The sequence below is a fragment of the Canis lupus genome, chromosome 16 (assembly GCF_011100685.1).
Source record: "Canis lupus familiaris isolate Mischka breed German Shepherd chromosome 16, alternate assembly UU_Cfam_GSD_1.0, whole genome shotgun sequence".
NCBI classification, from domain to species: Eukaryota; Metazoa; Chordata; class Mammalia; order Carnivora; family Canidae; genus Canis; species Canis lupus.
The window spans coordinates 21,655,724-21,799,902 of record NC_049237.1 but is presented as its reverse complement, the minus strand read 5'-3'; the positions used below and the strand labels follow the sequence as shown (position 1 = coordinate 21,799,902).

General features: G+C 47.8%; 1 protein-coding gene and 1 long non-coding RNA gene across 2 annotated transcripts; both read left to right on the top strand.

The window, feature by feature from the left end:
- The first annotated feature begins 74,751 nt into the window (after positions 1 to 74,751).
- On the top strand, positions 74,752 to 133,989 carry VIPR2 (vasoactive intestinal peptide receptor 2). Its single transcript, XM_038559854.1, is given in 14 exon segments — positions 74,752 to 74,865; positions 77,443 to 77,542; positions 96,753 to 96,860; positions 102,744 to 102,841; positions 119,004 to 119,101; positions 123,244 to 123,253; positions 123,255 to 123,386; positions 126,823 to 126,973; positions 127,702 to 127,762; positions 129,034 to 129,103; positions 129,644 to 129,735; positions 132,750 to 132,879; positions 132,952 to 132,993; positions 133,682 to 133,989. Coding segments are annotated over 14 exon segments (1,329 nt in total). The 5' UTR covers positions 74,752 to 74,802; the 3' UTR covers positions 133,856 to 133,989.
- Positions 133,990 to 134,048: 59 nt separating this feature from the next.
- On the top strand, positions 134,049 to 137,049 carry LOC119877100. Its single transcript, XR_005371402.1, has 2 exons — positions 134,049 to 136,028; positions 136,312 to 137,049. It is a non-coding gene; the product is annotated as an uncharacterized LOC119877100 (long non-coding RNA).
- Positions 137,050 to 144,179: the final 7,130 nt, after the last annotated feature.

Below are 144,179 nucleotides of genomic sequence, written 5' to 3'. Positions count from 1 at the left end.
TTACTCAGCCATTAGAAATGACAAATACCCACCATTTGCTACAACGTGGATGGAACTGGAGGGTATTATGCTTAGTGAAGTAAGTCAATCGGAGAAGGACAAACAGTATATGTTCTCATCCATTTGGGGAATATAAATAATAGTGAAAGGGAATAGAAGGGAAGGGAGAAGAAATGGGTAGGAAATATCAGAAAGGGAGACAGAACATGAAGACTCCTAACTCTGGGAAATGAACTAAGGGTGGTGGAAGGGGAGGAGGGCGGGGGGTGGGGGTGAATGGGTGACGGGCACTGAGGTGGGCACTTGACGGGATGAGCACTGGGTGTTATTCTGTATTTTGGTAAATTGAACACCAATAAAAAATAAATTTATTATAAAAAAATAAATAAATAAAACATGTTTGGTGAGAGGCTATTATATCCCAGGACTATATCCCAGAATTATGCAGGACTCTGAGAATACAATACTAAGGCAAATGGAGTTTACAATTTAGTGGGAGATACAATCAATTAAAAAAGATAATTTTAGAGTGTGTTATATTTATTTGGGGCTACAAAAGGAGAAAGAGACTCTTTCTTCCTACTTATTTTACTGTCAGAACTGTTATGATTCATTGCTTCTTCAGTCCACTCCCTCTCCTCCACTTCCCACCCCCAAGCTCCATCCCCTTCTCACATATACACTTACTGGCAGCTAAGAAAAGGGCAACATTTTCAAAGGAATAAACAGCTGCTTAACTCATAAATGTTGTCCAAGATTACTTTAAAAGTCATATTTAGGGCAGCCCCGGTGGCTCAGCGGTTTATCGCCGCCTGCAGCCAGGGCGTGATCCTGGAGACCCTGGATCGAGTCCCATGTCAGGCTCTCTGTATGATGCCTGCTTCTCCCTCTGCCTGTGTCTATGCCTCTCTCTCTGTCTCTATGAATAAAAAAATAAAATATTTAAAAAAATAAAAATAAAAATAAAATAAAAGTCATATTTATAAGTGATAATGTGAAACCAGATTATCTGCCAAATTACCAGCTTTTCAGCCACAGCCTGGACTCCATCAGATCTGCTTTATTTATTAATAACTCATTTAACATCAGGCAAGATTCAGTTGTTCCAATGAACTTGAACACAAGTCATGAAATCATCTGACTTCTATGTTTTTCCATCGGAAATAGTTTTGAGATGATATTACCTTGTTAGTGTGTGGATGATTCCTCATAAACACTCCTGATACTTCAAATCATACTGCTTCTTTTATCATCGTCAGAGACTGAAAAAGTCAAGAGAAGGATTATATGATGACTCAACTCAGATTAACACTTGGGCAAGACATGAATCCTGCAGCTTCTCTGTAGTGGGAATCTCAAGAGAAATTTCCACCCAGAAATTTCCATTTTCACACTTGTCCTCAATTAAGAATCCACAATTGTTCCTCACGCCCCAAATTCCTGTTATTGGCCTATTGATTTTTATATGTAAGACACAACAGGTTTCCAAAGAAGCCTGTGCTTATATGAGATGAAATAGGACAAGTCCCCCAGCACAAACTGAAAGAGAAGGAGCAGTCTCCCAAGGTAACCTTCCCTACAGGGCTGTGGTCTGTACCTCGTAAGCAACTTCTTATTGCTAAACTATTGGTGGCTTAGGGTTTAAAGATTTTAAAGAGTATACTAGTTTTTAAAATATGAATACCTAAAAATTTTCAAGATGGTTATTCTCCCCCATACCAACAACAACTCATAAACATTTGTGTAACATTATGGGTCTTAGAAAGTCATGAGTCTGGCAAAATCAGCCCTATTTATGTGGAAATGGAATTTTTAAAATGTGTCCATGCTCTGCTCCTGTCAATCAGTAAAACCAATGATGATACGTAAGTGTTTAAACTAACAACAGGTATAGTAGTATTCTATCATTGGAATAAAAAACTATGATAGATTGAACTATTGTCCCCAGACCATCACATCTTTCTGCACACAAGTTCTGTGCATGTAACTTTTAGCTCCCTTCCATTAGAGATGGGTTTATTCCCTCTCACACTGTTGCTGGGCTTGGCTAGGGTCTTGCACTCGCCAACAGGGTAGTAGCAGATGTATTGTTATTGCAGATTTGAAATGGAGCTTGCCCTCTATGCTTCTGCCACTGTCTCGAGGAGTGCTGACCCAGCTAGCTCACTGGCAGGATGAGATACAAGAAAACCTAGACCCACCTGTAACTTGGAACCAACTAGATCTACTGTCAGCCAAATCACAAACATGTGAGTAGAAGTAAGGATAAGGATGCTCAGAAGTCATTGGTAGCTCTCCATGGAGGTACAATTACTGGAGATCATTGTTTCTTCCTTTGTCTGTTCTGTGTTTTCTAAAGTGGCTGCAGTTATCCTGCCAATAAATAAGATGATGCTGTGGATCTCCACTGGCCTTAAGTGAACTATAACTGAGAAAGTCACATCAGTGAGAATGTTAAACATTGTCCTGTGCAGTTTCCCACCGCCCAGCTGTATTCCCAGAATACAACTTTTGAAAATAAAGCCTCACAATTCCACTTTTATACTCTCTCTTCAGGTTTGAATAACATGGTCATAAATTAGATTCATTGTTTTAAGTCTGAATCATGTACCTACCACTAACTGTTGGACTTTGATTCAGAGAGATATTTTTAGTGCTTACTTTATGAGGTAGAAAGACGGGTTGAGAAGGTCTTTTAGAGAAAGACTAGTAACCTAATAACAATTTTTTTTAAAGATTTTATTTATTCATTCATGAGACACACAGAGAGAGGGAGAGACGCAGGCAGAAGAGAAACGGGCTCCCTGCAGGGAGCCCGACGTGGGATTCAGTCCCAGGACTCGGGGATCACACCCTGGGCCAAAGGCAGACACTCAGCTGCAGAGCCACCCAGGCACCCCTAATAACAATTTTCAAATGCACCATGGGCTTAAGGCTTAGATTTTATACTTTATAGAATTCATTACCTTTCTAAACAGCAGCAGCAGTTAAAGTGTAATTATAAACAGATACATTTATAACAGCAAGAGAAATAGGAGATATTTAGGAAGAAATCTAACACATTATGTGCAAAATTCTTGTGGAAAATGATATAATTTTACTGAATTTATTTTAAAAGATATAAACAGAAAATAAATCATGTTCACGGTTGGGAAAATAATATCATTTAAAATTTCCATAAAAGTAAATTACAAGGGGATCCCTGGGTGGCTCAGCAGTTTGGTGCCTGCCTTCACGCCCAGGGCATGATCCTGGAGTCCCGGGATCGAGTCCCATGTCGGGCTCCCTGCATGGGGCTTGCTTCTCCCTCTGCCTGTGTCTCTGCCTCTCTCTCTCTCTCTCTCTCTCTCTCTGTATCTCATGAATTAAAAAAAAAAAAGTAAATTACAAATTTAATTGAATACCAATCAAAATTCCCAGCGGGTTTCTTTGATGGACATTAGCAAGCTGATTCTGAAATGTATCTGAAAGACTAGAAGATCAGGTATAGCCAAGACAAATGCCTCCTTGGTTAAAAATCTCACTGCATGCAATCAAATTACCAAATACAGATTACATTCATGTTTCTGGCACAGTAATAGACACCGAAGTTACTGTGATTACTGAGATCAATACACAGCAGTAAGGTATCCCTAATGAATAATACTATAAGGAGAATCATGTGACAGCTAGAGGAATGCCCTGGAATTCTAGGATGGAGTGAGGTGGTCTATGGAGCCATTTGCAGGCTGTAATGGGAGATGGCATGGTTATGAGTATGATTACAGTCCTACAAACTATTTCTCTTGAAATCTTATAATCAGGGGTTATACTTAATTAACATCAAAGCATGGGGAATTTCTCTGGGCTGCTTTGCTCTTCTGAGACCCATACTTAGGGTCTGAGCTCTACTCCCATTCCTTGGCATCCCAGCTACCTGTTAATTAACCCTGTTAAAATGGAAGCTGATAAATGGTTTATTTCTCCTAGGAGTTCATGGATTCAAAAGATGATTTTTTGAATACAAAATATCTTAAAGTTAAGAAGGAATGCATTTATAATAATCTATAATGGCAAATTTTCAGAATGTGCATTAGTAGTAGATCTATTTGGAGAAGGGCCTGGGGATGATTTTCTAAATATAGTTTAGCCAGTAGCCTCATCATGGACATACCTTCACCATGAACATAGCTGAAACCATAGAAAGAAGTAAATGTGCCAGCATGTCTTGCATATAAGTAGAGCAGGTGGGTGCACAGTGATTCTATAACAAAGAAATGAGGATTCTGGGTCCCCGATTCTCCCAAAGTCATTCTCAGCTGCTGGTGAACATCTAACTTCATGCTCCAATATAGCTCAGTACCTGGGACAAATGATAACTAAAGGAAAGAATGTCCAGAGAGTGAAAAGTTTATGATCATAAAAAATTTTTTCTCATTGCAGGAGATTTTGCCTTTATTTATATTGTTTGAGATTTTATGAAATATACCATTTGCCTGTCATGTATGTGCTTATAATTCATTAATGACAGAAAGGTAAGACTGCTGAGGGGGCTAATCTATCTACATATCTGCACATATAAAAATTGAATAATCGCTCATATTTAAAAATTATGTATATGTAATGTGTATGCCTTTTTCAGTTCAGCATTTCCTAGATTAACAGTGCATTCTCCAGTGACTATGAAAATGTGAGCTTACTCCGCTTGAATTTTTCTTACTAGCTATTTATAAACCATAATCCATTATGTATTTTATTTTATTTTTTAAAAGATCTTATCTATTTATTCATGAGAGACAAGAGAGAGGCAAAGATATAGACAGAGACAGAAGCAGGCTCCATGCAGGGAGCCTGATGTAGGACTTGATCCCAGGACTGCTGGATCACACCCTGAGCCAAAGGCAGATGCTCAAGCACTGAGCCACCCAGATGTCCCTCCATTATGTATTTTAATATTTAATTTCTAACTCTGCATTTACCTTCATGCTTACTTCAATACCCAGAAGGCATTTCCAAAATAGGAAATTTAATAAAATTAAATTATTAAATTAAAATTAAATTAAAAGGGCCATTAAGGCTTTCCTTTTAACTAATTTGAATATGGCTTTCAAGGTTGAAAAATATTTGTTACTTGACTGCATATCCTTTATAATCGCAGTGAAATGTAAGTCAAACTGGGTCTTGCTTTGGATTTGAAGTTTTGGCCTGAGTATAGAAAGGTCTTAGAGCTGAAAGATGCAGCTTTTCACCCAGTTACACAGAATCACACAGGTTAACATTGTAATGATCACTGTTTGAAAACAAAACTTTGGAAAACTTCTTGGTTATAAATCAGAATATTAACTACATTTGAAATTTTTGAAAAGCTACAAGAGTTTTGAAAGGAAGCAGAACATGCTGGATGTAATTTAACAGGGTAGGCTCACAGCTGAGCACTATATGCTAATAGCAGAAATAAAAGTGCCAAGAGACACATTCAGAATTTTCAAAGTTTTACCTTCACAGTGTTTGGTCTTGTTCTGATTTGAAGTCCCAGTGATATCAAAGCCAGAGTTCCAAAAAAGTTGATTTTTAATAATTTTTGCCAATTTAGTCATGACTTTGTGGAGGGAATGACTTTTGAATTTCCTTACTTGCCATTTTTCCTTCTCCTTTTTTGAAGGACAATTTGCTGCACGTGGAAATCAACTGTTAGCACTATTAAGGATTGGCCAGAAGTCCCTTCTCTCTCTCTTATTGCTTTCAAGATTCTTTGTTGGTCATTTGATACTTTCATTCTTCTAGGTGTATATCTCCTTGAGTTTATCTTTCTTGAAATTTGTTTGAATTTCTTAGATGTGTAGATTATTTTTTTCATCAACTTTGGGAAAGCATATTCTTCCTAGCTCTGGGCTCTCTCCTCTCTTTTGGGACTCCGATTGTGTGTATGTTGGGGCACATGATGGTGTCTCACAGATATCTGAGATTCTGCTTATTTTCTTTATTTCTTTTTCTTTGTTTCTCAGACTGGATAATCTCAGGTGATTTATCCTCAAATTTTCTGTTTCTTCTTTCTGACAGCTCAGTCTGCTGTTAGCTACTACACTGAATTTTTTTCATTTCAGTCATTCTATTTCTCAGTTTCTGAAGTTCTCTTTAGTACTATTTATAATTTCTATCTGCTTATTGATATTTTCTTTTTGGTGAAACATCATACTTGTACTCTCTAGTTCCTTAGACCTCAAACCAGGTCTAGCATTAGTTCCTGGGACACTGCGACTTTTTTTTTTTTTTTTTTTTTAAGATACTATTTATTTCGTGAGAGACACAGGGAGAGAGAGGCAGAGACACAGGCAGAGGGAGAAGCAGGCTCCATGCAGGGAGCCCAACGCGGGACTCCATCCTGGGTCTCCAGGATCACACCCTGGGCTGAAGGCAGCGCTAAACCGCTGAGCCACCAGGGCTGCCCCTAGGACATGTTTTAAGAGCTGATTTAATGTCTATGCCTACAAAGTCCAAAGTCTCTGATTTCCTCCTGAAGAGTTTCTCTTGATTATTTTTTTTTCTGTGATGAATCAAGATTTCCTGTTTTGGGATATCTCCTAATTTTTGTTGAAAACTAGGCATTTTAAATAATAAAATGTGGCAGCTCTGGGAATGAGACCATTCTCCTACTCCAAAGGGGTTGTGGTTCTTTCCCTTTGTCAATGTTATTATGTTGCTCTTTGTTTTGTGACTTTCCTGAATTAATTCTATAGTCTGTATTCTCTATTGCATGTGGTCACTAAAGTCTCTGCTCAGTTAGCTTACTGGCCAGCTAATGATTGAACAGAGATTTCCCTAAAAGCCTTGAACCATTAAGTCTCCTAGCCTTTCCTGTGGGGCTTTGTGTATGTGTTGGTGGGCACTTTACAACACTGCATCATCCATCATATCCTGCTCAAGGTGACCCTCAAGGAAGACACAAAGTGAGAGCTATGGGCCTGTGGTCTTTCCGGGGCAGCTTGGGCACAGCTTTTTACATTCTCAGAAATATGTTGGAGCTTTTCAAAGCCCTATGAACATCTGATTTTCCTTCTTTTATTTTGGTCAGCTTCTTGTTTGCCCCCAAAGCTATTGCTGCCTTGGGCAGCTTTTATGTTAAGCAATTGTCACTGAATTTTTTCATCAGGTGCCCCAGGGAAAAGACTGTTTACATGTAGTAAGCTCTGAGTCAGGTCAAATAAAGACAAGTCCTTGAGTGGAGGTTTCCAGAGAACTGCCAGACACGTCAAATAGTGGCAATTATCTAGGCATGGGGCTTTGGGCAGCTTCAAACCCGTCCTACCCCATCCAGTGGCTACTAGTCTGCTACTTCTCACAGCCACCATGACTGTGGTTATCAGCTGTTGGTTATCAATGCCACTGCAGAACTGGCAGAGAAGGGTTGGAATAGGAGAAGTTAAAATGCCACAAAAGATCTTACCAAGATTCAGCCATTTTTCTTGAATAAAAACTCCCTGGGATACTGCAAGATTTGGTTAAATTCTATAATACTGAAAAAAAATATTTTGATGATTTTGGCAGTGTTCTCTCTGCTTTTATAGAAGAACAGATTTTCCAGATCCTTACTCCACCGTTCTGGGAATGCTATTTAATCTGCACATGGAAGTTTTAAAATAATGTGTATTTATCTAGTAAAAGGTGATTAACAACTAAAAAAGTATAGTAGTTGGAGACCATGAAATTGGTAGAGAAGTAGCAAATGTAAAAGGCCTGAAGAATACAAAACAAAGAAACTATCAACTTAGATGAGCACCCCCACCACAAGCAGCAAGCTGAGACTCAGGTCTCCAGGGAGAGGCTGCGGCTGCCAGGTTGAGCACATTACCCTTGCTGGAGGGTGGCACTGACTGAATACAGCATCCCTAAGGTGATCACTGTCACACTTTCCCACACTAGTCCACTGGCAGATAGCAGTAGCTTGCCGTTAACAAATCCTAACATTGCCAGATGGCAAAAGAAATGTCTAGTGTCCAGTTTTCATATCACAAAGCTAGGCCAAGAAAAGTGAATTTGGATCAGAAAAGCAATATATTGATAACCAGAACAGCGTCTTTTGATAATGGAAATGTAATCCTCTGTGATGCATCCAACTTTAGTCCCTCTGTCATCCACAAGAAGCCAGCATTCCATCATTATAGCTTCTTTATTCAAATGATACCCCAGACTCATCAGAACACAATGTCATTTATCTAGGAAGCCTTTGTCTTTTTAATCGACTTTCAATTTTTTTTTTCCTATGCTCATCTGGTAGGTTCTTTGAAAGTGTGATTTTTTAAGTTTATTTTAATAATTTGCATCTCAGGTCTAGTTGGTTAAATGTGAGTAGCTGATGGGGATCCCTGGGTGGCTCAGCGGTTTAGCACCTGCCTTCGGCCCAGGGTGTGATCCTGGAGTCCTGGGATGGAGTCCCATGTCCCTTGTCCAATGTCTCATGTCCCATGTCGGGCTCCCTGCATGGAGCCTGCTTCTCCCTCTGCCTGTGTCTCTACCTCTCCCTCTCTGTGTCTTTCATGAATAAATAGTCTTTTAAAAAAAATAAATAAATGTGAGTGGCTGAGATCCAAATGTTTGTGAGCTTTCAATTCAATAATAGAACTGGCTTAGAGAAGCACTTAGTGAATGCATTTAGTGAGGCATATCTTGTGAACTGCCAGGTTGATTCACACTCATTATATTTAGGTGGTATGAGTAAGTTCCAAGATGCAAACCAGAAGGGAGCAAACTAGAGGGTAGAGTCAGGGAGCTGCTTGGCAGCAGTGAGCAAAGATAGAAGTCACCCTCCACGTCGGTGCTTGTCTGCAGACAGCTCCTAAGATTTCCTGAGACAAAACCTCCTGACAGAGGTTTTTAAATAACGGTTGTTTGAGAGGTCACCCTCCACAACAGCTTCCTAGCTACCTGTGTATTTACAAAACAAAGAATTGATTTGGGGAAAGCACAAAATCTAAATACGGTTAGTTTAGCTGTGGGACACAATAAAGAACCACTACATGAGGAATTGTTACTTAGCAGGAGTTTAGATATTTCAGAGAGCATAAAATTAAATGAGAACTGACGTTTTATGAATCTCCTTGTCATCCTGGGTATTTTGTGGTGGTTTCATTTTACTCTCCACCTAAGAATATGATGTGACTCAGTTCATCAACATTGGAATTTAGGGGGAAATTAATTTTCTGATATATAGAATGCAGGCAACAGGGTGAAGAAGAAACAGAAGTAAACCCCTTTACTCACGAAGCATTTCAGGGCACAGACATCTGCCCACTGGTGGAAACTAATAAAAACCACGTGGTCAACAGCCTTTGCTGTTGTGGAAGTAACGGTCAGTGCTGTTAGTGTTATGGAGGTGGAAAAGAGGAGAAAGAAAAGATTCAAAAGGACAGAACACAAAATTTCTGCAATTGTCAGATGATTTGGTAACCAGAATGTGAGTTCTTATGGGAAAAGTATCTCTCTGAAGACTTCTGGGAGAATATTTCCCCCTTGAGGTGGGATCAGAAACAGAGGCTTCATTTCCCAGTGTCAGTCACAGAGAAACTGACTCCCAACCCACGAGGAGGAGCCTTGTGCTTACCTCAGGGGGTCCCTCCTCCTGGTGCTTTTCCAGCCAGCCAGTATCCAGGTCCTGGGGCCACCTGAGGGCTCAGAGGACAACTCACTCAAGGTCCCTCTAAGGCAACTGGCAGGTTGCCAGATGAGGTTATCAGCAAGAATATCAGATATCTGGCAGAGTGACCTCAAAAATAAGCATGGTCCATGAATTTTTTCCTAAGGTTTAAAAGTATTGATTTCTATTATTGTTATAAGGATTAAATAGAGTATAGAATATAAAAATGTGTGGACTCTCATGTCCTCATCTACTGTGTTAAGGATGGGCAAAGGGGGGCAGCCCGGGTGGCTCAGCGGTTTAGCGCCGCCTTCAGCCCAGGTCGTGATCCTGGAGGCCCGGAATCAAGTCCCACGTCGGGCTCCCTGCATGGAGCCTGCTTCTCCCTCTGCTTCTCTCTCTCTCTCAATCCTCTCTGTGTGTTCTCATGAATAAATAAATAAAATCTTTAAAAAAAAAAAAAAAGGGTCCATAAAATGAGGGAGCAGAAGGCGAGCTGAAGGCTAAGCAGAAGCTGACACCCACCCCACATCCCCACCAGGTGTGACATTCCTCAGGTGCTCTGGCTGCGCTGAAGCTAAGGAAAGGAAAAGCAAATAGTTAACTTCTAGAGATCACAATCCTGCAACACCTGAGCCTCCCTCAGTTTACAAATGTTTTGGTAATTTACAAGAACAAAGCATTTTCACCAATAACCTAGCTTCCACAAGGAAATGTAGATACAATTAAATGTCCTTAGAACCTGTAGCCCATGGACATATTTGAAGGGGAACAGAGTGTAATGTTCCTCCAGGAAGCTCCCAACTATCTTAATGTTAATGCCTTGCTAGAAGGAAAAACAACCTTAACTTGACAATGACAAGGCCTCCAGTGTCCTGTGAGTCTTCTTTAACATAAGAAAATCCTTTTAAAACCTCCCTTTCCTACCTCCCCCAACTTCCAAGTATATAATCAGCCTCCCCTCTTAAGCCAGGGGAGTAGCTCTTCCTGCCCACAGTCCTGTCCCCGGGCTTTAATAAAACCACCATTTTGCCTCAAAGACATCTCAAGAATTCTTTGAGCAGCTTGCTTTTCTCCCTAGAAGTGAGTGACCTAGCACAGCTGTTCCAAAAGCAACAGCCCAACCCAGTTCTTAGAGCTCAAGGAGCAACACAGGCCTGATATCACCATGAGCCGCACACTTCCCTTCATTACCAGCTGGAGTTAAACAGTCCTCTTGTCATTACTTGTACAGCAGGCACCCACCTTTCCAAGTGCCCTCCTAACTACTGCCCCGTCCCTACTGACCCTCACAAAGACCTGGCTTATGAGTCTTGAGAATGCAGTCTGCATATTATCACACTTACTTCACACTCCTCACTTTCAAAGAGCAATTGACCAGTGCAACATCTGGAGACCCTATAATGTTATGTTCAGGTCTTTTGTCTACATGGACATTAAACTCGTTTAACTCTCTGTAGGAAGTATGTTCTGCAAAAAAATGTACCTCCTCATTTTTAAGTCACACTTCAAAAAAATATTGAAGTATAGTTAAGATACAATGTTATATTAGTTTCAGGTATACAACATATTGATTCAACAATTCTATACATTGCTCAATGCTCACCATGATAAATGTAGTCACCATCTGTCACCACACATTATCGCAATGGTGTTGACTATATTCCCTACGCTGTGCTTTTCATCTCTGTGACTTATTTGTCTTGTAACTGGAAGTCTGTATCTCTTAATCCCCTTTACTTATTTTGTTCAAACCCTATACACCTCCTCTCTGGCAACCACCAGTTTATTCTCTGAGCTCAAGAGTCTATTTGTTCATTTGTTTTGTTTCTTAGATTCCATATGTAAGAGAAATCAAATGGTATTTGTCTTTCTCTGTTTGATTTATTTCACTTAGCATAATACCTTCCGGGTCCATCCCTGTTGTTGCAAATGGCAAGATCTCATTCTTTTTGTGGCTGAGTAATATTCCAGTATGTATATGTGTATCTTCTTCTTATCCATTCATCTGTAATTCATTCAATCCTTGGCTAATTCAAGGGTTGAAATGACCTCCTAAGAAGCCAGGTAACTGCTTTTTTGAATCTACACTTGAGTTAGGGACAAATGGGGCTAGATAAGGCTAGGTGGGGGGCCACGGAATCAGGTTTACAAAAATCCCAAAAATGTGGAGATGAAAATAAACCAGAGATAAATAAACCAGACCATCCCGTCCCAGGTGCCGGAGGTGGGGTCTTGGTATAACAGCCACTTGTGACCAACAAAGAATCATCAGGCTCTAAAAAAACAAAGTAAGCCATTAAAAATGTTATCACTAGTCATTACTCAATAGTAATATCAATGGATATGTTTAAAAAGATTTAGGTTCCCTGATTAGGCTTCCAGTAAAAGACCAACACTACAAGCTGTCACTGGCAACCCTGTCGGGACCCCTCTCACTCCTGACAGCTTTCTCTGTATCTTTATTTAGTAAATGTCTGTCCCTTTACTCACTCTCCTGTGTCCACAAGATTAATTCTTCGGCTCCGTGAGACAAGCATCAAGCTCTCGCGTATCACAGTAACTTCAAAGTGAGCCTATTCTCAGAGGTATGTAGGCTTAGTAATAAAAAATACTTTCAAGCTCTTCTACAATCATTACTCATGAGTAAACTCAATTTGTACCTAGGCTTACCTGGCATAGGACTATTGAATTCACAAGGAATCATATATTTTAAAAGTCTGAAAAAGAGTATTAATTCCTTACTTAACAATGATTAAACTCAGATTCCTTTAAAGCAAAGGTACTTACTGCAGAAAGAAAAAATATACTGTAAGTTCAAATCATCTTTATACTTGCTTTCCTTTATCTGGCTCAAGAAAATGTCTTAAGGTCAACCTAATCTTTGAGAGAAAAGAAGTTTCAGGACAAAGTATCAGTTTATAATGTGCATGTGGGACATGAGCTCCTACTGGGCCTGGGTCCCAAGCTGCACATGTCTCGAGGGGTATAATTACATCATCAAGTGATGTCCACTGGAAGACTTGCCTCACACAAACTGACAAAAATTCCATGGTGGGCAATTTCTAATCTGCACCCTGTAAATTCACCCTCCATGAGTACTTGTCACTACCATTACCACATGGCTTTCTTTGCCCAATCAGCTCACTGGTTCCCATGAAAAGAGAGTTCCCACAAACCTTCCCACAGCCATGATTTCTCATCTAGGTGCCCAGCTCTACCATCTGGAATCACTGATCCTCCTTTCTGAGACTTTTTTTCTGACCCTTGAAGTTAGGCAGCTCTTTCTCAGTGCTAGGCTTTAGGATTCTTTGTTGGGGCTCACATAAATTCCAGCTTCATTATAAGGAAATGAGAAGGAACCAGTGTGGTTACCCAGTTCTCAAGGGTGTGGGTGGTCTGAGGTACAGGTAGTGGGGCTGCAGCACTTACCCCCCTATCAGGCATCTGCAAGGCAGTTCTATAGTTTAAAACTATATTTATTCATTATTCCTCAGGACTGACACTTGAGGAAATTGTTTTATTTCCCTTCAATCAATTTTCTATCTCCTCAAAGATAGGATTTTTTTTTTTTTTTTTTTGCAAATATATACCATAAATTTGACCTTCTCCCTAAACTTATTTAAAAAGTATATTAGGGCAGCCCCTGTGGCTCAGTGGTTTAGTGCTGCCTTCAGCCCAGGGCGTGATCCTGGAGACCCAGGATGGAGTCCCATGTAATCCCACGTAGTCCCACGTTGGGCTCCCTGCATGGAGCCTGCTTCTCCCTCCTCTGCCTGTGTCTCTGCCTCTCTCTCTCTCTCTCTCTGTGTGTGTGTGTATGTCTCAAAAATAAATAAATAAAATCTTTTTTAAAAAAAGGTAAATTAATAAGAAAATCAACTAACATCCGACCCCTAGGTGGCTCAGTGGTTGAACATCTGCCTTGGGCTCAGGTTGTGATCCCAGGGTCCTGGGATCCAGTCCCACATCGGGCTCCCTGCAGGGAGCCTGCTTCTCCTTCTGCCTGTGTCTCTGCTTCTGTGTGTCTCTCAGGAATAAACAAATACAATCTTAAAAAGAAAAAGAAAAGAAAATCAATAACAAGTTTTTAGTAAAAATCTATTTTATCATCATGTTTGCTGTGCCAGGGCAAAGAGTATATAGCAAGTTTCTTCCCAGAAGAGTTTATAAGAGAGTGGTTAATTAGTATTGAAAGAAAAAAGCAACTTGTTTGTAACCATGTGAAGGAGCAGCCTAGGAGGCCCTGGACATTGGATGGGCTGTGAGGACTGCTCACGGGTTCTCGCAGAACCACCCGGCTTCAGCCCCTTTGTCCCATGCCCTGGATGTGCAGGGGATCCCAGAGCTCCGGCTCTGCCTGTCCACTGCCCCCAGCTGAGGGATTTGTTACCTCAGCCCTGCTCCACATGCTGCATTTACCTTTGCTATATAACTTACCACTTACACTGCAGAGTTAACTTTTGCTTGGCGGGATCATCCATCTTTTTACTAATGAGCCACAGCAGCTACCACACACACAGTAGGTCTCCCCGAAGTGATGAATTGAGTTGATTCCCCTAAAAGCTATGGTGTAGGGAAGTGGCTTCATGGGAGCGTTAGGGTTGCGCCTGAGCACTGAGGACTTGAGATGGGAAGTGGCCACTGGATGCCGTCTCAAAGGCCGGTGACAGCAAAAGGAAGGAAACTAAGGAGAAGACACACAATGAAAAACTGATGGAAACTTAGAACGGAGCCTGCAGTCAGGGCCTTAGAAGATGGGCACAGAGCCTCAGCTCAATCCTGTATTTGTTGGGGAGCATGAGGGGTTTTCCAGCAAGAGCAGGACATGCTGACAAGACAGACCGATTCTCAGCCTGGCACAGGGCAGCTGTGATTCCTCTCTGTAGGCTTACCGTGCCCAGAACCTGGACAAGGTCTGGGGAGAAGCAAAGGCGGGAATTATGGGAGCCTATTTGACTTCCAGGAAGGGGGGGCCTGGATCAGGTTAGTGAGATGGCCTGTACCTAATGTTTAAAGGCATCTCTCCATGACTAATTTACAAACTGGGAGGAAATTCTGTGATTCTCGGAGACCTGAGAATACTTTACTCAGGGAGGCTGTGAACTTTCCCTGTGTGTCTGCAGTTTCCCAGCAACACAGACAAAACAGGAGCCAAGCTCGGATGCTGCTGGCTGCCACCCAGACAGCCAGAATTAGCTGTTGCCCGAGGGGTGAGAACAAGCTGTGGCCCTGCGGTGTAGCCACAGCCAACATCTGAAGAGCAGTGGCCATCAAGTGCAGGAGCCCGTGGGACTCGGTCAGTGAGTAAGACGAGAGAGGTTGGACATGGAGGCAAGAACACAAAGCAGCATCTCTAGTCAAGATGCTTTCTGTGACAGATGATATAAGTTAAACTAAAACCAACTTGCAAAAATCAAATTTTTCTTACTCATATAACTGCGAAGTCCAGGAGAGTTAGTGGTTGTGGACAGTGATGTAATGGGGACGTGGTCTCCGTCTCTCCTCCTTCCTGTTCACCTGGCTCACCGTCAGCTCCCCTCTCGGGCCACATGGCTTACGGGCCCTCCCCTGAGCAATGCCAAAGGAAAGGAGGCACTTTCCCTTCCCTATCATCCTGTCCCAAGGCAGGAGTTTCATTGGCTCTTCGGACCACGTGTCCATCACTGAGGTGATTGCAGTAGCCAGGACAGGTAATTCTTGGATGGCCAGCGCTGGGTCATGGCAAGTCCTGGAAAATGTGGAGTACACGTGATTCACCAAAGGAAATCAGGGTGCTGTCTTCACAAGAAGAGTGACTGGCAAACAGGAGCGAATGCAAACAACAGGAGAAAAAGGTTCCTGCGGGGAATCCCTCACCACTGAGTGCTGGCTCCTGACTCGGCCTGGGCCTATGGGGAAGGGTGTCGGGGACTTCAAAGAAGGAGATAACAGTTTCTGTTAAATGGTCTCCTGTAAACTTGGAAGTAGAGTAATAAACTATATTATCACACACACCCCCAGCCCACTGATTTTCCCACCAGTGGCCATCTGTCGGATAGTCAGATTTAAACCAAGCTAATTATACCTCTGTTCAGCCAAATTAATTTATCATTCCTTCTAGGATTAACATCTAGAAATACGCCAAATACTCGAGAAATGGACTCTTAAAGTTTCTCTGGTGTCATCTACCTTCTGGTATCTTTCAAAACAGTTAGGATTCAGCTTTTTCTGCCGGCAGTGTTTTGTGGTCAGATTTTGATACATAGTATATGCTAAATATCATCTCAGGATTATATACAAACCCATCACTTGACCTGACGACACTCAATACTGCTTTATACAGGAGATGAATGTTTTTAAAAATTTTGTTTGTACAAGAGATAACACTGACGGATATATTTTCATAAATCGGTGTGTGTGTGGGGGAATTAGTTAAACTAGCCAAGAAAGATTTATTCTTAGTGAATCCAGAGTCACTGTGATCCCATAATACCATTCAACTCTTAGAGAGACGTCATCTATTTCTCCCTTTTCTTTGTTATTTTATAGTGGCCAAATATCAAGTGAACATTTGGAATTACACGTGCAGAAGCAGAAACAACACACCTCTCAAATTAGTGGAAAGGGAATTATTGGCTCCATAGTGGAGGTACCCAGGAAGTGCAGTACTGAGCTCTGGGTGCCCTAAATTAAGAGGCCCAGTGAGGGGCACAGAACAGCCAATAGTAAAGGAATTTATCCCATTAAAGAGAAGACACAGGGAAGTATGATACTTGAAGTTCCGTAACGTGGAAGGTGGATTATGTTTATCCTAAGTCCCTAAGGTTAAATTAGGACCAAGGCAGAGAAAATTCAGGAAGGGATTTTGGCTCAGTCAGAGCTGTCCAGAGGTAACCTGTGTTGCCTTTGGTTGAAAGCATTGATGCTTCTCAGCCTTGGTGGATTCCAGAGGAATCTAGGTGAACAGGAAACAGTCTTGATATTAAGATGCAAGAGGCTTTTCTCTCCCCTGTATGGGGAACCCTATCCTTCTAAGGGGCTTTGATCAGCCAATCAACTTCAACATCTATTCATCAGTTCCTTCCCATCACGATTTAAGTTTCTCTCATCTTAAAACAAACTGAAACCCTGATATTCCTCACATCTCCTTCAGTTGCTCATCTTTCTCTTTGCACTTATGCGAAGCTCTCAGATGCATTGTCTCAACTCGAGTTTCATGATTTCACTTTGAACACACTTCACAGGCCAACCAGCCTGGCTTGTGTTTATAGCAGTCCTCTGAAGCCCACCTCGCCAGTGTTGGCCATGATGATAGCAAATCCAACAGACACACTTGAGGGTGATTTCTCAGCAGCATTGAACATATAACTGTCCTTACCCTCTGGACATGTCCATATTCTTGCTGCTTCTGTGACTCCACACAATTCCTGGTATTCTAAATACCTCCCTAACTGCTATTCCGTGCTCTCATTTGTCATCTCTTCCCTCTTTAAAGCAGAGGCTCAAGACTCGGCATTTTCACAGACATCCCCAGTGATTCTGGTGCCAGGGACTGGTGGACCACACTTGGGAAACACTGCCTTACAGGATAGTGTCCCCCAGGCCTCTTTCCTGACTCTACTTCCTCTTCCACAAGCTTTCCTGGGTCATAATTCCCAAAGAACCATCCCTTGGACTCCTAAACTGTATGTGTAACTTGCTCCTTAACATCTTCCCCGGGACCTCAGGTTAGACGTATTCAAAATGTACTCCCTATCTTCTTGCAGTCTGTTTTTCTTCCAGACTCTATGTCAGGCCATTCACTAGGGTACAGAGCAGAGCAAAATCGAGTGAGATATGGGTCCTGAAAGGAGGGGAATAGAGAATAATTGGTGGACCTTGCCATATCTAGTTGCTCATGCCAGAAACCTAGCCTTTAAAGATCCCTCTCACTTGTCCCCAGAAATGCAGCTCATCACCAACTTCTGCTGATGGAACTCTAAATGCTACACCAATCACGCCATTTCTCTCCATCCCTGGCCTCCTGTCCTGTTCGAGTCACCACCATTCTCTCCCAGAGCACTGTGCCTCTGCAGGGTTTCCTATTGCCCTTTGGACAGAGACTACATCTTTATCTTTTCCCTGAGCCCTCTTCAGACCCTATGTCCCAGCCACCATGGCCTTCTTCAGCTCTCAAGTGCTTCTCCTTCTCCACAGCTTCAGGGGAGGTTTTTGATACCTCCCCTTCAGATACTGTTTTTGTAGTCTAAGTCCTTATCATCTCTTGGGCCTCAGCATACAAGTTGGTTCCTCTAGGAAGCCTTTTTCCAAATCCTAGGGGTCCTGGGGAATGTAGCCTCTTCACACTGGTTATCACTCATAAGCTCTTTGAGAGCACAGCTTGTGTTTGTATTCCCGCCACGAATTCAGAGTGTGTAGATTCAAGCATCAGAGGCCCTTTGGAGATCACACACAGAAAAAACACAGATGTTAACAATTGCCTAGCGTGGTGGCATGCTGCCAGCATCCCTCTGAGCTGAGCCCCAGCAGAATGTAGGCTCTGTCTGGAGACCTCATGTGGACACACTGAACTCACTTTCAGAGTGCTGGCTGGCTCTCCTTCCCGCTCTGCTTCTTCCGCTCTGCTTGCAAGAACTTGCTGCCATGGGCTATGCCCGGGCTCCATCCCCAGCAGCCCCTTCCCTGGGCATGGCGATTTCTAAGCTGAGAACTGGTGTCCTCTATACTTGCACCAGATGATCTTCAGGCTCCTTGCATTAGATTCTGTGGTGCTTCTTTCTTTATTTCTTTCAGAACCCACTCCTTCCCGGTAAAACAAATGTTTGACAAAACTTTACAAGTCACAGGAATTTGGAAATTCATAGTGTGTGTGGCCTCCCCACTGTGACTGAAGTCCTGGAGTTGCAATTGTTCCAGCTGCCCCCTAACCAACCACATTTCAATTAAACAGACAATCAAATACATCTAGGGGGAGGTGGGCCAAGAGGGTGGTGGGGAGTGGGAGGCCCCAGGCTTCCAGTGGTGGAATGAGTAAGTCACAGGATGAAAGGCACAGCACACGGAATGTTGTCAATGGTGCCGTGCTAGAGCTGTATGGTGACAGGCGGGGGGCAGGACACATGGACCTAGTGAGTTACCACGTTGTACACCTGACATTGAAGTGCCATTACATGTCAACTATGCTTCGATTAAACAAACAAGCAATGAACAGTCAGGCTTTAAAGCTGGAACTCCGGGGGACATTGAAAAACCTGGGGAACACAAATCTTCCACTATAGATTTCCCTGCCAATTCACCCTGTATTAGGATCCCTATAACTCTCAAAGAAAGATATTAATAATGAGAAAAGTCTTGGATCTGAACTCAACATCCTGGGCAACTTGGAGCCTTCTAAACTTGATCAGAGGGACCTTCTAAGCTTGATCAGAGGGACCTTAACACAGCAAAACAAAACAACAACAACTGATCATAAACCAGCAGCAAGGGGTCAGCCACATGCCCATTTCCATGAGGCTTTTTACATTATCTCGAGTTTATGTGGAATAAAATATGAATGCTGCCCTGTGGATGTGTTGACGTTGGTGACTCTGCCAAAGACTTCAGGAGGGCTGACTAGTCAGGCTATGCTGAGGAAGTGTGTGGAGGCCTCCGTGGTGCAAATGTGGTCCTTTCAGGCTTGCCTTGGTTTGGTGCCGCCCATCATAGCTAGTGGCCCTGAAAGCTGGGACCCCAGCGGGTGGGGCCTAATATTTAGGCCTTCTGCCATCAGCAGGTGTAAACACAATGCCTGCCAGTTCTGGAGCTTTTCCCATGGTTGACTGAGGATGAGCAACACACAAGTTGCCTCCAGGCTTTTCCATCTCCAAGGGCATCCAAGGGAGAGATGTGTTGTTATAAAGATAACCACTTGGAGAAGCGCCATTGATAACCTCATTGAAACGGATGTGGGGGAATGCTTTTAAACAATAACTTTTTTGAAATAGATTTGTCCAAACCAATGCAGTTAAATGGAAAAAACATTGCCTGGATGCTGGTCTCTGTTCTGACAACCTGTGTGAAGTGAGAAAAGCTTCTCAACCTCACTGTACTCCAAATCTTCACTAGGAAGGACGTCCCCAGTCATGCGAGGGCACTCTCCAGCTCTGCGGACTCCAAAGTCTTTCCCACCTCCATTCTGCTGGAATTCTACAAACACTCGTTTAAAAGTCTTATATTAAATTTGCTTCTTAACATTCCTCTAACTTGGTACCTCAGAGTGTAAGAAAAGCCACATGTAAACCCTGACATTACTAATTGCACATTCTTTTTCATTGCAAAACAAGCATTTAAGAAGGATAAAATAAACTCCCAAATAAGGCCACTCCCTGCAGGCTCCCCAGCAGGGCCCCTGGGGTGGAGCAGGCCGCCCCCTCAAGGAAGGTGTAGGCACTCTGACCTCTAGGAGGCGAGGCTGTGGCTGCCTCCACGCACAGCACACACGTTACCCTGGTCACCTCTTGGTGTATTTTCATGTGCTTGTTTGTGGACTGAATGATTGCCAATCCTCTCAGAGGTCAAAGCTATAAATAAAATTATGTAATGCTTGTAAAATGGACATAGTGGTGTGAACTTGAAAATTTTGTAGGTTTGAGGTGGACACTAAGGGATGTCTTCTCCTGTGGAGTGTCTGTGCACAGCCCTCCATGCTGCACTACCTCATCGGCGTCTTTGGTTGGGTCAGCTGCCCCTCAGGTCACTCCGGGTCCCCAGGACTCTTGCACTTGCGCCCTGTCACTGCCGGGATCTCAGCCACACTCCGGACACCTCTTCCCAGACAGGCGGGTGAGAAAGAAGCTGTGGCCCAGGGGTGGCCGTCCTGGCGCAGCTGTCCAGCCTCTGGCCTCAGTTGTCTGAGGCTTCGATGAGGCTCAAGTGGAGGGAAACAGTCAGGGGCCTAAATGCCACATCCCTCCCCTCTGCTCCCACACAGGGTCCCCTCACGTCCTCCGCGATCTGCTGGGAAGGGAGCTCGGCGGGGACACCGTCTCCCTCGCTGCTTCTGCCCCTAGAGCCTCCGCTGCTAGAGACTTGGGATTCCTTCCTGTGGGCGCATCTGTCCCTTCCTCTCTGTCCCTGCGGCTCCCGTTTGGATTTCGCGCCAGCTCACAGGTAACCCCTCCGTCCTGTCCACAAACAGATCTGCCCACTTCCGCATTTTTGCATGCACAAGAGTCTTCTTAAGACACATTTCTTTACAATAGAAGCTGTTTAGGCCAAAACCACAAGCTGATTGAAGCCCAGGGTGAGCAGCGAGCAGTGAGCCAGGGACCTTCGTGGAGTCACGTCCCTCACTCCCTCCGGCCTGCGGTCGGTGCTCCTCAGCAGGTGCATGCTGCCTGTGCTCACTGAACAGCACCGCCAGTTAATAGCACATAAAACTAAGGCATATGAATGGAAAACTAAAAAGGATTTTTTTTAAATAGTAACTACTTTGAATGTTTTTTTAAAGAATTAATAAAAGCAAATTGCTAAAAAAATTAGCTCGTTTAAGTCAGTTTAGCAAAATTCTGTAAAAGATTTTTTAAACTATGTTGTTCTCAGATGGTTTTACCTCAATGTCCTTAAATTCTTTTTCATTTTGATGCACACACAATAGCGGACAGCATAAATGATAGATAGATGTGGATTATTCCAGGAAAGACATGGAAAGTGCCAATCAGCAAACTTTGTCAAGGAATAGGGTTGAATGGAAAGTGAATGTACTTTGGTGTTTATTTTATTTTATTTTTATTTATTTATGATAGTCACAGAGAGAGAGAGAGAGAGAGAGGCAGAGACACAGGCAGAGGGAGAAGCAGGCTCCATGCACCGGGAGCCCGATGTGGGATTTGATCCCAGGTCTCCAGGATCGCGCCCTGGGCCAAAGGCAGGCGCCAAACCGCTGCGCCACCCAGGGATCCCTGTACTTTGGTGTTTAAGTGAACATTCCTATGGATTTCTGGGCAGACCAGTGGAACAGAGAGTACTGATAGAACTATCTGTTCTCTGTCCCCTGTCACAACGCAAACTTCACCTCGCCTGTGTCCCCCCTGTCCAGCAGAGGACCTCACACCAGGCAGTCACTTCCTATTTGCCAAACAAGACAAAACAAACAAGCTCGTTGCAACAATAAATCCGATTTAGCCAGGCCTCAGGGCAGGAAGAAGAAGTGACCTTCTGCATCCTGCACTAACCCCAGGTTCTGTGGAGGAGAGGATTTCAGGAAGCCCACACACAGGGCAATCCCTACAGAGGGGAGCCCGAGGGGACCCTGGGATCACCCGGGCACTTTCTGGGTCACCACACATCACTGAACACTTTCTGAAATGGATCGGTTCACTTTCTGGCTGCACACATTTGGACTCTGTATGAATCCAAAGGCACAGGGGCATCTGGCTGTGATTTGGGGGCATGCCCCAGAACATTAATTCTCACTGCTCATAGAAAGTGTGGGGGTTACGTGGAACCTGCACAGACCCCTGAAGTCTCCCAGCTCGAAGCTCTTCTCTCCAGCACCTCTGACAGTGCTCTGCGGCCAGCTAATTTTCAGGTCATCTGCCTCCTCTGAAAAGTCAAGTAAAGCCCCATTCCTTTGAAATAAAGTTCTGAATTGCTGAACTTTGATAAAGTGAAACTTCTTTGTATCATTTTGTAGCTAAATTACTAAATATTAGGCCTGGCCTCTTTTACTGCCACCCCAGAGATATTTTCTAAGCTCATTAGGTTTGTGAGTCCTCAAACTGCCCACTTTACAAGGGACAGTCATTCTGGAGACATCTCACACCACTCAGAGCTCACGGTGGGGAATCCTGAGTGTTTCCCAAACCATCTATGGAGAAGACTCAATTATATTTCTAATTTCCAAGTTCCATTACAGGCCAATACTGCTATTATAAGATACAGTAAAAGTGGATTACCAGAAAAGCAAAATTTAAAAATATATACAAAAGCAAGCCCTCGGTTTTTATGAGATTCAAAAGATATAAAATCATGTTTCAATAAATATAAACAGAACAAGCACAGTACAGACAAATTACCAAAAATGTATAAGTAATTCCCTGAGGATGTACATGTTGGCACACGGATGGCTCTTGGCCATTCTGCAGTCACAGCTACATGAAAACTTAGGAAACAGCGGTTGCCCACATGCATGCTTTGAAAGCAATTTTAAATCTTAGAGACGATGAATGAATTTCCTTCTTCCCTTGTGTATCTACTCTGAGCAGGAGAGATGACAATTCAGGGGTGATGTACACCTGAATTGCTTTCATACTTGGTCTTTAGAAACCTAGACGCCAGTCTGACAGAGGTTTCAGGGATATTATGGGATGCTGATAGGATGGGAGAAGAGATATTAAATAATTTTAGCAGGCTTAGGATATTCTTTTTAACTGTACCAGAGTGAAGCAAGTGATACCCTTCAATCTTCAATCAATAGACAGTACTAGCTATGCATTCTGTAAAGTCATGTCACTGTTTCCATGGCTGACAAACCTAAGATACCACACGTGTGCCACAGACTTGCTAGCAGGAGTAACAAACAGCACCCATGTAATGTGAGCTCCACACGGCCCAGGCTGACTCTGCCTGCCCAGGACAGCAGGATGATCACGCCCTGGGCGAGGGAGAGGTACCACCATGCTGTAAGCGTCCTGGAGGCTTACTCCTCTGTCCATGGGTGACAACCACACTTCGAGTAGCCCTTCGATCCTGGGAAGTAAATCGACTTCACTTCTGGAACTTACCTGGAAGGGGCTGGTGGGTCCTTAGACCTAACATTTAATTGGGTTTGGACAGCACTGATGGTGTGTGTGTGTGTGTGTGTGTGTGTGTGCCCACATGAACGCACAAGGTGTTTTCGTGTGTGCACCACATGCATATGCATGAGTGTGTGGGATTGAGGAGGGACACAGTAAGTGCTGTGCACTGTCCTACTTTGTGGCTCCATTATGATACATCCCCAACAAGATCTCTGAACAGTAGTTTATATATATATATATATATATATATATATATATATGCCATTTATTTAAGTGTTCAAGTTAAATCGCCCACAGAAGTGCACTGTGTAAAACAGACAAGCTGAGGCTCTCAGTTTACATGCATGGAGGGGAGGAGAGACCCAGCCTCCTCTCTTGGTCAAACCCTCAGCCCACCATGTTGAGAACTCTTCTATTTGGAAGACATGGACAGAAGGGGTGGCCCACACAGGAGGAGAGTTCAGGGCTTCCATGAAGGTATTGCCCATCTCTGTCTGCCTGCTGGCCTATCCTCCAGGAGGCCCACTGTCCACAGCCATGCTCTGAGCAGCTCCCCTAAGCCAGGGGTTACTGTGGCAAGTGATCCTGAGGTTGACCCAAGTGACAAATTAACTAGCACATAGGCCCAAGTGACTAATACAAAAGATCAAAAGCTCACTGGCACTTCTAGAGGACCTGAGGTTCTGAAGGGGATAAAGGAGCTGTCCCTCCGGCATATCTGAGGCCAGGGGACTCTCAGTTTCCAGATACTAGGGACACTCGCTCTGACCTTCTGGGGCCTGTCTCCTTCTCTGGTAAACAGATGACATGAGCTCACAGAATTTGATGAAGGAAGAAGGGGAAAGGGAAGAAAGGAAGGAGAACAGGGTAACAGAAATGTGCATCAGTGTTTCCACATTGTCATCTGCAGATGACATATCACCCCCTGATAGGCTGTAAGAGTCATCCAAAAACACACACTAAAGAGTGCAGCCCAACTGGAATCTCATTTATTTACCAGCACTCACATACTGAGCTTTGACAACATGCTGGTATGGGATTCCCTGACAAAACACATTTCCTGGTCCTTATGTGATCCAAGTGAGGCAACAAATAGGCAAACAGGTAATTAAAAGGCATAAGATACACCCATGGGAGGAGGCTCTAATTCCACACTGGAGGCTTAGGGAAACATTCTCTGGAAGGGATCCTATGAGCTGATTCATTAAGGAATTAGGAAACAAAAGAATGAGGGCTGATTGAAACAGATTCTTTTCTTTCTTTTTTAAAGATTTTATGTGTTTATTCATGAGAGACAGAGAGAGAGGCAGAGACACAGGCTGAGGGAGAAGCAGGCTCCATGCAGGGAGCCACGCAAGACTCAATCCTGGGTCTCCAGGATCACGCCCTGGGCAGAAGGGAGAAGCTAAACCGCTGAACCACCCAGGGACCCCATGATTGGAGCAGATTCTTAAGTCAAGAGCAGAACATACAACATGCACATAGCTCTGCGTGGTTTACACATGGACTCAAGAGAGCATAATATATAGTGTACACATAGCTCCACATGGTTCACACCTGTACTCAAGAGAGCAAGACATACAACATGCACATAGCTCCACGTGGTTCACACCTGGATTCAAGAAAGCAGAACGTACAACATGCACATAGCTCCACATGGTTTTCACCTAGATCAAAGAGAGCAGAACATGCAATATGCACATAGCTCCACATGGTTTACACATGGACCAAAGAGATCAGAACATACTATAGTCAGATAGCTCCATGTGGTTCACACCTGGATTCAAGAAAGCAGAACAAACAACATGCACATAGCTCCACATGGTTCACACCTGGGCTCAAGGGAGCAGAACATACAGTGTGCACATAGCTCCACGTGATTCACATCTGGACCAAGAGAGCAAAACATACAGTGTAGACAGATCCACATGGTTTACATCTAGACTCAAGAGAGCAGAACATACAATATGCATAGCTCCATGTGGTTCACACCTGGACTCAAGAGAGCAGAACACAACATGCACATAGCTCCACATTGTTCACACCTGGGTCAAGAAAGCAAAACATACAGTGTGCACAGAGCTCCACATGGTTCATAACTGGACTCAAGAGAGCAGAACATACAGTGTGCACATACCTCCACATGGTTTACAACCGGACTCAAGAGAGCGAATATACTACATGTACATAGTTCCATGTGGTTTTCACCTAGATCCAAGGGAGCAGAACATACAGCATGCACATAGCCCCGCGTGGTCATACCTGGACTCAAGAGAGCAGAACCTACAATTTGCACATGACTCCATGTGCCTAACATCTACCCTCAAGGTAAGGCCGAACGAGGAGCCTGACTCCAAGGCATCATGTCTATGTAGACCACACTGTCTTTACAGAGCAAACAGCAGACACCCCTTTACTATCTTAGTCAATACAAGAGGTGATGCAGGGAATTGCTTCTTCCATTATGGTGATTTGTCAAAGTAATATAAGCACATTTGAGAAAATCTTGAAAACAAACTCAAGGGAATAATTCAAACATTAATCTCACCACTGAACATGGTTAATATAACCCTTCGGGGTTATATTAAAACACTTCAGGTTTTATATTCCTTTTTAAATGCATATTTTGTACAAAACCAATATAATCATAGTATACGTATAATCTTGTACTTTGCTTTTACAGTGACCTATATACCATAAGCATTTGTTCACGTTACCACACACTTCTCACTGGTGCGCCTCACACCTGAGAGCTGGCCATGGCATGGAAATCTGTGTCTCAGCCTCCCTCATTCCTGGATGCAATGCAGGGCCAGACACATGGCGTAGAGGCTGGAAGTCAGGAAGGTCTTACAGTCTTCAACCAACTGGCTGAAAACATATTGCATGCTAAGTAAGTGCCAAGAGAGGTTCCAACAGCAATAGACATTCTGGTATGGAGACCTATAACTGGGTTTAAAAACAATAAAAATGGGGGATCCCTGGGTGGCTTAGCGGTTTAGTGCCTGCCGAAGGCATGCTCCTAACTCCAGGGCGTGATCCTGGAGACCTGGGATCGAGTCTCATGTCGGGCTCTCTGCATAGAGCCTGCTTCTCTCACTGCCTGTGTCTCTGCCTCTCTCTCTCTCTCTCAGTGTCTCTCATGAATAAATAAAATCTTAAAAAAAGACAATAAAAATGTAAAAAGGTGATCACAATGCTAATATTGTGTTAGCATCATGAAGAATAAACCAGAGTGATTAAACTGAGCCTCCCACTGAGGCCAGTGGGTAAAGCTACTCCAAATTTAGTTGCTTTGGGATGCCTGGGTGTCTCTGTGTTTGAGAGTCTGCCTTCAGCTGATTCTGGGGTTCCCGGGATCGAGTCCCACGCTGGGCTCCCTGCATGGAGGCTGCTTCTACATCTGCCTGTGTCTCTGCCTCTCTCTCTCTCTCTCTCTGTGTGTCTCTCATGAATAAATAAATAAAATCTTTGAAATAAATAAATAAATAAATAAATAAATAAATAATAAATAAATTCAGTTGTTTTGTCTGTAAACTGGAAATTATATTTTGAGGGCCTATTTCATAGGATTTTTTTCAAAAGAGATAATAAAGTTTTTATAAATTTAAAAGCCAAACAGAAAGATTAATATTGAGATGATTATTATTAGTGACATAGTTAATTTCTCCCTAAGATAATTGATAGTATCATGTTTAGACTAAAAATTTCACTTGAAATATTAACTGAAACTTATGTTTAACTCTGGAAGTGGTGAGAAGGACCAGGGTGGGGTGACCTTTCCTATTGATTTATTACCTTATAAAGTTTTCAGGAAATACATTTTGAAAATACCATTTCCTGGTCCCTGGAAATTGCACCCCTGAGCAAGCAGTCAGAATGAGAACACATAAGCACCTGGAGGATTTCAAGTATCCCCCTGTCCAGGAGGTTGGGAAGAACACACATCTCTAACTGTGGTGTGTTTAGGGTTAGATACCTCCAAGAGGAGACAAAGTTGCTTTAGAAAAAATGCTTCTCTGGAATTTAAACATTCTTCTCAGCGCTGCTCCTCAGCAAAACAACAGAGCAGCCCATTTATACTCATCTGATTGTCTCTTTTATATTTTTCTGTTTTTTGTTCTTTTCTCACTTTCTGATTCAATCACATGGTCATTTCCTGTTTATATCTTCAAATTGAAACCAGGTTCTGGTATACTCTTACTATTGTTTAAGATTAAAGTATTTAAATAACTTAGCAAACACCTAAAAAAAAAACACTTCCCCAAATAAAAACTAAGACATTAGAAAATTACTATCTCAGCCCCCATCCCACACTCGTCCACATCCCACACTTCTCTTGTGGCTGATATCTCATGTCTCTTGTCGTTTCTGTACATATATTTTTATCTTATACATATGTTCCTAAAAATCACGTGGCTTCAGTTTTAGTTATTTTTAATTCTTTGGAAATTTTCATTAGCACCCAAAATTAAATTACAAAAACTCATATGTATGGTTTCAGGTAGCTATAATTCTTAATTTGAGGTGCCATAATATAATTTATTGTTTGAATATATGACAATTTATCCATTTTCCTTATAGTAGTCATTTGAATTGTTTCCAGATTTTTGCTGTGATATGACACATTCTTATTTGTGTCTTTTGATGCATATGTACATATGCAAGTGTTTGCCTTGGGTCACAGGAAATATGAATGTTCAGAGTCATAGCATCATGTCAAACTGCTTTCCAGAGCAGCTGTTCCAACTTATACCAGCAATATGTAAGAGAGTCTGCTGATCCACACCTCTTTCCACCCTTGGCATTATCAGACCTCATTACATTTTCTACTTGAATAGGAGAAAGATGGCATCTCACTGTGATCATGATTTTCATTTTCCTATCACTACTATTATTGAGCTCCTCTTCATGTATTTGTTGGTTATGAATTTCATTTTCTGTGAAGTATGTGCTACATTTAAAATTTTTATTTAGTCCTTTTCTTATTGATTCATAAAAGTTCTAGGTACCTAAGTCTTATAGCTACTAATATTTACCATTTACATGTTGCACATATCTGCTCCCATTTTGTTATATGTTTTCAGTTTTTTAAGATAACATGATTTCCATTATCAATACTTGAGGGCTCATTCAAGAAATCTTATATGTCTGATGCTATGTTTCAGCTCAGGTCATGATCTCAGAGTCTTGAGAATGAGCCCCTGTCACACTCCACACTCAGCTCGGAATCTGCTTGAGACTCTCTCCCTCCTCCCTACCCCCTGTGCTCTCTCTCTCTCACACACTCTCTCTCTCTCAAATAAATAAATAAATAAAATCTTTAAAAAATAATAATACGTTTTTAAAAAGAAATATTTTCCTATCAAAGTTTGGAAGATCTTCATCCAATTTTCTGCTGTGTCTACCTACTTTCGGTCTTTTTAATAAAGTTGAACACTTCTACCACACACAAACTCCATTGTACCTTCAAGTTGTGAAAATAGCAGTTGATGTATTAGCTTCACCCAGGCTTCTCCCTCTCTCCCTGCCATTAATTACACCTGCTTGTGTGCTTACTCTCTCTCTCTCTCTTTCTCTTTCCCTCTCTCCCTCTCTCTCTGTCAATAACCAAAATCTTTAAAAAAATTCAAAGGACTTAGAACACGTTCTATTTCACTTGCCACCTCAGAATTAATATAATATTTATATTGTAGATATTTTAAACTCCCCCAGGATTATTGGTATTGCCATTGTTACTATTTTTAAAAGTCCATGTTCATTCAGAATTACCATACATATTCACTGGTTTCGTTATTCCTTTTTCCTCCATGAATTTCTGAGCCTCTGTCATCCAGTATCATTGTTCTGGATATTTAAAATATTTAAGCAGGATGCAAAAATTCTCAACAAGATACCAAGTGGGATTTATCCCCAAGAGGCAAGGTGGTTCAACACTCATAAAATCAATGTGATAGATCAAATCAACAAGAGAAAAAACAAGAACCATATGATCCTCTCAATAGATGCAGAGAAAGCATTTGACAAAATACAGCATCCATTCCTGATCAAACTCTTCAGGGAGTAGGGATAGAGGGAACATTCCTCAATATCTTAAAAGCTATCTACGAAAAGCCCACAGTGAATATCATTCTCACTGGAGGAAAACTGAGAGCTTTTCCCGCTAAGATCAAAAACAAAACAGGGATGTCCACTCACATCACTGTTAGTTAACATAGTACTAGAAGTCCTGGCCTCAGCAATCAGACAACAAAAAGAAATAAAGACATTCAAATTGGCAAAGAAGAAGTCAAACTCTCCCTATTTGCAGATGACATGATACTGTACTTAGAAAACTCAAAAGACTCCACTCCAAGATTGCTAGAACTCATACAGCCGTTCAGCAGTGTTGCAGGATCCAAAATCAATGCACAGAAATCAGTGGCATTTCTATACACTAACAATGAGACTGAAGAAAGAGAAATCAAGGAGTCAATCCCACTTACAATTGCACCCAAAAGCATAAGATACCTAGGAAAAAAACTAACCAAAGAGGTAAAGGATCTATACCCTAAAAACTACAGAACACTTCTGAAAGGAATTGAGGAAGACACAAAGAGATGGAAAAATAATTCCATGCTCATGGATTGGAAGATTTAATATTGTGAAAATGCCAATGTTACCCAGGGCAATTTACACGTTCAGTGCAATACCTATCAAAATACCATGGACTTTCTTCAGAGAGCTGGAACAAATCATCTTAAGATTTGTGTGGAATCAGAAAAGATCCTGAATAGCCAGGGAATATTAAAAAAGAAAACCAGAGCTGGGGGGCATCACAATGCCAGATTTCAAGTTGTACTACAAAGCTGTGATCAAGACAGTGTGGTATTGGCACAAAAACAGACACACAGATCAATGGAACAGAACAGAGAACCCAGAAATGGGGCCTCAACTCTATGGTCAACTAATATTTGACAAAGCAGGAATGACTACCCACTGGAAAAAGGACAGTCTCTTCAATAAATGGTGCTGGGAAAATTGGACAGCCATGTGCATAAGAATGAAACTAGACCATTCTCTTACACCATACACAAAGGTAAACTCAAAATGATTGATAGATCTAAATGTGAGACAAGATTCCATCAAAATCCTAGAGGAGAACACAGGCAACACCCTTTTTGAACTTGGTCACAGAAACTTCTTGCAAGATACATGTATGAAGGCAAAGGAAACAAAAGCAAAGATGAATTATGGGCCTCCATCAAGATGAAAAGCTTCTGCACAGCAAAAGAAACAGTCAACAAAACTAAAAGACAACTTACAGAGTGGGAGAAGGTATTTACAAATGACATATCAGATAAAGGGCTAGTATCCAAGATCTATAAAGAGCTTATCAAACTCAACAACAAAGAAACAAACAATCCAATCATGAAATGGGCAAACGACATGAACAGAAATTTCACCAAAGAAGACATACACGTGGCCAACTAGCACATGAGAAAATGCTCCGCATCACTTGCCATCAGGGAAATACAAATCCAAACCACAAGGAGATACTACCTCACACCAATGAGAATGGGGAAAATTAACAAGACAGGAAACAACAAATGTTGGAGAGGATGTGGAGAAAGGGGAACCCTCTTGCACTGTTGGAGGGAATGTGAACTGGTGCAGCCACTCTGGAAAACTGTGTGGAGGTTCCTCAAAGAGTTAGAACTAGAGCTACCCTACAACCCAGCAATTGCACTGCTGGAGATTTACCCCAAAGATACAGATGCAATGAAATGCCAGGACACCTGCACCCCAATGTTCACAGCAACAATGTCCACAATAGCCAAACTGTTGGAAGGAGCCTCAGTGTCCATCGGAAGATGAATGGATAAAGAAGATGTGGTCTATGTATACAATGGAATATTACTCAGCCATTAGAAACAACAAATAGCCACCATTTGCTTCATTGTGGATGGAACTGGAGGGTATTATGCTGAGTGAAGTAAGTCAGTTGGAGAAGGACAAACATGATATGGTTTCATTCATTCAGGGAAAATAAAAAATAGTGGAAGGGTATAAAGTGGAAATGAGAGAAAATGAGTGGGAAATATCAGAGAGGGTGACAGAACATGAGAGACTCCTAACCCTGGGAAGCGAACAAGGGGTGGTGGAAGGGGAGGTTGGAGGGGGGATGGGGTGACTTGGTGACAGGCACGGAGGGGGGCACTTGATGGGATTGAGCACTGGGTGTTATGCTATATGTTGGCTAATTGAACTCCAATAAAAAATATACAAAAAATGAAATTAAAAAAAAAGATGAATGGATAAAGAAGATGTTGTCTATTTATACAATCGAATATTGCTGAGCCATCAGAAAGGATGAATACCCACTATTTACATCGACCTGGATGGAACTGGAGGGTAATGATACTGAGTGAAGTAAGTCAATCGGAGAAGGACAATCATCACATGGTCTCACTCATACATGGAATATAAGAAATAGTAAAAGGGATTATAAGGCAAAGGAGGGGAATTGAGTGAGGAAAATTAGAGAGGGAGATGAACCATGAGAAACTCTTAAATCTGGGAAACAAACAAAGGGTTGCAGGAGGGGAGGTGGGCGGGGGCATGGGGTAACCGGGTGACAGGCACTGAGGAGGGCACTTGATGGGATGAGCACTGGGTGTTACATTATATGTTGGCAAATTGTATTTAAATTTTTAAAAATGTCAAAAAACACACAAAAATAAAATAAAATATTTAAGTAGACTTTACTTATTTCCTTTAGAGAACTAGCCTTTCTTGTGACAACATTTCTCACCTTTGCTTGTCAAAAACATTTTAATTTTTTTTTTTTCTGTGGGGCGGGAGGACACAACGGTCAGCTCCGGCGGTCAGCTCCAGCGGCCAGCCTCCCTGCCCTACCTCCACCAACATGGGCCAGGGGGCCCATTTTAATTTTTTTATATCATTATTATTGAAGAATATTTTCACTGGATATTAAATTCTAACTTGGCATTTTAATTTTTTTAGCATTTAGCATTCTAGTTTCTTCTAGACTCTTCTTCCTGGAAGGTTAGGTATCTTCTAATTATTTTTAAAATATTTTATTTATTTATTCATGAGAGACACAGAGAGAGAGGCAGAGACATAGGCGGAGGGAGAAGCAGGCTCTCTGCGGGGCGCCCAATGCGGGACTCGATCCCAGGATCCTGGGAGAGGAAGGCAGACACTCAACCGCTGCGCCACCCAGGCATCTCAGTATCTTTTAATTATTATTCCATTTAATAATTGTCTTTCTCTTTGGCTGCTTGAAAGTTTTTCTCTTTGTCATAATGTTTGGAAGGTTATACATGATGTGTTTAAGGGCGGTTTTGTTTGGGATTCCTAGTGACTCTTGAATGTGAGATTTTTTTTTTTTTAAGATTTTATTTATTTATTCATGAGAGACACACAGAGAGAGGCAGAGACACAGGCAGAGGGAGAAGCAGGCTTCCTGCAAGGAGCCCGATGTGAGACTTGATTCCGGGTCCCAGGATCATGCCCTGAGCCAAAGGCAGAGGCTCAACTGCAAGCCACCCAGGTGCCCCTTGAATGTGAGATTTAATGTCTTTCAACATATTCAAAAATTCTCAGCAATAGTTCTTCAGATATTGTTTCTGCTTCATTCTCTTTCCCTTCATCTTCTAAGATTATAATTATAGCCACAATGGGTTTATCATTATTTCTTCTATGCTTCTTACTCTTTCTTCTACATTCCACCTCTTATTTTCTTCATTGTTTATTCTGTAAATTTTCTTCTGAAATATCTTCTAATTCCACTAATGTCTCCTTAGCTCTGTCTCTATTAATCTCAACCATTGAGTTCTGAGTTTTGGTTATGGCATTTTTCAGTTCCTCAATGTCCATTTGGTTCTTATGTCTTATTTCCATTTCTCTGCCAAAATGTCACTCTTGTCTTTTATTATCTTCTTTTTATTAAAAATAGTTATTTTAAAGTATTTTCTGATAATTCCTCTGACTCTGTGGACCTGTATCTATTGCCTATTATTCTTTTTTTTTCAATCATATGTGTGCCCTTAAAACAGATTATTTTTCTAAATTTATGGATGTATATTTTATATGAAAAAAATAGAATGTTTAATTTAAGGCCTAGAATGAAATTATATCTCTTCAGAATTTTATTTTTAATAGTCAGCTGGGCTACAGGACATCAGCAATTCCTGATCACCTTAATCCATTTCTGAGGATTGAGAGGATTTGAATCTGGCTTCAGCCTTGCAAGGTCTGGTGTATTTCTGACTCTCTTTTATCGTCGGTAAATACCTGCTTTATCAGCTCCCTAGTTTTCTTGATAGATCCTAGATCCCAGTTTTCATCCTTTTTCCCATGAAAAGCTCTGTTCAGTTTCTCAGTCTCTCATTTGCCTTTGCCCTTTCAGGAATTAGTAAATATCTCCATAAAAAAACATCTCTGAAAAAAAAAAAAAAAGCATCTGTGGATTTTCTTTTTTTTTCCCAGTCTTGGCCCATATCCTTAGCGGTTCCTTCAGCTCTTCCTGCAACTGTTTTTATCTTTGTGCAGCTTTTCTAGTAATCATCACTAGGCTTTTTCTGAATTAAGTAGTTTATCACCAACAAAAGTGGAATTCCCCCAAAATAACTCTTAAATTTAACTCAGTAAACTTCTGAATATACTCTATAGTAATTAAATTGATATAAGATTCTGAATTAACTGTACAGCAGTGGTGAAAAATGTAATGGGCCTAGCCCTCTGTGACAGAGACAGCCAGTATCTATTTGCCTGTTCATTTGCATGAATAGAACATCTGACTTTTTTTTTTTTTCCCTGAGCATTCTGGCCACCTAAAATATAGCCAAAGTCTTCAAACCCTTGTGATAGCTATTGAGTAATGTCTGGTCAGTGCATGTATATGTGACTTCCAGGCAGTGTCCTTAAAGACAAGATCATGCCTTCCTTCTCTCCTTCTGCATACTGCAGTCTGGAATGGAGACACAATGACCAGAGCTCCTTCAAGCCACCTTGGGCAATGAGATGACCTTGGCAGTGGAAGTCCTATGAGACAAGACAACAAAATGAAAAGAGCCTGGATCCCTGACTCTGTGGGTCATCATATCAATGTTTGGTCTGACTACTTCTGGACTTCTGGAATGTTATAGACAAATACAAGTCTACCTTATTTAAGCCTCTACTGTTTTCTATAGTTATTTATCTGCATGCATTAATTAAAAGGATCCCTAATATAAGATAGCACTTGGCAATTGCCAAGTGAGCAGTATAAATCATACATACTATTAAAACTCACAGGAGGCAACTAGAGCCCTGTGAATTACTTGAAGGTTTAGTAAGATTGGAAGAATTTAAGTTGTACCAGAAACCTAGATTGGATTTACAAATGCAAAAAAGAACGAATACATCAATAAACAGATGTAAAACAAAATTAAAGATATATTTATGACCAGGTCGCTGACCAAGCTGGCAGCAAAAATAGCACTCTGGTGAATAGTGGGGAATTGTGACTATGAGACTGTTTGTGATAGGTATGTGATCAGAAAGGTCTTGGAAAACAAGCCAAAATGACTAGATTCTATTTGTTGAAAACTTACAAAGACTGAACTGATAAATATTTAATTATTCTGAGAATTAAAGTTATTCAAGGACCAATGTAAGGCATAAATTATAGCCTAAGTCAAATTATTCTAGTGCACTCTGTATTAACAAGCTTGTCAAGAGTTTGAGAACCAAGATTAAAGATTTCCAGATCTTGGTATGGAAAAACTGCTCAGAGGAATCTCTTATACCTGAAAAATGATGAAGAAAACTTAGTCAGTTAAATCTATTGCCTTAGGGGGAGTCAGAAACCAAACCAGGAATTTTGATGCAGAGGAAAATTATGATGATTTAAACACTTTTTCTATCACAACAGATTTTATCACTACATTGTTAGCTTGGAACAACTATTTGCTACAAAATTGTGATTTTTTTTAAGAAGGAAATTTCATGAGGAGAAAGCTAGCATTGGAGATGCAGGGAGAGAACACTCTGCTTATAAATTTTACTTTGAATCATAATCTCCAATTTCTAGAAATAACTTTTGGAAAATAGGGCCAGAAGAAAGTCAACCCTCCATATGAAAAAGTTTTCATGGAAAAGTTGTTTACACACACTTAAAAAATCAAAATTCATTAGGAAGAAGTAGAATGTTTGTTATCATAAAAAATACGAAAAAGATTGGTTTGTGTGAGAGGGCCTATTTTGGAAATCTTCACATGAACATAAGACAATTCTATCATTTTGATAATTAGCACATTCTCTTCCTCCTCCATGACTGCATTACAATTAACACTCCTAGACCTGTAGGTCTCTGTGTTGTAGTATGTGTCTTTATGAAGGAACATAGCAGAGATAACAGTTATTTTCATAAAATTTTGGACAAGTGTACAAAAATATGAAAATATTTCACTTGGTTTGTATATGAATCTAATTTTGAACTTTCTATGGAAAGCACTCTGTTTTGTTTTTTTAATAAAGATTTTATTTATTTATTCATGAGAGACAGAGGGAGAGAGAGAGAGAGAGGCAGAGACACAGGCAGAGGGAGAAGCAGGCTCCATGCAGGGAGCCTGTGCAGGATTTGATCTCGGGTCTCCAGGATCAAGCCCTGGGCCAAAGGCAGGCGCTAAACTGCTGCGCCACCCAGGGATCCCAAAAGCACTCTGTTTTGAGGCAAACATGAACAGCTTATCTTAAACCCACCATCAATTTCTTCAACAAATCCAACAAAAGTGGTAAGTTGAGACAGCGTCCATGTTCACCAAAATTCTCCCTTCTTCCATTTTAATGGAATTTAGCTGAGAATGTAGCTACCCGAATAGACTGCATCTTCCAGATCCCATGCAGTTGAGTGTGGCCATTCAATAAAGTGCTTGCTGACGGAGGATGCAAGGGGCCATGTGCACCATTCTTGCATCTGATTCTTAATGCCTTCTGCACTCTGCTTCCACACTAATCCAGCAGGCTGCTGGAATAGAGCATCAGTTCCATGCTTCCTTCTGCCCTCATTGGCTGCCATTTGACCTTCTGAAACCTAGAGGACCAGGGAGCTGAGATTGGGGAAAAGAGGAAAACTTCTGCAAAATGGAGAAGACCTTAGGTTCCTCTTTCACATCCTTCACATGGGGAAGAGACCTTCTTATTTATACGAGGGGCTCCAAATTTTTTCCTCCATATGCAGGGGTCTCCAGGCTCACAACAGCATTTCCCCACTCATTAAGTGAAGCACTAGAAAGTAAAATAGAGAGGAAAGGTAAATCCAACACAATAGAAAATGGCTTAATTTTCTGAGCAGTATTGATTTGTTTTTTTCACAAATAAATTAAAAAATCATTGTAAGTACCTTCTATGTTCTCTAAGTTTTATGTTGAATATTAGATGTAAAAAAGAGGATTTATGTATGGAGCTGACCTCAAGAGAGCTGAAAATAGTAGAGATGATAGTTAGTTACACGGTGTTAAATATCCAAGAAGAGAAGAGCATATATGGTATAGACATAGTTCAAGGAGAGGAATGATTAAATCTGAGCTAGATGGTGAGCTAATTGATTTCTTCTCAGGTTATAATCCTAAATCTACAGATTTTAAAGATGAACAGGTGTTTGCTTGGCAGGCAAGAGTAGATTGCTGCATTGTAAAATGTGTAACAGGAGCTCAGCTAAGCCTGAAGCTCAAGATAAAGGCAGGAGCCAGATAGCAAGGACCCCTAAATACTGCAGTATTGGAGTTTGGATTTTATCCCACAGGTGACTAAAAGCTGTGAAGAATTTTAAGTGGAATAGTGGCAGGACTGGAATTTTGTTTCTGAAGCACCTCCCTGTGGCAGTCCAGACAAACTGTAGTGAGATGAAACTAGTTGGTGGTCAGGCTGGGGTCAGGATGAGGCAGTGAAGACAGAGGGAAAGATCTGAGACACATTCCAGAGGCAGGGATAGCAGGACTGTGCCTGTCTGCAGGAGACAGGAAAAAGGGATGGATTTGTGATTGTTCAAGCAGCTCCCAGATTGTGGTGCTACTAACATGGATGAGAGATCAGTTTGTGAATTCAGTTTTGGGTAAGTTAGGGCTGGAATATTCCCATGAGAATAAAAGCAATCACAAGTAATAGATTACACTCAGTATGTGTGTTGTACACATCATCTCCACAGCCATCCTTTCACTGGGTGCTGTTACTGTCACAGTTGTTCAGATCAAATGACTGGGAAGCATAGGTGGTATATCCAAGGAGAGCTCAAGTCTGAACACAAGTTAGTGGGCTTCAGAGTGTCTGGTCCTGATCATGACACATATCACCTCTCTGCCAAACAGCTGGGTGCTGGTCTGAAGTTCAGGTGAGGAGTGTGGGCTGAGATGTAGATTTGGAAGTCACCAAAATCATAGGACTGCTTAAAATGCATTCTCAGGCCAGGCAACCAGGTCCTGAGCTACCACTGGAGACCTGAAGACGTGACACAGTACCTCCTCTCAAGTAACTCAAATCAAAGGATTTTTTGGGGGGGGTGGGAATCATACTGTAGTATGATAGCATTATAATGAAATACACATATGACTCAAAGAAGCACAGAGGAAGAGATGTGTTATGGAACTAGTTCAGACTAAGAGAAGAGGAGGGAACCCTGGAACTGACACATGGGATGTTTGTGCCCCTCACCCCAAAATTTGTATGTTGAACTCTAATCCCCAGTGTGATGGTATTTGGAGATGGGAACTTTAGGAGGTGTTTGGTCATGAGGACGGAGGCCCTCATGAGTGGGATTAATGCTCTTATACAAGGACCCCAGAGAGCTCTCTGGTTGCTTCTGCCATGTGCGTCTGTTGGTTAGAAGATGAGCATGTATGAACCAGGAAGCAAGCTCTCTCCAGACAGAACCTTGGACTTTCTGGCCTTCAGAGCAAGAAATCAGTCTTGTTTAAGCCATGCAGCCCATGGTGTTATGGCTATGCCAGCCTCAATGAGCTCAAATAAAACCAAGAGAGGGGAGCCTTTAGCAGTGCTGGCCCCCATGCCAAAGGTGCCTAAGAAATCAAATTAACCAAGACTGACCATGGGCACTGGGCAGTGTGGAGGTCATGTGGGTTGTGCTGGCGGTTTCATAGCTTGCTAGCTTCCCTGGGCAGGGAAGGGCATGAGTGGTGAGGTGAGAAGACAGTGAACTCTGGTTCTTCTTTAAAAGCCTTACTGAGAGACTAAGGAGAAAGGTTTAGAGTATATCTGAGAATGTTTTACACTCATTTGTTCTGTTACTTTATTCCTCCTAGGATATAAAGGATTTAAGCACATTAACAGCCTAAGATAAAGAGCTAACAGAGGAAGCAATATTGAAGTCTCCAGAGAGAAGGGCAAAACAGAAGAGATCCCTATAGGGAGGGAAGGTCATGGGCTAAAATTCAAGATGACGAGATCCCTGGGTGGCGCAGCGGTTTGGCGCCTGCCTTTGGCCCAGGGCGCGATCCTGGAGACCCGGGATCGAATCCCACATCGGGCTCCCAGTGCATGGAGCCTGCTTCTCCCTCTGCCTGTGTCTCTGCCTCTCTCTCTCTCTGTGTGACTATCATGAATAAATAAATAAAATCTTTAAAAAAATTAAAAAAATAAAATTCAAGATGACCTGATGAACTCAGAGGACATTCCAACCTCCCTAGTCCTCTGAGAGACTCAACTAATTAGTCAACTGTAAATCCCGTGAGTGTATAGCCCCTGTAAGAATTGTAAAAATGTGAGAAGTGAAAACAATCGGAACAATAGCTCTCTTTTGAGTTTGGTATGTTTCATGGTCTCCATTACTCATAAGATGGAATAGTGTAGTACAGATAATAAATAGTATTCAGGTCTAAATCAGCTATGCCTGGAAAAATTCAAAAGCAAATGAGAACTATAGGAAAATCTTATTGCAAAATCAAATCTAGGGGTGCTCAGGTGGCTCAGTTGGTTAAGCATTTGACTTGATTTCAGCTTAGGTTGTGATCTCAGGTCCTTGAAATCAAGCTCCCCACCCTCTCCAAGCCCTGTGTGGAGCCTGCTTAAGATCCTCTCTCTCTCTCTCTCTCTCTGGGGACTGGGGGGAAGCTAAATCAATATTTGCTCAATGTGTTCCTCTTAGAACCCTTTTCCAGAGGACGGCGACCTGAATGCCTCTACCCAGAGCATATCAACAAAGAAGGAGAAACGTTGGAAGATACAGGTATAAACAATGCTGGAGAGAATGCCAGAGTCTGAATTACAGCCCAGATGCATCTCCTGAATTTGGTTAGCTGAAAAGCCCTTGTATTTCATTCTACTTTCCTAACATAGATCTGTCAGGAGGTCTGTTCTCATTTCACTTCAGACCATGTGATTTAAATATAGACAGAGTTCTGGTTCTCTTCTACATTTCCATCTGAATATAATTCTTTGTAATTCAAGTGAAAATTTACTGGTGACCAGAGTTTGTCTGTTCTAAAGATGGAGTTCATTGCCAAAGAGATTTCTTGGGTGGTCTCACCTTCAACCAAAGTCTTTAGCTCCTGTGAAAGGGTTTTTTTTTTTGTGCTTTCCTGCTGTATTTGAGACTTCACGGGCTATTTCTTCTAAACAATTGGAGAACAAGAGGGCCTGGGTTAACAAAACAAAGTATCATATTAGGACCCCTTGCTTCATTGAGTTTATGTTAACCATGTCTATTTTCCATTTTAACCATAGTTTTCCTTTCAGCAAAAACACTTTTTTGTTGGTTTTGCTATACAACATTGTACTGATAGCTGGCAACAGTATATTGTGCACTTAAAAATCTGTTGAGGGTAGATTTCATGTTGACTGTTCTCACCACATTAAAATAAAAAAAATGTTAATGTTATTTTTTTCAGCTCAACAGAAATCTCCCCCTTCTCTGTTTTTTTTTTTTTCAGAGTAAACACAAGAACAGTACATAAATTGGTTTTAGCTTTATTTTTCCTTCATCCTCAAATCTAAATTTGAACTCTATGATATGACAGTGAGATGTTGTAGAATATCTAAATATGGCAATTCCTTTAGCTAAGAAACAGGCCATATTATTATCATTATTGTTAAGTTTCATAAGATTGCTTAGTTTCCTTATCTTTAAGTAAATCCCCATTTGCTTGGGGGATTCAATGATGAGTGCCTTAGGAAGTTTCTAGGATTAGCAAATCTTAAAGAAAAGCAACTGAAATTTTATGCCAAATAGGCAGGAAAGAAGAGTTATTTAAAATATTAAATGTGCCTTTTTTGGCTCAACTATCCTGCAGTATTTTCTATTTTACAAACTCCAAAAAATGCCTAGATGTGAAAGTGACTGAAATTGGTTACCACATGCTGAGCACAGGGACAGTTTTCTCCACATAGTTATGTTCTCACTGTCCTTCAAAACCCTGCTGTTGGGATGAATGGATAAAGAAGATGTGGTCTATGTATACAATGGAATATTACTCAGCCATTAGAAATGACAAATACCCACCATTTGCTTCGACGTGGATGGAACTGGACAGTATTATGCTGAGTGAAATAAGTCAATCAGAGAAGGACAAACATTATATGGTCTCATTTATTTGGGGAATATAAATAATAGTGAAAGGGAATAGAAGGGAAGGGAGAAGAAATAGGTAGGAAATATCAGAAAGGGAGACAGAACATAAAGCCTCCTAACTCTGGGAAACGAACTAGGGGTGGTGGAAGGGGAGGAGGGCGGGAGGTGGGGGTTCATGGGTGCCGGGCACTGAGGGGGGCACTTGAACGGATGAGCACTGGGTATTATTCTGTATGTTGGCAAATTGAACACCAATAAAAAATAAATTTATTATTAAAAAATAAAAAATAAAAATAAAAAAATTGCCTGAGGGGGGGAAAAACCTGCTGTTGGGCAGCCCGGGTGGCTCAGCAGTTTAGCACCACCTTTAGCCCAGGGCATGATCCTGGAGACCTGGGATGAGCCCAGGGTGTGATCCTGGGGCCCCGGGATCGAGTCCCACGTAGGGATCCCTGCCTGGAACCTGCTTCTCCCTCTGCCTGTGTCTCTGCCTCTGTGTATGTGTGTATGTGTGTGTGTGTGTGTCATGAATAAATAAATTAAAAAAAAAAACCTGCTGTCCTCACCCTGAAGGATACCTAAACGGTGCCTCCTAGTCACCTGTATGCCGAGCAGGTAGTCCCTTCCCCAGTGGACCACATGACATGTTTATCTTCTGGGGGGAAGTGTATTTGTCATCCCCCCAGTTCCCAGAATTACTTTATCAAAATAAACTTTTTTGGCTAATGACACAGCCTAACCACAATAAAACTCACATTTATTCAACTTACTCTATGCCAGACAGGTTAAAATCCCTTCACAGGTACTACCTTATATAATCCTAACGAGTGGTAAATTCCAGGTCTCACAGCCCTCCAGTGTGTTGACGATGGGGATAAATGTAGAGATGGAGGCAAGGAGGCAAGAGCAGAGCTGAATTGTTCTTTATTAAGACTGGAGAAATTTAGAGAGAACTGGAGGAGTTCAGACTGGATCCAGGTGAGAAATGGAAAATCTTCCATTACCCATAAGGAATATAGATCCATGGATATGTAGGATTTTGCTCTTTTTGTTCTGAAGCAAGGCTCAAATGAACAATCTTGTTTAGATTGAACATTTCCCAAAGTGGTCTCTGTAATCATAAATTATCCATGAATAGAGTCGGAGAATGAATACATGTAAGAAGCAGGGGTCCTGCCCAGAAGTGGTGTGAATTAAGTCTGCAACAACCCATAAGAACTGCAATCATTAGCAAGAAAGTGCATGTCCCTGGAACCAGAGCAACAGCCAGCTGTCATCAACTGGGAAGATGTCATCATCTGTAGGAAGACAAAACTAAACAAACCAGATCTTAGGAATATAAGCCTGAAGGGAAGTGCTTTCTAGTCTGAAAATCTGAACTCATCAGTCCTTGCCAGATCTTTTCAAGTGTATGTCCATCCTCTCCCTACAGACATCCTCTTTATAGACACACAAGACAAAGTGACAAAGAGGAGACAGAGACAGATGTGGTATTGTTAGTAAAGATGCAAGGTTCCACCAATTCAGAGTTTAAAATCTGATTGGATAGTGAAAAGATTCCTAAGAAGTGAGGCCATCTCACTCAGCTTTTGGGAGTTCAGGCTCATTGCAAGTCTTATCTCATTATGGGGCTCATTACTTCTGAGTCAAGGGTACTGGGTCATGACAACAAGGGGATTGCGAACTCGAGGATTGTCAAGTGTCAGTTCTCCAAAGTACAACAAGAAGCCTACTGATGAAGCCACAGTGAATGAGTGCAGTGAAGGGAAGCAGCAGCTGGACCTGGTGAGAAGCATGAAACATTGCAGTGCCTCCAAGGTGCCAAGTCAGAGGAAGATCATGGGGGCTCGGGATCTACACTCAGGTGGTTTAAGGCTGAGAACTGATTGAGATCGAGGAATTTCATTTTATGCTGCTTTAGGAGTCATGTCCACAGCAAAGCAACGGTCTTGAAAGGAATCCTGATGTTTGTCAGCTGCTTGCCCAGATGGACACACTGTTCACCAAAGTAAGCTTTCAGGAGTTTTTAAAACACCAATTTGTTGTTTTATAGCCTTATATTGTTAGGCAAGCACCTTGGGACAAACATTTAGGTAAGGCTGGGCCCGGGGTCTCAGCATCCCAAGCCCTCTGCCCCATGTTTCTCCCTCTCTCCTCAAACTCCCAACCCCCAGAAGCCCCACCTCCCTAGCTGCCCCTCACTCCTGAACCTATCAGAGATGCCAGATAGAGCTTTTTATTAGCCAGTTAAATAAATCCTAATAAGGATTAATGACCAATAACTTCATAGTTCTTCTTAGGGTCAATTACATTCAAACAAAATGTCATAATGCATTAATGCATTTACCATTAAATTTTCCTTGTTTACTTGGCAGTTTACTCCTCTTCACCTCCTGGAGCCCCTTGTTAAAAATCTCAATCTCAGCTTTAATTAAATACTATGTTTATCATCTATTTGGCAGTTAATAACATTTGGCCACGTGACATCTGCGCGATTACCTTAGACTACAGACCTACAGGACAAAACATTCATTCCCTTATCCACACTTGAAACGTGCTTTTCGGTAACACACCTGTTATATGGACTCACAACACCTTGCGTGCACATCTCATTATCCAATTGCTACGTCCACCACCACCCCAAACTCTGAGCTGCTTGAGGACTCTCACCTAATATTGGATATATTGGTAAATGCTCATAAAGCGAAAGAATATAGGTATGTGGTGTCTTTCAACTAGATTTTTTAGTCCGTTGAGGAACTTGATTCTGTTTCCCACACCTTCAGATCATCCATTACACATTAAAACCACCTAATAATTATATGCACATTGAATAGATAAAAAGTGAACATATGTATGAAAAGATGGGAAAAGTGTAGGTCAAAATATTACAGAGAGGATCCCTGAAAGATGGAATTTAGGACTCGTGTCTACCAAGTTTTCTGCATTGAACGTTTATTATTTCCATGATTAGGAAAAAATGACTTTTAAAGCAACATCTTTGACAACCTCATCAGGTAGAAGTAGCATCAGAGTAAGAAATGATCCCAGGTAGGGTGGAAGAGAAGGAAGGCACTTAAACACAGGTTTCTTGGGCAACAGGAGCAGTGTCTTGTGAAGGGCAGGACAGTGACTGGATGTGTTGGGGCTGAATACTGGACTTCAGAAATGAAGTCCTTCCATCTACTCAGAATTCCTGTGTCACAAGGGGTACTGAGGTATTACTGAGACAAAATAGTTTCTATAATTACTAACAAGGCCAAGTCAGCAAATACTAGTGGTATTTCACTAAGATTCTATCCCATAAAACCACTCAAACTGCCAGCTGAGCTCTTGTTACTGGGTCTCTGGCAGTAGTTTCAAATGATTCACATTGCCTTTGGATGGGTAGGCCTGGCTTCACATTTATTGGCAATCCAGTGTATTTTATTGTATATTTGGAGTGCAGAAGATATATCAATATGGGGCTTTCATATTTATGTTGAGTCAAGGTAATAAAAGGAAACATACAGGAGCAATCTGCTTAATAGGTCACCTCCCTGGAACTAGGGCCTGGCCCCAGGGGCCCAGTAAGAACTACAAATTCAAATTTCAAAGATCCTCAGCATCTAGTCAATGTGGGGTAGAGGTAGGTTTGTGTTTTAGAGTGGGGGAGAAGAGGCTGTGGTAGTGAGTTAGAGAGTGCCTTGAAGGGGAAGGTGAGGACCAGGGTCCATGTGGGTCCTGGTCTGGCCTCAGGGCACCTGCCTAAACCACAAGAAGACTTAGAAAATTTGGAAGAAGACACTCAAAGCGGGGGAGTCCCTGAAGTGTGATTCCACCATGTCCCCTGAGTTGCCTTCTTATGCTACACCAAATGAATTGAATCCCTTTCCAATTGACAGGTTAAAATGACACCTTGAAAACAAATCATTAATGTCCCTTGTATCAGGGTTCTTCAGAAAAACAGACCCAATAGGACATGCATATATATGGAAAAAGATTTATTAATCTCTTAAAGAAATTGGGCCATGTAATTATGGAGGCTGGCAAGCCCAACTGATTGGATGAGGTCCACCACATTATGGAGGCCACTCTCTTCTGCTTGAAGTCCACCAATTTAAATGTTAATTTCATTCTAAACACCCTCACAAAAACACCCAAAATAATGTTTGACTAAATGTCTGGGAACCCTGTGGCGCAGGCAAATTGGCACATAAAATAAACTATCAAGCCCCTTAACCAAGGCTTCTCTTCTTCTGAGTAAATAACCTGAGCTGTCTCGAGAGCCCATACTTGCAGTGTGTTCAGATTGAACACTGGTCAGCTCATGCTTCTCTAAATACTCCAGTTAACAAAATTGTTTCCCTTATCTTTCCCTCACTTTATTTCTCTTCAGTGTCTATTCCCTTGTGGATTACTTTCTGCTAGTTAATCTGAGGAAGGAAAGTCTGCATATAAATTATGGGACCATATAGAGTTTCCACCGTAAGCCACAGGAATTTTTTCTCTTTTTAAAAAAATTTAAGTTCAATTAGATGACATACAGTACATCATTAGTTTCAGATGTAGAGCTCAGTGATTCATCAATTGCAACACAACACCCTGTGTTCATCCATCACATGCCCTCCTTCATGCCCATCACCCAGCTACCCCATCTCCTCACCCACATCCCCTCCAACAACCCTCAGTTTGTTTCCCAGAGTTCAGAGTCTTTCATGGTTTGTCTCCTTCTCTGATCTCTTCCCCTTCAGTTTTCCCTCCTTCCACTGTAAGCTGCAGCTTATGCTCACTGTGAGAATGCAGGTGCACTACTAATGCCATGATACCCTGTACCCCACGACCCCTTCTACAGAGGGCGCAACAAGAACTATGGCAACTCCATGTGTTTATTCGTGTGAACCTCAGACATTATAGATATTTGATAGAAGAAGGGATATTATCAGATTTATTGGATTAAAAAATAAAAATGAGGGGTGCCTGGCTGGCTCAGTCGGTTAAGTGTCTGCCTTCGGAGCAGCCTGAAGAACTTACTTCTTGTAGGCAGGTCTTCTTGCAACAAATTCTCTCAGTTTTTATTTATCCAACAATGTCTTTATCCTGACTATTTTTAAAACATAGTTTTATTGGACTTTGAAAATGCCATCATGTTTCTTTCTGGCTTCTATTGTTTCTGAGAACGGTCAGCTACTAATCTTACTGGGGTTCCCTTGTTCATGATGAATCATTTTTCTCTAATTGCTTTCAAGATTTTTTTGCCTTTGGTGGATGGAGCTGGAGGCTATTATGCTGAGTGAAGTAAGTCAATCAGAGAAGGACAAGCATATGGTTTCACTCATATGGGGAATATAAAAAATAGTGAAAGGGATTATAGGGGAAAGGAAAGAAAATGAGTGGGAAAAATCAGAGAGGGTGACAAAACATGAGAGACTCCTAACTCTGGGAAGCGAACAAGGGGTAGTGGAAGGGGAGGTAGGCAGGGGGATGAGGTGATTGGGTGATGGGCACTGAGGGAGGCACTTGATGGGATGAGCACAAGGCAATCGAACTCCAATAAAAAATATTTTAAAAAATTTTGTTGCCTTTGTTGTCAATATTCTTGCTGCAATGTCTCTATGTGTAGATCACTTAGCTTTTATTTCCTTTAATTTTTTGGGTGGGTAGATAAAATATTTTTCATCATGTTTGGGAAGTTGTCAGTTATTATTTCTTTCAATAATTTCTCACTTCCTTTCTCTTTCTCTTCTCTGGTCATCTCATTGCATATAAGTTAGTGTACCTAATGGAGCCTCAGTTTATCTACAGCTCTCTTTATTTTTTGTCATTTCTCCCCTCTCTTCTGCAGTTATATAATCTCTACTGTCCTTCCTTCAAGCGTGTTGCTTCTTTTTTCTGCCAGCTCAGATCAACTATTGAGACTCTCTAATAAAGTTTTAATTTGAGTTATTGTAATTTCGTCTCCAGAATTTTTATTTCATTCTTTCCAGTAATGTCTCTCTTTGTTCATATCCCTTATTTAATGAGACATTGTTGTAATACTTGTCTTGAAATCTTCGGGTATGATTTCAGTTAGTTCTTTGAGAATCTTATAATATCTACATTGAAGTCAGCTAAGTCTACCATTGGGTCCCCTTCAAAGGTGTTTTCTATTACCTGTTTTTTTACCCTTGTTTATGAGTCATGCTTTCCTGTTCCCTTGCATTTTTTTGGTTAAAAATGGAATTTTTTATTTTTTTTTAAGATTTTATTTATTTATTCAGAGAGACACAGAGAGAGAATGAGAGGCAGAGACACAGGCAGAGGGAGAAGCAGGCTCCATGCAGAGAGCCCGACGTGGGACTCGATCCAGAGTCTCCAGGATCGCCCTGGGCTGCAGGCGGTGCTAAACCGCTGCGCCACCGGGGCTGCCCAAAAATGGAATTTTTTAAAGGAAAACTTCAAATAATATATCGTAGCAGGGATCCCTGGGTGGCGCAGCGGTTTGGCGCCTGCCTTTGGCCCAGGGCGTGATCCTGGAGACCCAGGATCGAATCCCACATCGGGCTCCCAGTGCATGGAGCCTGCTTCTCCCTCTGCCTATGTCTCTGCCTCTCTCTCTCTCTCTCTCTGTGACTATCATAAATAAATAAAAATTAAAAAAAAATATATCGTAGCAATATTCAATACTGATTCACCCCTTCCCTGGGGTTGTTGTTTGCTAAGTTGTTTATTATTTAGTCCTTTGGCTGAACCAATTCTCCAAAGTCTGTCTCCCAGCCATCTCTCTCTCCTGGTATCTCTCCCCAAGTTTTCCCCTCATTGTTTTAATCTTCTAGCCTGGTTACCTAAGTTTCACCTGTGGATAGACATAAGTCACTTTTTTTGTCAAAGGTTGTTTTTTTTTAAGAATAAATTTATATTTTATTGGTATTCAATTTGCCAACATACAGAATAACACCCAGTGCTCATCCCGTCAAGTGCCCCTCTCAGTGCCCGTCACCCATTCACCCCCACCCCCCGCCCTCCTCCCCTTCCACCACCCCTAGTTCGTTTCCCAGAGTTAGGAGTCTTCATGTTCTGTCTCCCTTTCTGATATTTCCTACCCATTTCTTCTCCCTTCCCCTCTATTCCCTTTCACTATTATTTATATTCCCCAAATGAATGAGAACATATAATGTTTGTCCTTCTCTGATTGACTTATTTCACTCAGCATAATACCCTCCAGTTCCACCCACGTTGAAGCAAATGGTGGGTATTTGTCATTTCTAATGGCTGAGTAATATTCCATTGTATACATAAACCACATTTTCTTTATCCATTCATCTTTCGATGGACACCGAGGCTCCTTCCACAGTTTGGCTATTGTGGACATTGCTGCTATAAACATTGGGGTAGAGGTGTCCCGGCGTTTCATTGCATCTGCATCTTTGGGGTAAATCCCCAGCAGTGCAATTCCTGGGTCGTAGGGCAGGTCTATTTTTAACTCTTTGAGGAACCTCCACACAGTTTTCCAGAGTGGCTGCACCAGTTCACATTCCCACCAACAGTGTAAGAGGGTTCCCCTTTCTCCACATCCTCTCCAACATTTGTGGCTTCCTGCCTTGTTAATTTGCCCCATTCTCACTGGTGTGAGGTGGTATCTCATTGTGGTTTTGATTTGTATTTCCCTGATGGGGAAGTGATGCAGAGCATTTTCTCATGTGCGTGTTGGCCATGTCTATGTCTTCCTCTGTGAGATTTCTCTTCATGTCTTTTGCCCATTTCATGATTGGATTGTTTGTTTCTTTGCTGTTGAGTTTCATAAGTTCTTTATAGATCTTGGAAACTAGCCCTTTATCTGATACGTCATTTGCAAGTATCTTCTCGCATTCTGTAGGTTGTCTTTGAGTTTTGTTGACTGTATCCTTTGCTGTGCAAAAGCTTCTTATCTTGATGAAGTCCCAATAGTTCATTTTTGCTTTTGTTTCTTTTGCCTTCGTGGATGTATCTCAAGAAGTAACTGTGGCTGAGTTCAAAAAAGGTGTTGCCTGTGTTCTCCTCTAGGATTTTGTGATCTCACATTTAGATCTTTCATCCATTTTGAGTTTATCTTTGTGTATGGTGAAAGAGAGTGGTCTGGTTTCATTCTTCTGCATTGGATGCCCAATTTTCCCAGCACCATTTATTAAAGAGACTGTCTTTCTTCCAGTGGATAGTATTTCCTCCTTTATCGAATATTAGTTGACCATAAAGGTCCACTTCTGGATTCTCTATTCTGTTCCATTGATCTATGTGTCTGTTTTTGTGCCAGTACCACACTGTCTTGATGACCACAGCTTTGTAGTACAACCTGAAATCTGGCATTGTGATGCCCCCAGATATGGTTTTCTCTTTTAAAATTCCCCTGGCTATTTGGGGTCTTTTCTGATTCCACACAAATCTTAAAATAATTTTTTCCAACTCTCTGACAAAAGTACATGGTATTTTGATAGGGATTGCATTAAATGTGTAAATTGCCCTGGGTAACATTGACATTTTCACAATACTAATTCTTCCAACCCATGAACATGGAATATTTTTCCATCTCTTTGTGTCTTCCTCAATGTCTTTCAGAAGTGTTCTATAGTTTTTAGGGTATAGATCCTTTACCCCTTTTGTTAGGTTTATTCCTAGGTATCTTATGCTTTTGGGTGCAATTGTAAATGGGATTGACTCCTTAATTTCTCTTTCTTCAGTCTCATTGTTAGTGTATAGAAATGCCACTGACTTCTTGGCATTGATTTTGTATCCTGCCACACTGCCAAACTGCTGTATGAGTTCTAGCAATCTTGGAGTAGAATCTTTTGGGTTTTCTATGTAGAGTATCTTGTCATCGGTGAAGAGGGGGAGTTTGACTTCTTCTTTGCCAATTTGAATGCCTTTAATGTCTTTTTGTTGTCTGATTGCTGAGGCTAGGACTTCCAGTACTATGTTGAATAGCAGTGGTGAGTGTGGACATCCCTGTCTTGTTCCTGATCTGAGGGGAAAGGCTCCCAGTGCTTCCCCATTGAGAATGATATTTGCTGTGGGCTTTTCGTAGATGGCTTTTAAGATGTTGAGGAATGTTCCCTCTATCCCTACACTCTGAAGAGTTTTGATCAGGTATGGATGCTGTATTTTGTCAAATGCTTTCTCTGCATCTATTGAGAGGATCATATGGTTCTTGGTTTTTCTCTTGCTGATATGATGAATCACATTGATTGTTTTATGAGTGTTGAACCAGCCTTGTGTCCCGGGGATAGGGGATAAATCCTACTTGGTCGTGGTGAATAATTTTCTTAATGTACTGTTGGATCCTATTGGCTAGTATCTTGTTGAGAATTTTTGTATCCATGTTCATCAGGGATATTGGTCTGTAATTCTCCTTTTTGGTGGGGTCTTTGTCTGGTTTTGGAATTAAGGTGATGCTGGCCTCATAGAATGAATTTGGAAGTACTCCATCTCTTTCTCTTTCCAAATGGCTTTAGTAGAATAGGTATGGTTTCTTCTTTAAACATTTGATAGAATTCCCCAGGGAAGCCATCTGGCCCTGGACTTTTGTGTCTTGGGAGGTTTTTGATGACTGCTTCAATTTCCTCCCTGGTTATTGGCCTGTTAAGGTTTTCTATTTCTTCCTGTTCCAGTTTTGGTAGTTTGTGGCTTTCCAGGAATGCGTCCATTTCTTCTAGATTGCCTAATTTATTGGCGTATAGCTGTTCATAATATGTTTTTAAAATCGTTTGTATTTCCTTGGTGTTGGTAGTGATCTCTCCTTTCTCATTCATGATTTTATTAATTTGAGTCTTCTCTCTCTTCTTTTTAATAAGGCTGGCTAATGGTTAATCTATCTTATTAATTCTTTCAAAGAACCAACTCCTGGTTTTGTTGCTCAGTTCCACAGTTCTCCTGGTCTCGATTTCGTTGAGTTCTGCTCAAATCTTAATTAACTCTCTTCTTCCGCTGGGTGTAGGATCTATTTGCTGTTTTTTCTCTAGCTCCTTTAGGTGTAAGGCTAGCTTTTGTATTTGAGTTCTTTCCAGTTTGGATGGATGCTTGTATTGCGATGTATTTCCCCCTCAGGACTGCTTTTGCTGTATCCCAAAGATTTTGAACGGTTGTATCTTCATTCTCATTAGTTTCCATGAATCTTTTTAATTCTTCTCAAAGGTTGTTTTTAAAGCCCCTTAGTCTGTTAGATTTTAGGATATTTGCTCTGTGATACTGTTTATCTTTTATTTCAGATTTGGCATGTCCCAGACTCTAGGAATCAATGATTCCATGAGAAATGATAATGAGTCCATTTCCTTGTCAAATGTTCCTAAATGGTTAAGTTCAAGGATGACTTGCTTTACCCATGACTCAAGTTTGGACTTAAGTTTCAGTTATCTTTTGCTGAGTAACTACCCCAGTCTTAATGATATAAAGCACTTTATTTTGCTCAGCCATTCTGTGGCTCAGATTGTGGACAGGCTTTAACACATGACTGATTCTCAGCTCATTCTGTCTGGAAGGAACTCAAGCATTTGAGTTGACTTGAAAGTTTGTGGGCTGAAACCATTTAGAGCTTTCTTAATTCACATATTTGGCACTGGGGCTGGGCTAACCTGGTGGATTTCCATGCAGCTTGAGCTTCTCACAGCATGGCAACTGAGCCCCAAGAGGAAACTTGCTCACAGGTAACAGCAGATGGAAACTGCATGGCATTTTATTACCCATCCCTAGAAGTCACATACATCACTCCCACTGACTTCAATTGGTCAAAGCAGTTAATGGAGCAGTGCAAATTAAAGGGGAGGAAACATAAGTCTCACTTCTTAATGGGAAAAATGTGAAGAATTAATGGCCATATTTTAAAAATAGTCCCAGCTTGTTTAATTCTAAATTCCCCCGGAAAATTGTATCTGTGTCATTACCTTATATTAACATAGTAAGAAAAAAGAAGGCAGATAAATTTTAAATCATTGTGGCCAATGCTAACTGAGGCTTACTCAGAAATTATAGTATTAAGTCAGATGTTTGTAGCTCAGCAATGATTACTTTTGCAGAGGGTTGGCAAGTTGGTCACAATTTTTCTTTTAAGATTTTATTTATTTATTCCTGAGAGACACAGAGAGAGAGGCAGAGACACAGGCAGAGGGAGAAGCAGGCTCCCTTCGGGGAGCCTGATGTAGGACTTGATCCCGGGATCCTGTGGCTACAACCTGAGCTGAAGGCAGATGCTCAGCCCCTGAACTCCCCAGGGATCTCTGGTCACAATTTTCTAAAAAAAAAAAAAAGAAAAGAAATACAGGGCAGATGAGTTTTGGCAGGACACCCAAAGGAAGAGGCTGGCTTTCCTGCATCGAAGGCTCTCAGACAGTCAAGTGTACACCTGGGGTTCTGGATAGCTCAGAGAGGACAAAGCAAGGAAAAAACAAAAACAAAAACAAAAAGAATGTGTTTGACCAGCTTCAAAATTGTGCCCACAACTGACCCTGGAATAAATGAAGATTTCTCTGCATTCTTGGATGGAAAATCTGCAAATGTTAAGAAACTAGACTTTCTTCTGTCTGGAAAATAAAATAATAAATCCTGGTTGTGCCTGTCAGTCCACCCACAGGAAATTCAGAACCATTTTCTTTGGCTTTATGTGCAGAACCTTCTGGCATGGAGGAGGGTTCCAGAAGGACAGTGCTTTCTGGGACTCCTCATTATTCAGGAAGAGGGAGAATGCCCAGCTCAAACCCATTGTTTTATTAACAAGGTCCCGAGAGGCAAAGCGACTTGATGACAATCCCCCAGGTGTGAGGCGCCAATTCCAGCAAGGTATGTCTGTCTGTAGAACAAAGGAGGTAGAAGGGCATTACATCCAGCCAGGGACAACTCATGGCTTTTACGCTTGAAAGTTGAGACATTTGCTGTTCTGTAGAAGCTGTGCTGGACATAGGTGGGTTGGTTAGTAAGAGAGGCTTCCCAAGATCAAGGTGAACATTTAAAAAACACATTAGCAGGGTTCGGAGGGTTAACCTCCTCTGTCCCTAAGAAGTTTTATTTATTTGTTTGCTTGCTTACTTGTTTTACTCACTCTTTTGGGTTAAACCCTTGGAGACTGATATAAAAAGCCAGAAGTAGAAGGTCACCTGAGTGGTCTGCCACGTTAAACTGTGACCACTCATTAGCAGCTTAATATTTAATACTTTGAGGGATTGAAGCTTGCCCAGTAGAGGGATCTTGGGGAAGAGGACAAGGAAGGTCTAGCGCTCTGAAAGAGTCAGGGGTTAGTGCAGGAAAAACCAGGCTGGCTGTCCCCCAAGGAAGAGCTGAACAAGTGGCAAGAAAGGAGGTGGAGACAAAGAGCCGGGAGCAGAAGCAACACTGTCACAGTAACAGCTACCCCTACTGAGTGCTTGCACTATGCCTGGACCCATTCCAGATTTTCTATGCATTTCATCTCATTTAATCTTAACACTAGCCTATGTCAGGGACACTATTATTATCTTCATGTTGCTGCTAAGGACCTTTTCTGCCTTCTAGAGGTTAAGAAGTCGCAGTAACATGACACGCAGGGACCAGACCATGCTGGGCTAAACCTGGGTTTATGCTCCTTGTCAAGAACTATGTCCCACTGTCAAAGCAGTGCAAACTCGATGACTTGGCCTATTGCCAACTCTGTAGATGATAGTCCCCCAGAAGAACATCTTTATAAATGACTCTCAGTGACACCCCATGTGATAGCCAATGCCATAAGAAGGTGAGGGTGAGGAGTAGATTTAGCATACTGCAAATCCATCTCCACTACTAGAAAATCATACTTTAGTACCAGACTTAGCATTGATCCTCGGTTTCATTTAGTAGATGTTTCTCCAATGTTTATCCTAGGATGTGACAATGCCAGGAATAGAAAATAGTAGACCTCCTAGGGCCAATGGCCACATCCTTGCACGGGCTGGCCACTCAAGCACCTTGTGGATCTAGGCCAGAAAGAACAGCTACTTTCATGTTTTGGTCTTTCCCCCCCAATCCCTCTCCATGCCAGACATACAGCAAGGAGGGCCCTATTCTGCAGATAGCATGCGTTTGCAGTCTGAACTGAGGTTTGGCTGCAAGCTCAAACAGAAAAAATAATAATTTCTTTTCAAAATGTCTCTCTCTACTGGAAATAAATAAAACATGAGCTTGAGAGAAAGTCTTCACTGAGTCCTAACAGTTTCACCTTTTTGTGTGAAACAGAAGAGGCCTGAAGGAAGCAAGACCTCAAAGGGTAGAAACGAGGCAGGCTATTCCCCAGTGAATGAGACATTTAGAAAAGGATTTCATCTGAACCAAAATCTCTTAATTTTTTACATCAGGAGTTCAGAGGTCTTGTCTGAAATACCTTAGTGATTGTCTCCACTTCATTTTAGTTTTAAACCAGATTTGTGATGAAAAAAAAAACTGCTAACAGGAAAAAGAATCTATTTTGATTTTCAAATGTAACCTAGAAACAGTTCTAATGTTCTGAGCGTGTCCTGGCTAGGAAACACCACTGTGTCCCACCGCACGCCCTTAGCACTCACGTCTCTAGGATGTGCCTGCCTCAAGCAATCCCAAGTCTCCTCTGGGAAGTCACTGCCCCAGGAGCACCAATGGCATGTGGGAGCTGGAAGGTGAATCTTGGCATCCACATACCTTGGATGAAACAATTCTGAGGCACATTCCTCATCCTCTCCCAAAGATGCCCAACAGGACTGAGCCCCAAGTGGGCATGGCAGCAGTCTGTTTGTTAATGACCCTTCTCTTCCCCATCTCTCACCCCCATTGCCCTGCTAGCACTTGAGCACCTCCCAACTGAGCCCCTTGCTCAGAGTTAGCTGCATTGTTATTTGTGATATGGAAGGAAAACTGTAATTTGCCACTGATGGAGCCAAGAACAGTGCTGCTAAGAAATGGTGGCATTTTCTTCAGAGTATTTTGATTGGCTTTCAGCTTTGTAGCATTTTCACTGTCCCTTGAAGTCATGTGAAATGTCCAAAATATTAAAGAAAAATCCACCAAATGGTTGAAAAGAATCCAAAAAGTTAAATGTTAGAGATATTAGTCTCTCCCCAAATGGACTTCAGCATATGCCATTATCTGCTTCTGTTCATAAAGAACTCTCAGGAAATGGAAATATTGAAAGAAATACTTTTTATTCAAAGGGAAGAGAATGTGAAGCAGCAAAACTGCATTAATAAAGATCATATTGACCTGTTCTTAGTGGTCTTCTTTAATCTCCTAAATCTATCCTTCATTTACTCTGATTCCCTTTCCTGAAATTAAGTGGTTTACTACAGGCTGGTTCATCCAATTGAGTGTCTATGAAATCAACAGTTCTTTTTAAAAATAGTCCTTTTCTTCAAGAAAGAAAGAGAGAAAGGAAGGAAGGAAGGAAGGAAGGAAGGAAGGAAGGAAGGAAAGAAGGAAAGAAGGAAAGAAGGAAAGAAGGAAAGAAAGGAAAGGAAGAAGGAAAGAAAACAGGCTTCTGGTATTTGTAGCAGGCTGCACTGGGCCTCGTCTCCAGATGAACAAATGACATGTTTTCTAAAGTATAATGATGGTCTCTGGATATTGGGTTTGTCTTCTCTGATGACCAGGCAAGGACTTGAATGTGGGGTCAAGGGAATCTCTTGCACCTAGAACCAGAGCCCAGGCTCAGCCTTCCCTGCCGTTCGCTGCACAGTCTGCTCCACATTTAACCAAAAGTGGCTGATGAGCCGGATGGTCGCAGGGACCGCAGGACCGGCTCCTCCCCAGCTGCCCCCCTCTCCTCCCCAGCTCACAGCTTCACCGGTCGTTGGAGGGCAGAGGCTCAGCCGGCTCTGGGTTCCACCCCAGCTCCTGCCTTTCTGAATCCCAGTGAGGAGACCTCTGAAAAGAAGGAGGAGTGTGAGGTAAACACAGAGTCCCTGAAGTGAGGTGCCTGGGACTCCGTATCAGGCTCTGCCACCTAATATCTCTGTTTCTTACTCTCCTCTCAGTGTCCTTGTCACTGAAACAGAAATACTTACAGCACTTACTTGCCGGGGCTTAACGGGGCAGTGCCTGACCTCCTGGTTCTCAGGCTGGGCCCAAAGGAGGTGGCTTGCGAGAGGCAGCAGGTGGCTGGGAGGACGGTCCCCTCTTGGAAGGGTGCTGCCCCACTCTGCACTGCCCGGAGCCGGGGTGCTGGGCTCAAAGTCCCCGCCAACAGCATCTTTGCTGCACAGGCAGCAGAAATCGGTAATGCGGCGGAGCAGGCTGGGTCTTCGAAGCCATTCAAGGCAGCCTTCCCGAAGCTGCGACCAGCCTCTCACAGGCGGCGACGGCGGAGGAGGTGACATCCCGGGAGTCACCCGCACGGTCACGGAGACGAGCCAGCGGCGCGGCCCCGGGGTCCAGCTCCCTGAGCCCTCCTGGAGGCACCGGCCCACGGAGCCGGGCCGCTGCAGAATTCCTGGGGATCCTGGGTCCCCCAACGGCGTGTGGCCCAACTCCAGCCGGACCCACGCGGGGCCTCGGGACGACCTTTCCCCAAAGGGCATCACAGACTACCTTCCCCCAAATGCCTGCCCCCTACGGACAGCGTGGGAAAACCAGCACAAGGGCAGTTTAGTCATCCTTTCTGTGTTCTGCTTTTTCAGGACCTCTTCCAGTTTCTCCACATTTCTATTTTTAATCCTCTCAAACATATTCAACAAGCTGGAAGGACAGTACATTCCATAAAGAAAATTAAAGCAGAGTATGACCTGTTTAAAGGACAAACATTTTAGGTAATCAGCTGAAGTGCTCTCAATTATAAGAAGGAACATTTTTCAGGAGAAATATGGGCTGATTTGTGGATTAACAAATCTTCCCTTTCTGCAGTTGCCATGTGACCAAGTCGATGCATTCAGCTGTTATATTGACACATAAAGGCATTTGAGCCAAAATTCAATACTTATTTCGTGTATTATCTGTATTATCTACTCACCTATCTAGCCATTCATTCTGTGTAACAGGCTAGTTACTAGAACAAAGGTTTTCCTACAATTCTTGGACATTTGTCCTCCTCTGTGGAGGGTAAGCCTCTGTGGGGCCAGCGGTATGTCTCTGGTTCTCAGTGATGTCTACAGGGCGCTACCTAAATGCTTTCTGATTAGTAAAGCATCAGTTGGACAATTAGGCTTTCCATCTTGTGTGATCTCTGAAGATGGGCTGGAAACTGGTGGAATATTGCAGATTAATTCACAGCAAATATGGCCATATTGAAGGCTCTATTTTGCACCACAGGGACAACAGAAATGTGGGTCATGGCCTGAACTTGAGGAGTTGACAACCCAGCTTGGAGGTGAAGCCCTAAATCAATCAGACTTACACACATCAGCATGTGATTAAATATAAAAATGAGTGGCACAGGCTTCAGCCATGGTCTCTGTACTGGACGGTCAGTCAGACCAGGCCCAACCAGTGTTCTATTCATTGCCTTGTTGCAGCTTTGACACAACTGTGCTGGGGAGTGAGACGGGACAGTGATGTGGAAGGGGTGCCATGGAGCCCCCTGGTTTCTGGAAATGCTCTAGCTCTGGTTCCACTGGTGTACGCATTCGTAAAACATACATTGTGCAACTTACAGCTCTGCTTCAGAGAGTAAGGAGGGAAAATGGGCTTCAGAGAACAGGCATGTGCACCATGTAGTTGAATCCAGAAGCTTGTGCATTTCGGGACACAAAGCCTTGCTGGAGCCTGGAAGTATCATCATGCTGGAGAAGGCAAGGACACAAAGGTGGTTCTAGAAAACGCACTACCCGTCGTTTCTTGCCTGAAAAGCTTATAGTTGTTGTCTCATCCATTTGTGTAGGAAACTTTTCATCTGATATTTGCAAGCTCAAAACTTGTCATTAATGGAATATAATTAAATACCTGGAAGATGAGTCTTGCCTTCTGACACTTTTATTCTTTAGCCCTCTTCCAGTGAAAGCATGCAAGTCACTGCTGTCTCCTACAGTTTGGGACTGAAGAGCATTGTGTCAGCAGGAAATGGGAATGTCCCCAAATCTTTTGAAAATCTCCGCACTAAAATGAGGGATAAAATTGTCCATCTTCGGGATCCCTGGGTGGCACAGTGGTTTGGCGCCTGCCTTTGGCCCAGGGCGCGATCCTGGAGACCTGGGATCGAGTCCCACATCGGGCTCCCGGGGCATGGAGCCTGCTTCTCCCTCTGCCTGTGTCTCTGCCTCTCTCTCTCTCTCTCTGTGTGTGTGACTATCATAAATAAATAAAAATTTTTAAAAAATTGTCCATCTTCACAACGAGGCCTGCATGTTTTTTCCTGAAATTCTGAGCTAGCCCGTGAAGTGCCAGCCCCTGACAGGCAAAGATGGGCCTCTGGTTATTCATATTCCCTAGCACCTGGCTTGGCCCATTGAATAATAGATGTACTACCAAATGTCTAAATATTTATGAAATTTAATATAGGTAGAAACTGAGGAAAAAACTAAGCCAAACAAAAGATATTTCTACAGGTATATATTGTTCCATTAAAGACTTCAAAAACAACTCTTATTTTTGCTTATAAGATAATTATTTAGAAACTTTAGCAAAAATACACAGAAATAGAAAAAAAATACAAAATACCCAGATTAGAGCTCTGTATTTTACTGTACAAAATTGGTTAACGTGAAACTAGCTCAAGTGAGGGTAAAGTCACAGCAAAATTTTGAAGTCCAAGTTACCAACTTTATCCTAAGGTCCTCTATCTCCTCATCTTCTCTCTCCTCTTTCCTGGGTCACTCCCTACTTTTTCTGCACGACCCTCCCCTCCTACCCACCCAGCATCTGTATCTAAATGCTGACCTTGGGTTAGAAGCCCAAACCCTGCCCACGGAGCTCCAGGCACCAGGTGTGAAGTCTAAAAAGACTAAGGGACAGTGGGTAAGTAGGGTTCTGGGGTCACTCCTTGCTATGTCCCCTAGCATTTTATGGTTAAGAAATGGCTTATTTGGTCATCTTTATGGCTACTGATATAAGAATCAACTCAGTCCAAATAAGTTGTCAAAATAGCTCAAATACCTGGATCTGTGGTTTGAGGACCATCAATATGCACCCATCTGACACCTATCAGATGCTCTTTGGACCCTGGTAGTTCACACAGGCCAACTCAGGCATGGCTTGTCCAGGCCTCAAATCTCTATTACACAGAGTCCGCCTGGCAGCAGGACGAGAGAGCCCCACCAAACCAAAATGCCCATATTAGGGCCCCTCTAGACTGGGTGAGCCAGCTTTCTCCCCTCTGGAAATCGAGACAACCAGTCCAACCTTCTTTAACCAAGGACACAGCAAAGTGTTAACCCTGGCACACATACAATGAGGTAGGCAGGTCCACAATGCCGTGACAGAGACAGGGGCTCCCAGGCTACCCAGGCCCTGGACATGGCAGTTCAGAAGGCACTACAGCTAGTCTTTAAGGTTTTTTTGATAGTAACGCACAAATGTGACAACACATCTCTATATATGCATTCTGATGCCAACAGAAGAGTAAAATACAAACATGTTTTAGACAATACTAAAACAGGTATGAGATGCCCCTGACCCCAGGACCTTAGCTTTGCAGCATCTTCTTTTTGGCCCCTCCTGGTCCTGTGGAGTCCAGAGAGTAATTTTCTCGCCTTGCCTTCCTGAACTATTCCTACTCACCTGCCTGGCCTTAGCCCTTAGCAAGATGCTCCATGGGAGGAAATGTCTTACTGACCTGCCAAAGCCTACAGTCTGAGGGTACCTTAACCATTTTTTGTAAAAAATGTTCTCACTTCTCAGCTTTCTAAACATACCGCACATATAACATTTTCTCAATTCTTCAGCCATGCCTTCATGAGTATCACAGAAAGTCATCTATACCCCACCAGCATTGTTTTTTAGTTCCTGTGTTTTTTTTTTAAATTTAATATCTGCTCTTCTACTTTGTTATGGTTGTTGTCTATAACCTTGACTCAAAGTTTCTAAAGTGCTTTGAACTTAGTTACCAGAAAGTCAGATAATCAAGCTTTAGGTCCCCTTAAAAGGAGCAAGCAGGCCTGAGAGCCCCCCACCCCACCCCACCGTGCTGCAGAGGCATTCACCAGCTTTCCTGCCGGTGGCATTTGCCATGCAGCTACTCTCCTGGAAAGGTCATTGTTGGCTAAGTGAATGGTCACTGCGATGCTTTTCTCTTTCAGATAAAGAACTGACACTGGTGTGCAGGCCAGCCACCGTAATAGATTGTTTTCACTGCTTCCAGGTGTAAAAGAAGTCCTGAGTTTTTGTCTTCTCTAGACGCCTAAATATAAGAAAAGAAATCATTTCAGCTTTGATAGAGTAGGTAAAAAGCCTCATTCTGTTCTTTTCAAGATTGCAACAAATATGAAAATGCAGGTAACTCTAATTTTTAAATATTAATTTAGCTTGCTTTCAGAGTGTTAGAGGTAGTCAGAAGAGTTTATTACCCTGTTCACTAACTCATTTTACAAATGAGAAGACTCGTGTCCCAAGAGGTAAAATTATAATGCAGTGTCATATGGCAGGGCTTTGGCAAAATTTGCATTCCCAAGGCTCTTTTTCCTTGGCTACCACAGGTTAAAAATAACAGTTGGGAGCTTGGGGATCCCTGGGTGGCTCAGCGGTTTAGCGCCTGCCTTCGGCCCAGGGCGTGATTCTGGAGTCTCGGGATTGAGTCCCATATCAGGCTCCCTGCATGGAACCTGCTTCTCCCTCTGCCTGTATCTCTGCCTCTCCCTTTCTCTCTGTGTCTCTCATGAATAAATAAATAAAATCTTAAAAAAAAAAAACCCAACAAAACAAAACAAAAACAGTTGGGAGCTTGACTCAGAGAGAGTTTTCCTTAGCTGCTTTTATGTGATGTCTGGGGCAGCATCACATCAGGTAGCATGGTGGTAACACTGGGGCGCACTGTGCTCAGTGCAAATGTCATACACTGGCCCCTAACCTTTCACCCCCTTTCCAAGTCACATGCGGAATTACAGAGAGAACCAACAGAATAGATGAAAAGTATGGGGAAGAGTGCAGGACAGAGATTACGCAGCAATATTGTGATAAAAGGATGAGGACAGAGCTGTCTGATATTTCCATTAATACTCCTGGTTTTATGTTATAAAAGGGCAAACATAGGAAAGCCCTTACTTACTGTCATGTGGTCCATCCCCTGCTCCTGAGGGGACATTATCAATAATTTAAGGCACTGGAGTAATTACTGATCTTTCCCTGTTTTAGCAGCAAACTTTTTTTTTTATAAATTTATTTTTTATTGGTGTTCAATTTGTCAACATACAGAATAACACTCAGTGCTCATCCTGTCAAGTGCCCACTTAAGTGCCCGCCACCCAGTCACCCCCACCCCCCACCCACCTCCCCTTCCACCACCCCTCGTTCGTTTCCCAGAGTTAAGAGTCTTTCATGTTCTGTCTCCCTTTCTGATATTTCCACTCATTTTTTCTCCTTTCCCCTTTATTCCCTGTCACTATATTTTATATTCCCCAAATGAATGAGACCATATAATGTTTGTCCTTCTCCGATTGACTTACTTCACTCAGCATAATACCCTCCAGTTCCATCCATGTTGAAGCAAATGGTGGGTATTTGTCGTTTCTAATGGCTGAGGAATATTCCATTGTATACATAGACCACATCTTCTTTATCCATTCATCTTTCGATGGACACTGAGGCTCCTTCCACAGTTTGGCTATTGTGGACATAGCAACAAACTTTTAAATTAAGTCCATTTACCAATTTCCATCTTAATTCTCATATGTGGTTAAACACAAGAGATTTTGCTTTCCTTCAAACTTGTTCATTTTTTTTTTCTCTTCTCCCTAAAAAACAGAAACAAACCATTTTGAAAGACAACACGGTCTTTCAGATCCTGACTTTTGCTAACGACGCAGAGCTCCCTGTGCACTAAGTTCTCTTATGCCGTGGCCAGGGATGCCTTTGTAAAAAAACATGGCAGAAGCGCCACAAAACCTCTGACAGTGCTCACTTAGCTCACACCCTCACCACCCTAGAACACACTGCTTAGGGTCTCCGTGTGACCAGGGAGTCCCAAGCCGTTTTGTTGACTGTTTTGTCAGGGGAGTTCTCTGTGGCAAAGAGCTATGTTGTTGTGGGATGCTTATACCTGGCCTCACTGGCGCTCGGATCCAGGAACTGACAATCGAAAGGCCTTCCCTGGGCCCCACACACCCGAGCAGGGCCAGGACCACCCAGAGACACTCTGAGGCAGTTTTGCGTGCTGCAAGAGCTCACGGCCTGCTCATGACTGTGGGGGCCAGTGGGAAGCAGAGCCTAATCTCACAGGGTGGAAACCTGGGGTGGGGGTGAGAGAGTGTGTGCTAGGGGGAGGGCAAGCACCCAGAGCAAGTTCTATCTGTAAAGATATTCTGCATGTGAAAGGCTGGCCCTGCTTCCTGGGCTGGTTTGGTCCCTTAGTACAGAAATACCCATAAGTCAGGCCTCTGAAACACTAAATGCCATTTGTGAGGTTTCTGAAAAGCCTGGGAAGAGACAAAGCACTGGGAGATTCTGGCTTAATGTGGAAGAAACTGCTTTGTTTGAGAGTGACCTGGGAGAAGTGTGAGCAGAAAAGGACAAGACAAGGAGGGGCCATGCTTGAGTTCTTGGACTCTGCCCTCTGTGCTCACTGCTGGAAGTTGAAGCAGCCATTAATGTCACATTGGATTTGAGCAGGAGCTGCTTTAGAGCAATAACTGCACCATTTAGGGATAATTTTGTGTCAAGAGACAAGAGGAACGCAGAACAGGATTTCAGAGTGCGGGTTGTGGAAGCCAAATAGAGTTAGAAGGTGTGTTGAAATGTTTGCTCTGTTTTTCCCCTTCTAGTTTGCTGGAAATAATGCACAGCCTGTACTAGTTCCAAGGATTCTAGACCAAATGGAGTGAGCAGGGCAGATGTAAAAGGCATCATTCAGTGGAGGTCATTTTGCTCTCCAAGCTGTTAATCCTCAACCTCTTGGTTTGAATTTATCAGCTCTGTAAGTCAGCCTGCCATGTAAAATATTAAGGTTATAACTACTGAAGCTCTCCTGGTTTTAAAAAGTCTTGTCATTGATTTATCAGCTAATGTGCTGATCATTTAGTCAGCTGATTTATTCTCCCTGAACTTAACCAACTATTGGAGTCTGTCTGATATATACTCTGGAAAATTATTTGAAAAGCAAGCCGGTACATTTATAAAAATATGCTATATTCCATCCTACCTCTGGTTTGTATTTTTTTAAGAAAACAGTTTTCAATAGACTTCTAATTTCTAATTCAGCATGTGAGAAACTTGGGAGGCATCACTCCTATCTTCTCAAGGAGAAAAAGCTGAAGAAAATGAAAATCAAAAACTTATCTTAGATTCATCACAAAATAGAGGTCAGAGAGCAAACCAGTGCTCCCAAAATTAGGCTGATGCAGAGAATCACAGCTCATAGGAGCAGAATATCAGGAGCAGAAATCTTTGCAGGAACCGTTGCAGGGGTAGGAGACCCAAAGGTGCTACTGATGAACTGATGGACTCACTATGGACAAATTTAGAGTTAAAATCTGCAGGAGGACCCAGGCCGAGGGGGCCTCACAGTTTTATGCCTTTACCTCCAAGAGCGGACCAGATTCTCACAGTGAATATTGAAGAAAAATCCCTTCATGCTTCCAGCAGGGGGAGAAGAAAAGAAACTGTTTTTTAAATACACAAGAGTACTCTGTTCTTAGTAAGACCCACTTCTGGGGGAACTGGGTAACCCTGACTTGCTGCTGCAGTTCTATCAGAGCCTAACCTACCCTGAGGAAAGGGAAACAGTCAACTGCAGCCCACTCTAGCCATTCTGTCCACTAAGGGAACACTGAGAAGTGCTGGTGAAGTCTATGGACTGGAAGCACAAGTTCACCAACAGACTGAGGCCCCACACCAGGATCTAGAAGCTCTGGCTTCTCCCACCTGCACATCAGCAGGGTTCCTTATAACAACAGAGAAAGACACTGAAAGAGCTGCACACCTTAGACTTTATTTAATAAGTCTCTGGGAAATCCAAAGACACCAGGTCAGAAAACAACATAGGTACCAGAGGAAATTGTAGCCTTCAATATCCACAGCTATAGCAAACAACAAATACAGCCTAACTCCTAGCTAGATAAACATAGAGACTAATACTAAAGGGCTGTTCACCTCAGTTCCTTTTATCTAGCACAACATGTTCAAGTTGCGACAAAAGATTACAAAGCACACTAAAAGACAAAAATCACAGTTTCAAGAGGCAAAGCAAACATTAGAAATAGACTCAGATATGACAGAAATATTGCAATTATTTGACCTAGAAATTAAAACAATTATGATTAATATGTTAAGGAGCTTAAGGGGGAAAGTGATCAACATAAAAGAACACATAGATAATATAAGCAGAGAGTGGAAATTCTTTTTTTTTTTTAAGATTTTATTTATTTATTCATGAGAGACACACAGAGAGAAAGAGCCAGAGACACAGGCAGAGGGAGAAACAGGCTCCACACAGGGAGCCTGACATGGGACTTGATCCTGGGATCCAGGATCACACCCTGGGCCAAAGGTGGCATAAACTGCTGAGCCACCTGGGCTGCCCCCTGAGAGTGGACATTCTAAGAGTCAAAAGGAAATACTCAAAATTAAAGACTAACAACAGAAATGAATGCATTAATGGGTTCATCAGTAGACTGGGCATGAATGAGGGAAGAATCAGTGAACTGAGGAAATGTCCATAGAAACTTCCAGAACTGTAGTGCAATGAGAAAAAAAAAATGAAAAAGATGGAAATAAATATCCAAGAACTGTGGCAAAATTCCAGAAGCTACAACATACATATAGTGGGAAAAAGGAGAAAAGGAAAAAGAGAAATAAACAGAAGAAATATTTAAAACAAAAATGACTAAGAATTTTCCAAAATTAATGGTGGGGACCAAAGATTCAGGAAGTTCAGAGAATACTAAGCAGAATAAGTACCAAAAAACTACATTTAGACATATCATGTTCAAATCATAAAAAATTAAGGACAGAGAAAATATTGAAATAAGCCAGGGGAGTAGGAAGGGGTTGGGGATCTTACATATAGAAGAGAAAAAAAGAAGAATTGAACTCAATTTCTCTTCAGAAACCATGCAAGCAAAAGAAAAGGAGTGAAATGTTTTAGAGTGCTAATGGAAAAAACGTACCAAGATAGAATTCTGTATCCATCAAAATTAACCTTCATAACTGAAGGAGAAATAAAGCTTTTCTTAGACAAATACAAGGAAGAGAATTTATTGCATTTAGGTCTGCCTTGCTAGAAATATCAAAAGAATTCTTCAGAAAAAAGGAACTGATGTAGGTTAGAAACTTGGATTTCCATAAAGAAGATTATTAGAGAAGGAATAACTGAAGGTAAAATAAAATGTTGGGGTTTTCTTAAATTCCTAATTGATCTAACAGATAGCAACTTGCTCAAAATACTAATAGAATAGTGCATTTTGTTATAGCTATGGATATATAAATTGAATGACAAACTATAAAGGACAGAATATCAGGAATATTCTGTTATAAGGTACTTATTCTACCTATAAGTGGTATAGTGTGGGGTTTTTTTTTTACTTTGTGAAGAAAAATGTACTCAACAAGACATTTTCGTACATTAACAAATTCCCCAAAAGACATATTAGAATCTCAAAGTGTTAGAACCAGAGGAGGGCTTGAGAGATTGTCTTGGCCAACTTCCTTATTTCACAGATGGGGACTCTAAGGCCAGTCCCCAGCTGGGATGCAAACCCAGAGCTGCTGACTTCACTGCTCTTTGACTGTCTTGTCACGACATCTATACAGGGATGTGTCCTTTTTCATGGTATAGTGTTTTTGGAAAATGGACTTGAATGCAACTAATCAAAATCTAGGGTATAGGAAAAACCTGGCTTAGAGGGAAATTTATAGCACTGAATGCATACATTAGAGAAGACAAAAGATAAAAAGTCAGTCATCTAAGCTTTCACTTTAGGAAATTAGAAGACAAAAAGCAAATTAAGTCCAAAGTAACCGTCAGTAAGTAAAAAACTAGAGCAAAAATAAATGAAATGGAAAACAGGAAATTATTAGAGAAAATCAATTGAACACAAAGCTGGTTCTTTGCAAAGATCAATAAAATTGATAAACGTCTAGGCAAGATTAACTAAGAATAAAAAAGAAAAAACTCAAATTATTAATATCAGAGATAAAAGAGGGGTCATCAGTACTAAGCCCATGGACATTAAAGGGTTAATAAAGGAATATTAAGAATGATTCCATGTCCATGAATTCAATACCTTATGTAAGATGAACTAATTCCTTGAAGGGCACAATTTACCAAAACTCACACAAAGAGAAATAGAAAATCTGAATAAGCCTATCTTTATGAAATGACTTAAATCAATACTTGATAACTTTCCCAAACAGAAAATACTGTGCCCAGATGGGTTCACTGCTGAATTTCACCTAACACTTAAGGGAGAAATTATAGAAATTCTCTATAATCACTCCCAGAAGATAGAAGGAGAGGGACTACTCCTAACTCACTCTATGAGGCCAGCATTATCCTTATACCAAAACCAGACAAGCACATTGTGAGTGGAGAAAACCATAGATCAATATCTCTCATGATCATAGATATAAAAATACTCAACATAGTACCAAACTAAATTCAACAATAATTTATAAAAATAATTACACAGTACAAACTTGTGGGATTTATTCCAGGTATGCAAAACTGGTTCAACATTTGACAATTAATTAACATAATCTATCACATCAAAAAGCTGAGGAAGAGGGGATCCCTGGGTGGTTCAGCGGTTTAGCGCCTGCCTTTGGCCAAGGGCGCGATCCTGGAGTCCCGGGATCAAGTGCCACGTCGGACTCCCCGCATGGAGCCTGCTTCTCCCTCCTCCTGTGTCTCTGCCTCTCTTTCTCTCTCTCTCTCTCTCTCTCTCTCTCTATGTCTATCATAAATAAATAAATAAATCTTAAAAAAAAAGCTGAGGAAGAAAAATAAAGATTACATAGAGTAGATGTGGAAAAAGTATTTGATAAAACCTAATACCTATTTATGATAAAACAAAACTCTCAACAAAGTAGGAAATGAGGGGACCTTCTTCAATTTAAAAAGAAAATCTGAGGAGGAAAGAAAACCTACAGTTAATATAATACTTAATGGTGAGAAACTAGATACTTCCTGCTAGAATCAGGAAGCATGGATGTTCCCTTTCACTGTTCCTACTCAACGTCATACTGGAAGTTCTAGCTAATGAAATAAGACACAAAAAGGAGTAAAAGGTACACAGATTGGGAATGAAGAAATAAAACTGTCTTTGTTCACAAATGACATCATTGTCTATGTTGAAAATCACAAAGAATCAACAATGCAAAAAAACCCTCCTACAACCAATTAGGGACTATAGCAAAGTTGCAGGATATAATATACAAAGGTCAATTGCTTTCTTATATACTAGTAATGAACAATTGGAATATGAACTTACTGTTTATATTAGCACCCAAAGACCCTGAAATATTTAGGTATAAGCCAAACAAAATATGTACAAGATGTATATGAGAAAAACTACAAAATTCTGATGAATGAAATCAAAGGAGAACTAAATAAATAGGGAGATAGTTCATGTTTATGTATAAAAAAGACTCTATCCTGTCAAGAGGTCAGTTCTTCCCCAATTAATCTATAGATTCAGTGCAATCCCAATCAAAATCCCAGCAAGTTATTTTGTGGATATGGACAAACTGATTCTAACATTTATATGGAGGCAACACAGAATAGTCAAGACAGCACTAAAGGAGAACCAAGTCAAACAAATAGTACTACTAGACTTCAAGACTTACTATAAAGCTACAGTTATCAAGACAGTGTTAAAAGAATATGTTCAAAGACAAGACAGTTAAAAGACTAGACAAAAAGATCAGTGGAATAGAATACAGAACCCAGGAATAGACCAAGACCAATACAGTTAAATGATCTTTGACAAAGGAGCAAAAGCAACTCATAAAGGACAGTTTTCACATCAAATAATACTGGAACAACTGTAACATCCACATGCAAAAAAAAATGAATCTTGACACATATCTTATACTTTTCACAAAAGTTTACTTATTTATTTATTTATTTATTTATTTATTTATTTATTTATTCAGAGAGAGACAGAGAGAGACAGGCAGAGACACAGGCAGAGGGAGAAGCGGGGCTCCATACAGGGAGCCTGACGTGGGACTTGATCCCGGGACTCCAGGATCACGCCCAGGGCTGCAGGCGGCGCTAAACCGCTGCACCACCGGGGCTGCCCACTTTTCACAAAAGTTAGCTCAAAATGAATCATAGGCCTAAATGTAAATGCAAAACCATAAAACTCCTAGAAGATAGTATAGGAGAAAATCTAGATGACCTTGGGTTTGATGATGACTTTTTAGATACAACACCAAAAGCATAATCCAAGAAATATTGGTAAGTAAGACTATCAAAATTAAAGTTTTCCACTCCGTGAAAGACACATTAAGAAACTGAGAAGACAAACCACAGACTGAGAGAAATTATTTGCAAATCTGATAAAGGACTAGAATAAAAAATGTACAAAAAAACTTTAAAAACTCAACAGTAAGAAAATAAACACATTTTTAAATTGGCAAAAGATCTGAAATAGACACTTTATCAAAGAAGATATACAGATGACAAATAAGCATATGAAAAGATGCTCTTCACTATATGTCATCAGTAAATACAAAGTAAAACAATAAGATACCATTACACACTTCTTAGAATGGCCAAAATCCGGAACATTGTCAATGCTAAACACTGGCCAGTTTGTGGAGCAAGTGGAACTGCCATTCATTGCTGGTGGGAATGCAAAATAGTGCAGCCACTTTGGAAGTGTTCATTTGATAGACTCCTCTCATGCCTGTGGTTTTGTGAGACTCTGGCAGTCCTGGGTCCAACAATTATACCCCTAGGTATTTACCTAAATGAGTTGAAAACTTAGTCCACACAAAACATCTATTCATGAATATTTATAGCAGCTTCACTCAGATTGCTAAAACTTGGAGACAACCAAGATGTCCTTCGATAGGTGCATGGTTATGGTTAAACTGAGACAGTTTGTGCTAAAAAGAAATAAGCTACCAAGCCTCAAAAGACCATGGAGGAATCTTAAATGCATGTTGGTATGTGACAGTAGCCAACCTAAAAGGACTACATACTGTATAATTCCCACTACGTGACATTCTGCAAAAGGCAAAACTATGGAGACAGCAAACTACAGATGTTAGTAATAACACTGGCTAACCAGTTTCAATGATGTGCCAGTTTTCAATGATGTGATAGTATGAGAAATAAAGAGAAAACTGGGGTGCCTTGCTGGCTCAGTCACGTGACTCTTGATCTTGGGGGTTGTGAGTTAGAGCCAATGTTGGGTGTATTATGACCACCTTGGAGGAAGAAATTATGGAATTGGGAGTTATAATGACTTTGGAAATTATAACCAGAAACCTTCTAACGAGATCCAATGAAGAGTGAAAGCCTTGGTGGCCCAGGAACATGGGGAGACCATATGGTAGAGGAAACTAGGGTCCTAGAGGCAGTGGAGGAAGGGAGGGTTCTGCAGGGAGAAGCCGATATTTTTTTCCCTATCTGCACAGGCTTCACGTATACACAGGAGAGGATGAGAGCCCAGAGGTAACAGAACAAATTCAGGTTACTGAATGTTAAGGAGACTTTTTTTTTTTTAAGATTTTATTTATTTATTTGAGAGGGAGTGAGCTGGTGAATGGGAGGAAGAGGGAGATAGAATCTGAAAGGCTCCATGCTGAGTACACAGCCCAATGTGGGCCTTGATTCCACGACCAGGACATCATGACCTGAGCCAAAACCAAGTCAGATGCTTAACTGACTGAGCCACCCAGGCGACCCTAGGAAATTCTTATCTCAGTCCTGCATAAATAAGCAGTGACATGGCAGGTGACATTAGAGCAGACTCAGAGAGCCATTTCGTGAATGGACTGGATTCATGAAGTTACCTTACTGCAGTGGAAGAATTATTAAAAAAAAAAAATGCCCATGAGATAATTTCTTAGCTCTTTAGTGGTTGTTTCTTTCTAGGGATCTTTGTAAAAGTATAGAAGCATTTCTTCTTTGATAATGTTAAATTCGTAAGTTTCAGGTGATAAATGAAAACTTTTTAAAGACTTTTCTCAAAGTTTTGAAAAGGTATTAGCCAGGATCATGACATAAGACAACATAACATTTTTCCTTTAGAAAATGAAGGTGCATGCATAGCATTAAGATGCTGTTGTACATTTATGATTTAATAAAAATAATTTTAAAGAAAAAAAAGGAACACTGGGTGCAAGGGTGAAGGAGATATGGGAACTCTGTCCTTCCCACTCAGTTTCACTATGAGCATCTAACTGCTTGAGAGAATATGCTCTATTTACAAAATCACACCTTTCCAGGTGAATCTTACACACCCGTACTGGGCTTTCTTTACTCTGGAGGTTCCCAAGCAACAGGCCCCTGTCCAGATGCTTCTGAAGGCCTCTAGGCGGGCTCAGCTGACAGCTATAGAAGAGAATCTCAAAGGTGACTCAGCCAGTGATGTCAGTGTTTAAACCCAAAGGCCAAAAAGGTACGATCAAGTACCCCACATTTCAAAGTGAGGTGCTAGACCATCGACAGAGGGTTTGCCAAGGGAGTGACCCCTGAAGGGTCTCCTCCAAGATGAGCTGCTCTTCTCCACCAGGGAGCTAGGGCATGCTCCCTGCTGCCCCAGCCAAGGGAAGCACTTCAAGATCCCTTTGGGGAGATTGTCCTGTGTCCTCTAAAGGAAGCAGGAGTGACTCTGATGCCTGGGAAGTCTGTGGGTGAGTCTGCATCCAGCTGGCTGCCTCCATTTGGCAAAACAAAAGGTGCGTTTTTAGTCCCATCAGCCAGCTGTTGACTCCCATGGACCATCTTCAAAATCTATCTTTCAGGAGGACAGTCTGGAGAGGAAAGATAATCCCAGTAGAAGGGAAACCTATGGCTCCTGAGAGGCATCCAACTACAGCGGAAGAGTCTCCAGGACTAGAGGAGCAGGGGATGTCACCAAAGCAACCCATGCTCTGCCAGTAAGTAGGGCTCTTTGACTCTTTGTGGCCCCTCTCTGACCTGGAGGATGCCCAAGCTGCAGTGGTGAAGGGGTGTGGAGGTGGGAAGAGAAGGCTGCCACCTCACCACGCTGTGCACAGCTCCCGATTGCAGGTTCAGGGCCAGGTGCAGGATGGGGCTGGGACCGGAGCAGAGGAAGGTGGTGGTGAGACCTTTTAAATTAAGCAGCTGAGAGTTTTGCTGACCCACGGCACTGCTGTCTGGAAAAGAGATCCTCCCCAGAAAAGACCCAGGACTGCCAGAGTCTCACAAAACCACAGGCATGAGAGGAGTCTATCAAATGAATCCACCTCATTGGGTAGGTTGGTTATGGTTGAAAACAGGAAGGGCTGGGAATGGCAGGGCCAGACAAGCAGCCCAGATGCCACTGACCCACTCTGGGGCCAGAGCCTGCGTCGTATCATCTACTTAGGAAGCCCGAGCCACTGCGGGGCTGAGGGGGTGCATCCCTAAGGCAACACTTCACATCCACATACTTTAAAAAATGTTCGCGAAGGCTCTGTATGGCTCATATTTGATTTTTATCTTTATAATCACCTTGAGAAGTAGGCCACACACATGAGGAATTCTACTCCGCAGCCTGGGAAGAGTATTTAGTTTTGAGCGATTTCCCTCTTCTCTAACCACAAAGCTCTAAGGCTTCCCTTCACTGAATCGGTAGGTTTCCGAGCTTCTCGTCTGCTCAGCTTCCACCGTGGGAGATTTGGTTCTCTCCACTCAGAGCTGAGCCAGGAAAACCCAGGGAAGGTCCCAGCAAAAACAGTGCCAGGAAGCGTGTGCTGTGTGGACAAGGGGGTGCTGGCAGAAAGGGTGTCCAGGCAGGAGGAGGGGAGGGCAACTGGCAAGTGTCCCACAGTTCCCAGCCCTCCCAGTGCCTCAGAATACAGGCAGGTGTGGGTGCTGAGGCAGGTGTGGTTGGAGGAGGCCTGCGGGAGCAGGAGGCAGAGGTGGGACCCTTGTGACCAGAGCCTGGGGCAGGGACCAAGGCTTCTGCAAGGTGTCCGCACAGCACGATAGGGATTGCCACACCTCACCAAGGTCAATGCCAGAGGCCCAGAGACAAGGCTACTGGTCCAACATATCAGGTGCCCACAGAGGAAACCGTCGCCCAGCCCAGAGAACACACAGGCACCTTGGAAGAAGAGGGAGAACATTCCTGGGAGACCGAGCTTTTATCCAAAACAGACAGTACCCCCCATCCCAACATCAGTAGGGATTCAGGACAAGGTAAGAACAGTCAAGATTCAGAACGTTTTCCTGTGCATTCCATCTGCAGGGTATCTAATTCTGACTCTCATAAAACACTGGTTTTATTCTCCATTGGGTCAAGATGATCTTTCGGGCTCTCAAGCCTCCCAAATCTGCCATCCTCCTTGATTCCTCCAATCCTCTCAGCACATTCGTTGCTCCTTGGGGCTTGTAAGATGTTTCCACTGTCCACCTTGATCTCTCGCAACCATTCTTCTTAACCTGTCACATTGAGACGTCTAGTCCTCCAAGTGCCTCCCAGAGGAAACCAGCTCCTTTCTCCCCGAAGCCTGCATCTCACGACTGTTAACGCTTACTTCACATCATGTGAACTCCTACTCGGGAAGACACCTTATGTCTGGCCCTGAACCCAGTGTAGTAATGTTTAGGGTTGGGCCCTCCACAACAAAACACGTATGTGTGCATTCACGGTCTTGATTCTTACAGGCACCCTCTGAGGTGGGTGGCAGGTATCATCGTTCTCATTTACAAACGGAGTGCAGCCCAGAGAAGTCCATCGATTTGTCCCAGGTTGAATAGTGAGTAAAAGAAATGCTTGTCAGATTGGGACACAGGGTCACTAAGCTTCTAGACCCCAATGTGCACACCTAGAGCTCCCGGAAATGGCCTCTGATACTGCTCCCCACCAGACAGATGACAGACAGACAGCTGAGAGATGTTAATGGATGCATGGGGGGCAGGTGAGGGGGTGGGAGAGGGCACAGACCCTAAGAGGCCAATAAGGTAAAACTTCAATAGCTGAACCTAAGTAAAGGGGGAAGGGGTGTTCTCTGTACTCTTCTTATGATAACTTTTGTGTAAGTTTGCATTATTTTCACGCAAAGTTAAAATCACAACAAAAATTACCTGTTTAATTTTTCATTTCTTTTTTAATAATTTATTTTTTATTGGTGTTCAATTTGCCAACATACAGAATAACACCCAGTGCTCATCCCGTCAAGTGCCCCCCTCAGTGCCCCTCACCCCCTCACCCAATCACCCCCCCCACCTCCCCTTCCACCACCCCTAGTTCGTTTCCCAGACTTAGGAGTCTTCATGTTCTGTCTCCCTCTCTGATATTTCCCACACATTTCTTCTCCCTTCCCCTATATTCCCTTTCACTATTATTTATATTCCCCAAATGAATGAGACCATATAATGTTTGTCCTTCTCCGATTGACTTACTTCACTCAGCATAATACCCTCCAGTTCCATCCACATCGAAGCAAATGGTGGGTATTTGTCATTTCTAATAGCTGAGTAATATTCCATTGTATACATAGACCACATCTTCTTTATCCATCATCTTTCGATGGACACCGAGGCTCCTTCCACAGTTTGGCTATTGTGGACATTGCTGCTAGAAACATCGGGGTGCAGGTGTCCCGGTGTTTCACTGCATCTGAATCTTTGGGGTAAATCCCCAACAGCGCAATTGCTGGGTCGTAGGGCAGGTCTATTTTTAACTCTTTGAGGAACCTCCACACAGTTTTCCAGAGTGGCTGCACCAGTTCACATTCCCACCAACAGGGCAAGAGGGTTCCCCTTTTCTCCGCATCCTCTCCAACATTTGTGGTTTCCTGCCTTGTTAATTTTCCCCATTCTCACTGGTGTGAGGTGGGATCTCATTTTTCATTTCTAGGTGCTTTTCCATTTAATGGATAGCAAGTAGCTTGAACGCTAAAACAACGCATTGGGCTGTTAAAAGTCGATAGGAAGCTTCTGGAAACGCCCGTTTCCATCTCAGGCCCTCGGGAGACAGCCTGAGGAGAGAAGGGCTTCCAGGTGTGACTAAGGGGGACCTGCCACCACCGGTCTAATTTACTTCTTAATTTGCAGTTGCCACACCGACCCCAGCGGCTTCGCAGGCAACAGCCCCTCCCCCCAATCGACCCGAGCGGCTTCGGAGGCAGCACCCCAACCCCCACTGGGCCCCAGCGGCTTCGGAGGCAGCACCCCCCACACACCGGGTTTCCTGATATTTTCTTGGGCGTCTCTAGCTCGTTACTTAACTAGGAGAGCAGAAGTGGGCGCAAAGCCACTGCGGGTCGCGCCCAGAGCCCCGTTTCCCTGTCCCCGAGGGGTGTCACTCCCAGCGGCTGTCCCCTGACCTGTCCAGGGCCAGCCCTTCGTCCACCTGTGCTCCTCCCCGAGCCGCTCCTCCCGCAGGCGCAGGGGAAGGGGGGCCGGCGGCGAGCGGGAGGAGGGGGCGCGGGGCTGCGAGGACAGGAGCCGGCAGCGCCGCGGAGAGCAGCAGGGGGGCCTGGGGGCCGCGGGGCCGAGGGGGCGCGGGGCGGGGCCCGGGCGCGGGGGGCGGAGCTGCGGGGCGCGGGATGCGGCCGGGCGGGCGGGGACCCAGGGCGGCCCACGCGCTCCGGCAGCCCCGTGGCAGCTGCGGGGTGCGCGGCGCTCGGACTGGCGGAGCTGGGGGCGCGGGGCCCGAGCCGCGGTGCGCGCCCGGGGCTCGGCCCATGTCGCCGGAGCCGGGATGAGGGCGCCCGCGCTGCTGCCGCCCGCGCTGCTGACCTGCTGCGGCTGGCTGCTCGCTCCCGTGAGTGCGTCCTGCGCCCCCTGCCCTCCCTGCACCCCGAGCCTCGTCTTCCCTGTCCTCCCATCCCGGAGAGGGCGCGGTTCGCCTGGTGCGCTCCTCTCCGGTGACCGGGAGTCGGGCACGGGGCCGGCCTGGGGACCCTCCCCCTCCGCCGGGGTCCGGAGTGCGGGGTCCGGGGTGCGAGGTGTGGGGTCCGATGTCCAGGGTCCAGGGTCCGAGGTCCGGGATTCGGGATTCGGGGCCTGAGCTCGGGAACGGGGTCGTCTGGGGAGCTCCGGGACCCTCCCTCTCCGGTCAGAGCTGGGACCCGGGCAGGGAAGATGCCGTTGCGGGTCCCATCGGCCGCCCTGGATTTGCTAGAAGCTCGATCAGGTTCCGCCTGAGAAGCTGGTCAAGGAGGAGCTGATCTGGGTCGCTCCTTCCCGGGGCGTGAGGCTGGTCGTGCTGGGGAGACAGGGGACAGGGTTGCGGCCACCTGCGCAGATTCGCGTTCCCGAGGGAAATTTCAGTTCCCTTGTGGTTGAATAGCTCTCCTTCCACCCCTTGTGCTTGTTACCGGTTTGTAAGTGTTTCAGTGTGTTTGGGAGGGAGCCGGTGTGGTGAAAGAAAGTTTCCTTTCTGAAATATTCTGCTCTGATTCTTTCATCATTGTTGAAGAGCACTGGGGCAAATGAGACCGAGCAGGGTTTGTTCAAGCACTGCACTACTAGATCCTCTGCTGCTCTAGGATTCTTCCTTTTCCTTGAAGACCTTTTAAAACAAAACTGTCAGCTAGTTTCTTGCTTTCCTCCTGGGTCGTTTTCTGCGTGTGGCACCAGATCATTGGCCCCCTGGCGTCCTAGCCCCCTGAGGTCCTGTAGCAAGGACCGAGCTCTGGGCAGCTGGTCACTGCTGAGGGTATCCGTTACTTGGGGGGTAAGCACCTGCCCAGCTCCCTTGTCTGGTAGGAAGGTCCACCAGGTGTCCTGGGGTGGGGGGGGGGGGGATGGTGCTTTAAAAAGACCCTTGTAAAACAATAAAATAAAATAAAATAAATAAATTAAAATAAAATAAAATAAAATAAAATAAAATAAAATAAAAAAAGACCCTTGTTAGTAACTGTCCCTCTTTGAAAGCTAGTTTGTTAGAAGTACCAAGAATTTCCTGGCCAATGCAGCTTTGTTTTCTAAGATCTCCCAAAGTACGTCATTGCTTGTCATGTTACAGCAATGTCAGGAGCCATAGTGTCTTTTTAGTGACAAACATTTTTTTAAGTCAACATAATTTTCTCAATTCTGAAATTTAAAGACCATTGACTTGTTCATATATGAAAAGTATGATCTGTTTGAAACCAGCAGTTTCTTAGTTGCTGGTTGTCCTCATGAGCTGGGAGCAGGGAACTTTGTGTCTTTTAAAAATTGACGGTAAATGTGGCAAAAGTATCAGCCCTTACTTCTTTTAATTCTGTTAAGAAACTTTATTCCTGGGGCACCTGGGTGGCTCAGTGATTGAGCATCTGCCTTTGGCTTAGGTCGTGATCCCAGGGTCCTGGGATAGAGTTTTGCATCAGGCTCCCTGCGGGAAGCTTGCTTCTCTCTCTGCCTGTGTCTCTGTCCCTTTTTCTGTGTCTCTCATGAATAAATAAATAAAATATTTTAAAAAAAGAAACTTTATTCCTGGTTAGAATTTATTCCTAACTGACCATTTTGATAGTAGGATAATTAGATATAGATGGCCATAATATACCTGGAGTATGACTGTCTTACAATAAAAGTAAAATTTTGTTCAGACACAGGAGGGGGTGTGCAGTTCCAGCCTATAGTATGAGTACTGGGGGTGTGGAGAAATAAAAAAAGAGAACAGAGATCAGGGACTATTTTCTTCTAAGACTAAATGTGCAGCGTTGTCTTTTGCACACAGTAATAGGCAATATTAATCACTCTGTGCCACAGCTTTAGTTCCTATGACAAATCACAATGGGAAATCACCTCCTTATTTAGAGGCAGCAATCATGATAATCCTCCTCGCTCTTCATCTTCCTACTTACCCCTCTAATCTTTTTGAAAATCTCCTTCGCACCAAATTCTAAAGTTTGAAATGTGACCTGCAGCTCCAGAAATAAAGTTATCCTAGTATAGTTCTGTTCAGTGAGGGCAGAGGCTGTGCTGAGAGGAGGCGTGCTGGCGTCTGGGGATAGTGCCTGGTCGTTAAGAAGAGTCTTATGAGTAGACATGTATGTGCTGTAATTAAATCAAGGGCTATGAAGCGGAGGACTCAAACACTGAAAAGTTATTGGATTAAAAAACTCTGTTGCTGCCAAATTAGTACTAACAACATACAATGTATTATGTTAGTAAGTTGTTTTCCTGCTCAGAAAAAATTCTATTAGGTTTATATTTGTATTATAATTCCTTACAAAGTAAACTTTTTTTAAATAACCATGCCAGAAATATGAAGGTGATTGCTTCTTTAATGAGTGTTATTTGGGGAGTAGTTTAGGAATGATGAGGTGCTTTGTTTGGTTTTGTAGAATTGTTGTTTGACTTTCCTCTTATGGTGGAATTTTTAGTTCCTTCCATTTTTTTGAACCTTGACCAGGTGAATAGTGTTCACCCAGAATGTCGATTTCATCTGGAAATACAAGAGGAAGAGACAAAATGTGCAGAGCTTCTAAAGACTCAAACAGGAGAATACAAAGGTAAGATAGGGGCTTGGTGAGTACAACAGTTTCAGCTGGATAAGCTGATAGGCAAATAGCTCATGTCTCACTCTAAAAATTGATGTTTAAAATTGTTTTAAAAATCACCTGCATCTTCAAAAAAAGTCTGTTTTCACTTTTTTAATGAACTGGTAAAACTCATATGAATATTGGGGTCCAGGGAATCCTTCCCATAATATACCTTTTAAAAGAGAAGCTCATCCTTAACAGTAACAGTATTCATGGTTTGACATAATAGCAACAGTTACTAAAATAATTTCATGGACACTGTTATGCGTTGCTGAAACAACTCTGTTATCCGTGGAAGGGGTATTTATCTGGTTTCTTGCATTTAAACATTTTAGTTTAGTCGGGATCCCTGGGTGGCTCAGCGGTTTAGCGCCTGCCTTTGGCCCAGGGCGCGATCCTGGAATCCCGGGATTGAGTCCCATGTCGGGCTCCCTGCATGGAGCCTGCTTCTCCCTCTGCCTGTGTCTCTGCCTCTCTCTGTCTCTCTTTCTCTCTCTCTCTCTCTCTGTGTGTGTCTCTCATTAATAAATAAATAAAATCTTTAAAAAAATTTTAGTCACCTCCCAGATTATTTTAATCCAGTTAAGAATGGTGGAAACATCAGAAATCAAACAGGAAAATTAGACTTTTGATTTCTTGAAGACAGACCTATTGTGAATACAGTGAATTTGCTCATTTTATTTTCTCCACATAAAAAAAAAAAAAAAAAAAAACACACACATGCTGGGACCACTTGCACTCCAGCTATGCACATTCAGAAGTCTATTAATTCAGAAAGGTTCTGTGATAACACCCAAATTATAACAGTAACAAAAACCTTTTGTCCTTCAGCTTGCTTTTTCTCTTTTCATTCTGAAGACAAAAATTAAAATCAAAGTAAGCCTGTGTTAAGTAAGTTTAGTGTCCTACAGAGGGACTTGAAACCAGAAGTTATGGATGTGGGTTTAGTTCTAGACCAGCGCTGCCCAGAAGAAATGGTATGTGGACCACATAGATAATTTTTAATATTCTTGTTGCCACATTAAAAAAGGGAAAAAAAAGTGAGATTAATTTTAATGTACTTTATCCAAATATATCCAAATCATTATCATTTCAATTTGTAATCAATATAAAATGTCGCTGAGAAGTTTTGCATTTTTTTGCACACTAAATCCTAGAACCCAGCATTTGATTTACACTTATAACACGAAACAGTTTGGACCTACCACATCTCAGGTGCTCCCAGCAGCCAGTGGCTCCCATGCTGGACAGCTCGGCTTCAGACCATTGCTAGCACAGGCATCGTGGGCCCTCTCTGGTCCCCTCTGGAGCCTGTATTTCCTCAGCTGAAAAATGAGGTCTCTGACCCCAGGATTCCTCCAGTCTTAAATATCTGTGATTTTTGTAATGCATACATGGTCCTGAGGCCACATCTTACAAATGGTCTGGTGGAGTTCTGACCAGAGAGAGAGGCAAGTGAAAAAGCTCAGCTCCACAGCAAAGGTGGGCTGTGCGTCTGTCCTGTGCAAAGCCATGCACTGGCCATTAGCCAGCTATGAGGATAGATGAGACACAGGCCCTGCTAGCCAGGCCCTCAAGACAAAACAACTGTCAGGTCTGTTCCCTTCAGTTAAAATTAAGAGATTTAGGAAAAATAGATGCTGAGAGGAAATAGACTTTAGAATCGTCAGGTGAGTGGCTGGTGAACCTAGGTCGCAGCAGCACCATCCCTGGGGCCTCTGCATGGAGAGGGGTGGGCCCACATGCTATCTGTCCATCCTCAGTGGGTGACCCATGGGGGTTCACGGGAGTGGGAGCTCCAGCCCCTCATGCCATCATTGCACAGTCAAGTCGCTGACATGTTCCGAGGCTGCCCACACATGGTGGCCACTCATTGGCATTAATTGTTCTGGAGCAGCAGTGAGCAGAACTTCTTCATGTGAGCTCATCTCCCAGTGTTCAAAAGGCATTCGTAGGCTCTGTGGAGCCTACAACTTCCAACTCCTGCAGCCTTCTTCAGGACATACTTTCCAGGCCCTCTGCCACGAGCCATGGACACACACAGACGTTTCCAGAAGGGGGGAGGGAGGAAGACTGCCATTGCCACTGCTGGTCATAATGAAAAGCAGACCAAGCTATACTCGGTTTTATTGCCTTTGACAGATTTTTTACACACGGCGCACCTGTCCCTGCCCGCACCTGGGCCACAGGTCCCCTCCCCTTGTTCTCTCACAACTGATATTCTAGGGAAAAGCTCCCAGAATATTTACTGCTTCTTTCTTGTCACTCTTGATTTCCTACGTTCATCAAGAACATTTTGTTAACAAATAGAAAACTGACACTGTTTCAGTGGACGACAAGGGACACTTAACACTTCAAACAAAGCATTTGGCTCATGACTTTCCCTCAGAAGAATGCCCCTGACGGTTGACCCGTGCTTGGCTACATAGTGGATGGAGCTGGGCAGATGGAGTGTCTGTAAGTTTGTGCCCATGACTCACTTGACAAGTGCTGGGATGAGAAATGGGACTAGTTCAGGGAAGTTTTCTGCCATCATGAAATAGGATATTATGATCACCACAATCAGGAGGGGTTTTGTGCATGAAAGAGTCTTTATTACTAGTTATCTTACTTAGGTGGAGTGTGGCATTCGTTCGTACAGAACAATGTTCTTTTAGTTTTACTCCATTCCAATTCTGAAGGCACAGGTGTGACCCCGAGTCCTTGGCCTTCATGCATGTAAGGGGTTGGGCCTATGAGAAAGCTGACGGCCTTGTGGCTGGGGGGTTGGTGGTGTTGAGGGCTGTGAGTGGCAGCTGCTCCTTACAACCCTTGTTTGTCACTATGAGAAAATGTAGGAGACAAAATGCCCAGCTTCCTATTTCCAGAATATCAGAAATACAAACTTTACATCAAATATTCCAATTTCTTAAAAGTTTACAACTATCTCTTAAAAGTTTTGCAGGAGAGAGATAAGCCTCTTGTAGGGCCCGAGAGCTGCCAAATGGCTCTCCATGTGATGGCTGCACCACTCCCGGCTGCCCCACTGTCACACAGCTCCTCGTGGTGCAGAGATGGGCCAGGACATTTGAAATCTTCAGGACAGTCCCCTTTACAGATTCCTCCTGCCTCAGTTCAGAGATTCTCAGAGGTGATCGGTTTGTGACCCGTATAGACCCCAGGATGGCAATACCTAAGGACAGAGTCATTGAAAATCCCTAGTTCACCTTGACATCAGCTTGAGCAGAAAGAACGTGGTAGTTTTAGATGAAGGCTGTGAAAGATCCTCCTTGTTGAGAGTGTGGAGAAAGATGTCACTCAAGTTTCTTGCAAAGACGAGTCTCAGACCTGGACATTGTCTTATATTGAAGGCTCTTATTATGAATATTAGTTCTACAGCAAAGATATCTGAGTATCACTTGTTTCAGGCAGAAAGAGCCCAGCTACCCTTCGGGAGAAAAGCGGTAATGTGACTGTTGCTCAGGTCTGGCCACCCTTCAGCTTTTTGTAAAGAGGCACAACTTGTGTTCTAAATTCTTTTTTTTTTTTTTCTTTTTACTCTTTGAAATATATGCATGGCTCAAATGCCAGAGATATAAATAGTAGTAAGTTACCAGAATAAAGATTTTGTAGAGGAGGTAAACCAGAAGCAGCAAGTGAAGGCATTCTGACAAGATGAGAGTGTACATTTGCTTCATGAAATTAAAAGAGAGACGGTCTGTAGTGTCTACTTTTAAATTCTGTAGGATTAAGAAGTTGGTGAAACAGAAACAAGGAAAAATTGGCTTTTAATTATAGCGAGATAATTCATATAAACCTGACAAGGAGTTCTTTTTATTATGTGCTGAATCTAAAACAAATGCAAACATGTAAATCCAGATGAAAGACAATTTCAATTCTAAATCCTTTTAAAGAATTCACTATATAAGAAAGAAAAGCTTAGGAGGTATTTAGAACTTTGTCATTTAATATTGATTCATCAGTAGACTAACTTAATCCTACTAATAGATGTATGAGGCACTCCGAGGCCTCCGATGCCTAAAAATATAGCTAAAATCCGGCACTGTTCCCTAGTGGTGGCCTGTGCCGACCTGCTGCGGGGGGGGGAATGAGTCAGCCACACAGGCTTTGCCCAGTTTTCCTGCCTGTGCAGAGTGGAGAGGAACTTTTACATGACTTTGCATTATTTACGCTGAGATCTGGAGGGGACGTGGCCTGTGCCTTGGCAGAGCAGAAGTGGCTTCTGTGTTTTCTTGAGAGCTCCCCACTCAGCTATCCCTTCGGAAGGGGGTATGGTGGTGGATGTTAGCTTAAAACCCGGGCCCTGGGCGGTGCCAAACTAGAAAACATTCTATTCTTTGACTTTGATCCACTTGTCAAGCTGTGAGGGGTTTGGATTTCCCATCCTTGCAGGCTGACGAGTGAGCTGGCCACAGTCTCAGAGATGCCTGCAAAGGACTTGGGGACCCTGGGTCAGAGACAGACTTGAATGCTCTTGGCACATAGGCCGCTTGGGTGTCATGCTCTCTCCTAGTTCCCTTTTCCCAAGTCACACAGGAGCGATGCAGAACGGCCACATGGGGCAAGGCCCACAGGCACCTTGTGTCACAAGAATGCTGCTGGCACTCCTGCCCAGCCTTGGCTCCAGAGAAGGATGCTGTGTCATTTCTTGTGGTCAGTCCAGCGGGAAGCCTCTCTCACGGACGTCTTTGAAAAGACAGTCTGGAGAAAGCTGTCACAGCCTCTTTCCGAGACATGGCCAGAAAGCATCGTCTCCAGCACAGGAGAGTGGCTTCTCCGGAGGGTTGGATTCCTGTGGATACGCAACAGCATGACTGTTACCACTGTGGCTCACTGTCCTGTGTGGTGGCGGTCATCCTGCCACACTGTCTTCAAGGGGGAGATGGAATTTGTTCCCACCACAGCCCCAAGTCCTACAGTACTTGGCATTTAAAAACATATTGAATAGGGATCCCTGGGTGGCGCAGCAGTTTAGCGCCTGCCTTTGGCTCAGGGCGCGATCTTGGAGACCCGGGATCGAATCCCACATCGGGCTTCCGGTGCATGGAGCCTGCTTCTCCCTCTGCCTGTGTCTCTGCCTCTCTCTCTCTCTCTCTGTGTGACTATCATTAAAAAAAAAAAAAAAAAAACTTCAAAACCGTATCTAATGACAGATATTTCCCACTGCGGACCCCTGGTTCCCCACCCTGGAGACAGCCTCTCACCAATCCCACGAACAATGCATGCACAGTATGTACCCGTATCCCCTCTCCATGCCTCTTTCTATGGATGGAAGCTTGGTACCCCAGGCCCATATGTTCTGGTCTATACTTTGTCTTCCTTTCTTGTTTTTCACTTCAGCAGTGTATTTGGAGATGATTCTGTGTTGGCTTGAATATTCTGTTAAGACCTGTGTAGTGGTCTTATGTATTTCCTTAACCTGTCCAGGCTCTAGAGCTTTCAGGTAGCTTACAAGCCATGTTCTAGGGACTGCATTTGTTCATGTGAATAAAATATTTCACCAGCATTTGGGGGTGGCCTTCAAGGCACTGATCATGAAATCATCACCAGATAGCATCGTTTTAGCAGCTTTCTTATTTCTGCGGTGGTTGTGTCACATAGAATATAAGTCGTTCACATCCAGGCTTTTTCTTGCCCCTTTTCATCACAAAGGGAACTAGACAGTTCCATGAATCAGTTCCCTCAATCAAGTGGGGAAGACGTCTCCTTGTCTGCAAACTCCTCCTGGATGCCCAGCTGTTAGAGATGCCTGTCTCTGCCACGGTGGCACCTGCGGAGCCCTGCTGTCACGTGCATCATCCACTGTCTGATTGTCCTTCTCCCTGTGGAGCATGAGCTCTTGAAGAGTGAGCGCTGGTTCCTGGCTTTCTATTCCAGGTCCCCAGCAGACACGCAGTAGATGTGTAAACAGAGTACCCACCATCTTCTATTCACGTGGGTCTGAAGGGAGCTGTTCTGGAAGTTCACGGCATAGCCATGGGGTCAGCAGCTCCCCTCTGACGTCAGGGTGATGCCAGAGCCTGTTTCTTCCCCTTTCAATTTCCCTCTGATGTAAGCAGATCCTTGTTCTAGTCCAAATATCTCTGTGGGCTGATAAGTTCAACAGCCTGATCTGTTTTTTTTTTTTTTTCCTTAGGACTGGGTCTTTTAAAAAATTTTTTTTTAACTAGATTTCTCCTAATTCTGAACTCCTTAAAATCAGCTAGTAGCCTAATATTGGATATTTAAATAACCAGTAATTATTTATTCAGTTTTCTGAAAGTATTGACTTTAAATTTACTTTTTTCAGGAAATGAATCTCTCTGAAAAAATTCTACTCTGAATTAATTTTAATGTTTAGACTCCAAACAGGAATCACAAACACAACATCAGTTTCAAGCAGATAGGGCATCTGCACACCTAGATGCCTCAGTGGATGCTGATTGTGTTTAGAAGAAGAAAGCTGTAGCCTGAGACTGTTAATCACAGGAGGGAACTCAAAGCAGACTCACAGTGCACGGGTCAGGACCACGTTAGCTTCTCACCCCTCACAGATTCTGGTGGCTTTTCAATCATGTGGGCAGGTCATGGCCTTTCTTGACAAGGAGTTGAAGATATGAGCTGTTCAGTTGCAAGGCTTTCTAGAGTTTTCTGGATCGAGCACCAGTTCCAGGGATGGCCTCGAAATGCCCCATGGCCAGAGCCTCTGGTTTTGAGTGGTTGCCTTGTGGCATGGATGAGGGAGAGACAGGCTGTCTGGTTGTTGTTTGCTGATGCATCAGCTGGTTCTTTTATGGACTTTTGCAGCATGCTATAATTAAGTGCATGCCAGGAGGGAAGGCGCAAAGAGGAGTTGGTTGGGGTGTGATCATCCCCAGGGAACCCCAGATCGTGTCCCCGTGGCAATGCTGTGGGTTCGCAGAGATAACAGGGCTTTGAGTCGAGAGACTCTGGCGGGGGGCGGGGGGCGGGAACCAGAGAATGTGAACGTACAGTAACATCAGTTTACTTGGAACCAGAAACCGACAGTGACAGTGACTGAGGACTTATCTCTCCTCAGAGATAAAGGCAGAAGCAGGATGGGTGGGAAATCGACCAAGAAAAATGGATGTCCTTTGATTGTAAGCTAGTGGGTGTTGAGTACTGTGCTCATTTACTGAGTCCTGCTCACAACTGTCGTCTTGGTCTCCTTTTGGCCTGGTGTGTGCCGTGCTCAGGCCTGGCTGGACTTGTTCCCTCTGGCAGCCACCCTGCCACAAGGCCAAGCCCTGCAGCCTTCCTTCCAGCTCCCCTTGTGCCTTGACATTGCTTCTGTTGTGACACCGAAGGCATGCACCTTGCACAGCAGGTGCGGTGTCCCGTCTCAAGTTCCTCAGCCTCCTGGCACAAAGGCTTCTGCTGGAGGGACCCTTCCCATTCAGCACAGATGGAGCAAAGACTGTGCAGACCTCACGCAGCACCTAGGGCAGAGCATGCTGTGCACCTGAGAGGCTGTGCGGGGTCCTGTCTCAGGACAAAGGAGGGAGATGCACCAACACCCTTGTCGGGGGACCCCTCCCCATTTGATCACCAGTCACTGCGTCAGGACGTGTCAAAGTACAGAAATTCGAGAGAGCATTCTGAGCATCTCCTCCATGTTGGTGGCAGAAAGAGCCCAGGTCCCTGGACTCCTACTCAAATACTCTTTTTACAAAACCATATTTGGTATCCTAGAGGGAAGATGCTTTAGAAGACGATTTCCTTCCTCTTTAGTGACTGCTTCAGGGGAAGGGACGTTCAGGTGGGTAGACCCCACCGTTTACCAGCCAAGATCATACCAGCTTCTCCAAATGTTCATTCTTAATTGTCAGCATGTTCAGCCTAAGGTGGCTCATGAACAAGGATTCCCTCCATTGACTGGACCCCTGAAATCAGCGTTTCCTTTCCTCTGGCCTACAGTAATGGTCTTGAAGTGTCAGGACAGGAGCTTCATTGGTACCTTGTGCCTCCGGCCTTAGTTTCGTTATCACACCCCTGGGGGTGGAGGGGGGGTCGAGTCGGTTCTCTGCTCTTCTGTGTGTGAACATGGACCCGTCACAATCAGCTGTGGTTTATCTGCAAGTGGAGACCATGCAGTTGGGGATCGTAAATCCGTGCCCCAGAGCATTCCCAGACTTCTGCAGCCTGGGTGTCAGGGTTACTGTGAGCACAGTCGGGGCACTCTGGCAGCCCAAGAGTCACTGACAGAGGCACCCTCCTCCCATCCCAGCACAGCATTAATACAGCTTTTCAAATCTGTGACTTCTTTGCAGCTCCCTCCTTCTCTGCAACAGGAGGGTAGAGGCTTATTTGAGAGGACGTGGGATGGGGCTGGGCTGCACAGCTCCCAGTGACAGGGCAGTGTGCTCTTCCTGGTGCCCTCCTGCCCTATCCTGTGAGGCCTTGGGCTCAGTACCCCGTGACTCTAAAAGATCCGTGCAAGACAGTCTCCTTGCTGCAAACCACAATACAGGGATTCAGAGGAGGGAGGGTTTCCACCGGGGGACCAGGTACTGGCTCTGTTCCAAAGCTCGGAGGTGCAGGGTTTGGACGTGCAGCAAACAGGGAGAGAAGCCTGTGTCGGGCTCTGCGCTCAGCGGGAAGTCTACTTGGGATTCCTTCTCTTTCCCTCTCTCCCCCTCACCCTCTGTCTCCCGCTCTCCCCCTCTGATCCTCCCCCAGCTCGTGCATTCTCCCCGCCTACCAAAATATGGAAATAAAATCTTCAGAGAAAAAAGAGATAGAGGCTGTTAATGAAAGGTCACAGCAGCAAACGTCTCAGTGAGTGAGAGGCATGAGCATATTGCACACTCATCAGTTAACACACTCATCAGTGTTCCTAAACGGTTGCATTTTGGGGCCTACACAGGCTTCCTGAGGCCAGCATGTGCACAGATGTCTGAGTGGCGTAGATGCTGCACCTCCTTTGAGGGGTTGGCAGCCGATCTGCTCAGGCTCAACTGAGAAGACTGCTAGATGCTTGGGATTTATTGTGTTCGGCACATGTTTTTAAATATATAAGTTCAAACTGGATCTCTTCTTTGAAAAATCCTTTTGTTGAGTTAACAGCCTTAGTTAATTCTGGATTCTGCGTCTTGGTTTAATTGTGAGTTCAGGTCCCAGAATATGACCCTTACCAACGGAACCTGCCTACACTGCCATCCCTATGGGGGCTAAAACTTTCTTGCTTCCAGTGGCAATGTCCCAGCAAGTGGTATTTCCAGACAAGCTATGGCTTGCCCCAGCTACTGAGGGGGTGCCTCCTTCAGCAGCCTCATGAGGCAGAATATTGGGGTTCCCCGGCACTGTCCACAAAATACTCTTATAGCACCCTACATGTCTTTAGAGAACCTGGTTCCCTGCTGTCCAGGTGCCTTGGTGGTGACTGAGGAAGCAGCATGGTCCCAGGGCTCGACCCTAGTCTTGGTGTCTCACAGGGACCCAGGGCCTGACCTGCTTATGGGCCTGTGTACGAGTCAGGAACACAGAAGGGCCGGTGCCCAGTGGAGGTCATGTTGGTGGAATCTTCTGGCATTGGTGCTACAGGAAGACCTTTGGGTCAGGGCCCCCCTGGCAGGGCTTCCCTGGGGTTGTGTAGCCTTGGGAGGTGTAGGTGCTTAATAGACACTGGCGGAAGCAGTGAGTCCCTATTCCTGCCGATGCTGAGAGGGCCTGGCTTACCTCAGCTACAAGCTGCACTGCGTCAGGAAGGACGTGTGGCCCATGGTTGGACCAAGCATGTTCCGTTTCTGCCTCTGCGGGACACGGAGAAGGTTGTCACCATGTCCCCAGGCTGGTTCTATCAGCTGGTCTGGACCCTTCCAGCAACAACCCTCTGGTATCGCCTTCTACTCACACTCATGGTCTCGTTCTGACAAGTCATGGCTTTGGGTGTCTCCCCTCAGTAGGCTCCTTTCTGCTCTGCTTCTGCCAATAACCATTAGTTTTCATCATTCCTGATAGTGGTGTTTTTAAAATAGCATTTGGTAACTGTCCCTGGCTCTGTGAGTACATGGATAGAGCTTGCCTTATCTCAACAGAAAATATTTTAGGAACAAATGATGTCAGTACGCATCCTTAGAGCAATAGAAGAAGGAATCCCTCATCTAGTAGGATTTGATCGTCACTATTCATGCTTAGATGAACGGTTCTGTAGGACTTGGAGCAGTAGGATGTCTGTAACTGGACAAGTATGTACAAAGATACCCAAAGAGCAAACCCAAAACTGAAGGGGGGACTGGCAGGAAAATTTAGGAGTGAAGTGTGTTCAGATCCAGTATCGTGTTCACTGTCCAGGGGCTGGGAGTCCGCACCCTCGGCATCACCACGCAGCTTCCTGCAAAGCTCGGTTGGCGTCACTGGGGTGTCTTGTTGACAGTAGACACTGACACAGCCCGGGCACAGCGTGTTCTCTGTGCAGCTCCTGCGGCTGCTGGGGGTACAATGTCTGTATCTCAACCCCATGCTGTGTACACAGCTCCAGCCCCGGGAAACCACGGCCCGAGTGTCCAGGAATGGTAGCACTCTGGGAACATCTCTGAGCAGAAACTCACAGCAACGTAGAGGTGAGGATATTGTTACGTTGCTGCTGGTTGTAACTGCAGTTGCTCACTGAAAGCTCCAATGGCAGACGTAGGGCCAGGAACAGCTGGTATGATTTTGACCATAGGACATAGGATAAATCCTATCACTATTGCCCAAGTGACCTGAAGCTTCAAAGTAAGAGGGTTGCTTCAAGATGCCCTGACCACCCCTGGGAGAAACGACAGGGGCCCAAGCTGCCCATTGGGGGCGCATCTGTCCTTCGAAGCCTAGGTGCCCGTGGAGCCTGGCATCTAGTCTCGCTGGCTCTGGGGCCTTCAGGAATGCTGGTCCCTGTTTGTGAGCACCAGGCAGAGGAGGATGCACCAGCGTCCCCAGGAGCCTGTCTGCAGTAGCCCGGGGGCCAGCTGTGGGGCCAGCAGGCAGGGATGGGCCAGTGGCCAGTCAGCTTGTCTGAGGATTCAGGTCAGAACACGTGACTGGGGTCACAGACAAGGCTCTTTAAAAAACGGTTTCTTCCAACTCAATTGGTGAGTCATTTCGTCGGGCTCTTAGTTTTTGTTTTGTTTTGTTTTTAAAGATTTTATTCACTTATTCATGAGAGACACACAGAGAGAGGCAGAGACACAGGCAGAGGGAGAAGCAGGCTCCATGCAGGGAGCCTGATGCGGGACTGGATCCTAGGACCCCGGGATCACCCCCGGGGCCAAAGGCAGATGCTCAACCACTGAGACCCCCAGGAGCACCGAGCTCTTAGTTCTTTAGATTGATCCTATGCATGGAGGGGGCTGGAAATGGGAAACAAACCAATGATCTTGACCACAATGGCCAAAATGAAGATGATTCATGGCTTTAAAGACCGTTAAATTAAATTAGAATTTCAGATCTCAGAGGGTCTGTGGAAAACTCCTGGGAGGTTGCAGAGCTATGCCTGTCAGGTGCCCTCTGGTTATTTTAGTGGGAGGGCAGAGTACAGCTTCGGCCACCCTGACCTCTGGTGGCGGCCAGCCTGCTGAGAGTACTTGCCCTGTGCTGCTCCTATCTCTGTGTTTACCTGGCTCGTTCTTCTTCTGCAAGGACACGGAGTGCAAGGCAGGGGGCAGGGGGGTGTCCTCAAGGAATAAAACTGAGTGAGCCACGCAAAAGCAGAAAGGGAGTAAAGGCTTCAGAGGGACCCCTGAGGTCAGTTCCTGTCAGGGCCAAGACCGCTTTCCTCTGTATTCGAGCTTGTCCTCTGTCCAGGAGGCTACAGAGCAGGGACTGCATGAGGACCGGGGATGCAGCTGGGAGACAGAGGCCCCCTCCGACTGCACGAGGACATGCCAGTGGAGGTTCGTCCAAGAGAACCTGCAGGAAGAGCAGCAGTATCTCTGAGGAGCTCAGGGCCGAGCCTCCTCACCCCCGGAGCCACTGAGGAAGGCCCCTGCCCACCCTGGCGCCCAGCACCGCCCCCACCCCCACCCGCTGCCCAGCCCAGGTGGAGCTGGCCCCACCAGGTGCGGAAGAAGCAGACTCATCCTGATCCCAGATGGTCAGAAATGCAGGGGCCGGACCTGGCGCCTGGGTGGCCACCCCCTGATCAGTCTGTTTCCCATTTCCAGTCCCCTCCGGGCATAGGATCAATCTAAAGAACTAAGAGCTTGGGGCACCTGGGGTGCTCAGTGGTTGAGCATGGGATCCTGCGCGGATGGGGCAGGGCCCCATGTCATGGCCTTAAGGACCATGGATTCCCCGCATGCTGGCAGAGGCACCAAAGGTGACCTGGGGGCTGCATCTCCATCCCCCCTCGTGGGAGCTGGTGCCACATGGAAATGCGCTTCTGGTGGGTGTGTGCGCTTTGGTTCCTTAAGGCACAAGAGGCCTAGAATCCTACAGATACACTCCGGTGAGATGCTCTCAGTGTCCCCCCAAGTCGGGGAATGTCTGAGCCTGTGGATGGAGGAGCTGCGGGGTTGGCCAGGGCCTGTCTCATGGCCTCAGGAGGCGGGACCTCCCTCTGCTGCACAGTGTTTCCCAGGTGAGCCGTGAGTCTCTTCCCGAATGACCCTACTGACCCCGTAAATCGCTGCACTTGCTGCTACTTCTTCTCCTGGCAGATGACTGGTGCTCACACCAACAGACAGATGAAGGCAACACCACAGCGAGCGACCACACGGACGTTCATTGTCAAAGTGCTTCACCCCATTTGGAGATGTCCAAGGAGGAATCTGGCTTGAGTCACCACTGCCCCACCCTGGCCCGGGTGCCGCCCCCACCACGGGCGGTGAGACCAGAGTCCCCAGGCCGAGCCTGCCAGCCTGGCACTCCCAGGGACTGCCACCAACCCAGGCTGCAGCTGCTCCCTAGGCTGAGTGGCCTGCTGTCTACACCGCAGCCACAACAGCGCATCGCCTCAGAGGCCATGTGGGCCAGGGGCTGGGGGAGTGGTGAGTGGGGGGGGGGGGGGCGTAGGGAGAGGAGCAGGGGCTGGAGTCAGGAGGGGCAGGCGTGTGGACACCCCTGGAGAGTGGGAAGCCCTGCCCTGCCCGCGGTCTGGTTTTCTGCTCAGTGCACTGACCGGGGCCCACTGCTCAGAGGGAGAAACTGAGGCTTAGAAGGGCTCCGCCTGTGCTTGCAGGCAGAGCTACACATGTTGGTTTCTGGTCTTTTTTGAGCAAAGTCAAAAAAATAAGAAGTAAATGAAACTCAGGTGTACAGCGAGGCCCTTGTTCCCGGGGTGTGCAGCATGGCCGCGGGGGGGCAGGGAGGCTGCCGAGGGACCCGGCACCGAGACCTCACGCTTGGTCCGCCGCCACCGGATAGCGTCCCCCCGCAGTCCCCCCGCAGTCCCCCGGCTCGCGCAGCTCTCCTGTCCCGTCCCTGTCTCGCTGCCTCGAACTCTGTCCCTGGCGTCTTCTCTCAGATGTGGCGTTTCTCACTCGCACTCACAGCCCCTGGAAATCCGCGACGGAAGCTCGTCTTGTGGGGCTGCGGGTGGCTTCCCTGGGACTCGGGCTGCCCTGCGGGGCGCGCCGGTGGGGAGAGCCGCGGGCCGGCGGGCTCCTTGCTCTGCAGCCCTGCGCAGGCGCAGCTCCGGGCGGGCCCTCCGCTCGCCCTTTCCCTGCAGCCGCTGAGTCTGGGAGACACTTTGCTGCTTCAGACTTTCCACAGCGATTAAGCTTCTGAACCAGGAGCTGCTGGTACCATTTCCTGTTACCTGTGGAGGGAAGCCTGCAGCCAGGGACTGCCCTGCAGCGCCAACAGTTGCTCGGTTCCGGTCCCAGCCACCTGTTCCTGCCGCCGGGCCTCAGCCCCCGTCCCCCCGTCACTGCTTCCTACAGGACCTCAGCCCCTGCCCCATCACCCATCACCGCTTTCCCGCGGGTCCTCAGCCCCTGTCCCCGTCCCTGTCACTGCTTCCCCATATGACCTCAGCCCCTGTCCTCATCCCTGTCCCATCCCCGCTTCCCCGTGTGCTGGGGAAACACTGTGGGAACCCCAAGTCCACCTCTGAGAGCCATGCCCACCGGGCCCCCTAAGGTGTCTGTCTCTGGGCTGATATTCGTGGGGACTGGATTTCTCTTGCCGTGGAAAGGTAGATGGCTCTGGCCTGGCCATGGCCTGTGGCACCCCAGGGCCCTCATGCACAGAGGGTGGCCCCCACAGGCGTGGCCCTGGTCACAGCCCGGTCTGAAGCACCAGCACAGTCACCCCACTGTCAGCCCATCCCCTGAGGCCTCGGGAGGAACTGGCCTCACAGCCGTGCCCTTGGCCCTGTGCCCCGTGCTCTCTGCATGTAGTGTCCTGATCTGGAGGGCAGGAGTGATGGCAGCGAGTCACCCCAGCCCCGCGAGGCCCAGAGCACACGCGGCCCTGGCCCTTGTGGCCCCGGCCCTTGGCCACGGGGAGCCTCATGCAGCGCGTCCACGGGCCCCTCCCTACAAAGACAGTAACACGAATGTGAGGTGCATGGTGTGCTTCTCCTGAAAATTCCCCGATGTTGATGTCACTGCAGAAATGAGAACAAAATCCAAACCTGAAAACAACACGTGCACCGTCATCTGTGAGAGTCCTGGCTTGCCTGGAAACCAGAGAAAACTGGTTATGAGGGCATCCGTTTCCTTTTCGTTATGGCAGATTCCCCCGCACTGGGTGGGACCCTGCGCTCTGACAAGAGGATCCCGGGTTCAGGTGTGTCCCATGTGCCTGTATCTCCGGCACATTCCAGGAGCCGCGTCTCCTGACCCGTATTCATCAGTGTCCTGTCTGCGCCGCCAACAGTGTTTCGAGGCTGCACACGCAGGTCAGTGTTTCTGAGCCGCTTGGTCTAGATGATTGTTTGCCGTTGGGGCCTGTCCTCGCTTTGCCCCTGAAACTGGCCGGGCTCCTGGAGGGCTACTGGGGGGCTCCTGGTCAGTTCCTGGGGAGCTTCTGGCCGGGCCCCCGCATACCTGGCTCCTCCTGAAGCCCGCGGGAGACTCTGCACCCCACCGGTGCATCCTGGACCCGTCACTGGCCCAGCTGCCCAGGTCATGCGCTTGTCCTGCAAAAAACAGGGAGAGCGGTCGGCGGGCAGTGTGGACCTGGAGCTGCCAGGGGTGGCAGGGGCTGCTCCGGGAGCTCACGTGGCCGGAGTTGTCGGCGGCCCTGCAGACCCTCAAAGAAGAAATCGCAGACAAGATGCGTTCACGCAGAAGAAACACACGGAGCCCCATCAGCAGGTCCAGACTCAAGGGAAAGGCGTTGGCTTTATGTCTCAAGTTCCAGAAATAAACACACACTTTATGTTTTGAATTAATAGACGTCAGAGGCATTTTTTCTGGCTTTCAGTTCACCAGGCTGCTAACCATCGCTTAAGGAAGAAGGCTTCTCCTCCATCTTCTTGGTGGGTTTTGAAAGACAGAGAATATTTCTGTGATAAGTGAAAAATACACTTTTTAACAAAAACTTCTCACATATTTATTCATAAAACAAGTTAGATAATTTACATGGGCGTTTTAGCTGGTAAACACCATGTGGAGAAAGTCTCATCTGCTGGACGAGGGGACCCTCAGCAGCGGCCCTGGGATGGTCACGGCTTCCGTGATCTTCTCTCTCTGCCTTAAGCTTCTGGATGACTCGCGAGCCTGGCGTGTCGGTCAGTGGGGGGGCCTGCGTCGGCTGGAGCTGCAGGAGGGTGCCGTCCCGGAGAACTCCCTGCGGCCACGAGCTGTTCCCATCTGTGCTGTGCTGTTGTCGCCACAGACCACGCGTGGCTGTGGAGCATTTGTCCAGCTCCTGCAACTGAGGAACTGAATTGTTATTGTATTTGATTTTAACTAATATAGATTGAAATTGAAAAGGTCACAGAAGCTTGGGCTGCCAAATTGGAAAGTGCGGTTCTCAGACTTTGTCCTCAGCTGTATATGAGCGTGTACCACTTGGTTCATCCTCTTGTTCTTACTGTTTTAGCAGAGTTCCGACCTCCGTTAAGTAACCACAGTGTCGGCCAGGATCCGGGTGGGTCCCTGCCTGTGGTTGCTCACTGAGTTTAATCATTTCTAACCATACCTGCTATTTTAAACAAATGGTCTTTGTTACATTAAAGGAGTCTCATTAAGAGTTTTTGAAAATGAGGAATGGCTGCTAAACTTTGTCAGATGACTTTTCAGAGTCTATTGATAAGAACAAACGCTTTCCCTTTCAGACCAACTGACATCCTTATCACCATCTTAATTCCCAAGGTTGCTGCCAAAGTGTAAGAAAAATGAATTCCACATGCAGGCTGATTGCCTCACTGGGCCACTGTGTCTGACACCATCTACACTGCTCACTGGTTCTCAAACTAGCCTTTTCTCCAAATGTATTGCCTTGGCTCACACTTTTCTTTTATTGGGAAGGACTCCGGCCTGTCCTCTCCTGTCCCTCCTCCAATCTGCCCTCCAGCTGAGTCCTGTCATAATTGTTGGATCACAGTTGACCTCATAACAATTGATATTTCCTTCCTTGTGTGACTTTATGCTTTTCCTGCCTGATTTTTCTATTCCTTTCTTTTCTATGTATCTGTCAGTGATTAAGCATCACACTTTGTACCAAAACAACAAAATGCTCTCAAGACAATCATATACCTCCTGCCTTGGTTGGCCAGATTGGCCTGGGGGCTCCCAAGGGTCTGTTCTGGTCATGGGGCATATGCTCAGCCCCCAGACAAACCTGGCAGGGGCAGGAAGGACAGAGGTCTCAGTGTTCAGAATTCAAACATGATGTGATGTTCTTGAGTCCAGTGCTTGGTGTCCTGCGTCCAGAGCCCCCCGGGGGGCAAGCTTTACCTCCTCATGCTCCTCACTCTTCGCAGGCGCGGTGCCTCCCTCCGCCTCCCTCATTTCTTAGGCCGGGTGTATGCGTTCTCTCCTCCATGTTTATTGACCTCTCCGAGTGCTGCCCTTTCAGACTTCTTGATGTTATTTTCGTGGGATTAGGGAAGTAGAATCGAGAAGCTCATGGACTCCTACTTGGCTGTATCCTCCCCTCAGACTCACTGCAGACGGGGCCACCTCCACACCAGCCTCTGGCCCTCAGTGCTCTCAGCCTGGGCCGTCGTGTGGCTCCCCGCTGGGGCATAGGTGGGAAGGCGCCTCTGCCACTATTGCCCAAGGCCTGTACAGCCGGGGCGTGAGGGCCCAGTACACATATAAACGGGGCGAGGGCTTGCCAGCAACAGAAGGGGTGATCCAGTGGACTCTAGGAACTTAAGTCAAGTCCTGCTGTAATATGAAGATGGACTGCAATGAACCCATGGATTTTATATCTCTCCATTAAGGTTCTCACTATTGAAACAGAAATTTGTCATTTTTGGGGTGACGACTGTTGACCCTCCCCAATGACCGATGGCCTATGTTCGGAACGAGCTGCCTTCCCAGTGGGGCAGTCTCAGCATCGCTTGTGCTTCTTGGGAGATCTGGATACCCCCACTGTCCCTTGTTGGCTCTCTGTTGGGAACTGGGCCCTGTCCCGTCCAGGCCTCTGCCTCCTGTGCCAACAGTGGATGGTGTCATGTGAGCTGTCATTGCAGGGCCACTGCCTGCCCTGCTCTCCAGCCTTGGCACACTCCTGGGGAGCCAGCCACTCACGTGTACTTGAAGACTTGTTCTGAATATCTCTTCAAAAGCAGTATTTTCTTTAAATATGTAAGAACGTGAGGGGGGCCTGGGGCTCCATCAGTGAAGCGTCTGTCTTCTGCTCAGGTCAAAGTCTCAGGGTCCTGGGATCGAGTCCCGTGTCGGGCTCCCTGCTCAGCAGGGAGCCTGCTCCTCCCTCTCCTCCTCTCCCTCTCTCTCTCAAATAAATAAAATCTTTTAAAAATTTAAATATGTAAGAACGTTAATATGGTGTGAATTTATGTGCTCATTTAATCACTGCCATATTAATGAATTTTTATTTTTTTATTTTATTTATTTATTTTTTTTAATTTATTTTTTATTGGTGTTCAATTTACTAACATACAGAATAATCCCCAGTGCCCATCACCCATTCACTCCCACCCCCCCGCCCTTCTCCCCTTCCACCACCCCTAGTTCGTTTCCCAGAGTTAGCAGTCTTTACCTTATGTCTCCCTTTCTGATATTTCCCACACATTTCTACGTTCTGTTATTTCCCACACATATTAATGAATTTTTAGAATAAATATATTTTTATTTTAAGACCTTTAGAAAGTATTTTCATCTGGAAAACTTGACTCCTAGCCACTTCATCAGAGGCATCTGCATTCTTGAAGTAGAATCCTCCTATTCAAACCAAGCGAATGCTCCGTGAATGTTTCTGTGTCAGACTGGCTGGCGCGTCAGAGAGAACTGTGGTTGGTTTGTTGTCTCCATCAAGGCTAGCACATTGGTCCACCAACATTGAACTTTAAGTGAAAGATAAAACTTTAGAGGTCACAAAATATAGTAGCAATACCTTGCTTGGACTTGTAGTAAAAAGCTGTGAGTTCAAGTATGGATTTGCTCAGGGATTGTGTGCTGTTGAGAGCTCTCTGCTGCCTGTCAGGGTCAACAGACACAGGTTTGTAGGCTTTACACAGGGCGGGGTTTTGCTGAGACCCCCTGAGAGATCCAGAGGGCAGTTTGTAAATTAGGTTATCTGATAACTGCATGAGGGTAACCTAAGTGGTGAACACTTAGATGCTTCCTTGACTGTTAAAATCAAGTAAACTTATCAAATATTTAAATTTGCAAATTATCCTCAAAGTTGAATGCCCTGAAGGCACAAGTGTGCATTCATCCCAGGGAGCCTAAGCCTTCAGGACTCACACAGACCCCCAGGTGGTACCCATGTTGTTACCCTGGGGGATGCACATCAGCAGGAGAAAAGTAACTGCCTGTTTCTATTAAAATCCTGCATGCGTGGCACACACTGAAATATTCAATTACTTTCTACCACACATCTGGTTATTTCTCCAAACCTGATTAAAGTGAGTACACAAGCTAAGAATATGCTCAGTAACATTGTTGGTGCAAACTTGTTTCACAGACAATTGATTCACAAGGTGATTATCTAAATACCGGGCAGTCGGCTTGCAGAGGCTTAGACAGATGTGCCTCTTGGGCCTGGGCGTCCCCATGGGCAGCGGCGCCTGTGCTCCCCTTGTGCAGCCTTGGCTTCTCACATGTGTCTCTCCCTGCAGCCTGCACCGGTGTCTGGGACAACATTACCTGCTGGCGCCCTGCAGACGTAGGCGAGACCGTCACAGTACCCTGTCCTAAAGTGTTCAGCAACTTTTACAGCAAACCAGGTACTGTCACATCTGCACCTGCAGAGGCTGCAGGGCAGCCACTCCCTCAAACCACGAGAAGCAGGCTCACTGGTTGCCTGCTCTAGCGGGTGCATGAGCAGCTGCGGCATCGCGGGCTGCACTGGCTGTCGGAGCGGGAGGGTGAGAAGCTTCTTGCCAGGTCAGCCACCTGAAACCAAACACAGGGGAGAGCAGGCCTCAGGTCAGCACAGACGCCCAATCCCGACCATGACATGTGGCCTGAGCACCGGCGTGCGGGCAGCTGTGGGGTTCAGGCACCTGGAACGTGGACGTGGTTCCGTGCTCCCTGCTGTGTGTGGCTGCCCGTAGGCCCAGAGACCATCTCCCAGAGGCTCAGGGACAGCGGCAAGCCCCTCTGCACCCAGAGGTGGCTTCTCATCCACAGGAAACATCACACTCACTGGGCTGAGTGTCCTCAACTCCCAGCCCCCACTTTCTGAACTGGGTCCCCTGTGGCCAGACGACCCAGAGTCTCGGTCTCCAGGGTCAGAGGGCCTGGGGGGTGAGGGTGCCCCCGTCCTGTGCTCGCTGTCTGCACAACCCTGCAACACCTCCTGGCTTGTTCCCGAGAGGGTAGTGGTGGCGTGTTGTGTTGTAAACCATCCAGATTTTCTTTTTTTTCCTTAAAGATTTTATTTATTTATTCATGAGATACACAGAGAAAGGGAGACAGAGGCAGAGACACAGGCAGAGGGAGAAGCAGGCTCCATGCAGGGAGCCCGACGTGGGACTCGATCCTGGGACTCCAGGATCATGCCCTGGGCCAAGGCAGGTGCTAAACCACTGAGCCACCCAGGGTTCCCCCAGATTTTCATAACATGAAGAAATACATCTGGAAAAATAGAAAAGAGAAGAGACATCTGGAAATCAGAAAGATACTTTGGAGTCTGTAGAGGACTTGTTTTCATCTTGAACAAACATTATAGGGTAAAAACCCTGAGAACTAGAATTGTTGAAATACTTTAAGCGGAGTGTTGTGGCACAGACTGGGATGGAGGAAAATGAGATTCTAAAGAAAAAGGTTTTGTTGCAAGATGAGACTGTTTCTCTGTGAGTCAGTGAAGCACTGTGGGCAGGCCCAGGTCACGCCTGCATACGCATCACTAGGTTAGAAAAACTAAACCATCTTAAAGAATCTGAACTCTAAAAAAATATCCTGTCTAATCAATAACGTTTCTGCTGAAGGTTCTGGGCTGCAATCTCCCAGAAATCCCGAATGAACGAGCACAGACCCAGGCTTCCCCTCCTCGGAGGTTTCGCTCCAAAGGCTTCCGGGGGCAGCCGGGGGTCTTCACCTGACAAACACGGCAGCTCTGGTCCCCGGGTGTCTGTTGTGAGCACCCAGCCCTGGCCAGGCAGGAGCCAGCTGGGCCACGTGTGCCCAGGTCGGTGCAGACACTGGCCCTGCTCTGAACCATTGAGCATCCTCTCCTTTGGGGAACTAGAATTCCTGGGCTGTATTGGGTTAGTGCTTGGTGCTCTGTCCAAGCAGGGAGCGTGGCACTGCCTGCTGCTGTGGGGAGCATCACTACCACTGGGAGATTTGCTGGAGTTCCCCGGTCTGTGTATCACAGCTGATGATCTCAAGTGTCTTTGCCTCCCCTTGTTTAACAGGCCGCAAAATGTCCACGAGAGGTGCTTGCACAGACTCTTGACAAATCTAAATCACCGTCTGCGTGGAATGCTTGGGGTGTGTTTGCAATTACTTAGAGAACCACGGACGTCTTGCAGAGCTGGGGGCTGTGTAGGGCTGGGGCAGGGCCCACGGGGCATCAGGGGAGGCCCCACGGAGGAAATCTGACGGAAGTAAAAGGCTGGTTGTGAAACACCATCAAGAACCAATCGGGCTGGAACCTGGGTTGTACTTCCCAAGTTACAGAAAACTTCTACAGAGATGCCAGGTGCTCCTCACAGGGACTTGTAGGGGGCCCAGGTCACAGAAGGACATGGGGTCACTTCACCCCACAGACCCAACATTCAGGAAATAGATCCATGTTTTTATAACAAGTTGTTTTCTGAGTTCTCACACATCCAGGAGGTGGGAGGGTGGGGCGGGGGGGGCTCTCCCGGTCGCCATGCGTGTTGTCACGGCAGCTGCACCTTGCTCTCTGTTGTCTCTGAGGGGGAAAGCCCCTCTGAGCTGCACTCAGTCATGGGTGCGAGTAACAATAAAGCCATGGGGACCCTGCACCAAGATCAAGTCTCTAAAAGGGAGAGCAGAAAACCACCACATGGGGAAGAGGCCGGGCCCAGGGAGGAGGAGCTGTGATGAGAAGAGTTGGAGTCTTGGGGTGCCGTGGTGCCTCCCGTGCCCCAGAGGAGTAGAGTTTGGGGGATAGCTGGGCCTGCCCTGTCGCCAGCAACAGGGCCCTGCTTGTCCTAGGAGCACACGAGCATGTCCTGAGACGAGCCGGGCATTGGGGTTGGACATCCCCAGGGCTGTGCCACTCTCCTGACCAACACTGCACCCCGGGACTCACACACCGGACCTGTGCTCACGGGAGTGTGTGTGTGGGGGTTGTCTGGGGAGCAGGGGCCTCCATGCCCGACAGACTCCAGCCTTCCTGCTGCGAATGGCCATGACCTCCTCCTGGCCACGCACACATGGACACTTCCCTGGGAGCACCCTTGGGGAGCAGGGCACAGGCACCGTTCAGAGCCTGGCCGAGGGCCACGCAGACAGAGCTCATGAAGAAAGGGGCCCACCAGGGGTGAGGTGAGCGACCCCACAGAGACGAGGTGGCCCCACAGTCAGGGTGGGAGGAGGTGCACTCGCAGAGGATGGAGCAGGGGGTGTGGCTCCTGGGCCCAAAGCTGTGCACACCCCCACTTTTCTTCCCTCATCCTGCATTCACCCCCAAGCTTCTCTCACACCCCACTCACCTCCCAGTCCCCCCTCACCAACCCAGGTCCCCCTCACCTCCCCATACCCTCCTCACCTCCCCAGCCTCCCATCCCCTCCCAGCCTCCCTCACCTCCCCAGATACCCCCTTACCTCACAACACCTCTATCACCTCCCCAGCCCCCCCACCTTCCTAGCACCCTTCACCTCCCCTGCCCCCCTCACCTCCTAAGATTCCCCTCACCTCCCCACACCTCTATCACCTCCCCAGCACCTCCCCAGCACCCCCTCACCACCCCAGCCCCCTCACTTCCCCAGGTCCCCCTCACATCCCCAGCACCCCTCACCTCCCTAGGTCCCCCCTCACTTCCTAGCACCCCTTCAACTCCCCAGTACCCCCTTCACCTCCCTACACCCCCCTCACCTCCCCAGTTCCCCTTCACCTTCCCAGGACCTTCTCACCTCCCCAGCCCCCCTCACGTCTCCACACCCCCCTCACCTCCCCAGCACCCCCCACCTCCCTAGCTCCCTCTCACCTCCCCACACCCCCCTCATCTCCTCATCTCCCCAGCACCCCTCACCTTCCTAGGTCCCCCCTCACCTCCCCAGCACCCCTTCACCTCCCCACACCCCCCTCACCTCCCCAGCACTCCTTACCTCCCCAGTCCCCTCTCATCTACCAGCACGCCTCACCTCCTAGGTTCCCCCTCACCTCCCCAGGTCCCCCCTCACCTCCCCACCACCCCACCTCCCCACCCCTTCTGCACATGGCTGCCTCCTCTGACTCCAGGTGTCTTCAAGGAGGTGAAGCCAGGCAAGGTGGAGAACCTGTGGAGGGGGATCGACCTCATGGAATAAAGTTTGCTTAAGCATCTCCCTTAGTTTACTGTTTGCTGTAGCGAATGAGAGATGGCCGGTCAGCATCCCTCCTGGTTTGTCCCCGGGAGCTGGGCGTGTACAGGTTGGACAGCAAGCATGCTGCGTGGTGACCCCGCAGCCTGGGATGGAAACGTGGCCCTTGCTTGTGGGCATAGGTCTCCCACCTGTGACGTGGGACCATTAAAAGGTGCCCCCCATGTCGCCGTTGGGTCCATGGGAGCCTCGGTGCAAAGTCTGGCTCGTGGCAGGAGCTCAGTGAGCAACCTGCAGCGACCTCACCCCCTCTGCTATTCGGAGTCCTGATCGTTACCTTGTGGGCGCCTCAATCTCCCTATCTATATAATAGGGCAGGGGGACCTGGTCTCGGGGGCCCTGCCCCCCTTAGGACTCTGTCCTGCCTCCACTATCCACGTCTCGCCCTCCAGCCCCCCGCAAGGCTCCCCGCGGCTCTCCCAGAGCCGGAGCAGGAGGAGATTTGGGGCCTGGACTCAGGAAAATACGGGATGGCGGCGTTGGGCCACGGCGGCAGCCCAGGTGATGCTGCTGGGGGCTTTGTGGAGACCTCTGAACCCCACTTTCTTGCCGGTGGGCGAGTCAGGGTCTGGGCCGTCCCACCTGCCTCCACACAGCAGGCCAAGAATCACTTATGTGTATTATCACCTCAGTGTGAACGCACCCTGCTCCTGACCTTGTCTGGTCCATCGATTGTGTAGGCTGCCCTGGTGTAGAAAATAGAAAGCATTTTTGAGTAAGGAACCCTATTTCCACCATTCAGTCACTATAGAACCTTGGGCGTGTCACTGAACTTCAGTCTCACCTGTAAAACGGGAGCAGTAATGCCCGGGTCGGCCCTGCAGTGTTGGCCCAAAACAAAGAGATGAGATCCGTGAGTGAAAATATTTGCTATTCTGGAAGCCCTGAGGGCCGTGGGATCGGGAGAAAGCTTGGTGGGTGCTGAGTGCTGAGTGGTTAAGCCTCTAGGCGCTGACGGCAGGAAGCGCCTCCCCAGGCCTGAGCTTCCTGAAGCCCACCCTGCAAGGCCCAGCCCTGTCCCAGGTCATCAGAGCCCCCTTAGGTCACTCGTCACTACCCAGTGCTGACTGTGGCCACCTCCTGAGGACACCACCTTTGTTTTAAAGACTATCAATTTACTTGTTTGTTTATTTATTTATTTGAGGGAGTGGGTTGGGGGAGGTGCAGAAGGAGAGAATCTGAAGCAGACTCTGCACTGAGCATGGGGACCGACATGGAGCTCAATCCCACAACCCTGAGATCATGACCTGAGCCGAAACCAAGAGTCAGACCCTCAACCAACTGAGTCGCCCAGGAGCCCTGACCCTTTAGGTAGAGGGAACGTTCCATTCCTGAGCTTAACCCACACGTTTACATTAATTACATGCAGAAAGAACTGGTGCTATAAGATCAACACTGTCTTTATTTCATGCAATTTAAATCTTTTTTTCTTGCCTAGAAATTATCTTTATTTTTTTTCATTTTTTAATCCATATATGTGCAAAATTCAACTGAGTTGCAATTTCTATTTAATTGCATTTTTTATTTTTCTATATAAATGTACTTTATTTTATTTTCTAATTGAAGTTCAATGTGCCAACATATAATATCACAGTCAGTGATCCAATTTAACTCTTATGCCCACGGTCTCTTCCTCTGCCATCACTGCCCTTCCACTGATGTAACATGCTGCCTGCCTGTGCACTCTGGTCGTGCCCAGAGCTGGCACGGAGTAGGATGGAGTGGGGTAGCCAGTACTGCCGTGGCTGGGATTTGGTGATAACTCTCCTGGGACAGAATATGAGTCTGTTAGTTTTCACTGTGCTTCTTCACAGCGGCAGCCATGCCAGCCACTACAGCTGCACCTTTGCTTCATGGCCCAGAAGCTCTCCCACCATCCACCCAGGCCCCACAAGACCCAGCTTCCGTGGGTAGGAGCCCTGCCGGGGTGGGGCAGTGAACGCGCACACACTGTGAAGCGTGTGAATGGAGTGAGACAAGGCTCCGCTCTCCACCCACCGGAGGGAGGCAGCAGAGAGGGCTGTCCCCCGTGAGCGTGGCCTACACAGTCCCCACGGAGGCCAGCAGTTGGGAGCCCACAAACCTAATGCTGAGACTTTATCTTCCAGGAAACATAAGCAAAAACTGCACAAGGGATGGGTGGTCGGAGATGTTTCCAGATTTCATAGACGCGTGTGGCTATCATGATGCTGAGGACGAGAGCAAGGTAAGGGCCCCGCGTGGTTCCTGCTCGTTCTGGCCCCTTTTCTGTAAGTGTGCACGCAGCAGCGCCCACCTGCTGCCCGACAAGAGTCGTGTACACGTCCTTCCTCCCCTGAGCGCTGCTGCTTCTCAACAGCCAGCGTGGGCAAAGCCCCGTGTGGGGTCTGCGCCTGGCCCGTGGCGTCATCTCACAACCGTCATGGGGTTGGAGGCAGGAGGGCCTGAACATTGGCTCGTCTGAGGGGCTGTGCCTGCCTGAAGAGCCCCAACGAGCACTCACTCTGCCGACCAGTTTCCTTGGCCCGGTTGAGGCTGCGTCACGGTGTGGGCTGCCCAGCAGCCTCACTCTGGATCTGCGAGCCCTGAGCCAGGGGCAGGAGCCAGAGTCCTGGCAGAACGAGTGTGCAGACTAAAGCCCTGAGTGTGCTCCTGCCGGCAGTGCCCAAGGCATGCAGGCCCAGCCTGTGATGTGGGCTGTGCTGTGTCAAGTGGGGTACAGGGGCCATGGACATGTGCTCACCAGGAGCCCTTTCCCTGGGTGTGTGACCCCATGAATGCCACGGCCAGTCGGGCCTGCTCCACCCTGGGCTCCCCCCGCAGCACCATGTGACGGTGGATTTGCTTTGTTCACCACCAGAAAACCAGGTGACCGCTCTCCCTCGGGCTGCCCCCCACCCCCTCCCTGAGGCTGTGTTAGCCCCAGGTGAACAAACGCCCTGTGAGCCTGAAATCGAGCTGTGCCCACGCCTCCCCTGTAAGCACCCACTGGGTGAGGATGTGCTGAGGTGCTCTGAGAGAGCCAGAGGGGCTTCCTGGCACTTGACCTCACGGTCACGCCCGTTTCCAGGGGATCCACTCGTTTTTCATGTGTTTGCTCTCCTCACTAAAATTTGGGGTATAAAGCTGGTTCCTTTGCCTCCACATTACCAAGTTCTAGAAATGGAAGTCCTTCCGTCTCAGCCAGTGTCCCCCCAAGTGATGCTGGTGCGGCCAAAGTGGTGCAGGGCACGCGTGAGCCAGGTCGCTCCTCAGCACAGTCTCATGTGGGCCTTCCTGCCGAGTGTGCCTGAGGTATGACATGGGACCACCCCAGGCGTCCCTCACTGTGTCACACTTGGAGTGTACTGTGTTCTTACAAACCAAAGGCTGTGGCGACACTGACAGAGGGTCCACGGTGGCCAGTCGTCTAACAGTAGTTGTTCTTCATCTCCCTGCATCATGTTTTGCTAATTCAGGCCGTATTTCTAACGTTCTTGTGATCATTATATTTGTTACGGTCGCCTGTGATTGGCAGTTAGGATGCACGGAGAGCTCAGGTGATGATCAGCATTTTTTAACAATAAAGGATCTTTAAGCTACGTTCGTCATTTTCACAGACATGACACTCTGGTACATTAAGAGACTAGAGTGTGGTAGGAACGTAGGTCTTATAAGCCCCAGGAAAGCAAACAAGTCGCTGGACCCCCTTTGTTGGGAAATCGCTGTGCTGCACGGTCTGGAACAAACCTGTCTCCATGGCACGCCCGCGTGCAGGATGATGTTGGATGCGTGTGTGTATGTATGTAAATTGTAAAATGAGTCCCTCGATCAAGCTGATTCTGCATCTCCGTACATGCGACCCTTTATGTGTGACATGCAGACCTCACTATCTCACACACCGATGGTCATGCACAGCCCCCGCCCCTTGTCTGGCTGCGTCTTGGTGACAGCCCACCTTACAGATGGAGACACCGAGGCTCGGGTGTGACCAGGTTGGAGGCCCCAGCTCTGTTTCTGTTGTGCAGTCACTGAGATTTTCCATGTCAGATGTAGTCAACGTGTTCTCTGCGAGCAGCCGCAGGCTGCAGGCAGTGCCTGGGGGGGGGGGGGGGGGGGCGGGGGGCGCTAGCAGCCCCTCTGGCAGAGGGAGCCTCTGTGGGGCCCATGTGCACCTGCTACCCACCTGCATTACATCCTGCACATCCCTCAGGACACATGAGCCATCTGTGAGCACCGCAGCCAAGTTACAGGACAGCTCCTGGGATATCACTGAAACGTCACGTACTCAGAACCGGTGCCACAGAACATCCTGGCGGTTCCTCCTCCTCCTGACCTCCTCCTGGGCTGTGTGCTGTCGGCGGCGGGAGCCATTTGTCCTGCTGGCGTGCGGTGTGGCCACATGGGCTCTGCACACCGGCCAGGTGAGGCCTACCTGCCAGGGCCGAGCTCAGCCCTGGACATATTTCACGTCGCTTTGGTGTTTACTGACTCAGCGAGAAGCCCCAGTGAGATGTCAGTCCCTCGTGAGTTATCTGTGGGGCAGGAAGGCCCTGGGGTCTGGGGGTTCTGGCGGCCATTTAGCTACCACTGCTGGAAGACACAGGGAGGGCAGTTATGTGACCGAGGCCGCAAGTGCAGGTCCCCCAGGGCGAAGCCCAGTGTCAGTGACCTGCCGAGGTCAAGTCTGAACTCAGAAGGCGTTTTCATAGGAGGATACCCGAGGATCTCAGGTTTGAGACTTGCCCCCTCTTGCTCTTGGCTATGTGATGACGAACCAGGAGGTGCTTCTGTTGGCTTTCCAAGGATAAGTCTCGAGCTGGGGCCGAGTTTACCCCCAGCTTCCTTCAGAACTGTTGCTGCAGCAAGAAATGCTCCGGGGACCAGGAATGGAGATGCCCCTCCTCATGGTGGCCAGGGCTGCAGGAGTGGCTCCCCATCACCCGCCTCCCGGACAGCCCTGCTGGAGGCCGTCAGACCGTTCCAGGCACAGAAGACAGGCCCTGGGGACTGGGACAGTCTCGGGCCTCCGTGGTTGGGGGCAAGGGGCTCTGACCCCCCACGTCCACCCGCCCACCCCGTCCGTGGGTGCCCCAGACGCCTACGTGGGGTAGAAGCAGCGTGCACCCCACAGCAGTGTCATCCACAGCCAGTTGCAGGTCCCTGTCCTCTTTCATCCATCCCACAAATACACGTGTCCTGGGAACAGCGGTGTCCAAGTGCATCCTCGGTTATTACAGATCCGCTGTGGCTGTAGAGGAGTCGCCGTGGGAGGGCGGGTGCTGAGAGCTGACCTTGGAGGCGACGCTGGCTTGCTGGACCAGTCGAGGCCGCCCCTGCTTCCATGCGTCCCCTGGGTCACACCAGAGGTGGCATTTCCGGGAAAACTGATGGGGAAGTCTTCCAGGCCCTCCGGGAAGTGTGTGACTCAGTAAACCCCGCCGGCAGGGAGCACAGAGTGTCTCTGCTTCTCTAATGCTTCTCCATCCAGTTTGAAGAGCTATTTTTCTTCTTAATTAAACATTTCAGAGATTTTACAAATATCGTGAATGCATATTCCCTCCTAATGGATTAGAAAATCAAAATATTTAACGTGTGGAAGCGAAGAGAATGATGGCACGAAACCAAAGTGCATAACTTGTCTTCCTGACAGCCGTTTCCGCCGTTCACATACTCCGAATACTTGGTTGTTGAAGGGATCGTGTCGAGGACGAGAACCACGCGGTGTCGGCAGTGCCGAGGGCCCAGCGGGTCGCTGTCCCAGCTGGGTCTGCTCCGTGGCTGGGGGCCGGGGGCTGGCGGGCAGCCCAGCCACCTTGGCCTCCGATGTCGCTCCTCATCTTATCAGCAGCTCCGTGTCCTCCCGGCTCCCTGGTATTAATTGGATTTCCTGCTCTCACACAGCCCGACTCTGCTCTGGGTGCTGCGCGTGCAAACTTTGTTGGCTTCAGGATTAATTAAATTCAAGGAAAAAAAATTAGCCTCCACAGAAGCCACAGGCTTGGCTCCGTGTGGTGAGGGAATGGAAGGTAAAGCCACCCCAGGAATGGGGAGACCACGGAGGAGGACGCTGCCCGAAGACCCCAGAGGCCCCTGAGATGTGACAGGAAGGGGAGCGGCTTCTCATTGTGGGCCGAGGCAGCCGGGTCTGGCGGTGCTCTGGACCTCCCCTCCCTGCTCCCACGAGCCACAGCGGGACCCTGAAGCTGGCCAGGCATGGCTCAGCCTCTGTCACAGGCCCCTGGTTGCCATGCCAGACCTTCCCCGTCCATGCTCTTCTCCCGTCGAAACCACTGTCCCCCAGGCCCGCTCCACCCCGAGGCTCCCTTGACCTCAGCACATTGGCTCCCCTGACCCCAGGTCTCTTGGCTGTTTTCCCGCAGCAAAGGCTGTCGCTGTCTTGTGCTGCATCTTGAGTGCCCACTGGGCCAGTCTCCTTGCCTCAGGTCTCTGTCTGCTGCCCAATGTCTACACCACTCCGGCCTCCCAGGCAGGCTGAAAGCTGGTGAAACACGGAAACGCCTAGAAACATTGCAGTCATCACAGGTCTCAGTGGGGCTGGTGGGAGGTCTCTTTCTCCTGCGTATCAGGAGCCTCCAGACAGTGTACAAGGACCCCAGACAGCACCTGCCCCCTTCTGTGCTTCGTCAGCGTTCGCGGCGGTGCTTTTGGCTGCACACCCTGAACCGCCAGAGGACAGCAGTGCTGCAGACACACTGGCGTCCTGTGCGGTGGACATGCAAGGCGGTGCCCCCCACGTGTCCTCTGTGTTATATATTTGCTAACATGGTTCTTGAATAAAGAGCGCTTCAGCTAAATTTAGCCAACAGAGCCGTCTGGCGTCTCAGCCTCCCCATGCATCAAGTGGACACATTTCTTCCATATTATGCCATCTCCCTAAACATATTTTCACAGTCTCCAATCAGCTTTCAGATGCGCCAGTAACTCTCTCTGCCTCGTGGGGAGTGCGGCCCCCCCCGGCCCCCACCCTGACCGCCCAGCTCATGGCCACCCCCTGTCTGGGGCACTCTGGCTCACCTTGGCGCTTCACTCATACCTCACGGGGACCGTGGGAGCATGATGCTGCCCCACCGCTCGGGGCGGGCTCCCCTGGGGACCCTTGGAGCCAGGATTCAAGCCCTGAGCCAGTGTGTACCTCCCGGCAGCAGACGGGTTTGCGAGCTCACCCGAGGTCCTTGCCTCGGGGACGGTTACCAGGTTACTCCAGCCTCTGAAGCAGCTGTGAGGCCTGCATGCACCTTGTTTCCCATCAGACTGCAGGAGGGAGCGTCCCCCTGTGGTTCTTAGGGTCATGTGGGTGCCTGCCCATCAGCAGTGGGTGACACTGAGGGCCTATGCCATGAGGTGGGCACCAAGACTGGGCGCGGAGATGCAGCTGGGATGCAGAGGGAGAGCCTCGGATGAAGCCTGGTCCAGAATGCTGCCACCAGCGTGCGCGACATACTGCTGCCCGGGGTGCGGGGCTCTTCCCCAGCCCGCCGACCCAGATCCAGGCTCAACGCTACCCGGGAGCATAGATGACATTCAGAGGATTCACCAGACGTGCAAGGCCATCAGCCATCTCCTGCTAGTGTTGACTGAGCCCGTGGCAGTGATCCGTAGTTCCTGCCTGATGAAGGACTGAGTCTTTCCAAGGCCAGAGGAGAATCTGGATGAGAAGCTAAGAAGGAAATATAATGAGAAAACGGTCACTGGGGAAGGAGGCTCACGGAGCCTCACAGGGGTGGGAGGGCTCCACCTTGCACCCAGCATCCGGCACGCATGGGCAAGGCCTGAGTCCCTTATCCAGTGGTGTGGTGGGGATGTGTGTGTCCTCGAGCCAGGGGCCTCCTGCGACAGCCTGGCCTCCCTGGCCCCTCCCTTCCCTTGGGCTTGTCGATGAGCCGCCTTGCCTGGGGGCTCAGGCTTTTGGGGCTCAGGTAGTTGGTGCCTGCAAGGCCGAGGTGCCAGCTGCCCTGACCGGGCCCTCCGGTCAGCAGAGGCAGCACGGGTCCTCTGGTAGGTGGGGCCCCTGATGTTCACCGAGGGGCCCCACTAGTTCCTACACTTGATGCACTGACATGGGGACTAACTGCAATAGCAGAAGGAGGGTGGACACCGGGAATGTCCGATTCACGGGGACGAGGGCTCCATTGGGAACAGCAGAGGAGGGTGGAGTGGCAGCCCTGTCAGCCGTGGGTGCTGTGAAGACTGTGGGGCCATGGCTCCAAGGGCCAGGAGAAGCGCTGACCAAGGACAAACTCCTTGCGCCCAGAAGGTCCTTGTGGTCACTGTGTTTGCCCTTTTAAACATATCCTTGTTATACTTACTACTTTTTCCAGAAGTCAACATGTATTATTTTTGTTCAAATAAAATCTAATTTTAGTCCAAAAAAACTCCACTTACACTTATGCCAAGTTTGTCGAACCTCTTCTCAGTACTGTTTGCCTCTTAATCCTAGACTTTGTGGGGACAGTGAGAACACCCAGCTAAACACGGGGTTCAGTGATGCCCTTCCTGCCTCCAGCCGGACGCTCTGGGCAGCATGTCCCGTGTGTGCATGGCTGCCCAGGTCACAGGTGCTATGTGGGCACCTGGCCGCCTGTCGCAGGCTGCACACACGTCTTCTTACCCCTTACAATGTGAGGGTGCCCTTCTGAGGCTCAGCACATGTCTGCTCCCCCATCAGGACCCCAATCCCATCCAGGTCCTGGGACAAAGCCCTGCTACACCTGCCCTGCCAGGCTCTTCAGTGGTTTCCCGTTTGGAACATTCTTCAGTCTTTCCCTACATGACACCATGTTTCTGAAGAACATAGGCCTGTGACTCTGTGAAGGGTCGTCTGTGGGTTTGATGTTTCTCACAGTGACATTCAGGTGGGATAAAATGTTCCATAATATCTACAGCTATTTACCTGGGAAATGTCATATTTGGATTTTAAAAGATAGTCCTTTTCCCTCTGAGGCCTGCACACCAGCAAAGGAGCATCCATGGCATGGCTGAAATAGGGGCACTGCCCTCGAGCTGGAGCCCGTAGGATGCTCTCCCCAAAGCCTTTCCCCTTAGGAATGTTGGCAGAGTTGCTGCAGAGCCTTTACAGTGAGAATAGGCACCTCCTTGTAGTCCAACAGAGGGCTGCTGCTCCATGGGTGCCCGAACTCCCACCGTGGCCCCAAAAGCACTGAGGCAAAGGCCCCTGGGCTGCCACACTGCAGCTTGTCCTCCAAGCGGAGCACGCCTCAGGCCCTGAGCCCTTGTCTGCCACCACAGGGACGGTGACGCGTGAGTCCTGAGTCGGGACAAGCACCTGGTATTGTGTCTCGGGCCCAGGGGCTGCTGCACACCTGGCCAGCCTCACCACCCTGTCCCCCTGCCCTGCTGAGCGCTCCTGCCCCAGCTCCCACTGCCTACCTCTTCCTGCCCCTGCTTTCGCCTTGGCTGTTGGGTCTGAAGCAGGAGCTAGAAGTGTGGGTTGGCCCTTGCTCCTCCACCACCTGGTTGTTACGTGCACCAAGGACCGGAGCTGTGCCTTCTCATCCAGGTGGGACCCACTCTGACACACAAGCTACCTGAGCCTCAGTGGCGCAAAGGGCACTAGGTGCTGGGCCATGAATCATGACTAGGAGGGACCGGGAGAGACCGGGGTTTTCCAGACAGTGACGCGTGTGACGAGGGCATCGGGAGGTTCAGAAGAGAATGCAGCTGGGTGTCTGTCTCATGACGTTGCTGAAGGAGAGGTGACAGGCGGACCTGGCTTCCCCCCGGAAAGCTTCTGGGATGGTGCCAGGCTGAGTCCGGAGGCTCTGGCCCCCCGATGCCTTTGTTAAAGAGCGGCTGGAAATCTACCTCACGCTGCAGCCCAGCACAGACATTTCGCAAAGCCACACTTTCTGTGCTGCTCCTCGTTAACGCTTGGTTGCTGCCCACTAAAGTGATTGCATAACTGACTAATGGGTTATAATGGGGTGAGTACATCGTATGTCGGCCAAACCTGGCCTCTTGAGAGAGAAAGGGGGAGTCATTAATAATCACTCTGGACACCAGATGCAAACCAGGCCTGGCCTGGGCAAATCAGGCTGTGTGGTCACCCTGGTTATGACTCACTGTTTGGAAAACGCCAGCTGGGCCTTCCATGTTCCCCGAGAGGGGCCCTGCCTACCATTGGAGCCGCGGCACAGATGTATGTTCGTGGAAAGTTAGGACAGGATATGCATGTGCCCTTGTGCGACACACCTGCTGCGCGGCTCAGGAAGCAGGCCCCACGATGGGCTGACAGCAAGGGCAGCCCGGTCTCTTTCTGGGACGTCCGTCCCCCAGGCAGGACCACCAGCTGGAAGCTGACTGATCAAAGCGTCTGCTCACCCACCTCAACAGCCACCAGAGGGCAGGGGCCCGGCACTGCCCCCCTCCTGCCTCCAGGGCCTCAGGGCCATGCTGGCTGCTCCAGAGTTGGACGCAGGAAGCACCCACCCCTGGACAGTTTTGTCTTCCTGATTTTGTGATGATGCTGAGGAAGGTCTTCTCCAAGTTAATCAGCCTCCAACATGTGGTCCTGCATCCACAGGGGACCAGGGTTGTCCGGTGCTTGTGCTCAGGGCTGTGGGACGCGGCTGCCTGGTCACGCGGCCTGCAGGGTGCCCCAGCCTGTGAGCACTCAGGTCCCATTTGGTGTTCACAGCCCTTTCCATGTAAGAAAATGTCACGACTTCACAGGCTGGGGCCAAAGGCCTCCACTGGCCAGGCTCTAACCCCAGGCGGGTCCCTCCTCATCTGTGCAGGCTGTGCCAGGCAGGGACCAAGCAGGAAGACAACAATGTTAAAATACCAAGTTAAATGTAAAAGGGAGTGTTTATTTGTGATAGAAAATGAAATCACAAGTTGCTGAAGCCTCGGACCTCAAACGTGCTCTTCATTTACGATCTCTGTAAGTGGAGATGTCTCCTGTTGCCAGCTGCCTGGCATTCACATCCCTTCTGAGGCCCCAAGGCCTGGCCAGCTCGGGTCCCAGCCCCTGGCTCTCACTCTGCATCAGGGCAGGCTGTTCTGTTCTCGGGCTGCGCTTGCAGCTAAGAATAGGAATTCCAGGGCATCTGCTCCCTGGAGAAAACCACCAAGGCAGTTAACCCTTTTGGTGGACCCCCAGTGGCTACATCCACAGCTGCCTGGGTTTTCAGGTATCCCCCTGGTTTGGGGATGGCAGGGTTTTAATAACTTAGAGGCTGTTTTCCCACAGAGACGCCGTGTGATCCACACTCAGGAGCAGAGGTGCCGTCCATACTTGTGTGTCAATGCCCCATGAGCGACCTGAGCCCTCCGTAACCTTAGGAACCTCTGGAAGAGGTGCAAGAACCAGGACCTGGGAGATCAGTACCTTGTCCTGGGAGAAGTCCGTGTGTACCATGCAAGCAGGGTGCAGCTGCGTCAGAGGGACCGCGTCCCCAGGCTCAGTCACTTCACTCCTGTCTCCCTGCCAGTTTTAACGAGGTCCCCATTCATCGCGGCCTCAGCCCCGATGCTCCATGAGACCCCAGGTCCTTCTGCTATCCAGCTTCCTGCTCGGGCACTAAGTACGGGTCCTTACAACAAAGGGAGTGGCGTTGCCATTGTCTTTCCTGCTTTACAGACAGAGGATAGAGGCCTGACCCAGTGCTGGGGTCCAACCTAGGTCCTCCTGCCCTGGTGGTGCTGTCCTGCTTCTGCTCCTCCTGGGGCTGCTGGGCTAGGTCATCACACTGGCCTCCTTATCCACCTCAGTTTGAAGATCAGACAACATAGTGAGGAGACAGTTCAGAACCGTGGAGCTTCATGATCCCGGTTCCCAGAAGCCCTCAGGGGAGCAGAAGGGGTTGAGGCCCGTGTGTGCTCCTGGAGCTGCAGCCAACATGGTGTGACTGGGTGTGACCTGCTGACAGCAGGACAGAGCCTGTGGGGGCGACTCCCCGGAGGAGGACCCCTGACGAAAACGCTGAGTGGTGGGCAGGGGAGTAAAGTCGGAGATGCAGAGACACAGCATGTGGACAGCAGTGAGGCCACGAACGATGCAACCGCCTTGTTACAGGAGGGTCAGGGGTGGGGAGCAGCCAGCAGGTGCCTCATTACAGCAGAGGGACCTAGGAAGGATTTTCATCCAGCCACTTTGACCCTGTCTGCATTGTAGACCAGAGAGGTTCTGGAACAGATTCGTGTCAGAATCATGGCAGGCTCCTGGTTCTGGGCCAGGCAGGCACAGGTGGGGTCTGAGAGTTTGCACTTGACACTGTTACTGCGGTTCTGGGGTCTAGGGGTCACACTGGGAGAGCCCCATTGTGGATCCTAATTTCGTGGCTGCTGGGCACCTGGTGTCCTCAGATGTGTGCAGGCCCGGCAGCCACTGGCACAGGAGCCACCATGGAATGGACAGAGCACAGAGGGCATGTGCCTCCTGGGTGGGGAAGAAACAAGCTCAGAGGAGGACTGACCCTCCCCTGCACAGTAGGGCTCACTAACTGACTGCTTGATGGTGTGTGGCCGACGGCACACGAAGGTGACCCTGAACTCCTAAGTGGTGACATTCAGTACATGATGGTCACGAGTTGGAGAGGGACTGTAGGAGGCCGCGTAAGGCCAAAGGCCGCTGATAAAGGGGTGTCTTATGCACTGGGTTTCAAGAGGGCTGAGCACGAGATGCCTAGACATGCACACGTAGAAAGTTCTAGAAGGCCAGGGGACAGAACACCTGGAGCTATTGGGGGTTCTGATTCCCGAGTCAGCAGCGTGTGCGGTGGCTAAGACCCGGCAGAGAGTGTGCAGAGCCTGAGCCAAGATGGAAACCCACAAAAACATGGGGAAGGATGAAAGGGACAGAGAGAGTGATGCTGGGGACCAGGAAGGGGTGAGAGGCCGCGGTGGGAGCTCGTGTCCATCCCCAGTGGAGGTGGATACCCCCCAGGGCCAGGTGGGTGGCTGGACTGGGAGCGCGGTGGCCATGGCTGCCGGGAGCAAAGGGGATCATGGTTACTTGAGGTGTTTCCTCTATGATTTTTGTTTGTTTTAGTTGATTGTCCAGCTTTGCTACCAGACTCACTGTGGTTTCATGAATGTCATGCTTTCTCTTTGCTTTTTATACTCTGGGATGATTATGTCCAGGAACAAGCTGCCTCAGATAAGATGGAAAGAACTCACCTGTTGGAGCGGCTGGATCCAGTGCCACTTTTATGGATCATATCTCACCAGCTCATTAAAATCTTCCTCCCTGGTTATTGATATTTTTAGGTTTTCCTCAAAGCTGTTGTAATCATTTTTACACTCCCAGAATATTATCCATTTCCTTAAAATGTTGACTTTGTTAGCACAGACTTTAGTGCTTTGATTAAACCATGTGAGTGTGGGTGTGAAATACAATTTAGATATTTGTTTCTCATTATTTTTCTCCTTCTGATACTTGGCAAAGTATCTCTTCTATCGGCCTGCACGAAAGAAAACTGCCCTGAAGCTTGTCGTTAACCTGATCGCCTCCCAAGGTGCTCATGTCCTCAAGCATTTGCAGAGTACTCACTGTTCTGGGCATTTCATACTGATGTCAAAAAAAAACTCGGACTTGTGGCCCCGTTGTCTCCCGGGGAGCCTGCCTCCTGATTCCACCTGGTGCTGCCAGCACTATTCCCTTCTTGCTTTATTTGGCTCGTTCTGTTATTTTTCTGGCTTCTGTAGTTGATGCTTTATCTTCGTATTTATGAACTAAGGCATTTGAAGCTGTGATTATGCCTCTGATGATAATCTTGACACACTTGTTATGAAACGCTCCCATGTTACATTTTTCAGATGCATTACTGCTTTTCTAGCTCTAATTTTATTCTTTAGAAGTGTATGCAAGAAAAATATTGGATAGTCATTACTTTCATTGCTCTTTTTTTTTAAATTTTTATTTATTTATGATAGTCACAGAGAGAGAGAGAGACGGGCAGAGACACAGGCAGAGGGAGAAGCAGGCTCCATGCAGGGAGCCCGACATGGGATTCGATCCCGGGTCTCCAGGATCACGCCCTGGGCCAAAGGCAGGCGCCAAACCGCTGCGCCACCCAAGGATCCCTCATTGCTCTTTTCAATTTATAATCATACATATCGGGATCCCTGGGTGGCGCAGCAGTTCGGCGCCTGCCTTTGGCCCAGGGCGCGATCCTGGAGATCAGGGATCGAATCCCACGTCGGGCTCCCGGTGCATGGAGCCTGCTTCTCCCTCTGCCTATGTCTCTGCCTCTCTGTGTGTGTGTGTGTGTGTGACTATCATAAATAAATAAAAATTTAAAAAAAAAATCATACATATCATGTCCCACGAGGGACAGGATTTTATATCCGTCTGATTATGCGTGTCTGTTCTACTTACCTGTGCTCTTTTCTCTGCCAATTGCCATCATTCATTCATTCATCCCACAAATATCTGATCCCTGTGATGTGGTGGGCAATACAACTGTGCTTTTGCTATTTTTTATATACGGTGAATTCAGTTTACCAGCTCCCAGGACTGTGTTCATCTGTCTCATCTGGATTTGGAGTGAAAGGGCAAAGCTTTCCCTCTGTCCTCTTGGGAACAATCTTTCTAACATTCATGGTTTCCTCCTTATCGGCTGAACTCCCTTTGTGGCTCCCAAGGGGGAGCCCAGTCCTTGGGTCCAGGTGGGTGTGAGTAGGGGTCTGGAGATCACTCTGAGAGCAGCTGGAGATCATGCACAGTGGAGTGCAGCCCTCGGGGCCAGGGATCCCGGGGACACGCAGAACCGAGCATTTCCTTTGAAGGCCCCAAATGGGGATGGGCCCTCTGGAAGGGGTGTGAGGCTGGAGACCTCAGGGGGGCAGGCAGTCTGGGGCAGGGGCCCCTGGGTAGACCCTCTGCAGTACTCAGAGCCACGAGCTGGCTTTAGCCACTTGGAATGAAAATAGATTTACATTTGCCTCAGGGAAAAACACAGCTCCACAGGGCTCACCTCCTAAACAGAAATTCTTATTTTTCAGTTCTGTCCACATAGGTGATGATGTGTGGGAGATGAGATGTGCACAGAAAATCCCCAGAAGGTGTCCCTCTTCCTTCCTCCTGCACAGACCCCAGATTGTTTTCTTGCAATTTGCCTCCTTCTCTTAAAAGCTGGCTGTGAGAAAGTTTCCCCTCTGCTCCATCCTGTATGGAACTATGTGGCTGTGGTTGGTCCTGGCGTTCCCAGTTGCCGTCGTGCGGACGTCATGCATTCTGTCCTGGTGATGTTTTCCCAGGGCTGCCTCTCACTGAAGGTCCAGCTCTCGCTGGACTCTGCTCTGCTTTGCAACGGCCTTAATGGAGGCAATTTGCAAGGAACCAAATTAAGCTTTCTTAAATGACTGAAAACGTGAGATACATAAAATCTAAACCAGCTTTAAGCAAAGTAATATAAATCGAAATGTGGATATTCTTCTCTCTCTCTCTCTCTCTCTCTCTCATTTTTTTTTTAAGTGAATGTAGAAAAAATGTCTTAATTCCTACTGATCTCAATTTCCAGCTTGTGCATTTTCTCCTGGGACAGTCTGGGGGTGAAAACATTGAGTTCCCTCCCGTGGGTGCAGGTCCCCAGCTCCCAAGGCACTGTGCTCAGTGTTGTCAGTAAATGTGTGGAGCAGAATAAATTAAACTAACCAGTAATACCAAATGTGTTCAGCAAGAAATAAAAATCTATAAGAAATTGAAGGTAAAAAAATCCCCAGTACTCAAAAATACTAAATATGGTGTAACAGTGTTGCTTTAACACCCACGGCTGGGATTCTAAGAAAGTAAAGAATCTCGATAAAAGAGCTGAGAACCAGGTTCCAGGCAGCAGGGGCAGCCAGATCATGGCTGGATCGTCGTGAAGAGATGGGGTGAGCAGGCCTGCCGGCATGGGTGGCAGCAAGGGCTGGACGTGAGGGCTGCACCAGAAGCCTGACTCTGGAGGGGACAGGGGATGTCCTCTCATCCACCCTCGCTTTCCCAGAGGAAAATCTACAAATGTGTCACCTCATGCGTTCCCTCCTGCAAGTGGGGTTTTGCACTTATGTCTCTGCGTGGCGCGGCATCCCTGAGTCCACAGGGAGCATCCTGAGCTGGAAGCAGCAGGGAAGCTGGCAGGAGCGAGCACAGGTGTCCCAGGAAGGAAGCGTCCTTGCCAAGACCTTACAGACTCCTGTAGCTCAACTCCAAGGACAGGCTTGTATCCAAATGCACAAACCACACAAAGGAAAAGCCACTCTGAGTGAAAGTCAGCAGATGACAGGTCACATCCTCAAAACTTCAGATAACGGAGGCAGGTGTAGGATGCAAATAAGTGCATTTGAAATATTAAAAAAAAAAGTAGAAATTAAAAATGTAAACCCGAAACAAGATGCTCTAACCAAAACTTATCTGGGAAAAAATAGACCTAAAAATGAAAGTCAGGGAGATTCATTACACAGGGAAGTCTGACGTGGGTATGGCAGGTTACGGGGTTCTCAGTGGGGAGAGTGGGCATTGAACACGCAGCGCCGATGCCGCAGGGCCTGACAGTGGGAGACTGCACGGCTCTGGCGGGCAGGCGGTCACTCTGACAGCAGTCCTGAGAGGAGAGGACGCAGGGGTCACAGCCCGAGGGAGGCTCCGGTCCCCAGTTTGGAGAGCCTGACTGTCCCACTTAACTAGAGGAACCCAGGGCCAGACCATGTGGTGAGGCCACTAATGCCGGAGACTGGGGACCATGGGCTGGGCTCACACAGAGCAGGAGGGAAGGCAGAGAAGAGGACCGTCCACTCAGAAACCCAATGGAAACAGACATTCCAGAAAGACCGACAGGATCCACAGTCATAGGCCCTCATTAAACCTGTCCAGGGAACGTGCCGCCGGCAGAAAAAATTAAACCAGAAAAAGAACTGTGACTGGAGAAAGGCTGAAGGTGGACACAAATAAACACACGAGGGAGCACAACGGGACTGATGGACGCGGTGGTACAATCAGGCAGAGGGACGAGACACTCAGTGAGGCCAGAGCTTGACAACAAATAACGTGGCTGCGCAGTGATACGAGTCATGAGCGTCCACGCGCAGGAACCCTGGAACCACTCGGCTCCCCATCAGGTGCCCTGTGAGGGTGTCTGGGGGCTCCTGGGGTGGCTCGGCTGTCCTCGGCTGGTGACTGCTGGAGGCATTCCATAGATGCTGTGGTTATTACACGTATGGGATCTATTCCATGTATGCACGTATTAGGTGTTGTGAGATACGTGCACGTTACATATAGATTGTTTGCTATCCTTTTGATAGTTTTGAAATACTGCATTTTCCAGTTATTTAACATGAGCTCTGATCACAAGACGAAATGCAGAAACACCGCTCAGGATGCTCCTAGGAGGGTCCTATTTGTAATCCCTCACTCGGAGCAGAGCACAGAAAATGGACAGACTCAAAATCAGAGTTTTCAAGGACATTTTCAGAATGCCAGATGCCAACTCCTCTCCTCTTGAGCTAAAAAGAATGACAGCGCAGGTGCGGCCTCTTTAACGTCTAAAATGGGGATCCTGGTGTGCCTCGCGGGGCTCACAAGGAAAACCTTCTAAAATCAGATTAGTACATGAGCTTGCCTGTTGGAGCTTCTTGCTCACCTTGATGCCGGAACTACTTGAGAGGCTAGCCAATTAACTTCATTTTCTCATTAAATATTAACTCATTTTTCCCCACATTTTGTAGTTTGCTTCTGAAATATGTCATCACCACAGTAAGCCTGCAATACTGAGGATAATAGGTGAAGGAGCCCTCTCCTCGAAAGGGCATGACCTTGATGGAAAAGAACAACTCTGGGGTGGACGGTGGGTATGGATCCGCCCACAGGGACCCGCTGACCCGCTGCGGCTGCTGCACCCCACAAGGCCACAGGAGCAAGGGCTCATCAGGCCGCTCCTCCTACCACAGCCTGGACCCACATTTGCTCAGTGACCTGGAGTGGGGGGTCAGCCTGGTGCCTCCCCGTGGGCACCACCCACTCTCTAGGGTTTGCACTAAGCTGGTGTGAACAGGCTGAGAGGAATGCGGCGTGTGCAGCATGTCTCCTGGGTGGCTGCTCCTCTCAGGCCCTAGGAGGCTGGGACACACTCGCTTGCACTACCAGTGGTCTTGTTTCCTGGGGCTCCATCATGGGAAGCCCCCCGAGGCACCCCGGTTTCCACAGCAGGATCCTGATCTGACAGCAGACTTGGGGATCCCATGGGTCATCCCTCTCCCTGCTGTAGACAAAGTCATTCACAACGAATTCTAAGGAGAAAGGTGGGCATTTAATGAGACGAGGGTGCAGGACAGAGGTGGGCCGACGCCTGCTGTGTGCCTGGGTGAGGGAGGCACTTGGGCGGGCTGGGAGCTGGGTGTGATAACGGCGGGCGCCGAAGCTCACGGCTGTTTTGTTTCCTTTCTAGATCACCTTCTACATCCTGGTGAAGGCCATTTACACTCTGGGCTACAGTGCCTCCCTGGTCTCCCTTACAACGGGAAGCGTAATTCTTTGCGTCTTCAGGTAAGTGTCAGGAATGAGTGATTCTGGTGTCTGAGACCAGATACTGCCTTTGAGCCTCATGGGCCAGTCAACCTCCATCTCCATGTGAGGCCAGCAGACCTCCCTTGGGGCAGCCAGTGTGAAATATGATGCTGATATTCATATTTTTATTTAAAGACTCTGCATTTCTTATATAAAGAGATAATACCAGGCAGCCCAGGTGGCTCAGCGGTTTAGTGCCGCCCTCCACCCAGGGCATGATCCTGGAGTCGAGTCCCACGTCGGGCTCCCTGCATGGAGCCTGCTTCTCCCTCTGCCTGTGTCTCTGCCTCTGTCTCCCTTTCTCTGTGTATCTCATGAATAAATAAATAAAATATTTTAAAAGTAAATAAATAAATAGATAGATAGATAGATAGATAAATAGATAGATAGATAGATAGATAGATAGATAGATAGATAAAGAGATAATACCGACTTTGGGTAAGCCTTCAACTTGACCGTTATTTACTAAACCCTTAAGCCCTTATGCAAATCCCTTGTACATACAGAGGCGCTTCCCTTCAGAAAGCCTACGTTCTGGGCCTCAGCTCGAATGGTGTTGAGAGACCCTATAAAGTGTTGAAGACTCCGAAGGCAGGAGTCAGACGGCGGGGGTTCCTGTACCCGAGTCATGGTGGGATCTGGACAGTCACTTCCCTTCGTGGTCCGCACAGTGTGGCTGTAAGGATGTTCCATGGTATGTCACATGCCCTCTGGATTTTGCCAGTTTTCCTCCTGATCTGAGGTTCAAGTTCCCACCCACCTGACCGGAGGGCCATGTTTTTGGTGACTGATGACATGCACCGTGCACAGCTGGTTGGGCAGAGGCAGAGGGAGAGGCTCCAGTTTCAGAAAAAAGCTTCTGTCTGGGAAGAGCCAGTCAGTACAATAAGGACTAAATCTCCAGCACTCAGTAAATTGGATGTTGTTCCTCTTACTTTAACAGGGATTAGGTCTCCATGGATCTTATTTCTCTTGACACAAATATATTTCAAATGGTGGCCAGTAATCAGGTAAAATCAACGATGTAACAAAAGGAAATGTTTTAGAAACTAACAGATAACCTGTCAGGAGATCCATACTGGGACATAAGCAAGTAAAGACTGAAGGGGCTGAAAACCCACCAAGTGTTTCCAGGCAGCTCTGCTCCATCAGGAGGGAAACCTCAGGAAGAGAGGGGCAGTCCCCATAACGCAGAACTGCTCTTTGAGGGACATGGGGATGTGGGGACAGTCCATCAGGTTCTAGGTCTCAAAAGAACAGAAACTCTAGTGCAACAGTGATACCTATTCTAGTATCTTCTGTATTTTTCTATGTATTTTTAAATCTTCAAACTGTTGAGGATAAAAAAATTTAGGGAGGTAAGCTGGAACATGGTATCTTTTTTTTTTTTTTAAGATTTTATTTATTCATGAGAGACACACACAGAGAGAGGCAGAGACATAGGCAGAGGGAGAAGTAGGCTCTCTTCAGGGAACCTGATGTGAGACTCGATCCCAGGACCCCGGGGTCATGACTTGAGCAAAGGGCAGATGCTCACCTGCTGAGCCACCCAGGGGCCCCAAGACACAGGGTATCTTTAACTAGAAAACATTCAACTTATTATTACAGTTCTCCCATACGAACCATCCATATTCTTGGCATCGGCAGTTTTTTTCCCAGAATTGGATGCACAGAGTATTTAATGAGCAAGACCAATGGCATTTTGGAACCATGGCCAATGTGGGTTTTGGTTTGTAAGAGCAGCTCGAGTGATTTCATGAGTACCAACCTATCTTCCATACATGGACATCGTTCGTCACCTACCAGTGGCACTTGGCTACGAAATGACACGTCTGCTTGGGTGTCATTCTGCTCTGTTCCATGTGTAATGGTCACTGGAAAAAAGTGAAAAAAGTGCACAGGGCTGGTGTGCAGGCCTTGGGTCTGCCCGCATCATGGCCACGGAGGCACCTGCCTTCCCGCCTCCATGTGTCAGCTGTGCTGCTGTGTCCAAGACCAAGCCCCATCCGTGATCCGGGGTACTCCACCCAGGAAGCAATCCTTTCCAGTCACGGACACTTAATGCCCATAAGGCCCCGTGGCTAAGAGAGCAGTTGGTGACCACGTTCTTACTTCACACAGACGCAGAGCAGCTTGTCCCTTAGGCCAGGTCCAGACCCCAGCGTGGACGTGAGTAACAACCACATGGCCTAGTTTTGTGTGGGACGCGCAGAGCTCAGGTGCACGTACTCCCCCCCCAACCGCCCCCCAGCCTGTGGGAGCTGGGTTCTAGTCTAGCCTCCATGGAGGAGCACGTTCTGCAGGGTTCCTCTGAACAGCCACCCATCATCCGGCGTACTTGGAAGGGAGGCTTCATGATGAGCAACGAGTGATGTGGGCACGGCTGGGAAACAGTAAACACTCCTGCTGTGATGGCTTGTTCCCTGAAAGGAGTCGTGCCCAGGTCCGGGGGACGGTGACAGACCCCAACCCCGCTCGGAGCAAGACATGGGCAGGAGACTGAGGACAAAGCCGGGAGGAGAGAAGAGGTGGCTGGAGGCGTGGGTGGGTGCAGCCACCCCCCCCACCCCCCCCAACCCCCCCCACCCGCGAACAGCAGTGGGAATTGCCAGCATTGGGGCCAGAGCCGCCTCCCGAGGCCTGCGCCTGGGGCATGGGGGGGGCTGTCGCGCAGCTCTCATGGTTCCTCGTTATTACCATTTCCCCCTTTCATGTGGTCACTCCTGCATTCTGTTCTGCTCATAGGTGTCAGCCCAAAATTGTGGCACATCCTTGTATTGTAGGCTTAACCTCCGATGGCCCCTTTACCCCCTCCCGGTCCCCGTCATGCTCCCGATGTTGCTGTTTTGTATTTTAGTCCTACACCTCTTTTAAGGCCACCAGGAGTGATAGCTGTCATTTGCGGCAGAGCGTACCTGGAGGTGCCATGTGCTGACGTTCCCGAGCCTTCCCCATCCCCGGGTCTCCGTCGGGGCCCTCCTGCTGCCTGAAGACCCCCTGCAGGATCTCCCCCAGCCCAGGCCTGCTGGCAGTGAAGTCTTGTGGTTTTCAGTCGCCTGAAATCCTCTTAATTTCTCCTCATTTGAGGATGTTTTGAAAAATATGGAAGTCTCTGTTGGCAGTTTCATGTTTCATCGCACTAAAAATGAAGGGCATTTTTCTCTTTGGGAGTCAGCGGCCCGTGTCACCACCGTTTCATTGAAGGACAGGGGCTTTTCCCCCCCACAAGCTTGGAAGCTAGAATCCGTTTGGTTTTCAGCAGTGATGCTATTGGGCACTTAGCGTGGTTTCCTTTCCGTTTGTCCTTCTTGGGGGGTTGGTGCTCCTTCAGTCTCTGATTAGAGTCTATTTGCTTCTAGACATTTTCAGCTCAGTCTCTAAGGACCCGATTGTCCCTCTTGCATCTCTGCTCTCGCATGCTGTGCTCGCCGCTAAGCATCACTCCGTCCCCATGTATTTCCTGCTCTTTTCTATACATTCCATGAGTCGGCTTCTCTACCCTCATCTATGCTCAGCCTACCCATGTATTTTCTGTTTTGTGATACCTTTTTTTACCGGATCTAATGTCAGAGGTGGCCACTTCGATGGCTAATTTTAGGGTTCTTTTTGAGTTTTCAACTTTCCATTCGATTTTTGTAGTCAATTCCATTCTTCAGTAAAATTCTCTGCCTCTTCACCAATTTTTTGAATATATTAATCTGAATAAGAGTCCGTGTCTTAAAATGTCAATATCTGAATCTCTTTCTATTCCCTGGGTTTTTATTTTTATTGCATTTGATCATTTACTCCTGTTCCTGGCAAACCTGGTACTTTATTATTGAAATCACAAATAATTTAACTGTAGAGGCTTTGGGCAATGTCTGAAATCCCGGTCCCAGACTCCCACCCAAGGACGTAGGAACACGGTGGTCGGGGGGTGGTCACCTGCAAACTAGTCACTGTGCAAACCGCAAACCCCTATGTGTGGTGGGGATAGTAGGTTCCCTAAACACAGGAGAAGGGCTGGAGCCAATTACTACAGTGTTCACAAAACCTGAGTCTACTTATCCCTCCCCCCCTCCTCCCGCACCCCACCCCGCATTCCTATCCCCACCCCTCATCCCTTCCTCTCTCCACCACAGGAAGCTGCACTTGCACCCGGAACTATATCCACCTGAACCTGTTCCTCTCCTTCATCCTCCGAGCCATCTCAGTGTTGGTCAAGGACGACGTTCTGTACTCCAGCTCGGGCACACTGCACTGCCCTGACCAGCCATCCTCCTGGGTAAGGCTGTCCCTGTGAGCAGGTCTTCTCTCTGAGGGCAGAGTGGCATGTGTGACCTGCAGCCCCACGACCCCTGTCCTTACTGCCCTGGCCCTCAGTCTGTGTGCCCACCTCACACCCTGGCCAGTGCACAGGGTTAAAGGCAAGGAGCCAGGCCGGAGAAGCAAAGCAGAGGGGTCAGAGGCTGGGACTCAGGTGAGATGGGGGTGGGGACACCGGTGCCTCCAGGGACTGGAGGTCGTGGGCCGTGAGCATTGAGTCCCAGGGAGGGCCAGCACAACCTGAGGGCATTGCCCTGAGTGATCAGTGCCTGGTCTGGGCTAAAACATCCTGACATTGATGGAGATGCACAATGCCGTTGTTTTCACCCCAGATCTCCCAGCTTATGAGCAATAGATGCTTCCAGAGATGGCTGGGTGTGAATCACCTGTGCCATGAGTGAGCCCCTGCAGCCCAGCTCTATGATGGGAGGAAAACCCAGCTGATTATTTCTGTAGATGTTTGTCACTCTGGCTGTGTCTTTAGCATTCATGGACCTCCAATGCTTAGTCCACATAGGACAGCACTTGTCACGCCTGTCCAATAGGCAGGTCACTCAGTTGAGTCCTCCTGAGCCTCAGCAAACAGCTGCAGTGTCCTCAGGACCTTGGGCAAGCGTTTGGGCTCCAGATCAGACCGCAACCTTTGAGGTGCTCCTCTTTCCATAAGGAGCTAGGATGCTGGTCAGTAGGTTCAAGGGCCTGCTTCTCAAGACATTTGGAGGAGCCAAGAACTCGACAGAGGCTGTCCCCTTTTGAGAGAAGGCTTCTTGCCACCTCTCACCGACCCCCACTTCCCACCGATCGGGAAGTGAGCTCTGGGCTCAGTGTGTCTCCTCCTGGTGATCCAGGGACCAGGACACAGGCAGTGACCTGCTGGGACCAGCACACATGGCATGCAGGGTCACTGGGGGTTCTCAGAACCTGCCTGCAAGCTTCCCAAGGCACCCCTGAGAGCCTGAGTTCGGGAAATACACAGTGGCCACTGTGAGCTCTGCAGTCGGAGCTGAAGGGTCTAAACAGCCAAGCTCTGACCTGGCTATAGCCAGCTGCGCCAGGGGCTGGGGGGACTAGAGGCAGAGACTGAGGCTGGAGGCTGAGCATCTGCATATCCTGGAGGGTCCTGGGCGCACTGCCCTGTGGTGTCAGTCAGAGCGGCAGATGGTTGGGAAGAGGCAGAGTGAGAGAAAGCCCATCGGCACGTGTGCACATGTAATCACTGGGGTCCACATGTGCATGTGTGCAGACATGTGCCCACACAGCCACAGGATGTATGCATGCACAGAGGCCCTCGTGGACATGTGGGAGCATAGCCCGCCTGGCTTCAATCGTCCGTGTCTGGATCCAGGCCCGGGAGGACTGCTGGCCTGGGGCTTGCATGGTGTGGTGGGGGCCCCATGCTCTCCAGGGCTCAGCTGTGGACTCAGGTCACACGTGAGGCCGTGCCCAAGTCTGTGTGGAGAAGGCGCGGGTGCCAGGCCTGCACGTGCACAAGGGCCCCTTAGCCCCGCAGACACCAAGTGTGTTCCAGGGACCAGGGGAACCCCTGATGCTGAGGGCCTGGGCGTCTTACCGGTTCCCACGGAGGATAGCCCAGAGGTGGGGGCAGAGCCCCTCCTGTTCCTTTCAGAGAGCGGGTCCCGGAGCCACAGTCTCGTGCCAGGTCATAAAGCAGACGGGGCAGCAGACCTCCAGCTCCCTGGCTCTGCCAGCCGTCTACACACTGGCATCCTTGTCCTCTGCACTGCTTCTTTCTGACTCCTGGAAAAGCATGTTCTGGTCCAGAAAAATGAGAGGCCAGGCGGCTGCCTGGAGGCCACTGTCAGCAGGGCACCAGCCAAAGCAGGGCTGGTGACCTGACTGCAGCTGCATCAGGGTGGGAAGTTCCAAGACCGTGGGGAGTAGCGGCCCTGGGGACAGTTCCGCAGGCTGTGGCCCCGATGGGGAGGTTGGCAGAGGGCCCACCCTGGCCCAGACATCCTGTGCTCACATCCCAGAGGCTGTGAGTGGCTGTGGACATGCACACGGTTGGTGTTTCCATGGCTGTACCAGGAAGATGCAGTCACCATAACCAGGCGTTCTGTGTGCCATGCATCCTCACTCAGCCAGGGTGCAAGCCCCGAGCCAGCTGTTGTGTCGGGATGAAGGGTGGCAGTCGTCTGGCGCGTGGACATGACACAGCTTACTGACCGTCCTGGCAGCACTGGGCCCCACCAGCATCCTGCACATGGACCCTCTGCCTGCTCTTGTTTCTGTTGGGTGGAGCTCACACATGATGACATTGGATCGAAGGGCGTGTATATGTTAGAACCGCAGTGAACCTTGCTGTGTGGTTTTCAGAGGGGTCAGGGCAGTCGACACCACGCCGGCCTCAGAGGCATGGACCACAGCCCCTCAGAGTGTCCCCATCAGGTGGTACAGAGCCCTCCCTCCCCAACAATGAGCAGCCAACGGGTCACAGCCACACTGCGGGCCGTTCCCATAATTGAGTGGTGCCCAGGCCCTGACGCTCGCTGGAGTGGCTCCTGCTCCACCGCTGGCCCGCGGGCACCTGGCACTTGGCCTCAGTCACAGTGACGGTGCAGCACCCGAAGGATGAGCTTAGCCTTGCCCACCTGGGAAGCAGGAACCTGGCACCTGGTGGGGCGGCGGCAGGTGGGGGGGTGGTGGCAAGCGGGTGGTGGGCTCGGGCTGCTGTGAGTCCCCTTAAGCACGAGCACAGCCCCAGGACACAGTCAGCTGTGTGTCATCAAACCCACAACAGAGAAGTGTGCCCACCTAGTATGTGGCTAGAGATAGGCACGCGTGTCTGTGTTTCCACGCCTGTACGGACATACCCACGAGTAAACGTGAAAACGCGCCCCCGGGTACCAAGGTGCCTCTATCCACTCGCACGTGGGTCTCCTTCAAGGGAGGGCGGCAAAGCTGTGGGGGAGGAGAAGCGAGGATCTTTCAACACGTGGACACAACTTACGGGTTAGAAGCCTCAATTTCACTTTTGTTCCAGAGGCTGACGTACCTGGTACGTCTGAAGAAGGTCTGAGAAGGTTAGATATGTGTGTGTCATGTGCCAGGTGGGCTCTCCTGTGGGGACTCTCCTGGGACGCCTGGCCACTCACGGGCTGCCAGCTGCTCCCGTCCTACACTGATCTTTGTCTCCTGGGGGACGGGGCAGGACCCACGAGGGACGTGGGGATGAACAGGGCAGAGCGCCCGGTGGTGGGCTTCCTGCCACATCCCGCCGCATCCTGCCGAGGGCGGCTGGTGCGTCTGCCCGGGCACTGCCATGTCAGTGTCCCCGGGGCGGGGAGCTGTCATGCTTCCTCAGCTCCACACTCAGTGTGCAGGCACGCGTGGCGGTTCTACCCGAGCGGCCGTGTGTGCTCTGTGACCTGCAGGTGGGCTGCAAGCTGAGCCTGGTGTTTTTCCAGTACTGCATCGTGGCGAACTTCCACTGGCTGCTGGTGGAGGGGCTGCACCTGCGCACCCTCCTCGTGGCCATCTTCTCCCCCGGCCGTCGCCTTGTGGCCTACCTCCTGATCGGATGGGGTAAGAACCGGTCCACAGCTGTGCCCGCCGCCCCATCCACCACCCCACCGCCCCTCACCCCGTAAGTGCCAACCCCTCAGCTCACAGACGCCCTGGGCCACCCCTGCACGATGCCCTCCGGGTCGCGAGAGGAGGTGCTTTCCCAGGACCCGAGCTTCCTGTGGGAGATGCCCCCCTACTGTAAGAGCAGGAGTCTGTGCCCCACACCTCCAGTCCTGGGGCCTCCCTGTGTTGAGAAGGCTAAGGGGCAGGAGGGGGGGCAGGAGGGGAGGGCAGGAGGGGCAGGAGAGGACGGCCCAGGGGCAGGAGAGGCAGGAGGGGAGGGCAGGGGGTTAGGGGCGAGGGGCAGAAGGGGAGGGCAGGCGGCCTTCCATGGAGAGGTCCTAGTACCTGCCCCTTGGCAGAACCCTGAAGGGCAGGGTGGGGGTGTAAGCAGAGGGTCCCCATCTGCGGTGCAGGACACCCCACCGTCCTTGCCCTGCCCCCACACTCCAGGAACAACGCATACAGTGTGCGGAGATGTGTGCAGTGCAGGCCTGTGAGGTCCCAGCTTTCCACACAGTTTATCCTCACTGCCGTGTGAGGCTTGAGCATAAAGTCCCGCATGTTTATGAGGCGTGTCTGCCTAACCCTCCATCAGACAGCCCACCCTGCTGCCCGGGGGAGGGGGTGCAGCTGCGTCCTGCGAGCAAGCACGGAGCTGGGGGTGACCCGCTGTCTCCCTGCAGGCATCCCCACCGTGTGCATTGGCGCGTGGACAGCCGCCAGGATTGCCCTGGAAGACACAGGGTGAGTGCCTGTGAGGTGAGGGCGAGCACCCAGCCCTGCAGCTGGAGTCAGCGAGTGAACGGGAGAGAAGCCTGCTCCATGCCCACAAGGAGGATGTGCACTGGCAGCTGCCACCAAGCACACGGTTACAGGGTGGCACGTGGACATCACTCCCACAAGAAGACCCCAGCCTCACGACAGTTGGGGGCGGGAATATTGGGAGAGGATCCACACGTGCAGGACAGAAACAGCACCACGTCCTGCAGCAGAGCTGGGATGGGGCTAAAGAGAGGGGCACAGCATCCCCAGTGGGGAGCTGGTGGTCCCTGGAGGGAGCCAAGCAGGATGCACGTGCCCCGCGGGGAGAGGCGACAGGGGCAATGCGGGAGAGCACAGCCGCTGAAGCAGTTCTCACCTGGCACAGACCGGGTTGTTTTCTGTCTGCCGTGAGCTGGGCCCCCGCCCCTCGGGCACCATTTTCCCACCACGAATGCCCTGCCCCGTTAGGGCTCTCGCCCACCCCTGGCGACACCCTGGATGCGGTGACTTATGTAACTGAGGGCGACACAGGGTGTTTCTGTGCACTGTGACCCTGTGGCACCCCTCTGGCCTCAGCCCGCAAGCCCACTCGCCGTAGTACCTGCCAGGTTGGCCAAGGGCCAGCTGGCCTGACCCAACTCCCTGCCACCCTGCGGCTTCCAAGCACACCGCATCCTGCTGCCACAAGAGTAGCCCATGCTGGGGTTGGAGCGGGGAGGTGGAGTGAATGATGCCGACAGTGCGGCCCGGATGCTGGACCCCGGACGCCGTCGCTGGGCCTGCCTCGTGTAGTCCAAAGGCATTTTAAACCTTAAAGATACAGACACAAACTATCCTGGGGTGAAAAAAGAGTCATTTTCAGGAGATAAACTCCCATTTTTCGAAGGTGGCCAGAGTGAGCACGAGCCACTCCTTGCAAGGTGCGGGGCTGCTGGGGCGGCCTTGCTCTTCCCCCACTTCCTGGAGCTCTGCTCAAGCTCACTTGTCCCACACTAGGTCCTGTCCCTGTCGGGAAGGATGAAGTGAAGCAGGGTCCCCGGCTGGGGAGGGATGGCATCTGGGTGTGTGAGTGCGCATGGGCCTCCGGGTGGCGTCTATTGACACACCCAGGGGTTGCGTGTGCACTGTGAGGAGCCAGCTGCGTTCAGAGGCTCCGCATCCAGATGAGGCCACAGGCAGTGCACATCCTCGCTGCCCCCGGCTGATGGACAGATCTGGGTGACGACGGGACATTCCTTCTCTCTTTCCCATAGCTGCTGGGACACCAACGATCACAGTGTTCCCTGGTGGGTCATACGAGCACCGATTCTGACATCCATCATAGTGAGTAATCCCAGATCGAGGCACAGCCCTCCACAGGGTTGCGCGCTTGGGGACAGAGGGAGCCTGCCTCCCTGCACTCAGTAGGGTTCCCTGTTGTGCCGTCTTTGTCTTCCCAGAGAAGAACCACAGGCAGTGGCCCGCCCCTTTCATCCTTCATTCTCACCTCTGGGAGGAAGGCCTGGGAGCGAGAGGGAGGGGACAGAAGTGCGCTCCCTCCCGCAGACACCTGCAGGGGGCTTGCAGGCCCCAGATACAAAGTTACATTGAGTCATGTTATCACTCGTCCATCTCTCATCTGAAACTTCACTGACACCTGTGTCTGCACCTGAGGTCATGGGACACGTGCCGTGGTCAGGAGACCCCACCAGCTCCCACCCTGGGGCAGACCCAAGTGGGCAGGGCCCCGAGCTCCTGTTGCAGGGGTGCCTGGACCCTGTCCAAGGCGAGGAGACACAACTCAGGGATGCTGAGTTCCAGACCCCCCGCCGCACCTGCCCCTGCAGGGGAGGTCGCACAAAAACACACCGTCTGTTCGTGCAGGTCAATTTTGTCCTCTTCGTTAGTATCATACGGATCTTACTACAGAAGTTGACATCTCCAGATGTCAGCGGCAACGACCAGTCACAGTACAAGTGAGTATGTGTGCGGATCGGGGAGCTGCCCTCACTGGCCCCCGCGGCCTAGAAGTCCAGAGTAAGGGTGGATGAGGGTCTGCACACCCAGCAGACACCCAAACGCAGGACTGCTTTCACGGGAATGCGGCTGTATCTCCCTGTGGGGAATCCTTCCAGCCAAACCCCCTGCATTTCAGCGGCAGATCCTCTAGTGAGCTTAGTGACTGAAGCATTTGGCTCACTTCCCTGCTTTGTAATCTGACCTTTTCTCCTTGGCCACACATTATTTGTATTTTATACATTATTCTTTCTCCCCCATCAGACCACATGGCATCTAACGCCGGGCTTCGTACTTGATAATAATGGGCAGGTTTGGGCTGAACGAGTACATGAGGATAGTTATCATCATACCTGCCCGGTGGGAAAGAGAACATGCCCACCATCATCCAGCTACTTTATGGGCCCTGAAGACCCTGTAAAAGAACTTAAAGATTCTGTGAATCTTGGCTGAGAATTTAGAAAGAGACAGCGAAGCTTACAACTTTGTTATAAAGTAAAACCAGTTTATCGTGGCTAAGCCAATTGGAGCCGCAGGTTCAGACAGACCAGGTGTGGAATCCGGGCTGCCTGGAGCTGGGTAACTTGGGCGGGTGACCTGACTGTGCCGTGGTGGCCGCACTCAGGGGTGTCCTTCCCCTACCTCCTGGGACAGCCAGGGTGGACTTGGTGCCATCTGTGCACAGGACTGGTGCTGGGTTCACGCAGCAGCAGGAGGCCTGGGGTGCGACCTGACCACTCCACGCCTCACTGTCCTCATCCGTAATAACCAGCTCTAAGGTTAGGAGGAGACGTTTGGCACCGGCAGCTGTCGGTGTGGGGCCCAGGCCCTCCTGCCGGTGCCCCTGGGAGCATAAAGCCCATGGCGTCCTTCCTCTGCCCGGTCTGTTCATGGGGTGCATGGAGGTCAGCCCTGCAGGAAGGAAGGCGTGTGGGTCTACCATGGACAGAGTGGTGTTGCCCCATCTGAGCAGCGCTCCTGCTGGCACCCGGACCCACTCATGCCTGCGGCCCAGGGGCAGCTGATCAGGGGCTTGTCGAACTCAAGTTTTGATGTTTGGCTGGTGTCGCTTAGCTTCTGTGCAGCCCTTTTCCTTGGGAGTGTTCGTTATGTAGATCTTCTACATACATGCTTTTTTTATTTTATTTTATTTTATTTTATTTTATTTTATTTTATTATTTTATTTTATTTTATTATTTTATTTTATTTTATTTATTTTATTTTATTTTATTTTATTTTATTTTTTATTTTATTTTATGATAGTCCCACAGAGAGAGAGAGAGAGAGGCAGAGACACAGGCAGAGGGAGAAGCAGGCTCCATGCACCAGGAGCCCGATGTGGGATTCGATCCCAGGTCTCCAGGATCGCGCCCTGGGCCAAAGGCAGGCACTAAACCGCTGCGCCACCCAGGGATCCCCTACATGCTTTTATTTTAGAAACAAGATTAAGTAGGGAAGATAGGGTCTGTTCTTTTTCCAGGATGACAAAAATCCAGGCATGCCTGCGACGCTGCCTCTGGTGGCACCTTGGTGTCTTTTCTGTACCTGTAACAGTAACAACCCCAAGCAGGAACCCTTCTCTGGAGGCAAGCAGGGTAGCCACCTCCAGGCGTATGTAGGAAGTCAGGCCAAGACCCCTGTTTCACCCTGAGCCAAAGGGCTCAGCTCCCTGCACAGTCCACCCCCTGCCCACAGGCTAATGCTGAGCCCAGACGTGAAATGCAGCCACCTCATCAGGGTGAGCATTCAGCTCTGTTAGGGGGCAGCTCGTGCTCTGCTGCAGAGCGGCCAAGCCTCCAGGCTTTGTGCAGATGGCCTGAGGCAGACTTCCCAGTTTTTGTGAGCGTCACAGGATGTGCTGTTTAGGTGGGGCAGAAATCAGGAGAAATGGACACATTTCTAGAACTTACATCCCAGGCTCTGAGTGCTAGGTTTGGGGCAGGTACCTCAAAAATATGTAAAGAAACTCATGACTATCAACTAACCAGAGAAGGTGGGGAGAGGAGGGCGTGTAGCCCCCTCACTTGGTCCCTCAAGATGAGGCCACTGGGTCACTGGAGGCAACTGGATGCTCATTTGGGGGCTCAGCGTGCACCCACATTACCGAGTGGCCTGAACTGGCCTGGGGCCGACATCCTCATTCTTGACAACCCCCCAGGGGCCCCAGTGCTCCCGACGCAGAGCATGTTGCAGCGGTGGGGTCACCCAGGAGGATATTAGGCCCACCCAGCCACTCCTGCCATACTGGCCTGATAACGGGACTGTAGACACAGGCTGCCCAGGGGAGTCTTGCAGGCTCCCTGGATGATGCGTCTAACGCGCAGCAGTGAGAGTCCCCGGCTCAGAGCATTGGTTCCCAGACAGCGGCTGCAGCGTCATGGGAAACCCCACGGAGTCTGTGCACAAGGATGGGCGGCACAGGGGTCATCTACGGTGACCTCCAGGGGTCCTGCTCCAGCAGAGGCTGGAGACCCCTAAGGAGCGCTGGCTTAGAGAAGGGAGACTGTCCACTGGTGGGGTGGGGAGGGGCCACGGCTCGGCGAGTGCCGCTGCAGGAGGGCATGGGCTCTGCGGTTCACCTTCAAGCCTCTGAGGCCGCAAGCAGATCTGCGTTGTGACCGGGGTGGATAGTGACTCCAGGTGACCCAGCTCCACAGAACCCACAGCCCGTGTTCGAGGGCTGCACCTCTGCTGCTCTGCTCCTTTGACCTGAAAGTGAAACGTGCCTCTGTCCTGACAGTTAAAACCCAGGATGCTCCACTCGGGGCAGTAAGACCCCCAAGACTTTCAACCACAGTGGCTGTTGGTTGGCCTCGTCGGGATGTCTTGCAAGGGGGTGGCTGCGTAGGTGGCACATTCTGCGCATAGTTGGGGTGGGTTACTCAAACTTGTGAGAAACAGGCTCAGCCCGGGGTGGCGCTGGGCCAGCGTGCAGCCCCAACCCTATAGGCTTACCACTTTCCCTTTGCGGCAGGAGGCTAACCAAGTCCACGCTGTTGCTTATCCCACTGTTCGGAGTTCACTACATGGTATTTGCTGTGTTTCCTATCGGCATCTCCTCCAAATACCAGATCCTGTTTGAATTGTGCATCGGATCTTTTCAGGTACGTATGGACAGGGCTGTCCTTCTTGCCCCAGTGGGTGCGCGGCCCTGACCCCCGCCCCCTGTCTTGCAGGGCCTGGTGGTGGCCATCCTGTACTGCTTTCTCAACAGCGAAGTAAGTGTTCGGTCAGGGCTTGGGGACCCTTGGCCTATGGGGGATGCCCTCACGTGCCCCCATCCACCCACTGGGGGCTCGGGTCTCCTGCTGGGGCAGCCCCATGCCGTCCCTCCCAGCACCATCCACACGGAGCAGCGTGGGTGGCCCTCCCACAGGCCGGCCCCTGCAAGCTCCCCAGCTGGGTGGCTGAGAGGGACCCACCGCCCTGGCTGGTCACTGTCTTGCCCCTTGACCCCGGACACCAGGCCACACAGACCCGAGGGGAGGGCGGATGAACGGATGGGACCCTTCTCCCCAGGCTCCCCGGGCTCCCTTCCACAGCTCATCAGGTCGCATGTGCAGGGGCCCCTCAGCCTTGTGACGCCTGCTTTTGTGCAGCTGTGCATGTGCGCTCACTGGGTCCAGGCCCTTCCTGAGCCTGCCCCCCTCACCACTTCCAGTGGGCGACCTAGAACCGATTCCCCACCTGACCCAGAGAGACCCCCAGTCCTGCTGCTGAGTTACCTCTCCTCCTGGAGCAAGCTGAGCAGCACCCTCTGTGCCCACAGATTCTCCAGAGGAGAGGAGACGGCCAGAGGCCCGTCAGCGCCCACCCAGCATGGGTGCTTCTCTCGGGGGGAGCTTGCGCTCCCAAGCTCCCATGTTCACCTGACCCCGCTTCCTTGTGGCCTTGCCCTCACCCCAGGTGCAGAGTGAGCTGAAAAGGAAGTGGCGAGGCATGTGCCCCAGCCGGCCCTGCGGCCAGGACTCCCGGCTGCACAGCTCTTCCATCTCCAGGAACGGCTCGGAAAGTGCCCTGCAGCACCCCCGGGGCTCCCGTGCCCTGTCCTTCCTGCACACAGAGACCTCGGTCATCTAGCATGCCACCGCCTCACAGACGGACTCCCCGGGGGCATGTTAGCCGTGACGTGCTAGCGCTGGTCTCTGTGTGTGCCTCGATGGAACTGGGGTCACACTGTGGCTGGCTGGCTTTGCCCAGGTTGATGGGCCCATTCCCACAGAGAACAGGGGGCTTGAGAGGAGCAACATGGGCCCAGAACCTGGATCCTGCCACCATGGAAGGAAACGGGGTTTCTAATCCTGCTGCCAGTGCTGAGCTGGGGCTGGGCCTTCTGTCTGTGTGACCCCAGTGCTGGCCCTCACCCCCAGCCCCTGGGCAGGTGACTGGGGCAGCCCTGTCACCTGCAGGACACAACACTGAACAAGACCCGCCCCTGTGGGTGTCCCCAAGTGTCCCCTGGCCCCAGGGCGCCCTCCCCCTGCTTACTCCCAGGACAGACAAGGAGGGTGTCTGGCTGGCCAGCAGGGTATATGTCATAAGGGCCCCTCCCCCAAGAGGGGTGACCCAGGGACAGGTTCTAGGGCCAGGTCATCGGGGTGACTGAGACACCAGGCAGTTTCTGGGGGGAGCAGAAACCTAGTCTCCTTGTGATGAAAATCATCTTAAAGTCATTTCTGTTTAAATGGAGAATCATCTTAACAAACTGCAAGTGTGTTGGGCACTTCTGTCCCACTTTGGCAGCATCCTCGATCCCGGCTCCCCTGAAGCCAGCAGACCTGGGGAGTGGGTCTGGGGAGGCCGAGCAGCCCCAAGGGAGCAGGGAGTGGCGAGGATGGTGAGCCCACCAATGGCCCGGGCCCGGCCCTGCAATGTGTGACAGTCGGGCCTTCTGCCCAGACACCATCCAGCCCCTCCACCCTGTGCATGGTGCTGGTGCTCCCAAGCCCAAGGCCTCCAGAGGCTGGCTGCCGAGGGGGTGGCCGGGACACCAGCACAAGGGGGCGGGCAGGGACCGCGTGGAAGCCACCAGCTCAGGCCCTGCAGCCTTCCGCAGGAAGGGTGGGACAGATGGAGTCCTGGCCGCAGGGCCGGCTGGGGCACATGCCTCGCCACTTCCTCTTCAGCTCTGTGGGACGGACGCTGGGACACATGGGGCCAGTGGAGCCGCAGGGTGTGTTCCAGGGCCCCCACATCATGATCCGTGGGGCACCTGCAGCACCAGGCCCAGGATCACAGGGACCCAGCCTGTGCCGCGCCCCACCCCCCCATTGAGCAACCAGCCAGCTGAGGTCAGTCTGGCCTGGGACAGGAGCACGTGGCCAGTGAGAGTCCATGTGTGTGCCCTTGGCCAGGTAATGTGCACAGAGGGTCCTCGGGCCACCGTGTCCTCATATCAGGAAAGCTGCTTGCCCATCTGTCGGCCTGCAAATCTCCATGCCCTAAGGCTCCAGCTGTGGATACACTGACTCATGTTGGCTGAAGGCCATCACCTGTCACCTGCAGAGGAGCGAGCACCCTGCACACTTAAGGCCCGTTGGGGGGGGGCACAGGGGACAGCATGTGGTTCCTTCCAGGCCCCAGAAAGCAGCCACCTCCCTGCAGGGCACCCCGGCCGTCCAAGGTGGGTGCCCTGCACACGGCCAACCACGGCCACGGGACCGGAGAGCCTGCTTCCTGGTGCATGTGTGCATGTGTGTGCACGTGTGCAGTCCACCCTGCACCTGTGTGCCCTGGGCGGGTAAAACCCATTCCCAGGGCCCTGGGCACTCCCCTGAACACTCCCCGTGGGACAGATGCAGCAGGCTGACCCAGTCAGGTTCTCAGGAGGCCCGGGCCCGTGAGAGGGGTGCAGAGGGAGGGGAGGGAAGGGGCGACAGCCTCCGGGTGCTGGCGGTGGGTCAGAAGGCAAGGGAAGGCCCGGGCAGGGGAGGTGCCTGAAGACACAGCCCCCGCGTCTCCGGGAACAGTGTGCCTCCCCACTCTTGGCAGGAGAGGCAGTTGCTACATGGCTCGCTTTCAGGTTTTCAGATCCCAGGAATCCTCAGGGGCGTTGTGGAAGCTCCGTGCTACAGGCCAGCGGTGCTATAGGCCAGCGTGGCCGTGAGCGATCTGAACACGGCCTCCACCAGCCCTGCCTCCTGGAGGTGATTCCCAGGATTTTCTTCCGTGTTCACACAGGCGCCCCCCCCAACCCCCCTCCTCCATGGGAATTGGGTCGTGTTGTGCAGAAGCCCTACAGCTGCCTCCCCAGGTAGGCCGAGGCTGCGACCCCCCCACCCATGTCACCCATGAACACACGTGCTTCACATCCACATTACACGTTGTCCACAGCCCGGGGATAGCTGTCAACCCCATCTGTCCCCTACAACCAATGCTCGCCTACGCATCTGCCCGGTGTTCCCACAGAATGCTGGGTGCAGGTACCCACCGTCCTCCCCAGGCTATGGCAGCCCCCTCCTGCCCCGGCTGCACCCCCCACCCTGGCCCCAGCCCCATTGACATGTCCCCTATCTCCCCGGACATACCGGCTTCAGGGCACGAGGGATGTGAGGACCCCTGGTTGGTTCTGCTGGAAACCCGGGCCTCAGCCTGTCCCACCAACTGCCGTCAGGTGCCGGTCCCCCACGCCCCGGAATACAGATCCTGCTGCGATCGATCGTACAAACCGTACAAACCGACTTCTTTACTCCTGGGAAACAGGGACAAGACTCAGCAGGGGCCGTGATTTGCGTCACAGGGCCAGGCACCCTGAGGGCACCTCACAAAGGATTGAGGGCGTCCTTTACAGGAAGTGTCCCTTGGAGGATGGAAACAAAGATGCTTCCTCCCCCATCCTCTCAAGGTTTCACAGGGAAGGGGAGTGGCACAGTGGCTGGCAGGTGACGTCCTTGCTCGTCCACCCAGCCAGGGCCATGCAGACCTGAGGGGCAGGTGTGCTGTGAACCCCGGGCCCTGAGCTGCTGCTTATGCTCAATGCCCAGAACTGAAGAAACAATGAGGACAGATAAACCAGTGGAGTCTAATCACAGAACAGACCAAGGAGGACCAAGGTAACCTCTAGAAGATGTGGAACTGTCCGCGTCCGCTTGGCTGAGCGTTGTAATCAGAGAGAGCAGACTACACACAGCACACCTGGAAACACAGGCTTCTATGGTTTAAATAATTATGATTATGAATCTAGAGCTTGCAAACTGCTATTTTCAAATCATGAAATATTATAATTCCTTTCTGACTTGAAAACACACATTACATTAAACCCCATTACAAGACCATGTGGGCCATGGATCCATCTGTGTGTCTGCTCCGTGTCCCTCAGCCACACGTCTGCCGTCTGTCCGTTTGACCATGTGACTGCCCCTGGCCTTACGGAAGACAATGCCCAGGGGTCAGCAAGAGTAAGAAAGGTTTTGAGGAAAAGCCAGGCCTTAAATGAGGCCCCAGGGGGCATGTGGAAGGGATAAAGGGGGCGCGGCCTGGAGTAGGACAGGTGCTGCTAGTGTAGCTAAGGAGCTGCGGCCACTCGGTGAAGGAGGGTGGCAAGAGGTGATGTCAGTTGGGCAGGCACCCAATGCTCAGAGCAGGTGAGATGGACATTCTTTGGAAGACTGGGAGCTTTCCAAGGATTTGGGGAGTGACGCAGCCGAGGCACTGTATTCAGGTGTGTCAGGAGGTAAGTTGATGGGGAAAGGCATTGTGGTCAGGTGTCTGTGAGTGTGGTCTGTGCAGGACGGGGACGAGGCGGGGGTGGTGGTGCATAGCCTTGGTAGGACAGCTGGCAATGAGGTGACGTAGGGAATCGGAGGAGGACGCCCACGGCAGCGACACACACTGTGGCCAAGGGGCTGCTGCGTCCATGCCGTTTATTTTCATACCTTCAGAATAAAGTGAATACGTTGCTTTTTAAAATATTAGCCTGGCTTATGGAACTAAGGGCCCTCGTGCATCCTGGGCTGTGGGAGTTTTCCTTAGAAAGGAGGGCGTCCGAGGGCCTTGAGGCAGGGGCAATGCTTCCCCACACCGCTGTGCTGACACAGGTGCCCCTCGAAGAAGACGCATGGTGGAGACATGCAGGAGGCCACATAGGGTCATGCCACCCCCCACCAAACTGATTCTAAATATGCTTCTCACCAATGTTCGAAATCAAAAAGAAAGAAATCTATGCATAAAGACCTACTCGACCAGACCGTGGCCAGAACACAAAGCCCCAGTCTGAGTCCAACCCCAGGAGCAGCTTGCCTCCCCATGCCTGGCCACTCGGCAGACGAGACTGCCTCCCTGGGCCACGCTCACTACCACAGGATGCATGCGGTGGGCTCCCAGCCATCTGGAATGGTGCTTGGAGGACCTGCAGGAGGGCTCCTGGGGGTGGCCGCAGAAAGGAGTCCCTCACTGCAGGAAGCTGCCAAGCGAGGGGGTGGAGCTCAGAAGGCACAGGGGTGACCGCCCCTGACTGCCCCATGAGAGGACCTGAGGGAGAACATAGCCTCCAGATGCCCACGGGACCTGGGGCACACACGGAAGCATCTCATGAGAGACTGTAAAAAAATATATGTAAGAGCAAGTTGAAAGAACGCTTGATTTATAAAATGAACCAGAGAAGTGAAGCATTTGACTCTTAGTTCCTCTGAATAAAGTTCCTTCCCCTTTGGATGGGGCAAGGGTCTGGGTCCAGCTGGGCCCAGCTGACGCTTGCCATCCAGCCCCCTGCCCCAGCCCCCCGCCCCAGCCCCCCAGCCCAGCGCTCCACCCAAAGCAGAGGGGCATCCCAGTGTGGAGCTGGCCAGGCCTGCTGGGGAAAGGCACCTGTGCCATCTGCGGAATTAGCTGTCCTTCCTTAGGGCAGCCAGGCAATGGAGCTGCAGAGCGGGGGTGCAGTGACCCCTGGCATGCCGACCGCAGAGGTACTAACCTTCATGGATGCCCTTAAGGAGAAGAAAAGGGGCTCTGGGGGGCTCGAGACGTTCATTAAAATCTTCCAGAAGGACAAGCTAGATCACGAAAAGGCACCGGGGGCCTTGGCCAGTCTGGCTACGGGTGAGCAGTGCACACTTGATTGAGCCAAGACTACATAAGTCTGGGGCTTATTTTCTTGGAAATACATTTGAAAATATTTAATTCTGTGAGGGGGGAAAAAACCTAATTTAAAATAAAGTGACTCATTTTTTCAAGCAGGTCACTTTGGCTCCTTCTCTCTGCCTTAGCACAAGATACTCATTGCTATAGCAACCAGCATGGAATGAAAAATAACCCAGAAATTTCAGAGTTCTTCCTCAGAGAAAGTTTCTAGGTTTGTTTTGATGGGATCTTTCCATTAAGATCATTCTGTTCTCAAATGGCAGACGGATCTGGTTTGGCGCCAACGTCAAATAAAGTGCATATTTCACAGCCACATTGTCTGACCAGAAGGTTCCCTCCAGCTATCCAGCTGCCCCGTTGCCGAGAATGGCTACTTCTGTTCTGCAGGAGTCGGGAACGCCACCTGCACTGGGCCGCAGGTGCCCAGCCTGCAGCTCCCTCCTGCCCTGGGTTGTAAATCACAAGCCCAGGCCTCGCATCAGGGCCGCATGTGTGTGCAGGAGGCGCTGCTGTACCCTGAGGCCTCCATTTGGCTCTTCACAGGCCAGGTGCCCACGACATCTCATGAGCCCCTGGGCCCTGAGGTTCCTGGCCAGGAAAACAAAACCAAAGTTTGCTTTTAAAACCAAAAAAGAAACAATGACTATGTGCTAGTGCTTCACATTGTAGGTAAACATGAAACCCAGATGGCTGAAGGAGTTATTATACTAAAAAGCAAAACGAAAAAAATACTAAAAATGGGATCCCTGGATGGCTCAGCAGTTAAGTGCCTGCCTTCAGCCCAGGGCGAGATCCTAGAGTCCCGGGATCGAGTCCCACATCGGGCTCCCTGCGTGGAGCCTGCTTCTCCCTCTGCCTGTGTCTCTGCCTCTCCTCTCTCTCTCTCATGAAAAAATAAATAAAATATTTTTTAAAAATACTAAAAGAATCTATAGGTAAATTTCTCAATCGTTGCTTGAGACAGTTCTTACTAACCTTAAAGAAAATAGCTTCTTTTACCACATAGAAGTTCTCACACTGAACCACATTTTAAGGTTCTGCACGTAAAAAAAAAAAAAAAAAAAGTACACTAAATTAAAAGGCAAATAATAATATATAAAAATACTTACAAGAACTAGGGAAAGGACTGAATATTCTTTAGTTTCAGTCAATAAGCAAGCTGCCAAGACTCCGTGATTATTTAAAAAGCTAAGCCACAAGATATAAATAAAAGTACCTAATAAATATGTGAAAAGGGTTCAACTTCACAAGAAAGTAAAGCAATGCATTTTTATTTCCTAATACAATAATTTGTAAAGATAAATAAGTACTATTCCACATGCAATGTTACTGATAGGACTAAACCAGCCCAAAATTTCAAGAAAGCATTTTGGTAAATACAAGCAATAATTTCAAAAATGTTTGTGAACTTGGACCAAATAGTTTCACTTCTTAAAAATCTACCCTAAGCAAATAAACCCTGTGTTAAGCAAATATTTACGTACAAAGATGCACACATGGCAAGATCTTGAGAACAGCCTGAGGCTGGGAGGAATGGCTGGACCCCAGTGTGCCCTTTACGGGGAGATCATGTGACCAAGGACGTTTACAAACTTCTAGTGATAAAAGATAATGCTTAGGAGGTTAAGTGGGAAAAACAGCACGTAAAATGTGTATAGAATCCTTCATTCCTATAAAACACATTAAAATATTAAAAACAGCTAAGATAGTAAGGTGGCTCTTCTTGGATGTAGCATTCTTTCATGTTCAGAAATTCATGCTTCCTTGCTTCCGGCTAACGTGTAAAGTGCCTTCGATTCACTGGTCAGGGATCTTAGGGGAACACTGGGAACTCAAATCTCCTGCCTCCCTGGCACCCACATCCCAGTCAGGGAAGAGGGCTGGGAGGAATAGGTCAGAGCCGACTGCAGCCGACGTCCTCCACACTTACTCTACAAATCAGGGGCACAGAAACATGTCCAGTATGGGGATGGAAGTTCCCCAGCACCAAGATTGTGATGACAAGGAAAACAGAATGAACACAGTGGAAATAAAACTTCTAAACGTCTGTTTTACCACAATTCCTTACCAGGTAAAGTGCCCAGAAGTGATATTCTTGCCGTTTACAATGGACCAATGTCACTGAGAATCTTAGCAACCCTAGATGCGCACCACCTACCCCGCCTGAGGTGCGGCTGTGACAAGTAGAGACACTGCATATAAAACAGGACAATTTATTAATAAAATGCATGCTTGGGAAGTTATAGCCATCATCGTTCTGTTAAATGGAAATGAAATCTTACCATTTTGTTCAAAATATGTTTCTTATGAAGTTACTCCCAACCAAGAGCTTTATTTCAGGCAATGGCCTTAAAATACAATCCTATGTCCACTTTTGTGGCAATTCATCTTTCATCTTCTCCCCCGGAATGACTGTCTACAAGGAACTGGCCTTGCTTGTAGGGGTGATGGCGTGGCTGCTAGACACTCCCTTCTTCCCGCCGTACACAGGAGGTCTACTCCTCAGCATGAAGGGAGCTGCTGACAGTGAAGGATCGAGGGGCAGAAAGGGCAAGCTCTTGACTAACTTTAGTGATAAATGAATAAAGTATTTACTTTGTCCTCCTTATTTACTTTTTTACATTGAATTTCATGTAGTATTCTATGCACATGGCTTTAAATAAAGAGGAAAGCTTCTTTAAGTAATAACAGATATGAATATATTAATTTTTTTAAAAAAACAAAGAACCAAATCAATAAATCATGTATTTTCTTGCGATTAAATCTCCTTTGCACAATTCAGATCATCACGATTGGATTTTGTGATAATTCGGATCAAAAGTATAGGTAGAGTATGTCCAGCAGTAGTAACTCAACTTCAAATTACTCTTCTAAATTATCTGAACCTTTTTTTGCAATTAAAGAAAACCTCTACAAACATTGAAACAAAGTACATATAAAGGTTAAAAACCAAGTGCCCCTCAAATTTCTTTGCAAAACTACATGTCAGATTTATACCCAGTGAAAACCGCCTCATATGTGAACTGGACAAGATAAACATTCAGAAAATATAAACTCAGATGTCAGCCAGGGACTCTAACTTACTTTTTTAATGAAGATTTTTGTGAACTGTTGGACAAAGAAAGAAAATGGAAAATTTCAAGAATGAGAAAATAACGATGTTTAAAAAAACTGTCAGCAACAAATCAGTTGATATAGAGACAATCTAAATAATCACATTGCGCTTGTAAAGTTAAATACAAATGTAAGAAAATCCTCAATAGGGATGCCTGGGTGGCTCAGCAGTTGAGCATCTGCCTTTGGCCCAGGGCATAGTCCTGGATTCCCGGGTTCGAGTCCCACATCGGGCTCCCCGCAGGGAGCCTGCTTCTCCCTCTGCCTGTGTCTCTGCCTCTCTGTGTCTCTCACGAATAAATAAGATCTTAAAAAAAAAGGAGTCCAGAAATCAAAAACAAATTTGTGTCTTTGCCAAAGTGGCAGCTCTGACCCAAAGCTGACGAGCTCTAATCAGAAGTTGAGAGTGGCCTGTGTAGGACCTATGTCCATGGACAGTGCCCATAGGGCAGAATGTTCTAGAGTGGCACCGTGTCCAAGCTGCTGGCCTCCAGGAAGTCCTCACCGTGGCACAGAAGGCACCTTGGTGTGGGACCCTGACCTCCGGGTCAGGTGGGCATCCTCCTCCCTGAGTCCCAGGGCCTTCTCATGTCCCACGACACAGGCCTCCACAGATTCAAGGACAGGCAGCAAGTCCCAGCCCTGACCCCACACACCACTGAGCCGCCAACCTGGAGGAGCTCAGACACGTAACCCAGGAGAGCGTGAGCCACCTGGAGGCAGGTGGGCCAGGCGAGGCTGCTCAGGGGAGCCGTGGGAGCTCCCCGGCCCAGGTCTGCCTGTAGGTGGCCCAAAGGATGAAGTGCTGTCGGAATCTCTCCCCGAAATGCTGGCGTGGCTCTAAAGGGGAGGCTTGGTCAACATGAGCGTCCGTCCTCCATCCCTCACAAGGGCTTAGGATGGCTCAGAGACCTGTAAACTCTTGGAAATCCAGAGATTAGCAGCTCCAGCAGCAAGCAGAGGGGCGCAGAGGGAACAGCGTGGGGTCACGTGGCACGCAGGGTGACCCGCCCGTGGGCACCCGGCTTCCTTCTCACGCAGCTCATAAGCTCACCCAGTCGCACCCTTGGCCATTACCATGATACACTCTGAAATCTAGTGTGTGGTGCATCCAGCTTTCTTCTTCCTCCTCAAGGTTGTTTTGGGCTATTCTGGGTCTTTCCTGCATCCATACGAAGTTTAGGATATTTTCCCTATTTGTAATAAAATACTTTATTCTTCCAAAAGCTGTTGTCAACGGGACTGTTTTCTTGATTCCCTGGTCAGGCGGCTCCTTGTTCCTGTGCGGGATGGCAGTCAGCCCTCGGACGTACGCTTTACTGACCCCACGGTAGTTCCGACTGAGGGGTGGAGCCCTCAGGTTTTCCCACCTACAGAGTCACATCGTCTGCAAACAGAGATGTGTTTACTTCCTCTTTCCTGGGGTGGATGCCTTGTGTCCTCCTGCCACCTGCTTGCTCTGTTGGGATCGCAGCTCTGTGGGAACTGGTGCCTGCCTGCCCCGGGTCTCCAGCCCGCACCTCTCAGGGTAATGCTCACGGTGAGCTTGCCCCCGTGGCCTGGGGGACTCAGGCCTCTTCTAGGCCTGCTCATTGATTATTCTTACCGGACTGGATGGCACATTTGCTCAAATGCTTTTTCTGAAAAGTAGTTCTGGTCTTTGGGGGCTTCTTTATTATTTCCATATGAACCCGAACCTTTTGAATGGAGGGAGCAAATGTCCTGAGGCACCTAACGCATCCCACCCACTGTGACACATCCTCGCCGTCAACATCAGAGATCTGGCATTTTCTGGGTTTGCCTGATTTCTGAAGACAGAGCAGTAACCAGCTGGGCCCATCGAGGACTCCAGTCACATGTGAGCAAAACGGCCAACAGTGCGATCTCAGCTTGACCCTGAGACAGGCGTGGGTTACCGTTCTCTCCAACTCCTCGAGCAGATGGTGGCAGGTCCTGAAGCTTCTCTTCTTAAGGCACTGGGAGCCTTTCCCAGGACACCTCGTCTTCCCCGCAATGCTCTGGCCACACCTGGCCAGCAGCCGACTCCAGCGAGCCACTTTCATCCCGCAGATTCCATGACAGGATCGAAATATAGATGGTTTTCATTTTTTGGAGACTCTGAACAGGCAGTGCACAACATTATCCCACTCACAGCTGACTGACTACAGTTCAGAGGGACAAGACCATTCAGGGCCGATGTTCACTATGTGCT